Source organism: Geotrypetes seraphini, chromosome 10, assembly GCF_902459505.1.
Source record: "Geotrypetes seraphini chromosome 10, aGeoSer1.1, whole genome shotgun sequence".
Classification (NCBI taxonomy): domain Eukaryota; kingdom Metazoa; phylum Chordata; class Amphibia; order Gymnophiona; family Dermophiidae; genus Geotrypetes; species Geotrypetes seraphini.
The window spans coordinates 143,879,339-144,004,471 of record NC_047093.1 but is presented as its reverse complement, the minus strand read 5'-3'; the positions used below and the strand labels follow the sequence as shown (position 1 = coordinate 144,004,471).

Sequence of the window (125,133 nt, the reverse complement as noted above, 5' to 3'; positions counted from 1 at the left end):
CTTTGTTAGAGTGAAAAACATACTAACAGCTGATTACACTTAATTTGATTACATTTGCAAAGAAAAGATAGCAAGTTGATCATATACAAAAGTGTAATACCATATACATTTAAAAAAAATGGTAACTTAGAACTCTAGGTCAGGCTTTGTCTAATACTACATCCAGGCTAAAATTCACATTAAGGTGGTGATAGAAAAACTGCTTTCTGGATCCTTACTCCACCTGCAAGTCCAGGGTCCAACTCTTACAAGGCAGCAAATAGGGTTTTGGCCCTTATAACTTTGAAAGAAAAAAGCTCCAGGCTCCGTTAACCCATCACAGCTAAAACTGGGAGCCAGAACTCTATTCTCAGTTTTGAAGGAAAGCCAGCTTATGGCATTCTAAAAGATATGGGAATAGGCTGCTAGTGTTATCCAGAAAACCCAAGTTGCTCATAAAAAAAGCTATTAACTCTCCACATTTAGAATTTCTACATTTGAATACAATAGCCTGCTGGTAGACTACCTATTCCACCTTAGAAGAGGACAGAGATTAATATTCCACCAAGGAAATGCATCAGTTTTCTCAACAAAAAAATGTAAATAATGGAGTTGCCAGAGGATGTGGTAAAAACAGTTAATGTAGCTAGTTTTAAAAAAGGTTTGGACAAGTTCCTGGAGGAAAAGTCCATAAACTGCTATGGAGACAGACATGGGAGAAGTTACTGCTTGCCCTGGATAGATGGCATGGAATGCTGGTACTATTTGGGTTTTTGCCAGGTATTTGTGATTCGGATTGGCCTCCATGAAGATGGGATACTGGGTTAGATGGACCATTAGTCTGATCCAGTAAGGCTCTTCTTATGCTTCCCAGTGTTTTATAGCTGAGCCCCCTTAGAAAGCAGAGTAGCCAGATTCCCCAGCTCCTCAAGTCAGTCCAGCCAGGCTTTCTTGGCCACTTGAAGTACCTTGAGCTGGCACAGAGAAACTCTTCCCATGGAATTCCTGGCCTTCCAAGTCCTGAACATGGCTCAGAGAAACTCTGGAGGTAAGCTACATTCTCATCCAGGAGCCAGCAGCATTTCCTTATCTAACTGCGGAAGCACATCAGAAGTACAGCCCATACCAGAAATGGTAGCCGTTCCCATCAAAACTGTCATGAGAAGAAAAGAATGTTGACACCGCCAAAAACGCTAAGCCCTCCTCAGGACAGGATTAATTTGTCGAGGGCCCCTAAGCACACAAGTACACTGGGCCCCCTGCCCCGCCCCACCCCATCATGCACCCAGGCGGAAACAGGAAATTGCGTCAGAGGGAATCTTTGGGCAAACAGCACCGCTTGCACAATTACAGTTCCTGTTGCCTTTCTTACCCGCATTGCTTGCTTGTCTTACTTTCTGTTGATGGGGGGCCCATGTTGCCGATCGATGCTGGAGGGGCCCATTGCCGTTTGGAAAAAACAATGTTGACACCTTCCTTCATCGGGCCCCCCTGACCATTTTGGGCCCTAGGCACGTGCCTACTTGGCCTATTGGTTAATCCTGTCCTAGCCCTCCTCACCTGCATGTTTCCCCTCCTGAACCACCAACACTGCTAACTTTGCATTGCTACAGAATTTACAGGCCACACTGGGTTCCTCAACCCCTTTTCAGCCACATTCCCAACGCATGGAAGTCTAATACTCCCCATCTGAGGCACTCGAGCCATGGAGGACTGGCGGGTTCTCTTAAAATAAAAAAATGGCAGCTGTCAGGTAAAGGTTCTCAAGGGTCTGGCGTTCAGTACTGGAGTCAAGGCACATGGTCCTTCCCATAGGGAGACAGTCCTGGCCATCAGGGTAATGCAGCCTGGGGGTAGAAAGAAGGCCCCCACAGACCAATACCTCATAACAAGCAGGCAGTAGACAGAGGAGGAGGAGCCAGGAAGGTAAAATCTCCCTCTCACACTATTAATAAAAAATTAAATTTGTTAACAGGGATAAGCTATGTAAAGAATAGACTAAACAGAGGAAACTGCCCTAAGGGCCTACCAGACTAAGTCATAGACTGTGCAGCTAGACATCCACCACCTGCTGGAGACCGGCAGCTTAGGTATGATCTTATACTAATCAAAACTTAAGTGTTCTCAGTTGCCACTTGCTGGTAGGCTACTCTATAATCCCTATAGTCGGTATCTGGCCAGTCTGGATAGGCCAAGAAGGAATGCAACAAAATTTTCAATTTTGAAAATTTTTGCAACAATAAAAAATAGCACTTGTAGTTATTCTGTAGAATGGAAACCCTTTTCCATTCAACAACTGGGTGTAAGATTTATGCAGGATTTGCTTCATTTTAAGTCTCATGAGAATCTACAAACTTTTGCTTTCTTGCTGCTAACCATGAGATCCATTATCCCAGGACAAGCAGACAGCCTATTCTCATATGTGGGTGACTTCATCCACGGAACCCGGATGCGGACAGCCTCACAAGCAGACTTGCTTGTAGAAAACTCAGAAGTTTTGAGTCTGTCGCACCGCGTATGTGTGAGTGCCTTCCCGCCCAGCACAGGGCGCGTCTCATCAGTTCTCAGTTTTCCACGGAGCCGAGAAGTCCGTGTTTGACGCTCTGCGCTGAACTTAGTTCGCTTCGTGCCTTCTCTCACTGCGGCTCGTGTTTTATTTTACTTCTTACCATGTCGCTGTGCTTTTCTTTTGGTCTTTGTTTTATAAAAAATAAAAAAGTTAATTTTTTTGTTGAGTGACTGGCGTGGCCTGTCTCACATCCTCAGCCTGCGGGCTTCGACTTTGCAGCGGCTATCTTTCCTTCTATGTCCCGGCCGGTCACGGGCTTCAAGAAGTGTAGCCAGTGCCAGCGTGCGATCTCCCTCACTGACCCACACCGCTGGTGTCTTCAGTGTCTGGGGCCTGACCATTGCCCGGAATCATGCGTTCGCTGTGCTACTCTTCAACCTTGAGCCCTCAAACGTCGTTGAGTTCAAGTGGGTAAGATTTTCAGTATGGAAACCTCGGCTGCACCTTCGACCTCAACCGATTCGGTCCGGCCTGCTACATGACCTTGACTCTCATCAGACCTTCCTCGTTTGGAACGTCCTCAACCTTGAGTAAATCTGCCAAGTCTTCTCCTGAGCTTCCCTCAGGTCAGATACCTCAGCAGACAGTTCCAACGGTGGTCCTCAAGCTACCCAAACATCATTCTTCCAAGTCAAAGCATTCTTCATCTTCGACCTCGGAGCCTTTAGCCTCAGCAAGTGGTCCAGTTTCAGACTCTGATCCAAAATTGAAGGCTACTATCCAGACCATTTTAGAGCGGGAATTTGTTCAGTTACTGACCAAATATAGTCCTGCCTCGACTCTGCTTCCTGCAGTCCAGCCTGGGCACTCAGCAGGCTCACAAAAGGTCGAGTCCTTGCCTGTGCCTCAAGCTGAATCTACACACTCTATGCAAGGAGTCGAGTCTTTGCGAGTGTCTCGTCTGGAATCCTCACACTCCATACAAGGAGTCGAGTCTTTGGGAGTGCTTCAAGATTCCTCGATTCAAACCACAGAGTCTATGGGACTTTGGTCTACAGCTTCTAGCCCTATATCCTCATTTAAGGCTTTGCCCGTTTCGAGGCATAGGGCAAAGTCTCCTTGACCTCGTACGAGACCTGCTTCCAGGCAGCACTCTCGCCACCAGTTGAGACCCTCATCGAGGCATTCATCGAGGCGAAGGTCCTCCTCTAGAGAGAAGTCTTCCTCGTCCAGGCCTTCCAGTTCTTCGAGGCCCCCAACTCCTTGAGACAGAACACCAGTAGCAGAACCTGAGGGCTTAGCTTATTCCAATGCCTCGCCCCAGTCTGTTTATTCGCTGGGATATTAGTACTCCAGAGAGGCCTCACCTTCATTTTCCACTCGAGGCACCTTGAGGTCATTGAGTCCCTCTCGAGGCCATACTCTGGCAGATCAATTGTCCTTTTCATCCTTCCTTTGTCAAATGGCTGAGGACCTGGATCTTAAATTGGATGCTGGTTCTAAGTACTCTAAGGAGTATTTAGAGGAAATGAGTCTGCCTTGGCCTCCTGTGGAGTCTCTCAAACTACCTCTGAATAGACTTTTTCCTCACACTTTCAAACGAAACCTGGAGACTCCTTATGCCATTCCTGCTGTTCCAGGCAAGCTGGAATCAAGGTATAGAACTCTACATTGCAAGGACTTTGAGAACTCCCAACTATCTCATCAGTCCCTTCTTGTGGAATCTTCCTTAAAGAGGAGTCATCCTTCCAGGGTCTACGCTACCATACCTACTGGCAGAGAGGGCAGGACCATGGACAATTTTGGCCGTCGTCTTTATCAAAATTTGATGATGGCCTCCAGGGTTTTAAATTATAATTTTATCTTTACTACTTATTTCAAGTATTTTATTGATATACCCCTGGTTTTTCTAAAGACCTTGGTCAACACAGGCTTTTAGAGTTCCCAACAAGTCATTGCTACCTTGGCACAACTCAGGTTGCACCTTCTTCAGTCCTCTTATGATGCCTTTACATAGAAACAGAGTATGATGGCAGAAAAGGGCCAACAGCCCAACAAGTCTGCCCACTCAAGAACCCTCCCTCCTTCGAGAATCCATCTTTTAAGCATTCCTCTGGAGCGACCCCACCTGTCTGTCCCATCGTCCCTTGAAGTCTAGCATGGTACTGGCCTCGACTACCTGACGTGGAAGACCATTCCATCGATCAATCACCCTTTCGGTGAAGAAATACTTTCTGGTGTCCCCATGAAATCTTCCCCTCTTGAGTTTTAGCGGATGCCCTCTTGTCGCCGTGGGACCCGTAAGACAAAAGATTTCTTCATCCACATCAATGCGGCCCGTGATATATTTGAATGTTTCTATCATGTCCCCCCTTTCTCTGCGCTCTTCGAGAGAATATAAGCGTAGCCTGCTCAAAAGTTCTTCATATGAGAGATTTTTTAGTCCTGAGACCAACTTAGTGGCCATTCGCTGAATCAACTCCATTCTCTTCACATCCTTTTGATAATGTGGCCTCCAAAACTGAACACAGTACTCCAGGTGAGGTCTCACCATTGATCTGTACAACGGCAGTATGACTTCAGGCTTTCGACTGATAAAGCTCCTTCTGATGCAGCCCAGCATTTGTCTAGTTTTTGCTGTAGCTTTCTCCACCTAATTCGCAGCTTTCATATCTTCCCGGATGATTACTCCTAGGTCTCGTTCTGCTACAGTTCTGGTTAGGTTTTCACCATTCAGGGTGTATGTTCTGCATGGATTTCTGCTACCAAGGTGCATTACCTTACATTTTTTGGCATTAAAATTTAGTTGTCAAGTACTGGACCATTGTTCTAGTAAACGCAGGTCCTGCTCCATAGTGCTGGGCATGGTTGCACTATCAGGTTCTGCTGCGCTGTCCACAATGTTGCATAGTTTAGCGTCATCGGCGAATAATGTAATTTTACCTCGAAGTCCCTTACAAAGATATTGAATAGTATCGGGCCCAAGACTGAGCCCTGCGGTACTCCACTGGTCACTTCCAACGTTTGTGAGGGAATACCGTTTACCATTACCCTTTGAAGTCTACCGTTAAGCCAGTCCTCTACCCATGCAGTCAGTGTTTCTCCTAGGCCCATCACGTTCATCTTGTTCAATAACCTACGGTGTGGGACACTATCAAAAGCTTTACTGAAGTCTAAATGCACGATGTCCAGGGACTCTCCCTTATCCAGCTTCTTTGTTACCCAGTCAAAGAAGTTTATCAGATTGGATTGACAAGACCTTCCCTTTGTAAAGCCATGCTGGTGGGGATCCCTTAGTCCTTCGTCATCCAGAAACGTGTCCAATCTGTTTTTGATCAACGATTTCAATAAGTTTACATACTATTGACGTGAGACTCACTGGCCTGTAATTTTTGGCCTCTGACCTGCATCCCTTTTTGTGGAGCGGAATAACGGCAGTTTTCCAGTCCAAGGGAACTTTTCCATTGGTTAGGGAAAGATTAAAAAGCTCAGCCAACGGTTCTGCCAGAACATCTCTCAATTTCCGAAGTACTCTGGGGTGTAGATTATCCAGGCCCATGGCTTTGTTCACCTTTAGCTTTGATAGTTCGTGGTAGACATTGCCCGCTGTAAATGCAAAGTCCCGGAATGGGTCCTCCAAGCACCATTTTGTCTGTGGCTGAGGTCCAGATCCTGGCGCTTCGCAGGTAAAGATTGAGCAGAAGTAGTTATTTGTCCGCATCTGAGTCAATGAAGTTGCCGTCAGGTTTCTTTAGGCGCACAATACTGCTTGAGTTCTTCTTCCTGTCACTAACGTACTTAAAAAAGGATTTATCTCCCTTTTTGACTTGTCTTGCTAAATTTTCTTCCATCTGGAGTTTGGCCTCCCTGACTGCTGTTTTAACATTTCTAGATTTCGCCAGAAAGGTTTCTTTAGCTTCTGGCCGTTGCGATTGTTTGTAGGTTACGAATGCTTTTTTCTTTTGCTTTACTAGTTCTGAGATCTCCGCTGAGAACCATTTCGGTCTATTTTTTCTGTACCGTTTGCTCACTTTTTTTATGTATATGTTGGTTGCTTCTTGCAGGGTTGATTTCAAAGCCGACCATAGTACCTCCACACTGTCCGTCATGCTCTGGTTTTGTAGTGCTTTGTAGACATAGTCCCCCATGCACTGAAAGTCAGTCCCTTTAAAATTTAGGACCTTAGTTGATGTATTGATGTGGAAGAGTGTGTGGTGCGGTGGTTGAAGCTACAGCCTCAGCACCCTGGGGTTGTGGGTTCAAATCACACACTGCTCCTTGTGACCCTGGGCAAGTCACTTAATCCTCCATAGCCCCAGGTACGTTAGATAGATTGTGAGCCCACAGGGACAGACAGGGAAAATGCTTGAGTACCTGATTGTAAAACCGCTTAGATAACCTTGATAGGCGGTATAGAAAATCCTAATAAAACTTGTAAACTTATTTGACCTAGTGATTCCTTTCTTCAGGTGGAACCACACCATGTTGTGGTCGCTGGAGGCCAAAGCTTCTCCTACTGCGACCACAACATGGTGTGGTTCCACCTGAAGAAAGGAATCACTAGGTTAAATACATCAACTAAGGTCCTAAATTTTAAAGGGACTGACTTTCAGTGCATGGGGGACTATGTCTACAAAGCACTGCAAAGCCAGAGCACTACGGACAGTGTGGAGGTACTATGGTCGGCTCTGAAATCAACCCTGCCTCTGAAATCAACCCTGCAAGAACTATCCTCGAGGGTCACTGCTTTCTCAATAGCAATACGCCACCTTGCCTGGCTTCACACCATTGATATGGATCCCAACATTCAGAATCGTCTGGCCAATATTCCTTGTGAAGGCAATGACCTCTTTGATGAATCTTTGATGAATAGAGGCTGCCACCAAGAAGTTGTCTGAGCATAAGAAATCCTTTGCTTCCATCGTCAGACCAAAACCTAAGCCAGCTCATCCTAAACCTTCTCGGCCTCTTCCATCCTATCAGAGGCGTTATCCTCTGAGGGCAGCTCCTAACACTCAAGCACCCCCCAAGAAACAACAGCAGAAGTAACAGAAACCTCAGCTTTCTGCTACACCAAAGGCTTTTCAGCCTTTTTGACTGTCTCAAACAGAGCATAACCTCCATCGTTCTGCCTCTGCCTCCCCTCTTCCCATAGGAGGTCGTCTCCATCATTTTTACCATTGATGGGAGACCATTATATCCGACCTCTGGGTTCTGTCAATAGTCAGGGAAGGATACTCTCTTCATTTCACTCAGATTCCAACGGAGCATCCTCCAAGAAAGTATCCTTCCAATCCATCCCAGACCGCCCTTCTTCTTCAGGAAGTTCAAGCTCTGCTTCGTCTCCATGCCATCGAGGAAGTTCACTTGGAACAGCAGAACAGGGGTTTTTACTCCCGTTACTTCCTAGTTCCGCAGAAGACGGGCGATCTACGGCCTATATTGGATCTCAGGACCCTCAACAAATTTTTGGTCAAACAAAAGTTTTGCATGTTGTCCCTGGCATCCTTATATCCCCTTCTAGATCAGAACGATTGGTTATGTACTCTAGATCTCAAGGAGGCTTACACTCACATTCCCATTCATCCAGCCTCCTGTCAGTACCTCAGATTTTGGGTGGGGAATCTGCATTTTCAGTACAGAGTGCTACCCTTCGTCCTGGCATCATCTCCGAGAGTGTTCACTAAGTGCCTAATGGTGCAGCAGCTCTGTGGAACCATGGTCTCCAAGTGTTCCCCTACCTGGACGACTGGTTCATCAAAGATTCAACATCTCAGGGGGTTATTGTAGCAACCCAATGGTTCCTACAAAGCTTGGGATTTGAAAAAACTTTCCCAAATCTCACCTTCAGCCCTCTCAGAATCTGCAGTTCATCGGAGCTGTTCTGGACACTATCCAACTCAGAGCATTCCTTCCTCAGCAACGTCTGGATGCTCTTCTTCAGCTTTGCCACAAAGTGTCTTCCCTTTCTTCACTCTCAACGAGACACATGATGGTATTACTAAGTCACATGGCCTCGACCATTCACGTGACTCCTTTTGCCAGACTTCACTTCAGAATTCCTCAGTGGACCCTGGCATGCAACCCACTCTCTCAACACATTATAGTCACTCCTTCGTTGAGACAGTCTCTCCACTGGTGGATGCTCTCTTCCAATTTCTCCAGAGGTTTACTATTTCAGACACCTCATCAGAAGGTCCTCACAATAGATTCCTCGACCTATGCTTGGGGGGCTCATCTCGATAGTCTCCATACTCAAGGCCACTGGTCCAGCACGGATCGTCAGTGTCATATCAATCTGTTGGAACTCGGAGCCATCTTCAATGCTCTCAAAGCATTTCAGCATCTTCTTCATGACCAGGTCGTCCTTATTCGGACAGACAATCAGGTCGCCATGTACTACGTCAAGCAGGGAGGAACAGGATCTCTCTCTCTTTGTCAGGAAGTTCAAAAGGTGTGGGACTGGGCAATCCATCACAACACCTTCTTGAAAGCAGTCTACATTTAAGGAAAGAAAAACTGTCTGGCAGACAAATTGAGTCGTCTTCTGCAAACTCATGAATGGACACTCAATTCCTCGCCTCTTCATCACATTTTTTCTCAGTGGGGAACTCCTCAAATAGATCTCTTTGCGTATCCCCACAACCACAAACTGCCTCAGTTTTGCTCCAGGATATACTCTCATTGCCTCGAGGCAGATGCTTTCCTTCTGGAATGGACGAATCTCTTCCTGTATGCGTTCCCTCCATTCCCTCTCATTCTCAAGACTCTTGTCAAGCTCAAAAATGATCATGCCACCATGATTCTAATAACATCTCGGCGACCCAGGCAACCCTGGTTCTCCCTTCGACTTCAGCTCAGCAGCAGGGAGCCATATCTTCTACCAGTTTTTCCATCTCTGCTTACACAGAGTCAAGGATCTCTTCTTCATCCCAACCTTCAGTCTCTACACCTGACAGCTTGGTACCTCTCAACATAACTCCTCTTCAGTTTTCTCAACCTGTACGGGATGTTTTAGAGGGTTCCAGAAAGCCTGCCACTAGACAATGCTACCACCAGAAGTGGACTAGATTTTCTACGTGGTGCATCTCTCATAACAAGGAGCCTCGAGATACCTCCTTGTCTTCCGTTTTGGATTATCTTCTGCATTTATCTACCTCTGGCTTCAAGTCTACATCCATTTGAGTCCATCTTAGTGCAATTGCTGTGTTTCATCAGCCTATCGAAGGGAAGCCCCTTTCTGCTCATCCTGTGGTTTCCAGATTTATGTAAGGACTTTTCAATATCAAACTACCTCTCAAGCCTCCTCCAGTGATTTGGGATCTCAATCTTGTTCTTACCCAATTGATGAAGCTTCCATTCGAACCAATAGATTCAGCTCATTTGAAATATCTCACTTGTAAAGTGATTTTTCTCATTGCGCTCACCTCTGCTAGATGTGTCAGTGAGCTACAAGCTTTAGTGGCAGATCCACCTTTTACAGTATTCCATCATGACAAGGTGGTCCTCTGTACTCATCCAAAATTCTTACCTAAAGTGGTTTCAGACTTTCATCTCAATCAATCAATTGTTCTTCCAGTGTTTTTTTCCAAAACCACATTCTCATCATGGAGAAAAAGCGCTTCATACTCTGGACTGTAAATGTGCTTTAGCTTTCTACTTGCAACGCACTCAACCTCACAGAACAGCCCCAGAACTTTTAATCTCCTTCAATCCAAATGTTGGGAGCATCCTGTTTCCAAGCGAACCATCTCCAACTGGATGGCTGCTTGCATCTCTTTCTGCTATGCTCAGGCTGGTCTCCCTCTGCAGGGTCAAGTCACGGGCTATAAAGTTAGGGCAATGGCGGCGTCTGTAGCTTTCCTATTGAGGAGATTTGCAAAGCTGCCACCTGTCCTCAGTTCATACTTTCACTCTCATTATTGTCTGGATGTTTTCTCCAGATGGGATGGCCATTTTGGTCAGAGTGTATTACAAAATTTATTCTCCTAAGTTGCCAACACTCCCACCATCCCATTCTGGTTAGCTTGGAGGTCACCCACATGTGAGAATAGGCTGCCTGCTTGTCATGGGATAAAGCACAATTACTTACCGTAACAGTTGTTATCCAGGGACAGCAGGCAGCTATTCTCATAACCAACCCACCTCACTTGGTTGGCTTCTCTGCTAGATATCTGAACTGAGGAGACGTGCCCTGTGCTGGGTGGGAAGACACTCACGCATGTGCAGTGCGGCAGACTTGAAACTTCTAAGTTTTCTACAAGCAAACTCCATTTCCCATGATCTTATTTCTCGTTTGAAACTCACTTTGGCCACATCGCTGGACCCAGGAGCAGGCAGGGAGGCTTGCTGGCGTGGGAGTGCACTCCGCCCCTCCCCCCACCCGAGACTACACTGAGCCAGTTGGAAGGCTCAGGAAGTCTCTCAGCACCCGTGTTTCTGTTTACTTCTTGTTTCTCGTTTGAAACTCACTTTGGCCACATCGCTGGACCCAGGAGCAGGCAGTGAGGCTTGCCAGCGTGGGAGCGCACTCCGCCCCTCCCCCCTCCTGACGGGACTGCACAGGGCTGACATCGCTGGACCCAGGAGCAGGCAGGGAGGCTTGCTGGTGTGGGAGCGCACTCCGCCCCTCCCTCCTCCCGACGGGACAGCACAGGGCCGACATCGCTGGACCCAGGAGCAGGCAGGGAGGCTTGCCGGCGTGGGAGTGCACTCCGCCCCTCCCCCCACCCGACGAGACTACACTGAGCCAGTTGGAAGGCTCAGGGAGTCTCCCAGCACCCGTTTTTAGTTTGTCTCCTTTTCTTTTTGCTTTATTTGAATCTCACTTTGGCCGACATCACTAGCCCCAGGAGCAGGCAGGGAGGCTTGCCGGCATGGGAGCGCACTCCGCCCCTCCTCCCCACCCAACAGGACTACGCTGAACCAATAAAAGATTCAGCGCCTAACAGCATGCTGTCTGAGACACTCATAGCACCTTTGTGAAGCGACCAAGAAGCAATCCACCCCCACAACACTACCAAACGTAAAACCAACCGAAAAACAGCAGCCAAACCACCAAAGACCCTTCTACCAACTTTCACCAATCACCAAACAAAAATAAATAAATAAATAAAAAACCAACCTAAAATGAAGCTATCCTCACGAGCCCAGCACTTCGTACCAATCCAACCTGATCAGCTTCTTTGACTGGGTGACGGGGAAGCTGGATATTGGGGAGTCCCTGGACATCGTGTACCTGGACTTTAGCAAAGCATTCGATAGCGTACCGCACCGCAGGTTACTGAGCAAGATGAGTTCTATAGGATTAGGTAACACATTGACGAAATGGGTTGGGAGCTGGCTTGGAGGTAGGCTCCAAAGGGTGGTGGTGAATGGCACCCCCTCCGAAATGACGGAGGTGATTAGTGGAGTACCACAGGGCTCAGTCTTGGGCCCAATCCTATTCAACATCTTTATAAGAGACTTGGCAGAAGGGCTACGAGGTAAAATAACATTATTCGCCGATGACGCCAAACTGAGTAATGTAGTGGGCAAATGCACAACAGACGAAGATTCAGTGCCCGACAACATGATGCACGACCTACTCCTACTGGAGCGATGGTCTAGGACATGGCAACTCAACTTCAATGCCAAAAAATGCAAAGTTATGCACCTGGGCAGCCAGAATCCATGCAAGTCTTATACCCTTAATGGCGAGATCCTAGCAAAAACGGTAGCAGAACGAGACTTGGGGGTAATCGTCAGTGAGGACATGAAGTCTGCCAATCAAGTGGAGCAGGCTTCGTCCAAGGCAAGACAAATCATGGGCTGCATACGAAGGGGTTTCGTCAGTCGTAAGGCGGACGTCATTATGCCATTGTATAGATCCATGGTGAGGCCCCACCTGGAATACTGTGTGCAATTCTGGAGGCCGCATTATCGCAAAGATGTGCTGAGACTGGAGTCGGTGCAAAGAATGGCCACCCGGATGGTCTCGGGACTCAAGGATCTACCATACGAAAAACGGCTTGACAAATTACAGCTATACTCGCTCGAGGAGCGCAGAGAGAGGGGGGACATGATCGAGACGTTCAAGTATCTTACGGGCCGCATTGAGGCGGAGGAAGATATCTTCTTTTTCAAGGGTCCCACGACAACAAGAGGGCATCCGTTGAAAATCAGGGGCGGGAAACTACGAGGTGATACCAGGAAATTCTTTTTCACTGAAAGAGTGGTTGATCGCTGGAATAGTCTGCCACTACAGGTGATTGAGGCCAGCAGCGTGCCTGATTTTAAGGCAAAATGGGATCGGCACATGGGATCTATTCACAGGGCAAAGGTAGGGGAGGGACATTAAGGTGGGCAGACTGGATGGGCCGTGGGCCCTTATCTGCCGTCTATTTCTATGTTTCTATGTTTACTGTTAATCCTTCTTTTAACCAGTGGAAAGACAGCAGCAAATAACCTCCTCCCTACACCCGCTACAGATATAAATAAATCTCTCTTCCAAAATAGGAGAACATCAAGTGACAGAAACTCAAACCTACAATCTAACACTCTACACTCCATTACCACAGCATGGGGAAGAAGACCAACACACACTAAGACTAAACCACACCGGCACACCAAATCACTTATATATCCAAACACAACCCACAACTATCACACAGAGATATCCACACTCAAATGCGCCTACTTAAATATCAGAGCGCTAGGTCCAAAAACAGAGCTTATAAAAACCTGGATAACACAAGAAAACCTGGACTGTCTTTTCCTCACAGAAACCTGGCTAACCTCCGACTCAGACCCCAGAATAACTGAAATCTGCCCACAAGGATACAAAATTACAGTGGTCTGCAGAGAAAAAAAAAGAGGCGGAGGCCTAGCAATCTTAATCAAACAAGATCTAACCCTTAATATAATTGAGAAAACATCTAACCCGTACATGGACCTTTTAGCTTGCCAACTCTCAAACACCACACTAAAAGACACACTAAACTGCATGCTCTGCTACATAGTGCCGGGAAACTGGTCTTTAACAAGAACCGAAGTGGAAGACTTCATATACCAAAACTCACTAATAGCAACCTACAATCTACTCCTTGGAGACCTAAATCTACACCTAGATGATCAATCATCCAAACAAGTAGACAACTTTCTTTCATTTCTCAAAGCCTTATCCTTCCAAATGCTAAATCCACAAACAACTCATGAAAAAGGCCACCAACTTGATATTGCAGCTTTCATGACCCATCAACCATCCTTAATAGAAATTCATACATCTAACGGAACATGGTCCAGATCCATTTGGTCAGACCACTACACCTACACTTTCAACATCAACTGGACCAAAAACAACAAAAAAACTATAACAAAACTCAATAAAGTAGCATACACCTCACACAAACACATAGAACCCTCCATATTCTGGTCTAAAATAGATGAAACTATTCTAGAAAACAACCCCGAGGACTTCATCTTACATTGGGAAAGACTTTGCTCCAACACCCTTGATGATTTAGCCCCACTGCAAACCAAATCCAGACCCAGCAGGATATCAGATAAATGGTTCGACTCCAAACTGCTACAACTCAAAAGACAATTTAGACGACTAGAGAGAAAATGGAGAAAATCGAACTCGGATCATACAAAATCTGCCTGGAAAAAAATCAACAAACAATACAAATCACAATTAAAGGACAAGAGAAAAGCACACTACACCAACCTAATAGACACTGAAACCCAAGACACCAAAAAACTATTCCAAATTCTAAAAACCCTAACCGACACCAAACCCTACCTGACCACTAACAATACTACCCCCCCTCAGCCACTCTATTAGCAGAACACTTCCAAAATAAAATTACCAATGCAAGAGCTACCCTCAATGACACCTCTACCCATCCTAACGAATTCACAGTTCTCCCCATAGATAGAGATTCTACTGCAGCAGATAGACTATGGTCTCAATTCCACAACATACAATGGCCTGAATTCAACAAATACTATAAAAAATACAGCCATGCATCATGTGACCTCAACAACTGTCCACCATATCTCCTAAAAACATCCAGCACAAAATTCCGCGCTCTTCTTCTAAACTGGATACAAATCTCGCTAATAAACGGCCACTACCCTACCAACCTCAGCAAAATCATCATCACCCCGATCCTCAAAGACCCCAAAGGACTGACAGACCAAACAGCCAACTACAGACCCATTGCCTCTATTCCACTCTACGTCAAAATAATAGAAGGACTAGTTGCCAAATTCCTCTCCAATTACCTAGAAAACCATAACATACTCCATCCCACACAATCCGGCTTCAGAAACAACTTCAGCACGGAAACACTACTAGGATCTCTCTTGGACACAGCCAGACAACATCTCAGCACAGGAAAAAAATGATGCTCATACAACTAGACCTTACCGCTGCATTCGACTTGGTGGACCATAACATTCTACTTCAAATCCTGGATACAATAGGTATCACAGATAAAGTATACACATGGTTTGAAGGATTCCTTAAATCAAGAACCTATAGAGTAAAATCAGACAAACAAAAATCTGAACCTTGGTTATACCCCTGTGGAGTTCCCTAAGGATCCCCTCTATCCCCGACTCTCTTCAATCTCTATACAGCCTCCCTCAACTCTCAACTGGACAAACAAGGCATAACCTCCTACAGCTATGCCGATGACATTACCATTCTCATACCCTTCGATCAACCTGAACTCTCCATGACGAACACAATATACCAAACACTAAAATCAATAGCAATAAATCACAAACTGAAATTGAACCTAGATAAAACGAAATTCATCCTCCTAGAAAACAACAAAATACCAACCATAACCAACATTGAAATCAATGCAATCAACTACCTCATACAAATCACCCTAATACTGCTAGGAATAACTATCGACAGATGCTGCACCATGCAACCGCAAATCAATAAAACAATACAAAAGTCATTCTTAGTCTTGAGAAACTTAAGACAAGTTCAGAAATTCTTCGAGAAAACTCAATTCCAGCTCATATTTCAGTCCTTAATACTAGGCCTACTTGACTACTGTAATATCCTCTACCTCCCATGCCCTACAACCATAACAAAACAACTACAAACTATCCAAAACACAGCACTAAGACTCATCTACTCATTAAAGAAACATGATCACATTACAGAAGCATATCTCCAATCGCACTGGCTTCCGATCCCAGCAAGAATACAATTTAAATTCTACTGCCTACTATTTAAGACTTTATACGGAGACAGTCCAAACTACCTGAATAACCGCTTCATCCACAACACCGCAACCAGACATAGGAAAACTCACACCCCATTTTCATACCCCCCAATTAAGGAGGTCAAACGGAAAAAACTATATGATGGCCTCCTGGCCACTCAAGCAGCCAAACTAGACAACCAAATCACCAATCTACTGACGGCATCCCTCGACTACAAGACTTTTAGAAAAGAAATAAAGACTCTTCAAGAAAACTCTGAAAAAAGAAATAATACCGCAAGTCTCAAACTCCACCTCTCACTAAAGCCAACTACCCCAAACAAATAACCTTACCCATTTCTTATTCTTTTTGAAAATGACCAATTTTTTTTTTTTTTTGTAAGTTCTTGTTGTAATACATCTTGGATAATTCTTTTGTAATCCGCCTTGAACTGCAAGGTAATGGCGGAATAGAAATCCCTAATGTAATTTAGGTGTTTCTTCTGAGGAAATCTACTTGAATGTTCTCTCCCCTTGCTTCATGGGTTGCAAATTAGGTTGAAAGATGTCTCTCCACCTAGGAGGCCATCACTAAGGATACCTTCTCCAATGTGTGTCAATTCAGACTTTCCAGCACAGTACAAAGGTGCAAGTACAATAAAGCACTTCTGTTAGATGAAAAGAATTCCCTGCTACGAAACTAGAGAAGAGGGTGAATATTCTGCAAAAAGATTTTTCATTGTTGTAGTGGCTAAGTTGCAAGCTGCTCATATTGTTTATAAGCTCCCTAGCTTATCCTGAATCTTAAATGGAAGGATTAGGTGTAACCTGTATCTATCCCCTCCACCCCAATTCTGCCTCTGTGAGCGGGCAGATACTCTAACCCTCACCCAGATCTGAGCATACAGGGATTAATGCAAAGCAGGCAACTGCTAATTTTTTTGTGACATGTCCAAACACTGAATCCAGAGTGCCTGTTGCATTCCATGCAGCTTAAGAGGTACAGTGAGGGAGGCCAGTCTTACCTGGACAAGAAAAAAGGCAGTGTTCTAAGCTGCACTCTGGGTTGCGTTTTCCATTGAAAATCCTGGTACACAGTGGCCCAGCTATTGCTAAAACTTAAGATTAAATGTCCAGGGTTAATTTTAAGATTTTAATAAATTTTTAGGAGGGCAAACAGTGGAGTGCCACAGGGATCTGTACTGGGACTGGTGCTATTTAACTTATTTATAAATGAATTGCAAATTGGAATGAGTGAAGTGATTAGTGTCATCTGCAAATTTAAATTATTCAAAGTTGTTAGAACGCACGCAAACTGTGAAAAATTGCAGGCAGACCTTATGAAATTGGAAGACTAGGTGTCCAAATAGAGGATGAAATTTAATGTGACCAAATGTAGGGGATAATCTTAGGGATATTTTTCCACCCTTACGACAAACTACCATAATACCTATTGCAGTTCCTTGTACCTGAAGCATTACTGCAGTCAAGATGAGGAAGAGTCACGATTTGGTCAGTGATATTTTTCTGAGCATGCTTAGTCCAGAACACCTCCATTCCCTGCAATGTGTGATGGATGCATAGTCGTCATGTTGTGGGGAAGAGCCTGGAATTGATACTAGAGCTGCAGCCCATGCTTTCAATGTCCAAGCAAGAAAACTCAGCATCTACATCTTTTGTCAACAAATGACATGGTATCTGAGAGGGAAGCATTAACAGCTCTCAAGATCAGCAAGAACAGAAGACTGAACTTGTAGAAGATAGTAAAACAGACCCTCTTCCTGTCAGTTGTAGACCCTATGCAAGCCCTGGTGAACCAGAGGTGGGAACTCTGTAAGCTTTATGGTTACAATAGAGAGTTTACAGCAGAGTAATACATTTTAAAAATAAATATTTCATTATCTTCAATGGCTAAGCTGCCAGACAGTGAGAAGCTAAACCTTCAAACCTCTAGCTTAGATGGCTTAGAATCTTCTGTGATAGAACTGAAGAACTTTCAGAGCATTATGATTCAAGAAGCTATTGAGGAAAATTGAGAATTTAGAAAAAAAAAATTGAAATGTCATTTAAATTCCTATTCATTTCATACAGGTTAAGTTTGTGCTGCAAAAGGTACTTTTAGGTTCTTGAAAACATAAGAACTGCTGCTGCTGGGTCAGACCAGTGGTCCATCCTGCCCAGCAGTCCATTCACGCAGCGGCCCCTAGGTCAAGACCAGTGCTCCAAATGAGTCCAGTCTCACCAGTTTAGCATGAACTTGTCCAACTTTGTCTTGAAAAGCTCTATCGCCAGGACAGGTCAGGACAGAAAGGAGGTGGAATAGCCCTATACATAAAAGAAAGCATACAATCGACAAGAATGGACACAGTGGAGATGACCAACAAGCTGGAATCGCTATGGGTTAAAATACCGGATAGGAAAGGACATGAAATAAAGATGGGCCTATACTATCGTCCACCCAGGCAAACCGGAGATATCGACAGAGAAATGGAAACCGAGATGAAGCGAGAATGCAAAAGTGGTTACACAGTTATTATGGGAGACTTCAACTACCCAGGGATAGACTGGAAACTTGGAAGCTCCAGATGCGCTAGAGAGACAGAATTTCTGGAGGCTACACAAGATTGCTTCATGGAGCAGCTTGTTAGAGAATCGACGAGAGGAAATGCCACTCTGGATCTAATCCTAAATGGGTTAATGATCAAGTTCAAAGTTGAAGTAGGAATACCGAAAGGAAAGAGAATCATAGCAACAACTTTCAACTTCAGGAAAGGAAACTATGAAGCAATGAGGGAAATGGTAAGGAAGAAACTTAGGAACACTTCCAAGAAATGGCAAACGGTAGAACATGCCTGGCTTTTTTTCAAGGACACGGTGAGCGAGGCGCAAAATTTGTACATACCCAGATTCAGAAAGGGGAGCAAAAAGAGTCGAACAAAAGACCCGGTATGGCTGACTAAAATAGTGAAGGAAGCGATAGGCAATAAGAAAAATTCATTCAGGAAATGGAAAAAGGACAAAACTGAGGGGAACTGGAAGGAGCACAGGAAGTATCAAAAAGAATGTCACCGAGTGGTTCGAAAAGCCAAAAGAGAGTATGAAGAGAGGCTAGCCAGGGAGGCACAAAATTTCAAACCATTCTTCAGATATGTTAAAGGGAAACAGCCAGCTAGGGAGGAGGTGGGACCGCTGGATGATGGAGACAGGAAGGGGGTAGTGAAGGAGGAGAAAGAAGTCGCAGAAAGACTTAACATGTTCTTTTCGTCTGTATTTACGAACGAAGACACAACCAATGTACCGGAACCTGAGCGATTCTTCAATGGAAATCAAGCAGAAAAATTAACATCCATGGAAGTGAGCCTTGAAGATGTGAGCAGGCAGATAGAAAAACTAAAAACTGACAAATCCCCGGGTCCAGACGGAATCCATCCAAGGGTTCTGAAGGAATTAAAGGAGGAGATAGCGGAACTACTGCAGCAAGTTTGCAACCTATCCCTGAAAACAGGTGTGATACCAGAGGATTGGAAGATAGCCAACGTCACGCCCATCTTCAAAAAGGGATCAAGAGGTGACCCGGGAAACTACAGACCGGTGAGTCTGACCTCAGTTCCGGGGAAAATGGCAGAAGCGCTGATAAAAGAAAACATCGATGAACATTTGGAAAGAAACGAACTTCTGATACCAAGCCAACATGGTTTCTGCAGGGGGAGATCGTGCTTAACTAACTTATTGCACTTCTTCGAAGGAATCAACAAACGGACGGACAAAGGAGACCCCATAGACATCGTATACCTAGATTTCCAAAAAGCCTTTGACAAGGTGCCTCACGAGCGTCTACTCCGGAAAAAGAAGAACCATGGGGTGGACGGAGATGTGCATACATGGATCAGAAACTGGTTGGCGGGTAGGAAACAGAGGGTAGGGGTGAAGGGCCACTACTCGGACTAGAAGAGGGTCACAAGTGGTGTTCCGCAGGGCTCGGTGCTCGGGCCACTACTATTTAATATATTCATAAATGATCTAGAAATAGGGACGATGTGTGAGATAATAAAATTTGCAGACGACACCAAACTATTCAGTGGAGCTCGGACTAAAGAGGACTGCGAAGAATTGCAAAGGGACCTGAACAAACTAGGGGAATGGGCGATGAGATGGCAGATGAAGTTCAACGTTGAGAAATGTAAAGTACTGCATGTGGGAAGCAGAAACCTGAGGTACAACTATACGATGGGAGGGATGTTATTGAATGAGAGTACCCAGGAAAGGGACTTAGGGGTAATGGTGGACATGACAATGAAGCCGACGGCACAGTGCGCAGCGGCCGCTAAGAAAGCAAATAGAATGCTAGGTATAATCAAGAAGGGTATCACAACCAGGACGAAAGAAGTTATCCTGCCGTTGTATCGGGCGATGGTGCGCCCGCATCTGGAATACTGCGTCCAATATTGGTCGCCGTACCTTAAGAAGGATATGGCGATACTCGAGAGGGTTCAGAGGAGAGCGGCACGTCTGATAAAAGGGATGGAAAACCTTCCATACGCTGAGAGATTGGAGAAACTGGGTCTCTTTTCCCTGGAGAAGAGGAGACTTAGAGGGGATATGATAGAGACTTATAAGATCATGAAGGGCATAGAGAGAGTAGAGAGGGACAGATTCTTCACACTTTCAAATAATAAAAGAACAAGAGGGCATCTGGAAAAGTTGAAAGGGGACAGATTCAAAACAAATGCTAGGAAGTTCTTCTTTACCCAACGTGTGGTGGACACCTGGAATGCGCTTCCAGAGAATGTAATAGGGCAGAGTACGGTACTGGGTTTAAGAAAGGATTGGACAGTTTCCTGCTGGAAAAGAGGATAGAAGGGTATAAATAGAGGATTTCTGCACAGGTCCTGGACCTGTTGGGCCGCCACGTCAGCAGACTGCTGGTCATGATGGACCTCAGGTCTGACCCAGCAGAGGTATTGCTTATGTTCTTATGTTAACCCTGGAGGGTGTTTTCCCCTATAACAGACTCCGGAAGAGCGTTCCAGTTTTCTACCACTCTCTGGGTGAAGAAGAATTTCCTTACGTTTGTACGGAATCTATCCCCTTTCAATTTTAGACAGTGTCCTCTTGTTCACCCTACCTTGGAGAGGGTGAACAGTCTGTCTTTCTCTACTAAGTCTATTCCCTTCAGTATTTTGAATGTTTCGATCATGTACCCTCGCAGTCTCCTCTTTTCAAGGGAAAAGAGGCCCAGCTTCTCCAATCTCTCACTGTACGGCAACTCCTCCAACCCCTTAACCATTTTAGACACTCTTCTCTGGACCCTTTCAAGTAGTACTGTGTCCTTCTTCATGTACGGTGAACATGATAGCAGATAAGGACCAAATGGTTCATCCACAGGGCAGGATTAACCAATAGGCCAAGTAAGCACGTGCCTAGGGCCCGAAATGGTCAGGGGGGCCCGATGAAGGAGGGCATCAACATTGTTTTTTCCAAACGGCGATGGGCTCCTCCAGTATCGATCGGCAACGCGGGCCCCAACCTAAACGGCAACGCGGGGCCCCCCCCCGCATCGACGTAAAGTAAGACAAGCAAGCAACGCAGGTAAGAAAGGCATGAGGAACTGTAATTGTGCAAGCGGTGCTGTTTAATAATAATAAAAAATAATAATTTTATTCTTATATACCGCCAAAGCCATATAAGTTCGAGGCAGTTTACAGCAAGAGGCGCTGGACAATCAGTGAAGAGGTTACAATCAAAGTCAGCAATACAATCTTACATAATAAAGAATATGAAAGCTAAAAGGTTCATAGGGTTACAGGACTGAATAAGAAGTGCTGAGCAGATTCTTAGTTAACAAATCGATTGAACAGACTTGTTTTTATGTACAAACTGTTTATTGAATTTTCAAAACCAAACAGAAGTATCAGAAACATGTACAGATCAAAGAAAGCAGGGAGAGCCGGAGCAAATGTCAAAAAATTGTCCATCATCGCTTAGCCAAAAACAGATATGCGTCTAACATCAGCAGAAGCAAAGCAAGGAAACACAAGAAAGGCACTGGCGATGCGTCAAATAGATATCAACTCTCCAAACTCTCCCCTTCCCGCCCCCCTCCCACCCCATTCCCCCCTCCACCCAACCCAACACCCCTCCAGAAGAAGAGAAAATAAAAAAATAAAAAATAAATAAAAAAAATAAAAAAAAGAGAAGAGGGGGGGGACGGAGAAGCATGAATATGTGCAGCTGATAGCAGAGAACTGTAAGCGCTAACCTATGGAAAGGCATAGACAATATATACAAAGATACCCTGCAAACAGAGCCCTGAACTCTTATGAGCCCTGAGAAGAAATGCCAAACCTCTCCCCTCCCCGTCCCCGAACTAAAATTATAAGAAAGAGAAATAAAAGAATAGGAGGTCCTTGGCCAAGGAGGGGCACCCCAGAGCAACAACACCCACCGCTCCAGCAGATCAAAGCCTCAAAGTGTTAAGAATCGAACTCCGAATTCTAGGAGACAGAGAATAAATATAGGGTCTCCAGACCCGCAGAAAAATCTTGGATTGACGAAGGGAAGTACGCACCCGACCTCTCTCCAGTAACATCAATGCATGCAGCCGATTACGCCAGGCCCAATACGCAGGAGGGTCAGCCGACACCCACTCGGTCAAGATAATCTTCTTGGCCACCAAGCCCGCCTTCCGCAGGAATAAACAACCCACTCCAGGCGATAAATGAAAAGCCTCAAATCTGTCTAGGAGAAACCCCACTGGAGTGAGAGGAACAGGACAGCCCATCAGAGCCTCCAAAAAGCGAACCACCCTCTTCCAGAAGGACTGAACAATCGGACAACTCCAAAAAGCGTGAAAGAAGGAGTTCGGGGCAGCATTACATTTCTCACATTGATCAGAGTCGGTCAAAGCAGAGTGGAACAGCTGAACCTTCGTGAAATAAGCCCTATGGAGCACCCGAAACTGACATTCCCTAAGTTCAGCAGAAACAGAGACTGTGGGGATGCGCCGAATAAGACCTCCCACATCCAAGTCCGCCGGGAGAAGGTCCAAATCCCTGGCCCACCGTGCACACAAAGAGTCCCAAGAGCGAGGCGGGGTCAACAAACAAAGAGCTTTATGCAACGCGGAAACCGAAAGCCCCCCATCAGCAAAACTAGCGAAAAATGAGCGAAGTCGGCCACCCAAACCCAGCTGCAAATCCTCCACCCTCAAGGAATGAACGTAATGGTCTAATTGTAGATACGCAAAAAAGTCAGTTTCCCTGATCCCCGTCCGTAGTCGTAGTGCCGGCCAAGAGCAGAGAGTCCCAGCCTCGGTGAGGACATGCTCCAAAGTAGTCAATCCAAGTAGGCCCCAACTCCGAAAGGAAGCCGAAGAAGTACCGGGTAAGAACTGAAGATTCCCCTGCAGAGGCAACTGGTCAGAGGCCCCCGGCCTCCCTCCTAAAAGCAACACCAAACTCTTCCAGATATCACGCAAAGATCCCAACAACAAGCTGGAGCGTAAGGAAGAAGGCACGGAAGATCGAGGCGCATGTAATAGGGAGGATAAATGCCAAGGAGAATAGTACGCCCGTTCATAAGCAAAGCAAGTATAGACGTTCTGGTCCAGTATCCAATCCCCCAGATAACGGAGCAGGCAAGCCTGATTATATTTCTGCAAATCAGGGACGCCCATGCCCCCCCTCGACCAAGACCCCAGCAAAAAACGGAACTGCATCCGCGGTTTTTTCCCATTCCAAAGAAACTTAGAAAGAAGTCTATAAAATGCCCGGAGATCCTTCTGCAATAAGCGTATAGGTAGTAACTGTAGGACATACAGCCATTTGGGAAATATAAGCATATTAAAAAGGTGAATACGACCATGCACCGAAAGGGGAAAAAATTTCCATCGGTCCAGCCGTTGACGAGTATAATCCAAAAGCAAGCGTAAGTTGATCTGTTTAAGAGTAGCGACCGAAGAGGTCAACTGGATCCCCAAGTAACGAAAAGCACCGGTCGCCCAACGCAATGGGAACATCCCCGGCCAGGAATCCCGAACCTCCGGGGCCGTCGGAAGGGCTAAAGACTTGTCTAGATTCAACCGAAAACCGGAGAAATCCCCATATTCAGCTATCGCCATCAGTAGAGCAGGCAATGAGGTAGCTGGATTAGTAAGATGTACAAGGAGATCATCCGCAAATGCAGAAACCACGAAAGACTCCCGACCAATACGAACCCCACTAATGTCAGGGTTCTGCAGCACTTCCCGAATCAACGGATCCAACGTAAGAACAAACAACAAGGGGGACAACGGACATCCCTGCCGCGTGCCCTTCCGGATATCAAAAGACTCAGACAGGATACCATTCACCCAAAGTGCCGCCGACGGGGAAGCATAAAGGGCATTAATGGCCTCGAGAAAGAACCCAGAAAAACCATAATGTCGAAGCGTGGCAAACATGAAGGGCCAAGAGACCCTATCAAAGGCCTTCTCTGCATCAAAACTGACCAACAGAGAAGGCACGCGACGAGAAGCGACAAACTCCAAAGAAGTCAAAAGACGGCGGATGTTTCTGGAGCTCTGACGGGTCCGAACAAATCCAACCTGAGAATCATCGACCAGGTCAGGGAGGACACCAGCCAATCGGTTGGCCAAAATTTTCGCAAAAAACTTGGCCTCCAAGTTAAGGAGGGAAATCGGACGATAGGAACCCGCCAATGTGGGATCACGTCCCGGTTTCAAGAGTAGTACTATGTGAGCATCGCGTAAAGACAGTGGCAGAGATCCCTGTGTAACGTAAACAGTAAAGGTGGAGGCCAAAAGAGGAGCTATCTCCATTGAAAGTAATTTATAGAATTCAGCTCGAAAGCCATCCGGTCCCGGCGCCTTCCACAACTGACTAGATTGAATTGCCAGGGCCACTTCATCAGTGGAGATAGGCGCATTCAACCGCTGGAGTTGAAGAGCAGTCACTTTAGGCACAGAAACATTATCTAAATAAAGATCACTAGGTAAGTCCGGCTCGTCAGGCCGGGAATATAGCTGCTGATAAAAGGTGCGAAAAACCGACACTATCTCAGCATCCGAGCCCACCAAGCCGCCCCCCTCCCCCACCACCCGCAGCACTCGACGAGGACCGTCCGCCGTCCGAACCAGATTAGCTAACAGCCTACCCCCCTTATTGCCATGCAAATGGAATTGATGTTTAAAATATAGCATCGAGCGAGCAGAGCGAGCCTGCAGCAACTCATTCAGTGAGGCCTGAGACGCCAATAGATTACTACGTCGCCAATGCGTCGGAGCACAAGCATACCACATCCGAGCAGCCCTCACCTGTTTTTCTAAGCGTAAGATCTCCCGATCCCGTGCCCTCCTCTTGAAACTAGCATACGCGATTATTTCCCCCCGGAGCACAGCCTTGGCTGCGTCCCAGAACAGGACAGGATCATCCATATGACCTGCATTATGAAGTTGATAATCCTTCCACTTCTGAAGCAGATGATCAGGAAACCCTGGGTCTTTGTACAACGCGGGCGGGAAACGCCATCTCCGGGAGCCCACACTGCCCGTCCCCATATCCAAAGTACTCCAAACAAAAGCATGATCAGAGACGCAATATGGGCCAATCCCCGCATCTCTCACCGAAGAAAAAAGGCTAGAAGAGAAGAGCCAATAATCAATCCGGGATTGGGTACCGTGAGCCCGGGACAAATGCGTATAATCACGTTCCCCGGGATGCAGCACGCGCCAAATGTCCACCAGATCTAAAGAAGAACACAGCAGGGGGATTCCCCTAGACGAATCCCTGCGCTCATGGGGACGGGGATCAGACTTATCTAAACAAGGCTCATGAACAATATTAAAATCACCACCCATTACCAAGGGTACCCCAGGAAACCCGGTCAGCGCTTTAAACAGGCGAGTGTAAAATACTTTATCATAGACATTCGGTGCGTAAATATTACAAAGGAGAAGAGACTTTCTAGCCAACGTGACATGAGCCAGCACAAACCTTCCTAGTGGGTCCTCATAAACCCCGTGTACTACAGCGTTCAAAGTCTTGCGCAAAAGGATCAATACCCCAGACTTACGGTGTACAGCGGCTGCTCCCACCACCCTCCCCACCCACCAGCGAGCAAATTTATCATGTTCCGAAGAGGTCAGGTGCGTCTCCTGTAAGAAGGCAACATCTGCCTTGTGTCTGTTTAGGGTCTGCAATATTTTCTGTCTCTTAATAGGTGAAGTAACCCCGTTAACATTCCAAGATATGAATTTAACCATCAGAAGCCATAAAGGCCCAGAACATAGGACAACCCAGCAACGGAGTATAAGGATGGTGAGGCCGCCCCAGCCTACAGACCCACCAAATCCTCAACTCTATCTCAGCGGTGAGCAAACTCCCAAAATGCTTACTGAGGCCTTGAGCCCCGGGAGAGACCCCCCCCCAGCCAGACCTCCAGTCAACTAGAAGAAGAATTTTACTGAAACCAAAAATACCTGAACAAGCAGAAGAAAAAAAAAGAAGGAAAGAGATCCGTCCCCAGCAACCCCCCCACTCCCAACAATCCCCCTGTCCCCCAATCCCCATTGGGATAGCCCCCCTGCCCCCCCCCGTGAAACATCTGCGTCCCTGAGGACAACCAGGGTCGCCTCGAGCCCCCAGAGCCCCCCTCGTTCTGTCCAATCCCAGCAACAAATGCACAAACCCTCCACATCCCAACCCAAGAACCCTACTAAGAAGCCCCTACTGAAGGGGAAGGGGAAAAAGGGGGGCTAATCCGCTGCAAAAGAATCTCCCCCCACAGCAAACCCCCCCCCCTCTCCAAACCCCGAGCAGCCGGAACCAGAGTCAAGGGATATAGTGGCCGCTAGTCCCCACCATAGAGCAGAAAAAAGTATAGCCATCCGTAGCCCAATTCTACACGTCCCATCAAGCATCCAATCCCAGAAAGATAAAGAAACAACCTCAGAACTCCCACTCCCACCCTCACAGTTCCACCAGTACACCCAGCACCCTAATACATCCACTACACATACACACCCCGCCCCCTCAAGCAAACACCCCGCCAGACACCATTGCGTTCAACAAAAGGGTCCCAAATAAAATAAATTAAAATGTAACAAAGGTAAGGCACATCAGCCCAAATTGCATAACAGAGAATCATAAGCTGGTCGCAAGTTCCCCAAGCCAGGAACAGCAGACCCCATCCAAGGGAGCTCCCAAGGAAGAAGGAGGGGAATCCCCTCCCCCACCCGGGGTAACCAGCAAAGTCAACAGGCCGGCTGGCAGGGGTGGCAGATGGTAACAAGTCCAAAAGTCACAAAGTCATAGATCCAGCGCATAGGTCAAACACATTAGCAGCCCTCAGCATGGACCCATCAACTCTATGGGGTAGCAGAGCTGGTAGAGGGGATCGCCATCTGGGCCACAAAGTGTGATGCGGCCTGCAGGGTGTCGAAGAAGTGAGGTTTACCCTCGTAAAAGATCTTAAGCTTTGCAGGATATAGCAATGCGAACTGCACGTGTTTGCGGTGCAGATCCGCGCAGAGGGAAGCATAGGCTCGCCGCTGACTGGAGACCCGAGGAGAGTAATCCTGAAAGCATAGGACGCGGTGATTTTCATAAAGAAGTGGCCCCTTCTGTCGGATGGCGCGGAGGATCTCCATTTTGTGCACATAGTTAAGGAGCTTAAAGATCACCACCCGCGGCTTTTCAGAAGGGGCCCGCCGAGGTCCAAGCCGGTGAGCTCGTTCAATCCACAGGGGCCCCGCAGCAGAACGCAACTCCAAGGTCTCAACCAGCCAGCGCTCCAAAAACTCGCGAAGTTCCGCTTCGGTAACCGATTCCGGCAAGCCCACCAGGCGCAGATTCCCCCGTCGAGAGCGATTCTCCGCGTCATCCAGCTTATCCTCTAGAGATCGGACCCGGGCTTGCAGGTCGGTCTGTGTGGTGGAAACCTGAGCCACGGTGTCCTCTAGCGCAGACACTCTCTGGCAGCAACCCGCAAACTCTCCCCTCAGAGACTCCAACCGGCTGTCCACCACCTCCAACTTGTCCGTGATGGATTGAAGACGCGGATCTAAGGAGGATTTAATGGCGTCCTTCACCTCCGACACGATCGCCTGTAGCCATGCTGGGTTTACCATCCCCCCATCCGGGCCCTCACCGTCCGCCATCTTAGGATCCGCCGGTTTTAATTTTTCTTTCTCCCGACGCAGCGTCTTTGCAGCCATCGGGTCCCCGGGCCGTAGGCAACCGCCGCTGAAATCGTGCGTCGCCGAGATTAGGTCGGAGCAGGGGGAAGGGAAGTTGCCCGGGCCAAATTGCCGATAAGGAGAGCGGGGCTCAGGAGCTCGAGGCACACGCGTCTGCTCTCTAGCTCCGCATCACGTGACCCCCCGAACAGACTTGTTTTTAATAGTTTTCTAAAATTGAAGTAGGATGAACAGCGCGCAAAAACGTTACTAAGCCAGTCGTTCCATTTGCCTGCCTGGAAGGCAAAAGTTCTGTCCAAGAATCTTTTGTAGTGGCAGGCTTTTATTGTCGGATAGGTGAACAGATGAATTCTTTGTGTGGGCCTATTGCCAGATTGAAGTGGGAAACCAGGTAAGTGGGGGCCAGACCAAATATTGATTTATAACATAGACAAGCAAACTTAAACAGGATTCGCGCCTCTAGGGGGAACCAATGGAGTCTTTGATAGTAGGGGCTTATGTGTTCCCATTTTTTCAGTCTAAAGATCAGTCGAACTGCCGAATTTTGAATGACTCTGAGTCTTAGAATGGTTTTTTTGAAGGAATCCAAGTAAATAATGTTGCAATAATTGAGCAAGCTCAGGATGGAAGATTATACCAGTTACCGGAAGGACGGTGCATCAAAGTATTTTCTGATGGTTCTGAGTTTCCATAGAACCGAAAAGCATTTTTTAACTAGTAAGTCTGTGTGTGCATTTAGAGTAAGGTGGCGGTCCAAGGTGACTCCCAGGATTTTAATGGAGTGGTCAATAGGGAAGTCCTGACAATTCAAGGAGATCGAAGAGTCTTTGATTTTGTCGTTAGGGCTTGCCAGGAAAAATTTAGTTTTGTCGGTTTTGAGCTTCAATTTGAATTCGGTCATCCATCGTTCGATTTCATTTAGAATGGATGATAGATGAATCTTTGTCTCGGAGATCAGAGAAGTAAGGGGAATAACAATGGTGTTATCGTCAGCATAGATATAAAATTTAACCTTTAAGCTATGTAGTAGGTTCCCCAATGAGGCAAGGTAGATGTTGAACAATGTGGGGGAAAGAGGAGAGCCCTGCGGCAATCAGAATAGCATGTTTGACCAAAGCTTCCCTCTGACGCATCTTACTGTTTCCGCCTGGGCGCATAGTGAGGTGTGGCGGGGTAGGGGGCCCAGTGTACTTGTGTGCCTAGGGGCTCTCGACTAATTAATCCTGCCCTGCCCATCCGCAGCATCTACTATCACCTCCTCTCCCTAAGAGATCCCATGTACCTGTCACACAATTTATTGAATTCAGACAAAGACAGTCTTTGTCTCCACCACCTCTACCAGAAGACTATTCCACGCCTCTACCACCCTTTCTGTAAAAAGAGTTATTTCTTTAGATTACTCCCAAGCCTAGTTAGTTAGATGCCATCGATTCATGTTCAAGTCTTAGCAACTTGATGAATTACAAATTTAAAAAGAGATCAGTTTTGTGCTAGTCTGGTAAGGTCTCCCAGGGTCATCCCCATGGTTGTTTTCAACATGTCCAGTCATCCGATTTCAGGTTGCCCTCTTTGCCTGGTTCCCAAATATAATGTCCTTCTCAAATGATCTTTCTCTTCTGACAGTGTGACCAAAATAAGACAGTTGTAACTTCATCATTCTAATCCTATCCCCTCTTAACTTCATCCTAAGCCATCTCATAGTAGATGACGGCAGATAAAGACCCAAATGGTCCATCCAATCTGCTCAACCTGATTCAATTTAAATTTTTTAAATTTTTTCTTCTTAACTATTTCTGGGCAAGAATTCAAAGCTCTACCTGGGTTCCTACTGCCAAAATCTCCGTTAAAACCTACTCCAGCCCATCTATACCCTCCCAGCCATTGAAGCCCTCTCCAGCCCATCCTCCACCAAATGGCCATATACAGACACAGACTGTGCAAGTCTGCCCAGTACTGGTCTTAGTTCAATTTTTAATATTATTTTCTGATTCTAGATCCTCTGTGTTCATCCCACGCTTCTTTGAACTCATGCCGAAACTTCCTTTCAAATGAGACTTGTCTCATGCGCATTTATACCACATAGGTATTTAAACATCTCTATCATATCTCCCCTCTCCTGCCTTTCCTCCAAAGTATACATATTGAAATCTTCAAGTCTGTCCCCTTATGCTGAAGATCACTGACCATTTTAGTAGCCTTCCTCTGAAACGACTCCATCCTGTTTATATCTCTTTAAAGGTGGTCTCCAGAATCATACACAATATTCTAAATGAGGTCTCACCAGTCTTAAACTGGGGTATCAATACCTCCTCTTTCCTTCTGGCCATACCTCTACCTATGTCCCCTAGCTTTCGCCATTGCCTTTTCAACCTGTTTGGCTACTTTAAGATCATCACATACTATCAAACCCAAGCCCCATTCCTCTTTCGTGAACAGAAGTTCCTTAGCAACAGCAGCAGATGAATCCAGAGACTAGTGGGATAGCACACATCTACCAGCAGGTGGATATAGAGAAACTGATTAACAGGTAGTCCTGTTGGCTGGCACGCCTCCTGTATCTTCAGTATGCTCTATCTCCCAGCAGGTGATGGTCACTATTCAACTAGCTCCTGGATTCTGGCTGTGATTGGAAAATTATTTTCTCCTGTTGAGGTTTCTCTTCAGTGAGACTGCCATTCTATTTCTCCTGTTGAGGTTTTCTCTTTAGTGAGACGGCCATTCTGTTTCTCCTGTTGAGGTTTACTCTTCAGTGAGACAGGGGTGTCCGGCTGAACGATGCCAGCTTTAGGAGTTATATCTGGGCCCCCCCAGATCCCTGCCTCACCTTCCTTCCAGTGATAGAGGGTCTTAGTCCCTGTTTTTCTTCTTTCCTTTATTTAAAAAAAAAAAAAAAAAGGGGACACCACAGTTTCTAAATTGCACTTTTGCCCTCATAGTGCTGAGCAACCGGCACTTACAAGCCCTAACAACAGTTTATTGTGAATATGCAACTTTTGGTTTGCGGGTGCTTCAGTTGCAGGTGTGTGTTTGTTAGGGACTTTTTCGAGTAGTGTATGGTAATAATTTTATTTAGCCCGCTATGACTTTTAGGGCTACAGAGGTTGTGAAGCCGTGTTTGAGTGATGGTAACCTCCAAACTCTTTTTGGCATGGGAGTTAACGGTTGCTCGGGGACATCCGGGTGTGAGATTGGACAAGAAGTCGGAGCGGCTAGGCTTTTGCTGCGCACCGGAGGCACGCACTTTTTCCATGATGCCGTTGGTGGCAACTCTGAGTTAGTGAAGGCATGGCGTCAGAGGAGCTGGGCCTTTCCTGCTTGCAGAAGGCGCGCGCGAGTATTGTATTGTACGGGCGATAGCTTTGCAGCAGTTGCGGCTTTAACATTGGCTTCGGAGGAGCTGGAGTTTTACCGCTTGCAGAAGTTGCCCACGAATGTTCTCTTCTACTGGTGATACAGCTCTGTGGGCAGTCGCAGCTTTTTTCCCTGGAGATGGGTTTACTTTCTTTATGCTGCAGCTACTGCATGCTTGGAGACAACACCGTTGCCAGGATTGGAGCAGGGTTTGCTGATACCGCTACAGGTGGGTTAGCTGCATTCGTGTCTCCACAGTTTGTTTTGCTGCACAGCACAGTTTGAGTGAGGGGGACCCATTATAATCTGCCTTGGGGCGTTTGTTGAAGGGAGATTTATTCTGTGCTCTGCTGCCCATGCTTTTTTCTGGTCTGGGTGAGCAGAAGGCAAATCACCGCAGAGTGTGATCAGCGGCATGAGAGTACTCTGTTTTCAATGTGGGTATCTCCTCCTTTCTCCCAGGGTCCCTATATAGTGAGGATATATAGCAGACTGGTAAGGATATACAGGTTGGCCTGTTTTATTCTTATTTGTGCAGCGTTGCATGTGGCTGGTAGCACATTAGACATTAGTAGTAGTACTAGTAAGAGATTTGAGTTGGAGGATTTCCTGCCAGCAGAGCAAGGTGACTTGGCAGAACTTCTACTCTTTTCTATTTCTAGGGACGGCAGGACCTCCAGGTTTCAGAACATATCGAGCCTATCGAGCAGAATTCTGAGACCACCATCTTCTCTTGGCACAGGTTAGACAGCCTCCCAATCTGAAAAAATAAAAAGGCTGTACAGATACCTGTGACCCTGAATAAGTCCCTTAATCATCCAAACATACTATTTTGAATGCCAAAGCCAATAAAAGAGGCAGTATACAAGTCTCCATTGCCAAATTGGTCTCTAGCCACATTACTATGCTAGCCCTATTTTCGATTTCGAGCCACGACACAGGCAGGGCTCAAGGTGGCGAAGGCTATGTGCCAGTTGGAATTTTCTCCAAAGTTTTCAGAATTCTAAGATGTATAGTATGGCCTGGCCGTATTCTACTCCTTCTTACGTTCCTTCTTTCACCGCAAACTAGATTTTTTATAGCAGAGTTCCTTTCTTCCATCAAGAACTTACAACTCTCGTCTAGCCTGTACAACGTCCTCCCGCACTTCCTCTGAAGGAGTGTTGACCCCCTCTGCCAGCTCATCGGGCTTGCTCACAATGAAGGGGGGGGCATGATGATGTTCGGTCATTGGGTTTTGACATTATTTAGCATGCTTGCAACTTTGAATCCTCCTTTCCTATTCCAGATTCTTTTTTTGGGTCACCGTGTGTTCGGCAGCAAAAGGTGACATTCATGCTAAGCCCCCTTAAGGTGTTAATGAAACTCAGGACAGTAGTTCCAGTTCCTCTGGAACAAAGGGGGTAAGTGAAGATATTCCATTTCCTTCATAATTCCCAAGAAGATGGGATTGGTCAGACTGGTGCTGGATCTTATATGGATCAATTAGTTTCTCAAAGTCAGTCATTTCTGTACGGACAACGTGAGATCGGTCATTACAGCGGTTCTAAAAAAAAAAAAAAAAGATTGCTTACATATTGTCATATCGCCACCGCATCAATGGTATCTTCGCTTTGCCGTCTTCGGGCAGCACTATTAATTTCGGTAAGATACCATTTGGACTAGCCATAACTCAACGTACATTTTCGAAGGTAATGGTAGTAGTGATGGCGTTTTGTCGCAAAGAGGGGATTCGGGTACTTCCTTTCTTGGACCCCTGGTTGATTTGAGCATTTTCCAGACAATACACTTTCAAAGTCACACCAACGAGTGATTTCTCTTCTTCCATCTTTGGGGTAGATCTTCACTTTTCCAAAGAGCTCTCTTATCCCGTTCCAATTATGAGATCATATTAGGGTGTTCTTCGACACACAACTGGGAAAAGTGTTTCTTCCCAGAGACCGGGGCGACCAGTTACAGTCTCAGGTTCTTCTTAAGTCATCCAGACCAAAAGTATTGAATTCTGTTCAGGTTCTAGGATCCATTGTGGTGACTATTAAAGTAGGGACTTAGGCTCGCTTTCACGTGAAATGACTGCAGCAGTCACTTCTGTTCCAGTGATTCCTGGTATCTCAAGACTCTAATCATAGTCTCTACTAGACTCCTCAAGCATCACTCAGTATATTTTGGTGGTTCAGTGAGATCAATCTGTTCAAAGACATTACTGGACTAGTCACCAAGGATGCCAGTCTCTTGGATTGCAGGGCTCAGTGCCTTCAATCCGCAGAGCAAGGAGTCTAGTTTCAGGAGGAGATTTAGTGTTCTCTCAATCTCCTATAGTTGTGGATGATTAGGCTACCGCTTCAGGCGTTTTAGGCCTTGCTTCAGGGCTGACAAATGAGGTTCTTTTATGATACTGTCACGGGGGTGGCATTTCTCAGCAGCCAGGAAGGTACACAAAGTCCTTGGTTCCCGAGCAAGGATACGCTACGGCAGGGGTGCCCATTCTTTTTGGGCTTGCGAGCTACTTTTAAAAACGACAAAGTCAAAATGATCTACCAACAATAAAATTTTTTAAAAACACAAAGCACACTGTACACAGAGAAAATGTTAATGATCATTTATATTCCGGGGGGTTTTTTCAAAGAGGTCAAGGCAGATGACTCTATGCACTGTCACCTCAGTAACAACCATACAAAAATAGGCAAATATACCCCCTCCCTTTTTACTAAACCACGATAGCAGTTTTTAGCACAGGGAGCTGCGCTGAATGCCCAGCACTACTCTCGACGCTCATAGGCTCCCTGTGCTAAAAACCGCTATTGCGGTTTAGTAAAAAGGGGCCATAGTGCAAAGGGGCCATAGTGCAAAATATAGACAGCAGATATAAATTCTCAAAACAGACACATTTTGATCACTAAATTGAAAATAAAATCATTTATCCCAGGACAAGCAGGCAGCCTATTATCACATAAGGGTGACGTCATCGACAGAGCCCAGATGCGGAAGCCTCGCAAGCAGACTTGCTTGTAGAAACTAGAACTTTCGAGTCGACTGCACTGCGCATGCACGAGTGCCTTCCCACCCAGCGTAGGGTGCATCTCCTCAGCTCTCCGCGGAGCCGAGAAGTCCGTCTGACTCTCTGCGTTTAACTTTGTTACTTTGTGCCTTCTCTACACTAATTTCTCTAATACTGCTGTATATGCAAGTCTGACTTCTTGAGATTTACAGATTTTTGCCTTCCTGTCTCCATTGCTGATCTGTGGTCCTTCGTTTCATATTTATTGAGGGCCTGTGTGTGTTATGCACATGAGATCAAGGTGCAGCATTTCTGCTAGCATAGTAGTTATTATGTAGAGATTTGTAGGAGTCCAATTTGTTATTAAATTGTGTATTGGTGTTTTAGGATCCAGTATAATATTTTAAAGTGCTGTCTTTTCATGGATAAGGCTTTTGTTCTTTAAGTCCTGGGAGTTAATGCTATTATGATATGGTGAGGCTCTTAAGTGTGTTTATACACAAATTTTTGCATAATGTTTTCCGGTGGAGGGGTTTTATGTTGGCTTCCTGAGAAGCCAAGGGTTCTGAGTGAGCTTAGGGAACTTCTGGCAACTCTGCTGGCTGACCTTATGAGTTTTATCTATTCTATCTTTATTATCTAATAATTTTTTTCCTTAAGTACTTTAGCTAGATTGTGAGTCTTCGGGACAGTCAAGGAACTTCCAAGTATTTTCTTCATTTATTTTATTTTATTGCATCTTTTTTGAATCTTTACTGTAAACCACTCTGAACCTCACGGTATAGCGGTATATAAGAAATAAATTATTATTATTATTACACCACGGTTTGTGTTCTTTTCTTCACGAATTGCTGGTTTTCTTTTATTTAAAAAAATTTTTAATTTCTTCCGTTCAGCTGCCGGGGCAGGTCGCTCGGCTGCAGCCCAGGGGCTTCAATTTTGCGGCAGCTATTTTTCAAGAAGTGTAGCCAGTTCCAGTGTGCGATTTCCCTCACGGACCCACACCGTTGGTGCCTCAAGTGCCTTGGGCCGGACCATCAACCGAAGTCGTGCGAGCGCTGTGCTACTCTTCAACCTCGAGCCCTTAAACGTCGTTGCATTTTGGTGGAGAAGCTCTTCGGGATGGATTCTTCCTCTGATCCCTCGAATTCGAAGGTGGCCTCGACCTCACCTTCGACCTAAATTCCTCCTACTTCTACTGCTTCGACCTCGAGCCTCATCAGACCTTCTTCATTTGCAGCGGCTCTCTCCTCGATGACTTCTGCTGTCTCCTCCCCTGTATCCTCAGGTCAGATAGCTCAGCAGAAAATTCCAGCGGTGGTGCTTAAGGTGCCTAAGACTTCCAAGTCGAAGCACATTTACACTGCCTCTGTGGAACCTCCAGCCAAAGCAGGTGGTCCGGTTTCAGATGCGGATCCATCCTTGACGGCTTCTTTCCAGACCATGTTGGAGAAGCAATTCATTCAGTTCCTTACTAATATGGAACTGAAGCTTCTTCCTCTCATCTAGCCTGGGCATTCTGCAGACTCCCGCCAGGTTGAGCCTCTTCCTTTGCCTCGGTGTGAGCTTGCACACTCTTTGCAGGGAGCAGAGTCTCTGCGAGTGTCTGGTCTAGCATCCAAGCACGTGAAGCAAGGAGCAGAATCATTGCAAGTGCCTCGGCAGGAATCCTCACACTCTATACAAGGAGCAGAATCTTTGGGAGTGCATCGAGGTTCCTCCACCAAGCCTCTGGAGCTTCGATCCACAGCCTCCAGTCTTATCCATTCTTTGGTGGCATCGGCTGCTTCTGTCTCCGAGGCGAAGTCTCCTCGATCTTCGAGATCTGCTTCAAAGCACCGTGCTCACCAACAATCGAGGCCTTCATCGAGGCATACTTCCAGCCATATATAAAACTCTCCATCACAAAGGATTTGACAACTCACAGTTATCTCACCAATCCCTGCTTGTGGAGTCATCCTTAAAGAGGTCTCATCCTTTCAAGGTTTATGCCACCGTTCCTCCTGGAATGGAAGGGAAAACTATGGACAAATTTGGACGTCACATCTATCAAAATTCTATGATGTCCTCTAAAGTCCTTAATTATAATTTTCATTTTATTACTTACTCTTTTGCCTAAATTTTTGAGTTATTTGGATACTCAAAAACACTTTGAATTTCAAGAAGTCATCGTTTCTCTCTCATAACTCAGATTAATAATAATAATAATAATTTTATTTTTTAAATACCGCCATACCCGGCGAGTTCTAGGCGGTTTACATCAATTAAAAAAGGATCTACGTTTTCAAGCAGATTTACAAACAAATAAAACAATTCAGTAACAAGTAAAACCAGAAATTGACAGAGGATGGCGGGAGGTTGTCGAAGACAGGAAGAGAGGAGCTGAAAAGGGGGGGTGAGAGCAGGGAGGGGGAGAGGAAAATGTGAGCGGGTGGGGCCGCTAGGGGTCTTGTTTGCTGAAAAGGTAAGTTTTGAGAGATTTTCTGAAGTCGAAGTAGGAGGGGGCCTCGAGTATCATTTGGGCCAGCCATGTGTTGAGCTTGGCTGCTTGGTAGGCGAAGGTTTTGTCTATGAATCTTTTATAGTGGCAGAGTTTTAGCGAGGGGAAGGCGAACAGTTGAGTTCTACGGGATTTCTTGTTTATGTGATAGAGGTTAAAGTGGGGGTTGATGTAGCTTGGCGTAGCACCATTAACCGATTTGTAGCAAAAGCATGCAAACTTGAAAAGGACTCTTGAATCGAATGGCAGCCAGTGTAGTTGGTGGTAGAAGGGGGTGACATGTTCCCATTTCTTTAGGCCGAAGATGAGACGCACGGCGGTGTTTTGGATTAATTTTAATCTCCTGGTGGTTTTCTTCGTGGCGTTTAGGTAAATGATGTTGCAGTAGTCAAGAGTACTGAGGATGGAAGATTGAACCAGTAGGCGGAAAGCGGAGTCGTCTAAGTATTTTTTTATTGTGCATAGTTTCCATAGTACGGAGAAGCTTTTCTTGACCAAGTGTTCAGTGTGGTTTTCTAAGGATAAATTTTTGTCCAGAGTGACTCCCAGAATTTTTAGGGTGGGTTCAAGAGGGAAAGTAATTCCTTTCAATTGAATAGTGGTGTTTTTGATTTTGTCATTGGGGGTGGCTAGGAAGAATTTTGTTTTGTCGGGATTGAGTTTCAGTCTGAACGAGAGCATCCAAAGTTCAATCTGGTTAAGAATATTTGTGATGTGGTTAAGTAGTTCTTGTGAGAAATTGGTTAGAGGGATGGCAATTGTGATATCATCTGCATATATAAAGAATTTGAGCTTGAGGTTGTGTAGGAGGTTACCTAGGGAGGCTAGGTAGATATTAAACAGGGTGGGTGACAGGGGGGAGCCCTGAGGGACCCCACAGGTGTTGTCCCAGCTGTATGAGAAGGCATTGTTTTTGAAAACCTTGTAGGATCTATTTCTTAGGAATCCCTGGAACCAGTTGAGGACCTGATCAGAAATGCCGATGTGTGCCAGGCATTCTAGGAGAATGGTGTGATCGACCAGGTCAAAGGCACTACTGAGGTCCAGTTGTATTATCAGGGCACTTGAGCCTTGGCTGAAGAGCGTGTGGAGGTGGTCAAGAAGGGAGGCTATGATGGTTTCGGAGCTGTGATCTGCGCGAAAACCTGATTGACTGTCACTTAGGATGTTGAATTTTTCTAGATATGCTGCAAGTTCCGCCTTTACCAACCCTTCTGCTATTTTGGTAAATAAGGGAATGCTTGCGATCGGTCTGTAGTTGGATGGGGAATACGGTGGTTCTTTCACATTTTTTATGATTGGGGTACTCATGATATGACCTTGCTCAGACGGGAAGTTTCCTGTGGATAGAAGGGAGGTAACCCATGTCATCATATTAGCTTTGAAGTGGAGCGGGGCAGCTTTCATAATGTTCGGAGGGCATGTGTCCAATTTGCAGAAGGTGTGTATTTGTTGTAATAGGTATTAAAGGTGTGCCAGTTGATTGTTTTAAATTGTTTCCAGCTAAGGTTTGTTCTGGTTCCTGGGTCAGGGTTAGATAAATCCGGGACCGGGAGAATTGGGAACTGCTCGAGGGGATTGGGTATGGTGGGCAGTATGGACCTTAGTTTTTGGATTTTGGTGTTAAAGTAGTCTGCAAGTGAGTTTGAAGTTAGTGTTGATTCTTCGTTTGTGTTTGTGAAGGTCTCGATGTTATAGAGGTCATTGACCAGTTTGAAGAGGTTACTGCTGTTGGATTTAGTGTTGCCGATTTTGTGGGAGTAAAAATTTTTCCTTTTTTCATTAGTGAGGTTTTTGTAATTTTTTAGTTTTTGTCTCCAGGCCAATCTGTGTTCTAGGGTTCCGGATTTTTGCCATATTCTTTCTGCTTTTCTGAGGTCCTTCTTAGCTATCAGCAGTTCTGAATCGAACCAGCCCTCTTTGTTAGTGGATCTAATTCTGCGGGTTTTGAGAGGGGCTATCTCATTTAGTGTATTGGTACTATCTTCGATCCAGGTGCTCATGAGTTGTTCTGTTTCTTCAGTTGGATTAGTGTTGATTTCGAAGTGGGACCAAAATTCCGTAGGGTCAATTTTTCCTCTGGTGGTGTGAGTTTTGGTGATTCTGGTTTTATTATTTTTGGGGGGGTTTGTGTTGGCATCCTATGGTGAAGCTGCATAGCCGGTGGTCAGACCATAGAGAGTCTGACCAGTTGCCTTGTTTCCAGTAGAAGGTGGGGTTGAACTGTTCCTTGGTGGAGAGAGTCACCAGGTCTAGTTGGTGGCCTCTTTGATGAGTTTTGATAGGGGGGTGTTTGTCGAAGCCTAATTGAGTGAGCAGTGACCAGAAATCCGAGATTTCTGATTGGTCCGTTTGCTCGAGATGGATATTAATGTCCCCACATAGTAGGTTGTAAGGACTAGTTAAAGCGTTGGTTAGTAGCGTTTCCGCAAAGTCCTCTTTGGACAAGGTCCATTTTTTTGGAGGGATGTAGAATAGGGTGATGGTTAATGCGGAGGGCAGTGGTTTTGATGTTAGAGAGATGGTTAGAATTTCTGCATTGGGGGAAGATATTGTGTTGAGAGTGGTGCAATTTAGTTGGTCCTGGAAGATTATTGCCAGGCCTCCTCCTCTTCCCCAAGTTCTGGCTAGTGAGAGGATCTTGAATCCTGGGGGAAGACAATCTTTAATGATGATGTCTTTGTTAGATAGCAACCAGGTTTCAGCAAGAAGGACGAAATCGGGGTTTGTTTCGATCAGCCAATCTTTGATCAGAGTCGATTTGTTCCTCATTGATCTGATGTTTAGGTAAAAACCGCGTAAGATCTGCTGGTTGGGGTAGTTGATTGGGGAGAAGTGGGTGTATGTCAGTTTTTTTAGAGTTTGTGGTTTTCTTGAGTGGGGCTTAGTTGGTTTGTGTGGGTGAGGGGGGATAGTGGGTGGATTGGTGTGAGGGTGGTCTTGTGAGTAAGGGAGAGTGTGGGTAGGGAGTTTGGGTAGGGAGTTTGGGTTTTGCTGATCGGTATGTTGTGACATGGATGGGGATGGGGGAAGCATTAGAGTTGTCTGCGATGCAGATCCTAGTGGTAAGCAGGTAGAGTAGGCAAAGTGCTGTGCATCGGTTTGTGCTTGGCCAGGCCATTGTGGAGGGCTCGTCCTGTCGCGATGGCTGTGGTTTGGTCTAGAGCAGTATAGTAGAGATTGGTACAGTCCAGTGCAATACAGTAAAATATAAGACAGTAAAGAACAAATAAACGGTGCAATGTAATATCAACAGAGTGATCCAATACAATTCAGAGTAGTATCAACCATGCAACATTGCGGAATACAAACCAACACCGTATTTGGGCCTATGTATACTGAATATGAGGAAATGTAGGCCGCTGTTAAGTGAATGAATGGGCTGAGTGCTGTGTCGTGTTACAGTTACAGTATGCAACGGGCTAGAAGGGGAATACATCTCCTTCAATCATCTTATGCCTTAGAGTTGTCTGCCAGGGTGGCTGCTTGTTCTGCAACAATGCGTCACCTTGCCTGGCTTCGTACCATTGACATGGATCCTAATCTTCAGGACCGCTTGGCTAATATTCCTTGTGGAGGCAATGACCTCTTCGATGAATCTATCGAGGCAGCCACCAAGAAATTGTCTGAACATGAAAAATCCTTTGCTTCTATTGTCAAAGCCAGCTCCTGCCAAACCTACACGCCCTCCTATTTACCAGAGGCGTTTTGCTCCAAGGACGGCTTCTTACAATCGCCCTCCTCCTAAGAAACAGCAGCCTCAGAAGCAACAAAAATCTCAACCTTCTGCTGCATTTAAGGCTACTCAGTCTTTTTGACTGTTTAAAACAGAGCATAACCTCCACCGTTCTGACTCTGACTTGTTTCCCCCTATAGGAGGTCGTCTCCATCATTTTTACCACCTATGGACGACAATTACATCCGACCTCTGGGTGCTGTCCATCATCAGGGAAGGATACTCTCTTCATTTCACTCAGGTTCCACCAGAGCTTCCTCCAAGAGAGTATCCTTCCAGTCCATCCCAGACTGCACTTCTTCAGGAAGCTCAAGCTCTGCTTCGTCTCCATGCCATCGAACCAGTTCCTTTGGAACAGCAGAACAGGGGGTTTTACTCCCGTTACTTCCTTGTTCCGAGGAAGACGGGCAATTTGCGACCCATTCTGGATCTCAGGGCTCTCAACAAATTTTTAGCCAAAGAAAAATTTTGAATGTTGTCCCTGGCATCCCTTTATCCCCTTCTAGATCAGAACGACTGGTTATGCTCTCTGGATCTCAAGGAGGCCTACACTCATATTCCCATTCATCCGGCCTCCCGTCAATACCTCAGATTTTGGGTGGGGGATCTGCATTATCAATACAGAGTGCTGCCCTTTGGCCTGGCTTCATCTCCCAGAGTGTTGATAGCAGCAGCTCTAAGGAACCATGGTCTTCAGGCATTTTCCTACCTAGACGACTGGCTCCTCAAAGATTCATCATCTCAGGGGGTTATTGTAGCGACCCAACGGACTACATGGTTCCTACAAATTTGGGATTCGAAATCAACTTTCCCAAATCCCAACTTCAACCCTCACAGAATCTACAATTCATCAGAGCTGTTCTGGATACTATCCAACTCAGAGCATTCCTTCCGCAACAACGTCTGGAAGCTCTTCTTCTACTCTATCAAGCAGTGTCTTCCTGCTCTTCCATCTCAGTGAGACATATGATGGTATTATTAGGTCACATAGCCTCCACAGTACACGTGACTCCTTTTGCCTGACTTCACCTCAGAATTCCTTAGTGGACCCTGGCTTCTCAATGGACGCAAGTTTGCGACCCACTTTCTCGACACATAACAGTCACTCCTTCTTTGAAGCAGTCTCTCCATTGGTGGATGCTCTCTTCCAATCTCTCCAGAGGCTTGCTTTTTCAAATGCCCCCTCATCAGAAGGTCATCACGACAGATTCTTCGACCTATGCTTGGGGTGCTCATCTCGATGGTCTCCGTACACAAGGCCACTGGACCAGTACGGATCGTCAATGTCACATCAATCTATTGGAACTCAGAGCGATTTTCAAAGCTCTCAATGCTTATCAACATCTTCACAATCAGGTAGTCCTCATTCGGACGGATCTGCCTCCCTTTGTCAAGAAGCTCTGAAGGGTTGGAACTTGTCAATCTGCCACAACACCTTCCTCAAAGCTGGCGGACAACTTAAGTCGTCTTCTGCAACCTCATGAATGGACACTCTATTCCTCGCCTCTTCATCACATTTTTTCACAGTGGGGAACGCCTCAGATAGACCTCTTTGCAGCTCCCCACAACTATAAACTGCCTCAGTTCTGCTCTAGGATATACTTTCTTCATCGCCTCGAGGCAGATGCTTTTCTTCTGGAATGGATGAATCTCTTCCTCTATGCATTCCCTCCATTCCCTCTCATTCTCAAGACTCTGGTCAAGTTGAAGAACGATCACGCCACCATGATTCTGATTGCTCCTTGGTAGCCGAGACAACCTTGGTACTCCCTTCTACTTCAACTCAGCAGAGGGAGCCATAACTTCTACCAGTTTTTCCTTCTCTGCTTACACAGAGTCAGGGATCTCTGCTTTATCCCAACCTGCAGTCTCTACACCTGACAGCTTGGTACCTCTCAACATGACTCCTCTTCAGTTTTCTCAACCTGTAAGGGACATTTTAGAGGCTTCTATGAAACCTACCACTAGACAATGCTATCATCAAAAATGGACTAGATTTTCTACATGGTGTTTTTCTCATGGTAAGGAGCTTCAACATTCCTCCTTATCCTCTGTTTTGGATTACCTTTTGCACTTATCCACTTCTGGCCTCAAGTCTACATCGATCTGAGTCCATCTCAGTGCAATTGCGGCTTTCCATCAGCCTATTGACGGGAAACCTCTCACTGCTCATCCGGTGGTTTCCAGATTCATGAAAGGACTTTTCAATGTCAACCCTCCTCTCAAACCGCCTCCTATGGTTTCGGACCTCAATGTTGTTCTTGCTCAATTGATGAAGCCTCCATTTGAACCAATGTCTACGGCTCATCTGAAGTATCTCACTTGCCCTCACTTCTGTTCGAAGAGTCAGTGAGCTACAAGCTTTAGTTGCTGATCCACCTTTCACTGTCTTCCATCATGACAAGATGGTCCTCCGTACTCATCCTAAATTCCTCCCTAAAGTGGTTTCAGAATTTCATCTCAACCAATCCATTGTTCTTCCAGTGTTCTTTCCAAAGCCTCATTCTAATCCTGGAGAACCAGCTCTTCATACTCTGGACTGTAAACGAGCTTTGGCCTTCTATTTGGAACGCACCAAACCAAACAGAACTGTTCCTCAACTTTTTGTCTTCTTCGATCTAAACAAGTTGGGACATCCAATCTCTAAGCATACCATCTCCAACTGGATGGCTGCTTGTATCTCATTCTGCTATGCCCAGGCTGGATTACCTCTACACAGTAGAGTCACAGCCCATAAAGTCAGAGCCATGGCAGCTTCAGTAGCTTTCCTCAGATCTAAACCTATTGAGGAAATTTGTAAGGCTGCCACTTGATCCTCAGTTCATACTTTCACTTCTCATTATTGTCTGGATGTTTTCTCCAGATGGGATGGCCAGTTTGGCCAGACAGTATTACAAAATTTATCCTAAATTGCCAACATTCCCACCATCTCATTCTGGTTAGCCTGGAGGTCACCCATATGTGAGAATAGGCTGCCTGCTTGTCCTGGGATAAAGCACAATTACTTACCATAACAGGTGTTATCCAGGGACACCAGGCAGCTATTCTCACAACTCACCCACCTCTCCTGGTTGGCTTCTCTGCTAGCTATCTGAACTGAGGAGACGCGCCATACGCTGGGCGGGAAGGCACTCGCACATGCGTGGTGCGGTCAACTCGAAACTTCTAGTTTCTACAAGCAAGTCTGCTTGCGAGGCTTCCACATCCGGGCTCCGTCGATGACGTCACCCTTATGTGAGAATAGCTGCCTGCTGTCCCTGGATAACACCTGTTACGGTAAGTAAATGTGCTTTTTCCTACCTTTGTTGTCTGGTGATTTCATGAGTCTCTGGTTGCACTTTCTTCTTCTGACTGTGCGTCCAATCGTTCTTCCCTTCTTTCAGCCTGTATGCTTCCTCTCCTCCAGACCTCATTCCCTCCCCCAACTTTTTCTTCCTCTTTCCCTGCCCTTTCTTTCTTCCTGCCTTTTTTTCTGTCTTTATGCCCCCTTTTTTTTGTTTCTATTTTTTCCTTCTGTCTCCCTGCCTGCCCCCTTTCTTTCTTTCTCCCTGCCCTCCCCCAAGCCACTGCTGCTGCCATCGGGGAACAGGTCCCCACACCGCCATTGGGGAACAGCCCCCAAGCCGTCGCCACCCCAAGCTCTCCCTGCGTCGGGCCGACCAGCATTCCTCTCCCCAACGTCAATTCTGCCGTCGGAGAGGAAGTTCCAGGCCAGCCAGGCAGTGATTGGCTGGCCTGGAACCTCCTCTCCAATGACAGAATTGATGTCGGGGAGAGGAAGGCTGATTGGCCCGGTAGATTGTGAAGGCAACACGAGTCTATCACGGAGCCCAGGATGGGCTCCACGATTGACTCACTTTGCCTTGACGATCTACCGTTCGATCACGATCAACCTATTGGGCACCCCTGCGCTCCAGCTTCGGTGGATGGTAGCCCACCTTCCTCTTCTATAGATGGTTTACATTGCGAGACAGGTAAAATATTTAGGCAGACTTCCTCAGCAAAAATATTCTACTTCCTGAAAAATGAAAAAACTGTCCGCTCTGGCGTTTCAGCTCATTGTGTAAAGGTAGGATCTCTTGGAATCAGACCTCATGGCCTCATTGAGAAATGCAAAGCTTCCTCACTTCTTAAGCAGACGCAGGGAGTGGGAGTCAGAGGGACTAGACATGTTGGCTCTTTACTGGCCTCTGGGTCGTCTGCTTTAGCCATTTCCTCTTAGAAGACAAGTGGATTTGAGTTTCATCTCATGGCTCACTTTTACGGCACGGTGATCCTTGTAGCTCTGGATTTGCTCACCTAGGAATCGATTAACATGAAATTTCGTCCCATTTTGGGATTCCGCCCTATCTCTTGAAAAGTCACAGCTGAGGCGTACGGGTTATTTGGAGCAGATTATTCCTACTCTTCTCCAGGCAAACAGATGTCTACATCGGCGGCTTACAATAGCATCTGGATGGTTTTCCATTCTTGGTGTAGTTCTATAGGTATTTCGTCATTCCAGACTTCTCTGTCTTGTATTCTTTCTTTTTTTGCATGAGGGTGTAGCCAAGGGCTTGGCGTATAATTCACTTCAGCGTCAAGGGGCATCCATTGCTTGCTGGGCCAGGTGTCTCACTCTTCCCTTGCTTCTTAGCCCGATGTACTTCGGTTCCTGACGGGTGTACAGCATATTCGCTATCCTGTTAACAAGCCCTCTACGGTGTAGAGTCTTAGGGTGGTTCTTGAAACTTTACAGAAGGCCCCATTTGAGTCTTTATCTAATGGAACTCTAAAGGATATGGCATTGAAAACGGTCATGGGTTCAGCCCGGCGTATTTCGGAATTGCAGGCTTTGTCATGCAGGGATAATTTTTATTTATTCATTTTTTTTGTCAATTACAGATTCTGGAGTGTCAGTCAGTTTCATCATTTCTTCTTAAGGTGGTGTCATTCTTTCATGTCAACCAGTCTTCTCTTCCTTCTTGCTTTCTGGGAGGAGGACGGGGGGGGGGGGGGGTCACGCTTCTCTTTGCTCCATTTTCTAGATATGCAAAGCATGCTTCTACACTATCTGAGGATTGCCACGTTAAGTTCACCTCTTTGTGTGATTTGCGGGACACAACAAAGATATAGCAATGTCCACAGCTTCCATCGTTCCATGGGTCGAGACCATTGCTTCCACTTACTTGATGTCAGGGAAGAGGTTGCCAGAAGAGCTTCATGCCCTTTCACCCAGAGTGATAGCTAATTACTGGGATAAGTCCAGAGGTTTCTCCTTGGAAGAGATTTGTTGTGCGGCTACTTGGTCTTCTAAGAATACATTTTCTAAGCATTACAATTAGATGTAGCAGCACAGACAGAGGCTGCTTTTGGTGCTTCAGTCATTCAGGAGGCAATGTTTGTTTCCCACCCAGATTGAGGATTGCTTTGCTACATCCCTCTAGTCTCTGGATTCATCTGCTGCTGTTGGTAAGGAAGGAAAAATTACGTTCTTACCTGTTAATTTTCTTTCCTTACGACGCAGCAGATGTATTCAGAGCCCCGTCCTTTCAGTTTACTTCTATTGGTCTATGTTTTGAGATTTTGGGAAGTTTTGTTATAGTTAATAGTTGTATTCTGTGTTATTACCTTTTGAAATTTGTTATGGGAAAGAAGTTTTTTACATGATAAGCATATTACTGGTTCAGGATGCTTGGGCAAGGAGCAATACTGAAGATACAGGAGGCGTGCCAGCCACTAGTCTCTGGATTCATCTGCTGCGTTGAAAGAAAAGTAACAGGTAAGAATATAACTTTTCCTCTAAACTACCATTCCTTTGGGTTTATGAAGCCTAAATGCATGACCTTGCATTTCTTAGCATTAAAACTTAACTGCCAAATTTCAGACCATTCTTCAAGCTTTGCTAGGTCCTTCCTCATGTTATTCACACCATCCAGGGTGTCTACTCTATTGCTGGTTTTGGTATCATCCACCAAGAGGCAAATCTTACCTGATAGTCCTTCAGCAATATCACTTACAAAAATGTTAAAAAGAACAGGCTCAAGAACAGAACCTTGAGGCACATCACTGGTAACATCCCTTTCCTCAGAGCAATCTCCATTGACCACTACCCTCTTGTCACCTTCCACTCAACCAGTTCCTGACCCAGTCCATCACTTTGGGGCCCATCCTGAGAGCAATCAGTTTATTTAGTAGATGCCTTAAATATACATCTAGCGCACTTCCTCTATTCAATTATCTGGTCACCCAGTCAAAGAAATTGATCACATTTCTCTGACAAAGCCTGCCTCTAGTAATGATTAATATGTGTGTACTTTTGTGAACCACTTTGATAAAGGTGGGTTATAAATGAATAAAGTCTAACCAGTGCAACTTTCAAAGGACGGGTACTGTGCTCATTTCTTGCAACACCCATAACCAACTGCAACACACTCCTCCTCCTCCTTTTAGTTATTCCAAGGTACAGTGCATTACAGTATTCCAGTCTGGAGATAATCGTTCCCTGATTCAAAGTGAATCCATGTTGCCTCAGGTCTTGTAATCCACTGGATTCCAGTAACATCACTATTCTCTGTTTTGGATTGACCACTGTTGGAAATAGGATAGTGGGCTCGATGGACTTTCTGTTATAGTGTGGTAATGCTTATGGTAGTTTTTATGTTCTTTCAGCATTAATGGAATCTTCAAGAGGAAGAAATTTTAGGCAGAAGGACTCTGTTGATGCCATTTTGGATCGCAAAGTTGAAGAGAGTCAATATTGAGACTTTACTGTCACACCAAAGATACCAACATTTTCCCTAATAGTTCTCAGGGTACACAGGTAAAGAAGAAAAAAAATTATTTTGTTCAGACAGGCTCTTGTTTCTCTAAGGGCAACTTTCTAATTAAGATTTTCTTGTAATGTATTGCCTTAACAGAATCATCATTATGTATTTTATGAGTTGTCACAGTACAGATTTTTTTTCTAGAAGGAAAAGTGTCTCCCTTTAAGCCTTCTATGCTCCTTTATTATTTTTAGTCATTAAGAATGGAGTAAGGATTCTTTCTACCAATTTCCTATTTCTCCAAATTGTAACTCTTGCCACCGTCCCCTTCGTTATTGTGGACTTGTTTATATCAGCGCTGCTCATGTTTTTGCGGGGTATATTTTGTTTATTTCTTGTTTTTAAAGCCAGGCCTGGGGGTGCTGTGGAGGATTTTCCTAGGGGGATCCTCAAGATGGTGACTGCTGTCAACTCTCCATCAGGTCGCAGGTGTGGCATGGTCATCATGCCTGCAGGGGTTTGGGTGGGATTCCCAAGGGTAGCTTGGGGTTGTACCAGCAGGTGTTGCCGATGTGGGCTGGGCCAGTCCGTGGGTTGGAGATCTCCTGGGCTTTCCTCCTCTTCAAGAAGTCCTTAAAGGCCTGCTTTCTGAGCTTGCATGCACACAGAGACATACAGTGCAAGCAAGGCTGGTCCTCATGCACCGTCTAAATAGCAAACACATACTGTAAGTCATGAGGATCCAGCGTGCTCATCTTCTTGCAGCCAGGGCACTTCTTCAATGATTCTGGCATCTTCACTAGGTGAGTGGATAGTAGATGGAGAGCTGTTGAAAAAATGAATTTTGGGAATGGGCAGAAACTGTACAGTGAGGAAGGAAGGGGACCTGCCTGGGCACACCCAAGGGGTCCCAGCAACTCACAAGCTTGGTGGAAAAAACCAAACCTACCTCTGAGCTATTGGAGAGCTTATTTAACCAATAGGAGCTGTCAGAGGACATCGCCCATTTGTGGCTGACATCCTGCTGTCCATGGAGAAGCTACATCATTACACGTAATTAACTGCACCTTTTGGACTATGTCACTCTGGCTTTTGGATAGAGTGGTATAGCTAATTTTGTAAATAATCAAAAACATTAACTAACTCAATGGAAGAGATTTGTTCTCATGTTTTACAGTGAATCTTTTTTGGCTTTGTAAACATATAACTTTTGGTTATATGTGTTATTGTGGAGTTAACCAGATTTTAATTTGTGGGAGACTTTTGCTACATAGTTGTTAAACTACTGCCATTATGTTTTGATACACCTCATTGTGTACCATGTAGAAAGTACTTCAAAGAGGCAGCCTTAGGCCAACATCAACTCAACTCCCCTGCCTACCCTCCACATTCTGGGCATGTAATGGGAGGGGGAATCTAATTTTAAGTTTAACCACTTAACAACATCTACACTGCAAGTTCACTACCATCCCTGAACACTAAGCCCAGTTCCTGCCCTTTAATAGTTGCCGCCTTCACCATCCCATATGAAGAACGCCTGATCAGACTGTGCTTATATTCTCTCGAGGAGCACAGAGAAAGGGGGGGACATGATAGAAACATTCAAATACATCACGGGTCTCATCAAAGTGGAGGAGGAAATCTTTTCTCTAAAGGGTCCCACGGCGACAAGAGGGCATCCACTAAAACTTAAGGGAGGAAGATTTCATGGTGACACCAGGAAATACTTCTTCACCGAACGGGTGATTGATCAATGGAATGATCTTCCACACCAGGTGGTCGAGGCCAGTAGCGTGCTCAACTTCAAGAGTCAATGGGACAAACAGGTGGAAGTACTACAGTTATGCTCAAACGATAGATACTCCAGGGAAGAAGGGTTCTTGAGTAGGCAGACTAGGTGGGAGGGAGGGTTCTTGAGTGGGCAGACTTGTTGGGCCGTCGGCCCTATTCTGCCGTCATACTCTATGTTTACCATGCCAACAGGAAAGAATATTGAGTTTTAGAAGGATAAGGTTATAGGATTAGTGAGAGGAGGGGTGTGTAATTAGATAGGATTAGTGACACCTGAATCTGCTACCAATTCCTGTACTGCAATGCTCATATAACCAGCATCTGCTGAAAGCCCTTCTTACCCTTTCCCCTGCTAGTGCTCCTTAGGGAGCCTTCGTCCAGACAACTCCTGTTCAGCCCAAACAGGAACAGCAGCAGTAGCTGTGACCAGTGCTGCTCTCTGACTGACCACTAAACTAGCAGGATGGCCCTCCCCACATTGTGATACTTTAGAAGAATCAGGCCAGCAAGAGCCCAAAGGAAAAGAGCCGACACAGACAGGCTTCTGCCTTGCTTTCACTCCTCATCCCTTCCTTCCACCTATCTGAGTGATGCTAATCCTACTCCTTCATTTCCAGTCTCTGCTGTTTTCATCCCTTTCATTTTGCATCTTCCTGGAGCGTCTTAGGAAAACTTAAGCAGAGTATGCAGAAAGCTCAAAGATAACTATTACTGAAACAGTGGAAGGAGCTGGACTGTGCACGGCAATGCAGCACAAAGGCATTTATCCCCACTACCTCACTGGGTCTGCCCTTCTCTTTTGCAAGGCCCACCCCTTCCTAGGGCTGTTTCTAAACCCTTTGCTGCTGCTGCCACTGCCACCCCCCCACCCGCCAACATTCAGCACATACTTTCACTAAGACCTGCATTCCATGGTGCGAGCTTGACTCTCCCTCTCTGCCATTGCACCTGAAGGGCTGTCAAACTACTCCGTCACACTACATGCTTCAACCGGGGCGCACACAGGCCCTGGCTGCTTGTGTTTATTTTTTGTTTATTTTAAGGAAGGGGGAATGTTGGTTTGAACAAAATTTCTCTCTTTTCAAGTCAACTCATCCCTGTGTCATAAACCTTTAGTGGCTGGTGGTGGAGGGGGTAAGATAATCCCTTCCATTGGTCAACCTTAATTCAATGTGGCATTGTCGAGATAGAGTATGCCTACATCCCAAATATGGCCATAAGGTGTCACTGTTTTGCAAATGCCTAGGCCTAAAAAAATTGTTCTTTCATGCTGAATAGGTTAAGAAAAAAAGCTAGTTCTTTCAAAAAGAGATTTTTTAAAAATTACAAATCACAGCACATCTGCCTGCAATTAATCCTCCATCATCAAAGAAAACTGAAGCCAGGTCTCTGCTGTCCATTGCATTCCTTTAAATTCCAAAGCAAGGCCCTGATAAACAGAAATTGCACCTTGAGCTACATTATGCAGTCACATTCCTGCAAGGGCACCCTCCATTGCCTCAGGACAGCTTAATTTGCAGGTCCATTTGAATAGAGAAATATGTCATAACTGACAGTAACTCACCCTCAGCTCAGATTTGGAAATGGAAACAAGCTGAAGTCCCATTCCAAACCTACTCTGCCTGTGCCACCTCCACCTCTCTGCTCCCTGTTTAACACTGCAGCTAGGAAATTTGGGGACATGCAGATTTGGCCCCTCAGCAGAGATGGCCAGTTTGATATATATGACATACATCTACATGCACAGCATGAAAGGGTATTGAGGAACATGTGTACAGACTGCATGCATGTTCTGTGTTGCTCATGCAAACATACAGCACACACATTCAGTACAGAAACATACAGCGAAAACACAGCTATTGTATCTGCTTTCACGTAAGGAAGGATTTCTATTTGTACAGACAATAGCGGAAGTGGGCAAGAAATGTCATTAAGTTTTTTGTAACGGTAATTTTATGCCATGTATGTTTTATATAGAAATCGCCTAGATATAGACAGTATATACATTTTAAAAATAAATAAATACATTTAAGGATTATGCACATGAGAGTAGGCAGGTTCTCAGGACAAGACGACTGTTGGAAAGCTGAGAGACACCTGGGTTATGGAGCCCCTCCATGCTTTCTTGTTGCTTTGCCATTCAGGCTGGAAGGATGAACACTCTGGAGAAGAAAAAGATGAAATACGTAGGCAGTGTTCTGTCCAAGGTTATGCCTTCTGCTCCAGCACTGTTATAGAAGAGATCTCCATGGGCTGGGGAAATTTCTCTCATCCTTACAGAGGTCCTTTGAGAAGATCAGAATTTCCACCCGCCAATGGGGTTAAAAAGGTACCACAAACAAAATACCCTCCTTCTCTTTAACACCTGGCTGGTGCTGGGGTCTCTGCATGGTGCTTTTCTGCAGTATGGCAATCCTGCTCTGGGAAGCCATCAATGCTCTGCAGGGATTAGAAGAGAGAATAGGGACGAGTGTGAAAGATGAAGATGCTACCTTGAAAAACTTTTTCCTATTCTTCTGACAGAGGCACTTTGACCCCTTGTTTTAGTGGCACTGATTAGGATGGGCATTATAGGCTTCTGCTGATGATATCCTACCCAACTGTGTTTGCCATTAAGCAAAAATGAAAATTGAAGACAGGGAGAGAAACACGTGAACATTTAGCTCAAAAGAATCTTGCTTGATGCTTTCTAAGAAAATCTTTATAACCTGTGCTATAGGCACCAAATAGGAACAACAGCTCAGACCCCCTTGGCACACCCTTCTCTCCCTATCTGTCTACTTTCTTCTATTCATTGCATTTCTATACAACCTCTACCATCGCAATAAGGTCCCAAAGTGCTTCCCACATCTACCTCCTTGTTAAGAATAGGTAAAACCTGGAGGGTGGGAGGATGGTGGGGGAGGGGGGAGTCTGTATTTTGGAGGGTGTGACTAGCCCTGCTGAATGCCCTGAGGTCAGCAGAGTCCAGACCCTGGGGGAACCATCTGTGTTTTAGGGGGGTTGGTTTTTTTTTTCCTGGGACTGGCATGTCTGGTCCATTTTTGGAGGCCTTTCGTGCTACGGGGGTCTTTGACCTCCCATGCGCCCGGGAGATACCTTAGCATCCCTCTCCATGTTTGCAGGGGAAGGGGAGGGTGGTTTGGAATAGATTTTTGGGATTTCTGGGGTTCGTGGGTGGCTATAAATGACATATGACTTAGTAATGTTCTGCTTTGTTCTAGCGGATATCCCGCCTTTGTTTGATGTCTTTTGTATACAACTGTTTTTCTATGGTTCCACCTGTTTTCAGTCAATAAAGCAATGTTACTTACCGTAACAGTTGTTATCCAGGGACAGCAGGCAGCTATTCTCACTAGTGGGTGATGTCATCCGACAGAGCCCCGATACGGACATCTTGCAAGCATGTCTTGCTTGAAGAAACTCAGAAGTTTTGAGATGCCCGCACCGCGCATGCACCAGTGCCTTCCCGGCCGATGCTCCGGGCGTGTCTCCTCAGTTCAGGTAGCTAGCAGAGAAGCCAACCCAGGGGAGGTGGGTGGGACGTGAGAATAGCTGCCTGCTGTCCCTGGATAACAACTGTTACGGTAAGTAACATTGCTTTATCCCAGGACAAGCAGGCAGGTATTCTCACTAGTGGGTGACCTCCAAGCTAACCTCAATGGGATGGAGGGAGAGTTGGCAACTTAGGAGAACAAATTTTGTAACACAGTTTGGCCAAACTGCCCATCCCGTCTGGAGAAAGTATCCCGACAATAATGAGAGGTGAACGTATGAACCGAGGACCAAGTGGCAGCCCTACAAATCTCCTCAATCGGTGTCGATCTGAGGAAGGCTACAGAGGCTGCCATTGCTCTGACCTTATGGGCTGTGACCTTACAGGGAAGGGGTAATCCAGCCTGGGCATAGCAGAAAGAGATACAAGCCGCCATCCAGTTGGAGATGGTGCGCTTCGATACAGGTCGTCCCAACTTGTTTGGATCAAAGGAGACGAAAAGTTGAGGAGCAGTTCTGGGTGGTTTGGTTCGATCCAAGTAGAAAGCCAAAGCACGTTTACAGTCCAGAGTGTGAAGAGCTGATTCTCCAGGATGAGAATGAGGCTTTGGAAAGAACACTGGAAGCACAATGGATTGGTTGAGGTGAAATTCAGAGACCACTTTAGGCAGGAATTTCGGGTGAGTGCGGAGAACCACCTTGTCATGATGGAATACTGTGAAAGGTGGGTCCGCTACCAAGGCCTGAAGCTCACTGACCCTGCGAGCAGATGTGAGGGCCACCAGAAAAACCACTTTCCAAGTGAGAAACTTTAGTGGAGCCTTGCTCAGAGGCTCAAAAGGAGGTTCCATAAGCTGAGAAAGGACAACATTTAGATCCCAAACCACTGGAGGCGGTTTGAGAGGAGGATTGACATGAAAAAGTCCTTTCATAAATCTGGAAACCACAGGATGAGAAGAGAGAGGTTTCCCTTGTAGAGGCTGATGGAAAGCCGCAATAGCACTCAGGTGGACTCGTATAGATGTCGACTTGAGACCAGACTGGGACAGATGTAAAAGATAGTCCAAAACAGAGGATAGGGAGGCTCGCTGAGGCTCCTTAGAATTGGAAATACACCATGAAGAAAATCTAGTCCATTTTTGGGAGTAGCATTGACGAGTAGCAGACTTCCTGGAAGCCTCCAAGACATCCCTCACCGCCTGGGAAAACTGGTGCGGAGTTACGTTGAGAGGAACCAAGCTGTCAGGTGGAGAGACTGCAGGTTGGGATGAAGCAGAGACCCCTGATGCTGAGTAAGCAGTGAAGGAAACACTGGAAGTAGGTACGGTTCCCTGCTGCTGAGTTGAAGTAGAAGGGAGAACCAAGGTTGCCTGGGCCACCGAGGAGCTATCAGAATCATGGTGGCATGTTCGGACTTCAGTTTGACTAGAGTCTTTTGAATGAGAGGGAATGGCGGAAACGCATACAGAAAGCGATTCCCCCAATCCAGCAGAAAAGCATCTGCCTCGAGGCGATGAGGAGCATAGATCCTGGAGCAAAACTGAGGCAGCTTGAAATTGTGGGGAGCCGCAAAGAGGTCTATCTGAGGCGTTCCCCACTGAGCAAAGATCTGATGAAGGGGCTTGGAGTGGAGTGTCCATTCGTGAGGCTGGAGAAGACGACTCAGTTTGTCCGCCAAGACATTGTCCCTCCCCTGAATGTAGACAGCTTTGAGGAAGGTGTTGTGGCGAACCGCCCAATCCCAGACTCTGAGAGCTTCCTGGCAGAGGGAGGCCGAGCCCGTGCCCCCTTGCTTGTTGACATAATACATGGCGACCTGATTGTCGGTGCGAATGAGGACCACCATGTCGTGAAGCAGATGTTGAAAAGCTTGAAGAGCATTGAAGATGGCTCTGAGCTCCAGAAGATTGATTTGATGGAGTCGGTCCGCACAGGTCCAGAATCCCTGAGTGCGAAGCCCATCCAGATGAGCCCCCCAGGCATAGGTCGAGGAATCGGTTGTGAGAACCTTCTGATGAGGAGGAGTGTGAAACAGCAAACCTCTGGATAGATTCGAAGAGGTCATCCACCAAAGTAGAGACCGCCGAAGAGCAGGAGTGACTATGATGTGTCGAGTCAACGGGTCTGACACTTGAGTCCATTGAGAAGCTAGGGTCCACTGAGGAATTCTGAGATGGAGCCTGGCAAAGGGTGTCACATGAACTGTAGAGGCCATGTGGCCCAGGAGGACCATCATGTGTCTCGCTGAGATGGACTGGCGAGAAGATACAGACTGGCAGAGACGAAGAAGAGCATCCATGCGCTGAGGAGGAAGGAATGCTCGAAGCTGAATGGTGTCCAGTACCGCCCCGATGAAGGGAAGGGACTGGGTAGGCTGCAGATGAGATTTGGGAAAATTGATCTCGAAGCCTAGGCTCTGCAGGAAGCAGATCGTGGTCAAGGTCGCCGAAATGACCTTTGGAGCTGACGGGGCTTTGATGAGCCAGTCGTCGAGGTATGGAAATACCTGAAGACCCCTGTTCCGGAGTGCAGCGGCCACCACCACCAGACACTTCGTGAAGACTCTGGGAGACGAGGACAGGCCGAATGGAAGCACTCGAAACTGCAGATGTAGATGTCCCACCCGAAATCTGAGGAACTTGCGGGAGGCCGGATGAATGGGAATGTGAGTGTAGGCCTCCTTGAGATCCAGAGAGCATAACCAGTCGTTCTGCTCGAGGAGAGGGTAGAGAGAAGCAAGAGTCAGCATGCGAAACCTCTCCTTGACTAGGAATTTGTTGAGGGCCCTGAGGTCCAAAATGGGTCGCAGGTCGCCCGTCTTCTTCAGAACAAGGAAGTACCGGGAGTAAAACCCCTGGTTCAGTTGGTCTGACGGGACCGGCTCCACGGCACGAAGCCGGAGCAAAGCCTGAGCTTCCTGGAGAAGAAGGGCGGTCTGAGTCAAGTTGGAAGGATACTCTCTTGGAGGGTGGTCTGGAGGGACCCGATGGAAATGAAGAGAGTATCCTTCCTTGATGATAGTAAGGACCCAGAGGTCGGTTGTTATGGCCTCCCAGCGATGATAAAAGTGATGGAGGCGCCCTCCGATGGGAAAAACAGGGGGAGGCAGAACGAGGTTGATTATGCCCTCGACGAGACAGTCAAAAAGGCTGAGTGGTCTTAGGGACAGCAGGCGACTGAGACTTAGGCTGACCCTTCTGGGGAGGCTGGCGCTTCGCCGGTTGCCTCGCAGGTGGAGTTTGCCTCGGCTGATAACGCCGCTGATAAATCAACGGCGGACGAGAAGGTCGAGACTGCTGAGGCTTAGGCTTCGGCCTAAGGATAGATTGGAAGGACTTTTCGTGGTCATCTTCGTAACAGTCTCGATGGATTTGTCAAAAAGATCCGCCCCAGCACACGGGACGTTCGCCAGGCGGTCCTGAAGATTCGGGTCCATATCAATGGTCCGCAACCAGGCCAACCGGCGCATCGCCACCGAGCAGGCCGCCGCTCGGGCTGAGAGCTCGAACGCATCATAGGCAGATTGCATTAACTGAAGCCGAAGTTGGGACAGCGAAGCAACCACTTCCTCAAACTCAAACCTAGCCTGGGACTCGATGTACGGTGTGAACTTCCGCAGCACAGGTAGAAAAAATTCCAAGTAGGCTGCAAAGTGGAAATTGTAATTCAGGACTCGAGACGCCATCATCGAATTCTGATAGATGCGTCGACCAAACTTATCCATGGTTCTGCCCTCGCGGCCCGGAGGCACTGAAGCATAGACCTGGCCCGGATGAGACCGCTTGAGCGAGGATTCGACCAGGAGGGACTGGTGAGAAAGCTGAGGACCCTCGAAGCCCTTATGATGCACCGTGCGGTACCGCGCATCCAATTTGCCAGGGACCGCAGGGATAGAGTAAGGAGACTCGAAGCATCGCATGAAGGTCTGGTCGAGGAGCTTGTGCAGGGGAAGCCGCAAGGACTCCGCCGGAGGACGAGGCAAGTGCATGGTATCGAGGTATTCCTTGGAGTATCGAGACCCAGCATCGAGAGTAATGTCCATGTCATCTGCCATCTGCCTGAGGAACGATGAAAAGGACAGTTGGTCCGCCGTCGCCGGTCTGCGAGACGGACTAGAAGAAGAAGAGGCTTCAGGCTCCAGAGAGGCCTGCGAGCAACAGGACGAATAGAAAACCTCAGGGTCCTCGAACTCCGGGCCCGGAGGAGGAGACCCAGTCGAAGCAGCATACCCCAACCGAGGCAATTTCTTCTGAGGCGAGACGGTCGAGTGCCGAGAGGAATGCTTCGAAGAATGTCTGGATCGATGCCTGCAAGGGGATCGAGCCCGCCTGTGAGAAACTGGTTCAGACGCCTCCAGGGAGCAGATTGGACTCGATGCCGTCGATCGCAGAGGCGGAAGAGTCGGCGCCTCCCCCGACGACGCCCAGGTTTGATAGGGGGTTCGGAAGAACTCGTCCTGCTTCCTGCTATGCCCAGGACTGGGTGGCCCCGAAGGTGGACGCCACACTGAGTCATGGGGCGGAGTAATCGGTTCCAAGGGAGGCAGGTCACTAAACGAGGCTTTCCTCGAGGGGATGGGCTCCAAGGGAGGCATATCACTAAGGGAGGCCCTCCTCGAGGGAATCGGTTCCAAAGGAGGTACAGCGCTAACGGAGGACCTCCTCGAGGACCCGGACACCGCTCTCCGAGCAACGAGGTCGTGCGGCGAGGAGAAGGAGGAGGGGGCGGTCCGCCCCTCGAAGCCGAAGCTGGAAGGTCACCCTGGATGGTGGTAATCAGCCGAGGCCCCATGGTCTGCATGAGCTCCACGAACTGAGCCTCCAGAAGGGACTGCAAAGAAGCCGATATAGAGGGATCCGCACCAAAAGGGGGCCCTTCCGCACAGTCTCCGCGCTCCTTCGGTGCTGCGTGCTTCTGCTTCCCAGTCTTCGGCACCTTGAGCACCACCGGTGGAACTGTCGGGGTCAATACCTGCTCCGAGGAGACGGAGGAAGGCACCGGCGCCAAAGCCGGGGCCGAAACCGGTGTGAACGATGCCGATTTCAGGAGGCCCAAAGCAGTCGGGGAGGCAGAGGGCTTCGCGGAAGGAGTCGAAGCACCCGTCGATGTCGATGTCGAAGCTGCAGGATCCGATGAAGCTTCCATCTTGAACATGGACTCCCACAGCAGACAGCGGCGCTTAAACGCTCTCGCCGTCAAAGTGGAGCAAGGCCGGCACAATTTCGGGAAGTGATCCGGTCCCAGACACTGTAAGCAGCGTCGATGAGGGTCCGTGAGCGAAATCGCACTTGCTACACTTTTTAAAACTGGTAATCGGCTGGGACATAGGCCGGAAAAGCTCCGCCGCAAGGTCGAAGGCGCGGGGCCCCAGCCACGCGGCTGACCCAGTATCGGAAGGAAAAATTTTTTTTTTTTTTTGAAAAAAGAAATCAAAGAAAGAAATAAATGCACAGGAGAGCCAAAAGAACTCAACCCGTGGCAAAATAGAAGGCAAAAAAAAGATTCAATGGGCGCAAATTGAAGATAGACTTCTCAGCTCCGCGGAAGAAAAAGAACTGAGGAGACACACCCGGAGCATCGGGCGGGAAGGCACTGGCGCATGCGCGGTGCGGGCATCTCGAAACTTCTGAGTTTCTTCAAGCAAGACATGCTTGCAAGATGTCCATATCGGGGCTCTGTCGGATGACATCACCCACTAGTGAGAAAACCTGCCTGCTTGTCCTGGGATAAAAATTGTTTACAATCTAAGAATAGGTAAAACGTGGCTGCCACATCTTACTTAACAGAGCACTGTCGTTTCTTGGTAGAGCATCTGGTGATAGAGGAGTGCAGCCGAGGAGTGCTTGAAAGAAGCCGAGTTGGAGGACCCTTTGCAGCAAACACCGCAATCTTAGACCTGTGGATAGGAGAAGCAGAAATAGGACAAGACACATAGAAATGCTGTTTCCAAGTCCTGCCACAGCACAGAACAAAATATCAGTGTGCAACATACTTGTTACAAGTACAGATAGGTGTACACCTAATACCTACCCAGAAGAAAAAGTACTGCCTGCATCTTTCTGGTTGGAACACACATTTTCCCAGCACAGGATTGGAGAAGCATTAAAGGCCACTGGGTTGTTTTCCTCTAAGACATCAAAGGTAGTGTTCATGTCCTGGACAGCCAGAGGAGCAGCAGGCACCGTTTGCACACTAGCAGAGTTCTGGAGAGCAGATGTGGCCAAGGGCTTCCGTCTCTTTGTCACTGTGGAGGAGCAGAATGTAGGGGTCTCTTGAACACCAAGCTTTGGAGTGCAGGGAGAGGCGCTTCGCAGAGGCCCAGTGACTCTTTTGAAAGAGGAGCCGCCCTCACTATCAGCGCTCTTATCAGACATCCAAAATGGGACACATTTACTAGATAGGGCAGAGTTTGGCTGCTTTGCCTGCAGCTTTAGAGCTGCTGTGCATCTTGCTCCAAATGGGGCGCTGGAGTCTGAACACCACCGTTTCTTCAAAGGAGCCAGAGGTGTGTTTGGCGAGAGGCTGAGGTCCCTCCGGTGTCGCTTTTGTGGTTTATGCCGCAGTACCATCACTGAAGGGAAATTAAAAAAAAAAACACAAAAAAAACCAACTACTACAGAAAAACGAGTTGCTTTCCTAGGCAAACACATATAGGAATATAAAATGTAATTACTGCACCATACAACACAGGTCTTTGTGCCCATACTGCCTCTACAGCTCAGAACCTTCCATAAGGGAGGGGTCAGCCTAGTGGTTTGAGCTGCTGCCTCAGCATCCTGAGGTTTTAAGTTTGATCCCAGCCTGTTCCCTGTGACTCTGGGCAAGTCACTTAACCCTCCACTACCCCATGTACCACAGTTAGATTGTGAGCCTGCAGGCACAGATAAGAAAAATGCTTGAAGTACCTGTATGTAAACCACTTTGAGTGTGGTTGTATAATTACAAAAAGGTGGTATACAAGTCCCAGTCCCTTTCCCCTTACACCACAGGGATTCCCATCATCACTAACAGCATGGAGGAGAGAATGCCTACCTTTTTCAGGCTGCAGCTGCGTGTTCTGCTTTGGGGCAATTTTGCTGGGCTTTATTGGTTCGGTCCTTGTGTCCTGTGCCTCCAGCCATTCCTTCCACTTTACACATCCGTCATTCTTGAGAAGACTTTCCACCTCTTCTATCTCCATAGTCATCTCAGGAGTACACAATCCAGTTCCTTCTAGGGCACAGTGTTGCTTGCGGACTATCTTCAACAGGACACCAAGCAGCCTGGGGATGAATTGGGAACACTGTTACTGTTGCAGAGCCAGCTTCCTTTACCTGAATCCCTCCTGCACTTCAGGGGTTATTTGGCACAGATTAAGACACACAGATTAAGACTCACATCTCCATCTGAATGTAATCCAGTCTCCCTCGTGCAGCTTTAACGCTCTTGTGTTCATGCTTTCCAAGGAGCAGCGAGTTCCTACCCTTTAAGGAACAGCAGCATGAGGAAAGAGGTGATTCCTGAAAAATGAATCATGGGTGAGAGAAGACAGGGAAAGGCAGGGAGAATAAGTAAATTCAGGAAGTGCTGAAGGTGCGCACCTGCTTCTCTTCACCCTGCAGCCAAAGCCCTACTTGGTCCATCTCAGTCAGCTGTTCTGTCCCTTCACTCTCACACCCAGGAAGTCTCTTTTGCAGGGGCTTTTTCAGCCTACAAAAGGAGGGAGAGGATAAAGAAGCAAGCCAAAATCTTTGTATCACCTCCTCCCCATGGTATATATATTTTCTCTCTTAAAGAAAATGTAATTTATGGCATTGAAATCTAGTTTTAATTTTAGAATTGTAATTTTGTCTTGTGTTTGCAATAATATATGTTAATTTTTATGGAAACTACTTTGTTTAAAGGCGGTATATAAAAAAAATAATGATCAGATATCGTAGCATATGGATAGAATATTTAGAGGGGTTTGGGAGGGTAAATTAATATAATGGTTTTTGAGTTAGAATACTGATTAAAGGGGTTTCTTTACTTTACATTATAAGAGTAATTGATTGTAACTCAAGTGTTTTGTAATAATTGTATGTATTACATATTTTCACTTGATGTAAGAAATAAAAAAGAATAAAATTAAAAAAAAAAATAAAATAAAGGCGGTATATAAATTTTTTAAAAAAATAAACAAACACACACAAAACTCTCCAATCTGTACCCTGCTGAGGTCTTCTTCCACCATCATGTGTACAATGAACCATATCCCTACTGCACATGTACATTTGCAGTTCCACCCAATTAGACAGCTACATACCACCTACCTCCTTCCCACCCCCATTATTCCCTTCCTGTCCTGAGGGAGACAGCCCAAAAAGAAATAGGTGACCAATAATTGATAAAGAACACTGGCTGCCTCCACAATTGATTATACTTAAATTTTCTAAGTAAAACAAAATGAGCCTAAGCTCTCCCATCTTTTTGCCTCAATATCCTCAAGAGACTAGCTTATAATAATATGCCTTACTGGGTCAGACCAAAGGTCCATCAAGCCTAGTAGCCAAAACCCAAGGAGTAGCAACATTCCATGCTACCGATCCAGGGCAAGCAGTGGCTTACTCCATGTCTTTAGTTTCAGCTACCTGGGTCTCTCTCTGTGGAATGACTTGCCTCCTCACATCCGTTCAAAATCCTCTTATCCCAAGTTGAAACCACTCCTCAAAATTATGTGGACCAACTGCTGTACAACTCTTTCTATTCCCCTCATCCCCCTTTCCTCTCTCTCATCCTGTTTTTAATCCAAACCACATAGTTGCCATTGCAGGTCACTTGTGGTCTATCGAGCCCTCTGGACATAAAGTAAGCTACTAGCTCCATTTCAGCAGCAGCTCATTTGTAAATGTGCTCAAAATGCAGCATGTGTTCCATTATTCAATCGTCAATTGTGGGAATCTGTTCTGTTTTAAGATGACTTACAAAAAGGAAATTATAATAATTTTAAAAAGATCTGGGGGCCATTGACAACTTATTGTAATGATTAGACGCCATTTTCCATTGAAAGTACATTTATATGCTATATGTGTGTTTATTCTTACTGAAAAGATGATAAAGGGTGGGTGGTTGGGGGGGTTATTATATCACTAAAATATTATGTGGTAGAGATTAATGTGCTATTGTGAAATATTGTATAGAATATTCTTTTGTGCACTTGTTGTTTAATTTGAAAATGAATAAAGAATGTTAAAAAAAAAGTACATTTATAATATGGGGGAGGGAGGGTGGTATAAAGTTCTATTTAAGGTTTAATCATTAGATAAGAATGTAATATTTATATGAAATTTATGATTAAAACTAGTCTTTAAGCCCGTTACATTAACGGGTGCTAGAATAGATGTGTGTGTCTGTCTTTCTTTCTTTCTCTCTCTCCACTTGGCCGCTGTCTGTCTGTCTATGTTTATTTGTTTCTCTCTCCTTGGACACTGGCTGTCTCTCCTTGGACGCTGGCTGTCTGTCTTCCTTTCTGTCTGTCTCTTTGGCCCCCTGTGTTTCATTCTTTGTGTCTGTGTCCTTGTGTCATTCCCCCGCCCCCCCAGAGCAAAGCTGTCTGCCCCCAGGATACCCCTTCCCCCAAAGCAGCCCCCTTTCCCTCTCCCTGACTGTCTCTCCATGGCCCCCTTCTGTCTTCTCCCCCCCCCAAGCAAAGCTGTCTGCCCCCCAGCACACCTCTCCCAACAAAAGCAGCCCCCTGTACCTGCAGCACCGGCACGACACCCTTCAGCCAATCGTGAGTGCTCAGAGAACAAGAGGGAGCAGGGTCTGGGTGTATTGGGCGCGGCGGGGGAGGCCCCGACTGCTCCAGCTGCAGCTTCTTCGGTGTCGGTGAGGAAGGAGAGGTTGGCCCGACTCTCCGCAGGGGCTTTGGGGACAGTCTTCTTCTGTTCAAAGCCCTCCTCCCAGCAGCCACTGCCAGCAGCGCTCCGCACTACCTTTCCTCCCGCCGCCCAGAGTAGATGTTTGTATGTCTGGTTTTTTATTTGGCTCTCTCTCTCCTTGGACGCTGTCTGTCATTCTTTGTGTCTGTGGCTCTCCCTGGCCCCCCTGCTTGCCAAAGCAGCCCCCTTTCCCTCTCCCCCTGCCTACCTGCTCCGTGGCCCCCTTCTGTTCCTCCACCACCTTATTGCTGTCTGCCCCCAGCACAACCCTCTCACCAAAACAGCCCCCTTTCCTGCCTGCTCCATGGCCCTTCTTTTTCCTCTTCCCCTCCCGTTCTTCCCCTCTCTCCATCCATGGTTCCTGCTGCTGCTGCCGCTCCTGCTCAAAGCAGCCTGTTGAGGTTCGCGGCCGGCTGTAGCGAACCTCGCAGGCCGCTGTCCACCTCAGTAGCATGTTATAACTGCTACCATGTGGAGAGTGGCCTGCAAGGTTCGCTGCAGCCGGCCACGAACCTCAGCAGGCCGCTTTGAACAGGAGCAGCAGCGGTTGGTGCGGGAGGGGGGGAGTCAGTGACGTGCAGGCCGCTTTTAACAGGAGTGGCAGCGGCGGCAGGACCATGAGCCCTCCTCCCACCAGCTACCGCCAGCGCCACTCCATGTTGCCCGATGCGCCAAACTGGCGCATGCGCCTCAAGCCGCCAAATACGGCCACGGACGGACATGTCAAGTCCCCACATCCTCCTAAGTGCGCATGTGTGCTTAGAGGATTATTATTATAGATATTTGTGGGAAGGATCGGTGAGGAGGGAATAAATTTATGTATTTAAGATAATAATAGAAAGAAATTCAAGTGATGTGTATAAGTTTAAATGATGTAATATTGTGTACTTTACGTAAGATGAAAAATGAATAAAGACTTTGAAAAAAAAAGACTTATTGTGAGCTAAGTATTTATTACTTAAAGACTTTTTTAAAAAATTCTTTTTTGGTTTGAATATGAAGCACATAATACATTTTGATTGAGCACATTTACAAACGAGCTGATGATGAAATGGAGCCTACTAGTATTTGTTTACTATAGAAAAGAAAAAAGTAAGCTTAAGTAAATTTGAAGCCCATTTGTTTACATACAAAGAATTGTAGAGGCAGAATTAGTTATTTATCAATAGAAATTGATAAATAACTCTAATTCTGCCTCTACAATTCTTTGGGGGTGGGAATATGAATGACAATAATTGATAATTGTTAATTATTAATATATGGGTGGGAGGGATGGGATTCTTTTATATTTATATATTTGGAGGATTACAAATAAGATTGTCAAGTGATTAATTAATATATTTTTGAATGTTTATTGTACACTTATAATTTCTGAAAATGAAGATTTTTTTTTTAAATAAATCTTTATTCATTTTTGATTCTTACAAGTAAATTATACATAATAAAAACAATTTTCACATATCACTTGTACTTACATTCAAATATTCTTGTGAGATAAAATAAATACCCCCCCTTTTTTATCCATATTCCTATTTCCATATGATATGCATTCCCCACCCCAACCCCACATATAAACTACCCATGTGCTAAGATATCTGATCATTAGAGTAACTAGTCAATGGTCCCCATATTTTTTTAAAATTATGAAGATTCCCTTGTTGTAACGCTATCATCTTTTCCATCTTATATATGTGGCACACTGAATTCCACCAAAATGTATAATTTAATTTAGTATAATCTTTCCAATTTTGAGTAATTTGTTGCATGGCAACCCCTGTCAATATTAATAATAACTTGTTATTATTTGCAGAAATCGGACTCTGAGTTCTCATTGGAGTTATTTATAAAAAGAAAGCAGGGTCTTATTAGTTTAAAGGTCATATTATAGGAAATATATTTTACTTCTGTATTTTGGAATAAAGATTTTTTTAAAAAAAAGAGTTATTTATCAATTACTGGTCACTTAATTGTTAATATTGAATAGTTTTGTTTTGTTTTAAATTCTTTATTCATTTTTTCATCTTACAACAAGTGCATTAGAAAATAACAGTTAAACTTATACAATATCACTTGAGTATTTATATGGCTTAACTCCAAGATTCAAATAGGCGGATTCAAGGTCATCTGGAAGTATTGAGTAATGGCAGGTATTAGAACTCTGGACAATGTTATATCTAATGGTAAACTGCTTGATTTTTCATAGCTTCAACACAAATTTGGTCTTAATAAATCACAAAGTTATAGATGGTTGCAGATGAAGCAGGCCATTCAGGCAGGGTTCCCTGAATGGAAAAATCTTAATAACCAATATAGTCTAGAGTTCTTGTGCTTTCAGGTGGACTTCCTGGGACACCAGGCCGCACAGTGGTATAAATTGAAATCTGGATTTATGAATAAAAAACCAAAAACTGGTCTTAGGGACATTTGGAGCATTGAGCTTAAGCATCAAATTACTGTGTCTCAATAGCCACGAATTTGGTCTTGGAGGATGAGTTGTACAATGTCAGCATGTATGAGACAAACTTGGTTTTTTTTGTTGCATCGAGCTTTCTGGATCCCCGGTTCGTTTACAAAAGTTAGATAGCTCTAAGTCAAATAAATGTTGGCACTGTCATCTCAAAGCAGGGACTTTAGATCATTTATTATTCCACTGTCCATTCATTTTGGCTTTTTGGAGATCGATTTGGGGCCAAATAAATTGTTTATTAGAAAATCCTGTGGCTTTAACCTATGATACTATTTTATTTGGAATGTCAATGTAGGAAGAAAAGTCAAATTTCTGCAAATAATAATAAGTTACTACTTATTATGGCAGAAATTGCCATTCAGCAGATTACATTTAATTGGAAAAACTGGAATAGATTAAATTATAGTTTTGGGTGGAATTCACTGTCATGTATAAGATGGAAAGAACGTTAGCGTTGTAGAAAGGAAATTTTAATAATTTTCAGGAGGTTTGGAGACCATTAATAGAATATTGTAATGAATAAAATATCATTTTTCCCCAGTAGGTATAATTGTACAGGGATGGGGGGGTGGAGGAAGTTTAATTATATTTTGATGGGTTGGATTAATAGAGAATAAGATTTATATGTAATCACATGTGTAATAATAGGGTTGGAAGGAGGGATTTATTTATACGTATTTTTTAACTGTAAAATTAATAATGTTAGTATTGAATAGTAATAACAGAGGTGTACCTTAAATGTTAAAAGGAGTGCTGTGATATTTAATTTTTCATCTGAGAGACCCCACAGCATTACAAGCCATCAGAAAAAAAAATTACCTGAAAGTGGCCTGTGCCCGAGGACCATTCTTCTGGACTGCAGGCCCCTGGCTGTTTTCATATGCTTTCAGTTTCTCTCGCAGCTCAGTTATCTGAGGGACAGAGAAGGGAGGCAACAAGTTCAAGTTTAATAAAATTTGATAAAATTGCTTATCTGGAATTACTAAGTGAACAACATTCCAATAATTATACAAATTAAAACATGAATTTAAACATTTAACATTAACAGGGGTACATATCAAACCGGTACATAGGGAAAAAAAGGGGAAGAAATACAATCTCTGTAAGAAAAGAAACAAATAAGGCAAGCACATCAGGGAAAGAGGAAAAGGGAAAAAGGAAACAACAAAAAAGATAAAAAGGAAGAGCACTATATCTGAAAAGTGTAGCAGAGTTGCTAAAAATGGTTAGAGTACAGAAGTCCTAGGAAGGAATGCTGCCATAGGAGATTTAACAATTACTGTATAGGCATCTTTAAAAAGGAAGCTCTTAAGATTACTCTTGAAGTGGAAAAATTATGACAGATTAAGTTATAACTTTTGGTGGAATTCGGGATGCCATATATATAAAATGGAGCGCACAATAGCAACACAGAAAGGTTACTTTGGTAAATTTCAGAAGATTTGGAGACCATTAGCAGATTTTTGTAATGATTAATAACATTTTCCCATAAGAAGATATTTGTTAAGTGGGGATGGGGGTGGGTATTATTTTATTTATCTCATAATATATATGAATTAATTAATACATTTTGATGTATTAGGTTAGATTTTCTGAAATAGGTAAGGAGGGATTGGGGTTTTTTCTATTTATTTACATTTGTCATATTTATTAAATGTATTACATAATATTTAAATCATTATAAAATATGAATATAAGTATGATATATTGTATTTAAAGTGTTCATGAAGAAAATAAAGTGTGTATAAGATTATATGAATTTTTCTGATACACTTGTTGTAATATGCAAAACTGAATAAAGAAATTTTTTTTAAAAAATAAGAAGTGGTCTATATTCCTTTTTTTTAAATTCTTTATTCATTTTTTAAAAATTACAATAAGTGTAACAGCATATATAACATTTTAAACTCAGATACAAAACTTAATATTCTGTTAAAATCCATATCAGAATTTATCCCCCTCCCCCCTAATCAATAACATTCTTTAAATTCAAGAAAACCTACCATAATCCCCCTTCCTATATACCTTACTTTAATAATCAAACCAAAATACCCTTCCCCCCCTCCCCCCACCTTGGACATGCATATTTAAGGGGAAAAATAATATTCAATCATTACAATATTTTGTTAATGGCTCCCAAATATCCTGAAATTTTCTAAAATTCCCTTGCTGTGCAGCTATTGTCCTTTCCATTTTATAAATGTGACATAAAAAAGTTCCACCAGAAACTGTAATTCAGTCTTTCCCAGTTTTTCCAGTTGCTCGTTCGTAATCTGTTGTATGGCAACCCCTGTCATAATAAGTAGAAGCCTGTTATTATTAGATGATATTTGGCTCTTAGCCCTCACTGACATGCCAAACAGTACAGTATCATACGATAATGCCACCGGATTTTCCAACAAACAATTTATTTGACCTCATATTGATTTCCAAAAAGCTAGAATCAATGGACAATAGAATAACAAATGATCTAATGTCCCAGCTTCAAGATGACAGTGCCAGCATCTATTTGACTTAGAGCTATTTAACTTCTGTAAATGAACTGGGGTACAAAATGCTCTATGCAACAGAAAAAAACAAGTTTGTGTCAGATGCAGACATTGTACATCTCATCTTCCAAGTCCAAATTTGTAGTCTATATTCCTATCTTCTCTTAGGTACAGTGGGAGGGCATTCCATGACTGCGGTGCAATAACCAAAAATATGCTTTGCCTGTGTGTGCCGATACTCTTTAAAGATGGTACTGTCAGAAGATGTTGATCCATGGAACGAAATTGGGGTGTACGGGATTAGTAAGTTATATATGTATTGAGGTTCCTTAAAGAACTGCGTTTTGAATGTCAGTAGTATGGTTTTATAGGAGATTCTATGCGTAATTGGGAGCCAGTGAGCTTTTTGCAAAAGGGGAGTAACGTGGTCGTACTTCTTAGCCTTTGATATAAGTTTCATGGCTGTATTTTGAATGATCTTTTTTTTCCTTTATGGGTTATGCCAATGAATAAAGAGTTACAATAATCTAGTTTTGATATGATTAACGAATGGATTAGAATGTTTAAAGATTTAGGCTCCAAAAATTTAGTGACGGGTAAATCATGTGCAGGCAATAAAAACAAGATTTTACCATCCTAGGGTTCCCTGAATGGAAGACTTTGAACAATCAGTATAATATGGAGTTCCTATGCTTCCAAGCAGACTTCCTAGGACATCAAGCCGCACTGTAGTATAAATTATTATCTGGATACTTGAATAAAAAACCAAAGAATGGTCTGAGAGACATTTGGAGCATTGAGATCAAGCACCAAATTTCTGCATCTCAATGGCCACAAATTTGGTCTTGGAGAATGAGATGTACAGTGTCAGCATCTATGAGACAAACTTGGTTATTTTTGTTACATAGAGTGTTTTGGACCCCTGTTCGCTTACAAAAATTAGATAGTTCTAAGTCCAATAGATGCTGGCACTGTAATCTGAAACCTGGGACATTAGATCATCTACTTTATTTTTGTCCCTATATTAAGATATTTTGGAATTCAATATGGTCTCAAGTAAATACATTATTGGAAAATCATGTGGCACTCTCTTACGATACAGTGTTATTTGGCATGATGATGAGGAAAAAGAGTCAAATATCATCAGAGAACAACAAGCTTTTATTAGTTATGACAGGGGTTGCCATCCAACACATAACCAACAATTGAAAAAATCACAGAAACCTTAGTTAAACATTTTGGTGGAATATGTTATGCCATATATTTAAAATGGAACGAGCAATAGCAGTACAAAGAGGGACATATACGAAATTTATAAAAATATGGGGGCCATTGGCAAAATATTGTAGTGAATAGTCATCACTTCTTCTCTTCTCCTTTTCGTTTTCTTTTTAGAACACTAAAGGGGGGAGGGAGTTGGAAATAATGTTACATATTATGTTATACTAAGATATATAATATGTGTATATTTTTATTGAAAATATGATGAAGGGTGGGTGGTAAGGGGGGTTATTGATTTTACTAGATGTTTATATGGCAGATATCAAAGTGCTATTCTGGAATAATTTGTTGTAATATATTCTTTTGTGCACTTGTTGTTTAATTTGAAAATGAATAGAAACATAGAATATGACGGCAGAAAAGGGCTTTAGCCCATCAAGTCTGCCCACTCTAATGACCCACTCCCCTGACTTTACTCCCTTAGAGATCCCATGTGAATGTCCCATTTTCTCTTAAAATCTGACACGCTGCTGGCCTCAATCACCTGCAGAGGTAGACTGTTCCAATGATCGACCACCCTCTCTGTGAAGAAGTATTTCCTGGAATCACCACGAAATTTCCCTCCCCTGATTTTCAGCGGATGCCCTCTGGTGGTCGAAGGACCTATAGGACAGAAGATATCATCTTCCACCTCGATACGGCCCGTAACATATTTGAACGTCTCAATCATGTCCCCCCTCTCTCTTCGTTCCTCTAGTGAGTACAGCTGCAATTTATTTAGCCTTTCTTCATACGTGAGATCCCTGAGCCCCAAGACCATCCTGGTGGCCATTCGCTGAACCGACTCAATTCGCCGCACATCTTTCCGGTAGTATGGTCTCCAGAATTGAACACAATACTCCAAATGAGGTCTCACCATGGATCTGTACAGTGGCATTATCACTTCAGGTCTCCTGCTGACAAAACCCCTACGGATACAACCCATCATTTGCCTTGCCTTGAAGATTTTACTACTCCACTGATGTGTTCGTGGAATGACAGTTGCTGATCTAAAATAACACCAAGTACTTTCATCAATGACACTTCTTGTAAGAGAAGGGAGTGAAGTTTAATTGGTATAGGCAAAGTAATTCCTTGTTTCCATGGAAACAGCATCATTTTGGTTTTAGTGACATTACGTGCTAACATATTGTTGACTAGCCATGTTCTAATCTTTTCTAGTTTATCATTGATTTCTACTATTTCGTTAGTACTACCGTGGTTGAGCGGATGTAAAAGTTGGATATCATCTGCATAGGCGAAGACTGAAAATCCAATGGATTTTCAAGAAGAGGAGCCATGAAAATATTAAAGAGGACAGGGGGCAAAATGGATCCCTATGGAATGCCATGCTTACACTCATACGTTTCAGACCATGTGTTATTGAATATTACTTTTGTGGAGCGATCGGAAAAGAAGGATTGAAATCAGGCGACTACTAGAGGAGGAAACACAGCACATATTTTATGGATAAAAGAACAAAAGTGGATTTACACACTCAAAACGTTGCATCCACACGGACTTAACAATGAAATTGAGTGGTTGGCGTTCCTTTGATCTGTCAATCCAATTTTTTCATTTTCATCTTCATACACTGCTTTTTATAATTTTGTTTTCATTGACAAACATATTTTGGCTACGTTTTTACAACTACGTTATCACATTAGGACGTGGAGGTGGAGTCTCCTCCCACATCCAATTCAAAAACCACAATAGTTGTCAGCGTTCTTTTGTCAGTTGGAATCATTAGAGCTTGCATTGATATTGTGCGTTTGCCTCCCCATGTGTGGTCCTAAATACAACTATAACATAGTATTGATAGTGTGAACATGAGGGCTTAGTTCACACTTAATGATACATTTTTCTATTTTAGATTTGACTGCATATCACAAAGTAAATAGAGTTTTTACAATTTACTGCACCAAGCACTTTCAGCATCTACAATCGGGTCTCCTTTCTTTTTTTTTCCCTTCTTTATTCATTTTTAATCTCTCAACAAGTGTACAAATTAAACCATACCTACACATGAACGTCACTTGTATATCTGTTAAGAATAACAACAAAATAACCCTATACCCCACCCCCATCTCCATTATTATATTACATACAATAAATACCCCCATCCCCCTCTTTATTATTTACAATTGGGTCTCCTGAGGCAGAATTCGAAACGGGGCCACGTTAAAAGGGACCCCCTTAAATCATATTTGAGCTAAGTGAATAGTGTATTCTATGCAACTAATTCAGTGATTTTTACACCTTATATTTTGATATATGAAGAGGATTTTTTCCCAGCATTTTTGAATGACTATAAGTTATAAGAACCACATAATTTAATATCAAGTCTCAGAGAGTGATCAACGACTGTCTAAATTTTGCATTCTGGTGGGCTGGTTTATGTCAAATATATAAATATGAAAAAATGAGAGCTGATCAGTTAGGAAACTTTAATCTAATATGGGGTCCTTTAACGTCTTTTGTAGATTTAATATAAAGCACAGTTACTTACCGTAACAGGTGTTATCCAGGGACAGCAGGCATATATTCTCACATGTGGGTGACATCATCTACGGAGCCCCGATGCAGACAGCTTTTCAAGCAAACTTGATTGAAGATTTAAGTTTGCTCTGCTGTACCACGCATGCGTGCCTTCCTGCTCCACTAGAGGGCGCATCCCCTCCTCGTGGTCTCCAGTTCACATATCCAGCAAAGAAGCCAACCTCGGGGAGGCGGGCGGGTTGTGAGAATATATGCCTGCTGTCCCTGGATAACACCTGTTACGGTAAGTAACTGTGCTTTATCCCAGGACAAGCAGGCATGATATTCTCACATGTGGGTGACCTCCAAGCTAATGAAAAAAGGGGATGGAGGGAAGTTGGAAATTTAAGCAAACAGATTACGCAAAACCGATTGGCCAAACCGGCCATCGCTTCTGGACAGTTTGTCCAGACAGTAGTGGGAGGTGAAAGTATGAACCGAAGACCACGTGGCAGCCTTGCAGATTTCCTCAATGGGCGTGGACCTGAGGAAAGCTACCGAAGCTGCCATCACTCGGACTTTATGCCCCGTAGCTCGACTGTGCAGTGCGAGACCAGCCTGAGCGTAGCAAAAGGAAATACAAGCAGCCAACTAGTTGGACAAGGTGCGCTTGGAAACTGGGTGTCCCAACCGATTGGGGTCGAATGACAAAAACAATTGTGGAACTTTCCGATGAGACTGAGTGCGTTGGAGGTAGAAGGCCAACGCCCTCTTGCAGTCAAGAGTGTGGAGCGCCACCTCTCCCGGATGAGAGTGGGGCTTGGGAAAAAATACAGGCAAGACAATGGTTTGATTGAGATGAAAATCAGAAACCATCTTAGGCAAAAACTTAGGATGGGTGCGGAGAACCACCTTGTCATGATGAAATACAGTGAAAGGTGGGTCCGACACCAAAGCCTGCAGTTCACTCACTCTCCGGGCCGATGTGAGGGCAAGCAGGAAGATCACCTTCCAAGTGAGAAATTTAAGAAGACATTTATCCAGGGACTCAAACGGAGGTTTCATGAGTTGAGCCAGAACCACATTAAGATCCCAAACCACTGGGGGAGGTTTGAGAGGAGGGTGAACGTTCAAAAGACCCTTCATGAAGCGGGAAACCAAGGGATGAAGGGAGAGAGATTTGCCATCGAGGGGCTGATGGAAGGCAGCGATCGCACTAAGATGTACACGAATGGAATTGGTCTTCAGGCCAGACTGAGACAAATGAAGTAAATAGTCCAGAACCGAAGACACAGGAACTGACACAGGGTCCTGCCGGTGAGAGGAGCACCAGGACGAGAATCTAGTCCACTTCTGAGAAAAGCAGAGTCTAGTCGAGGCCTTCCGTGAGGCCTCCAATATCTCCTTGACTGACAGAGACACTGGGAGAGAAGTCAGGGGGAAAGAAACCAAGCAGTCAGATGAAGAGACTGAAGATTGGGATGTAACAGCGAACCCTGACTCTGAGTTAGCAGAGAGGGAAACAGAGGCAGAAGCAGAGGATCCCTGACACTGAGTTGAAGTAGAAGGGAAAACCAAGGCTGGCGCGGCCACCGAGGAGCAATCAAGATCAGAGTGGCTCGCACCGATTTGAGATGGACCAGCGTCCGTAGAATCAGAGGAAAAGGCAGAAACGCGTACAGAAACCGTCCCTCCCAATCCAGGAGGAAGGCGTCGGCCTCGAGACAGTCCGGGGAGTATATCCGGGAACAGAAGTGAGGCAGTTTGTGATTGAGGGGGGAAGCGAACAGATCTATCTGAGGAGTTCCCCACCTGTTGAACACCTGTCGCAGGGTCTGAGAATGCAGAGACCACTCGTGCGGCTGGAGGAGGCGGCTGAGTCTGTCTGCCAGACAATTCCGCTCTCCTTGTATGTACACTGCACGGAGGAAGATGTTGTTGGAAGCCGCCCACTTCCAGAGGCGCAGAGCTTCCTGGCAGAGGGACCAGGACCCCGTCCCGCCTTGTTTGTTTACATAGTACATTGCTACCTGGTTGTCGGTACGGACGAGAACCACCCGGTCGTGGAGCAGATGTTGAAAGGCCACAGCGGCGAGATAGATGGCCCGAAGTTCCAGCACGTTGATGTGGCAGCGACGGTCCTCTGCTGACCACATTCCCTGAGTGCGTAGACCATCCAGATGAGCCCCCCAAGCGTACTCCGACGAGTCCGCGATGAGTACCTTGCTGTGTGGAGGGGCAAGAAAGAGCAAACTTTTGGAAAGATTTGAAGAGTTGGCCCACCAGCGGAGCGATCGTTGCAAGGAAGGAGTCACTGTCATGGGAAGATTGATCGGTCTCGGTCCTGACGCCATTGAGAGGCCAGGGTCCATTGAGGGATCCGCAGATGGAGACGGGCGAAGGGTATGACGTGGATGGGCCATGTGGCCCAGAAGCGTCATCATCTGCCGTGCTGATACCGAGGTCAGCAGCAAAATCCGTCGACTCAGACTTACTAACGCCTCCAGGCGCGGATGGGGAAGGAAGGAACGGAGGTGAACCGTGTCCATCACGGCCCCGATGAACTGTAAGGACTGAGAGGGGCTCAGTTGTGATTTTGGAAAGTTTATCTCGAACCCCAGACCCTGAAGGTAAATAATAGTCTGTCGGGTTGCTGAGATAACCCCCCTCCCTGGACGGAGCTTTGATCAACCAGTCATCCAGGTAGGGGAAAACCTGAAGACCCTGGGAGCGTAAGGCAGCTGCGACCACCACGAGGCACTTCGTGAAGACCCGAGGTGACGAGGCCAGGCCAAAGGGGAGGACTCAGTATTGTAAATGAAGGTCTCCCACCTGAAAACGCAGGAACCTCCGGTAAGCGGGATGCACTGGAACATGTGTGTAGGCCTCCTTCAGATCGAGGGAGCAGAGCCAGTCGCCCTCGTCGATTAGAGGGTAAAGAATCGGGAGGGAAAGCATCCGAAACTTTTCCCGTACCAGAAATTTGTTCAGGCGTCTCAAGTCCAGAATTGGGCGCAGGTCTCCCGTCTTCTTCGGTACCAGGAAGTAACGGGAGTAGAACCCCTGCCCCCGTTGGTCGGGGGGAACCACCTCTACTGCCCGCAGGCGAAGCAGGTCTCGAGCTTCCGAGAGAAGGAGGGACAACTGAGCCCGATTTGGAGGACACACACTTGGAGGGCTGTCTGGAGGAATCTCCCGAAAGTTGAGAGAGTATCCTGATGAGATCACGCCAAGGACCCATGCGTCCGACGTGATTTGTTCCCAACGAGGGTAAAAGGCTCTGAGGCGACCCCCGATGGGAAGGAGGCTTGTGACTGTGGCGAAGGGGGCCAGCCCCCATCCGCCTATCCCGTCAAAAGGATGGGGACGGCTTAGCAGCCGCAGGCAGCTGTGACTTGGGCAGAGCCCGAGGGTGAGCTTGCTGGCGTCAGGGCGGAGGCTGTGAGAAACTAGTACATTTTTGTGGGTAGCGGCGCGGAAGGGCCCGGAATGGTCTGGAGGCGGGTGGTTTAGGCTTAGGCCGGACAAGGGACACGAACGAGCACTCGTGCTCAGAGAGGTGTTTCGTAGCCGCTTCGATGGTATCATCAGAAAGTTCCTTGCCCACACAAGGGAGGTTGGCCAACCGGTCCTGTAAGTTGGGGTCCATGTCGACCAGGCGCAACCAGGCCAGGCGACGCATGGCCACAGCAAAGGCTGCCACCCTGGAGGAAAGCTCGAAGCCATCATAGGCCGCATGGAATAAATGGAGGCATAGGTTGGAGAAATCCTCAAGGAGCAGGCCGAACGCTCCTCGACGTGAGTCGGGCAAGTCCGTCTCAAAGGCTCCCAAAAGTCCAATCAGGTGTTTCAGGTAGGATATAAATATGAAGGTGTAATTTTGCACCCTCGAGGCCATCATCGAATTCTAGTATAGTCTCCTGCCGAATTTGTCAAGGGTCCGACCCTCCCTACCTGGGGGTTCCGCAGCTGAGACTCGGGAGGGGTGAGCCTTTTTCAAGGAGGATTCCACCAACAGCGATTGGTGGGAGAGCTGTGGGTGCTCAAACCCCGGGCAGGGCACTGTCCGGTATTTGGACTCCATTTTGGAGGGGACAGCCGTCACCATATAGGGAGTCTCTAGGTTCCTGATAAATGCCTGCCGGAGTATCGGGTTCAGTGGCAGGCGAAGGGACTCTCTAGGTGGAGAGAGCATATCCAGTTCCGCCAGGTACTCCTTAGAATACCTCGAGTCGGACTGGAGGTCTAAGTCCAGAGCGTGGCCCATGTCCTGGACGAATTGAGTGAAGGAGGGGCGGGATGCTCCCGGAGCCCCGTGAGGGGACGACGAGCGAGACCTCCGCCGGGCTGAAAAGGACGGGGAAGCTTCCCTCGAGTAGCGAGGTTCACGCTCCGACCCGCGCTCCGAGACCGGGGATACACTGCGAAAGTGCTCCGGGGTCGAGGACCTGCATCGCCTCGAGGAGCCCCTCGGGGACGCCGCCGGGGTACGAGGCACCGACCGATGTCGAGTCGGAGACCTGGACCCGGACTCCCTCGGCGAAAGCCTGGAACCTCGGACCGGAGCCCCGGACCGAGGGGGAGTCAGAAGAATCCGAGGGTTGGAGAGTGATAACTCCGCTACCCTCAGCGATCCCGCACGGGCCGTCGAGGAGCGGCCTCGGGGAATAGGTGAGCTTTGGGCCTTCTTCGAGGTCCGGCGGCTCGAGGGTTTGATCAGTTTAGACCTACGCTTCGCCCCGCGGCGGTCCATGGGGGGAGAGCGCCCCGGTCACCTCGGCGAGGAATCCGAAGAGGATGAGATGCGGCGAGATTGGCGCACCTTGCCCCGAGGGGGCTCGACGCGAGGCTCAGGCTGGTCCGGCGCACGCGAGATCGAGGCCGATGGGCCGGTGGGCCAGCGCAGTGGACAGCTCCGACGAGATCATCGCCCGGAGCATGTCCTGGAAAACGGGCACGGACAGCATCGAGGGCATGTCCGATGCCGCTGTGCACTCCACCAAGGGCGACCTCTATTTTGAGTATTCCCGGGTGGTGGAGGCATGTCCAGAGGACTTGGAGGACTTCGGCAGGGCCGTGGGTATGGAACTTCCACCATGTGCCGCCGGCGTCCCCGAGGCTGGCTTCTTCGCCGGAGCGGAACCTGATGAAGGAAGAGGGGACTTACCCGGAGCCGAGGACTTCAGCGTGCCCGAGGACTTCGGGGTCGATTCTCGAGGTGGTGCCGGGGTACCCGAGGCCGAGGTCAAGGCCGGGGCCGAGGCCGACCTCGAGGTCGAGGGCTGGTCGGCGACGAGAAGATCCGCCATGCGGGCTTTTCTTCGACGGAGGGCCCAGTTCTGGAAGGTGGCGCACTGGGGGCAGGAATCTGTTGGATGATTGGCCCCTAGGCAGAGAATGCACCGGCGATGCGGGTCTGTGATAGAGAGAAGCCGCTCGTACCGGGTGCACTTTTTGAAACCGGTCAAAGGCCGGGACATAAAAAATGAAACCGGCTGCGGCCCGCGTGGCCACGCGGCCGCGACAACCCGGAAGCCTCCGGATTTTCTCAAAACGAAGATGAGCAGGAAAAAAGAGGTGCACAGCGACTGTAAACTCGAAAAAGAAGAAAAATAAGAAAAATCGCGGTGCTAGAAGGCACTTGGGGCAGAGCCTAAAAATACACGACTTCTAGGCTCCGCGGAAAAAAACGAACTGGAGACCACAAGGAGGGGATGCGCCCTCTAGTGGAGCAGGAAGGCATGCATGCGTGGTACAGCAGAGCAAATTTAAATCTTCAATCAAGTTTGCTTGAAAAGCTGTCTGCATCGGGGCTCCGTAGATGACGTCACCCACATGTGAGAATATCATGCCTGCTTGTCCTGGGATAAATATACATTCTTGTTGTTAGAAGAACTGCACATTCAGAGAGGGAGGGGGGAGGGTGGAAGGAATATAAAGGTTATAATCAATTATTAATATGGGTGGGGGAAGGGTGGTTATATAAAGTTTAAAATATGTCTAAGTGGGTAAATGTGTAATTTTATGTTTAAAATATGTAGTGAATTATAGAATTATGTTAAATTTATAGTTACATGAATGATAAAGAATAATTTGAATGGGGTGGGGGTTATTGATCTGTAAGAATCTTGTAATATTTTAAGTGATGTCTATAGTGTAAATGTTTTATCTACTGTTCTTCACTTATTGAAATTATTTTAAAATGAATAAAGATTATTAAAAAAAAAGTCTCAGAGAGTGATCAACGACATAGGAGGTTGCAATGACTGGAAGGTGAATTCCTAATGCAGGGTGGTTTTTTAACCTTCCCTTTGGAGTTTCATATCTCTGAGCACCTAATATACACAATTGATCACTCTCTTTAGACAGGTCTTCAATAGGAGTTAGTTTATTTTTTTTGTAGTAAATTTTTTGTAAAGATTTATGTTTGGCAAAGCACTGTAACTTCATTGCAGCTGTCTGTCATCCCTCATTCCACAGCCCCCTACTTAAAGCACCATGGCAGCTACTGAAAGAGTGGAATATAAGCTGAGCATGCAGGAGAGTGAGAGCCCTAGGGAGGGTCTTGCCTAATGACTCACCTCTGCTTTCAGTTGCTCACATACGGCTGCGTAGTTACTCATGTGGCAGTCCACACTGACCACATTACTCTTTGGCTGACAAAACAAGAGTCAAACTAGAAATCAGCAAGATTTTTGCATTATAGACTAAAGCCATCTCAGGTTGCTAGCTTAAAAGAAACCCCCGATTCCTTTCACGGCCATTCATCAGTTCAGTACAGGTGCTCAGACCGCCATGCAGCAGAAAGAGCTCATGTTCTCCCTCAGTCTCTGAGAGCACAAATGCTCAGTCCTTACAAATCACAAGCTCACAGAGCAGACAACAGCATCTCCATCCAGCCTTTCACCTGTTTCTCAACCATTTCACGCCACGTACACCCAGATCACTATTAGTGTGGTGGGGGTGTGCCCATCCCCCAACCCCTCCAATGTTCCATAGAGATAATGCCCTCTCTTTCTTGGCAGCCCCTTCAGTGGTCATAAGCACTTACAGATAGTTTGATCTGTTTGGCACGGTTGGCATAGCGCAGTGTGTTGTAGGTGTCATCATAGCTGCGGGAGGAAGGGCTGATGGCTGCAATCATAACTGTGCGGCAGTTTCCTCCAATGGAATCCTTTAGCAGTCGTGTCAGCTTGCTATCCCGGTATGGCACGTGAGACTTCCGGCTCTGAGAGAGAGATCAGGCCAGAAACACAAAGTGAACACGATCAGGATCCCTGCAATTCTTTAAGCACACACATAATCACACTAGGAAAGTTTCTTTTAACAAAATGATAACAATGCCCCCAAAAAAGCAAGGGGAGCAGGAGAATCCCCATCCTCCTCACCAGAATGACACAGTATTACCTTAGCATCTGCCAGTGCATTTATTACATTAATGAGGGCCAGCAGAGAGCGGTTAATGCTGGAGCCCTCCCTTAGTCTCTCGCCCCGGGCATTTGTGGAGGAAGCTCGCTCTGACCCTGCCAGGTCAATCAGGCTCATCTTAGCAACACGAAAGTCCTGACTGAGGCCTGGCACACGGCCCTGTTGCTTCACGTACACCTGTCATGAGGGAGGAAGGGAAGGGAAGAGCAAGGGACCAAGGAGCAGCATAAGTAAAATGATGCTCTGAAATCCTCAGTGAGAAACAAGAGGTTCAGCTTAACTAGCATTCTGACCTAAAAGGACTTTACAAAGGGTGCTTTACAAAGGGAGAAATGCGAGGCTCAGCTTAACTACCATGCTTTACTAAAAACCAGAACCCAACCTAAAGGACAGCACATTAGAAAAAGCAAGATATATTTTGTTGTTCTCATGTACCACATGGACAGAGTCCCAGCTAGATACTGCCTCCACCCCCCCACCCCCCACACACACACACTAAAGTCTCAGCTTTACTACAACTGTACCTGAAAAACTGCATGGGATCGTGACGATGAGGCATTGGCATCGGTGGGGTGCTGAGTGCGGTTCCTGTTCCCCCTCGCCAGCATCTGCAGCAGGTGTTCAGCTGAGTCTGGCTGCAGGCGATACAAGAAGCACAAGGGAAAGCTTCAGACAGGCTACACAGCCAGCTCCTTCACAAAGGCAACATTACCCAGATCTGCCAACAGCCACCCATCAGCACTGCTAACTTGTTCAGGTCAATTACTCTTGGGGTTTTTTTACCCAGCCTCATCACAGTGCACTCGGGAATCAGCATTCATCTGTACCAGTTGCCTGTACCTGGTGAAAGGAGAGACCCTGGACAACAACTCCTTTCTGAGGGTCCTCTCGAATGGCCAAGGGCCCCTGGGGCTCCAGCAGGTCCTGGATTTGCTCATTGTACACCTGAAAGAGGGAAACAGGAGTCAGAAGCTGGGATGCTTGCAATGATGGTAGTACCCAGGGCAGAATCAAGAAGGAACAGAGAGCTGGGGAGAGGAGTACCAATACTCAAACATTACCTCCAGATAAGAGATGAGCACTTCATACCGCTTGTCCTCCTGCTCCTCCATCCTGCGGTACAACTCTATCATAGTCAGGTACATAATACCTGGGTCCCTCTCGTCTCCCAGCATCGTGTGGGTCTTCCCAGCACCCGTTGCTCCATAAGCAAACACTGAAGAGAAGTGTCACCAAATTAGTTGAGAGTCACATGTGCTGGATTTGTACCTTCTATTGGTGCCTAACTACTACTACCACTACTTATTTATCCTCCACCATATGACTGTGAAAGAACACAAGAGCTTGCATTTCCAAGCTCCCCAACACCCCAAGCCACTCCAGTGGAAAGTGTATAGCACCAGTAAAACCTTGATGAACTCTAGAACATCTATACGAACTGGCACAGACCCCACAGTTAAGAAAACTGCTTGGGGGAAAGGTGCATGATTTTATGCAAGCTTACTCTAGAGAACACTCTAATCCCATCCCAGACCTCAGAATGCATCTGCAAGGGGTTTGCGAGACATGAGAGACTCTGGGGGAAGGGTGACACACTGTAGTAATTAAGATGCCATATTTTATGGGTTTATTTACTATAAATGAAATGTTTGCTTTGAATGCTATTTAAGTTAATGGGTTTCATATTTTCCTCTCTTAATCATTTCAACATAGACATCAAAACCAAACTTGAATTATAGAGGAAGAGAGCTTCACCATGTGCTTCTGATGCTATCATTGAAGCTTTTCTAGGGTAAACGAGGAAAAGCCTCACATGCAAAATTTTCAGGGGATATCCCAGTGAAAGAAAGCTTTGTAATGAGTGCAGAAGACTACCTTAAGGTCCTGTGGAAATCAAGTATAGAGCCAATTATATGAAAGAGAGACATTTAGGGGTACAAACTGAAATGTGACCTCCAAGAGCTCACCAGAGCAGTTGCATCCATTTAGAACTCCATCCAAGATGTCCTTGGTTATGTGTTGGAAAACCTCCTGTTGTCCAGCTGCCTCTCCAAACACATGGTCAAACACAAATTTTTGCTCTCTTGTCTTGCGCTTGGGAGGTTCTTGGACCCTGACCCCTGCAAAATTCCTGGTGGGCTCAGGCTCCTCAGGATTCAAGACCAGCACACTGGGATCCACCACCTGCACAACTCGGTGCTGGTTACCTTCCTGCTCCTGCTGACTAAGGGGTCGTACCCGCACCACCACCAACACATTGCCCTCCTCAGGAACTGTTGCAGATGCCATTGGAAGGTCACACAGAGGCCTCCTCCCTGTTGCTGGAGAATTAGAATAGAAACATGGTGAAGATCAACTACAGAAAAGCTCTGAAACTGAGCAACAAAGAAAATCAGTGCCAAGGGGAGGGGAGATGGAGACAGATAGGCAGTTAGGAGAGTCGGGTTAAGCACACAGGCTGGGTATAAGAACTAGAGGATGTTACTTGGGTACAAACGATAGAAAATACATTATCCCAGGACAAGCAGACAGCATATTCTCACTGATGTGTGAAGTCACCGACAGAGCCCCGGTACGGACACTTGAAAAGTGAATCGCAACTTTAAGTTTAGAAAGTTTGTGATTAGCCCGCACCGTGCATGTATGAGTGCCTTCCCGCCCGACGTAGGTGCGCAGTCCCTCAGTTTTTTAGTTTCCACAAAGCTAGAAAGATGCGTTTTTCAACACCTGTTGAATTTTTTTTCTCTCTTATTTGCCTTCCCACTCTCGCGGATTGTGACTTTTTTGTCACAGTTATTTCGTTTTTTGTATTCTATTTTCTGTATAAAAAAAAATAATCTATTTTTTTTTCTTTTGACTTTGCCATCGTGGGCTTTGGCCCAGCAGGGTCTTATGGACTCTTTTCGCCATAGAGTTCAATTTGTCAATGGCTGTCTTCCCGTCCATTTCCTGCCTGCTGACGGGTTTCAAAAAGTGTGGTCACTGTGCTCAGGCCATTTCTGTCACCGACCCTCACCGCTGGTGTTTGCAGTGTCTGGGACCCGAGCACCGTGCCGACTCCCGCTCCTGCTGTTCGTCCCTTCAGAAACGCACTCAAAAATCGGTTGCTTCAACAAAAACAACTGTTTGGTGCCACTATGGACACGGAGCCCAGTTCATCTCCGACACCGTCTGCACTGACCAAGACGACACTGAGGGTGGTGGATCCACCAACTTTGACTCTGATGTCACAACTCATGCTGGGTAAGCCGGCTAAGAAACCTTCCACTACCCCTTCCAGGACGCAGGTTAAAGCTGCAGTGAGTCAAGTCCTGCCTACCTCGCCTAAGTCCCGTAAACGCAAGGCTCCGATATCAGTGAGTGCCTCCTCATCCCTGGATCATGTTGATCAGCCATCCATACTGGCCAAAAAGAAGCAAATGGTACCAGCATTTTCCCTTAAGCAGAAAATTGACAATCTGCTTCGGGAGGAGTTAGGAGAGCATTTTAACCTCTTGGCGCCAGCTCACTTTTTAGCAAGCATGGCACCGACCCTCCAGGAACCGGTCTGGTCTGAGTTGCTCACGGCACCGATCACTTCTCTTAATGCTACTCCACCGGTGTGGACATTCTCAACCCAGGACTCAAGCATTCTACTTCGGCACCAATTCTCCTAGACCACATCTCGAGAGGCTACTCTGGCACGCTGAAGGCAAAGTCTTCAGTAAATCCAAACATTTGGAGACTTTGACATCGAGCCATCGACACCGACCTCATCCTTTCAGAGATTCAGATTTATTAGGAGATACTGAGCCTGAAGTGCCATCTACTACCGATGTGGACTCTTCTGTTTCTGGGTTACCTAGACGTTCACCTACCAGAGCTTCTTCTTCTTCTTCAGAGAAACTTTCTTTCTCCAGATTTTTTGCAACAGATGGCACATGATCTGGATGTTTCGTTGGAGGCTGATTCTAAATACAGCAAGGAGTATTTGGACATACTTGATTATGATCTTCCTCCTAAAGAACTGTTAAAGCTTCCACTCTATGCCACTCTGGAGGAAACTTTCTATAAAAACCTGGAGACTCCTCTCTCTGTGCCAGTGGCTCCTAAACATTTGGAATCTCTGTATAAGATGGTACCCTTACCCAGCTTTAATAAGCCTCAATTGCCCCATGAGTCTCTCGTGGTTGAGGCCACTTTGAAGAAATTCTCTGGGGTGAGTGTATAAGCATAGATTCCTCCTGGTAGAGAGGGTAGGACAATGGAAAAATTTGGTAGATGTTTATATCAAAACTCAATGTTGTCAAACAGAGCATCCAATTATACTTTTTTCTTTTCCTGTTATATGAAGTATCTTCTTAAGCAAATTTCATTGCTTCAACAATATCTGCCTTCACGTAAAGCCACGAAATTTTAATCTCTGGTCTCTACCTCTCTGCAACTTCGAAAGTACATGGTGAGATCTATTTATGATACTTTTGAACTCTCATCTAGAGCAGCAGCTATGTCGGTGGCAATGAGACGTTTGGCACGGTTGCGTGTTTCAGACCTTGATGTTAACCACCAAGACCATCTGGCTAATGCTCCATGCCTTGGTGATGAGCTCTTTGGAGCCTCCACTGACACTGACACCCAAAAGCTCTCTGCTCATGAGACCAGATGGAATGTGTTGGTTAAGCCCCAAAAGAAGCCTCCATCTGCTCGACATTTTAAGCCTGCTTCCTCTTACCAACGCAGATATGCTGCCAAACCTACTCCTCAGGCACCTACCTAGCCTCGTCAACAATGACAACAGCCACATCAACAACCTAAACAACCGGCTGCTCCTCAGAAACCTGCACAGCCTTTTTGACCTGTTCCTTCAGAGCATAGCCAAAGTTCCTCTGCTACTTTCCCTGCCTCAACCCATAGGGGGACATCTTCAGATTTATATCAATCACAGGGAGCTCATTACATCAGATCTTTGGGTCCTCAACATCATTCGTTAAGGGTATATCCTTCATTTTCACACCCTTCCTCCGGACCATCCTCCAAAAGAGTCTGCTTTAAGTCTGACACAGTCCTCTCTACTTCTCCAGGAGGTTCAATCTCTCCTCCTCCTCAATCCCATCAAGGAAGTTCCTCCCTCTCAACACGACCAAGGCTTTTACTCCTGATATTTCTTGGTCCCCAAAAAGACAGGAGATCCGAGACCCATCCTGGATTTCCGAGCTCTCAACAAATATCTTGTCACCTATTGGCTCAGAACGAATGGCTATGCTCTCTGGACCTCAAGGAAGCCTACAAGCATATACCAATTCATCCGGCTTCCAGAAGATACCTTCGCTTTCAAATCAGTCATCGTCACTACCAGTACAAAGTTCTTCCCTTCGGCCTGGCATCTTCTCCCAGAGTCTTCACGAAGTGTTTAATTGTAGTGGCAGCAGCTTTCCGATCCTAGGGTCTTCAAGTGTTTTCTTATCTGGACGACTGGTTGATCAAGGCTTCATCGTCTCAGAAGGTGAACTGGGCGACAACTCACACCATTTCGTTCCTTCAAACCTTGGGCTTCAAAATCAATTCCCCAAAGTCCAACCTCCAACCGACTCACCCTCTTCAGTTCATCGGGGCTATTCTGGATACTACTCTCATGAGGGCGTTTCTTCCTCCAGATCACCTAGCTGCCTTGCTTAATCTCCGTCAACAGATGTTTCAGCTTAGAGAAAGGATTAGAATGGACCCCAGTAAGATCAAGGGCCATGAAAAATGCCAACAGTGTCAATGGTGTCATTTGACACTGGAGGGCCCCCAATGGACTGACCCTCAGTCGGGGTACGTAATCAAGGCTAGGACTAATACCAACTGTAAATCCCTTCGAGTCATCTATGTGATTGTATGTCCTTGCAATTTAGTGTATGTTGGGCGCACCAAGAGAGCGATTAATGTTCGTCTTAACGAACATAAATCGAGGATTACAACTCTAGCTATACAAGCTCCAATAGTCCAGCATTGCATTGATAAAGATCACGGAATCCACCAATTAAAATGGAGAGTCATAGACCATATGGAAGTGAACGAACTAAAAGGGGACTGGGAACAGAAACTTAACGTGCTTGAGCAGCAGTGGATTTACCGCCTAAACTCAGTAGTTCCTTACGGACTTAATAATGAGCTAGAGTGGGCTTCCCTTATTTAAGATATGTCAGGATTTCATATCGGGTTAGGTCTTGAGGTGTCCTCCTGTCTTATAGAGATTCAATGTACCCAATTATAAAAGAATTGACTCCAACCCCTGACGTCACTGCTCACAAAATGGTGGACAGTGACGTACGGTGGGAGGGAGCCTATAAATCATGTGATTTTAAGCCGGCCAGCCATTTCGCTTCGGCGCTTTGGTGGCAGAATGTTTATAAACGGTAAGAATGATTTAAACACGTTTTAGACAATTATACTTGGCAACAGCGCTTTAATAAGCTGGGAAGGTGGATTAGCATAATTTAGACTTGTATTTTATACTTCACAGGGAGTTGGAGCCTTGAGAAAGCCCACTAATATACACGGGCGAAACATGTTGGTGTTGTCGTAAAAACTCCCATGCACAGCGTCTTGCTAAACAAGCCAACAGCTTAAAGCTAAGTATCCTTAGTAGTGAATTACACACCTATAAAATTGCAAATAAGTATAAAACTAAAAAACATATTGGTTCCAATGAGGAGGGTGAGCATAAAGCCACGTACTATGAGAGTAATTGAGTATGTGGTGGCCCGCTGAGGTACCATGAATTATTAATGAATATAAAACTGAATGAAGGTAATTAATGCAGTGAGATAATTTCTCCCTGTTGAAGTATATTTGTACATTAGCTTTACTTTTCATTCAAACTGATTTGAATACAGTGCCGAAGTCTACATTTTATGATAATAATGGCACAGGATGAAACAGACTTTATAGGGTACACTGACGAACAATTCAGGTCTATAGTGTCTAGACCTGCTTTATTAGATGACGTGGAGGATACCCCTGGACAATCCACCTGGCAAGAATGGGAATCTACACAGAAGAGACTAATACGGGCGGAGTTACATGGGAGCACTCTTGTTCAATACCTAAAGAGTGCTATGATACCTCGAGGATTACGGATCCTTAAAGAACCCATGTTGATGGGCATGGACAAGTCTTTCATGGATAAGTGGACTGCTATTTTAAATAGATGCTCCCGAGACTTGATGATCCTGCTGGTGGAGACCACGACAGTGATTGAACATGATTTGAAGGTGAAGTGTGTTGACATGGAACAAGAACTGCAGAGGAAAATGGAGAAGGAGGAATACGACAATAAACGAAAAGAACTTGATGTGATGTTACAAGATCTACGTGATTCAGTTAAACAAACTAAAATAAAAAAATGGAAACGTGATGAAAGGGATTACACCACAGGAAAGGTCTATACCTGGAACAAAAGAAACATTCCAACACAAATCAAAATTAAAAAGAAAATAGCATTTGATGCATCCTCAACCGATTCTGATGCACTGAGTGGTGATTCAGGAGAGACTTCGGTCTCGAAGACGTCGGGGGAAGAATCTCAACAACAATCCACCAGAGCCCCAAACATAAAGACCAAAAACAGAGGAAGGGGCCAAATTCGGGGCAGAACAGCGAGGATGAAATAACATCTTTAGTAATTAATATATCTTCCACGACACTAACATCAAGCCAAAACTCTGTGCTTCAGTTGGGTTTGGGTTATGTGATCCAGGAAAGACCAGATTTCTTCACTCTTAAGATAGCTTTCCATAAATTTATCAGGAAATTAAACATTAGGTTATTTTTCCAAACACAGACGGTTATTTCTGACCATGAAGATTTGTCCATCGTCAAAAAAGAATCCAAGTGGATACCTCCGGGACAATTAGACCCAGCACTACACACATTTAAAGAACTAGTACTGGATGGGCTAACCAAATATGAGAGAATGTTTAAATCCTCTGATATGCAATATAACCTTACTTACCAACAATATCAAGCACTTCACCAACTTCGGGATATGGATAATATCATTATTACCAAAGCGGACAAGGGAGGGGCAATAGTGGTTCAAGATCTCCAGAATTACCAGGAAGAAGCAGATAGGCAATTACAGGATAAGACAGCTTATAAGGTCCTCTTACAAGACCCGACAGGCCCACTAATGAAAGAAATTTTTTCATTTATTACTCAGTATTACGAACAAGGCCATATTACCACCAAAGAGTACCAGTTTCTCTTGGAAAAACATCCTAGAACCCCGACTATCCGCTTTGTGCCGAAAATACATAAAAGCATCATTAGGCCACCTGGGAGACCCATAGTCAATACTAGAACCAGCTTACTAGAACCACTCTCTAAATTTCTCGATGTATTCCTAAGGACAGAAGCAGCAAAGGTACAATCTTACTTGAAAGACTCCTCACACTTCCTGAGGACCCTTCAGGAAACAGCCCCCCACAATGGATCAATTCTTGTTACTCTCGACGTAGTGTCTTTATATACAAAGATCCCCCAGAATGAAGCTCTCTCTATTATTAAAGATACTATAGAGAATAGAACTGAACATCAGAGAATTTCTAACTCCTTTCTCTTAAGATTAGCTGAATGGGTTCTTAAAAACAGCTTCTTTGAATATAAAGGCACTACATATCAGCAGACAGAGGGGGTTGCAATGGGAGTAACAGTGGCCCCATCTATAGCCACCCTATATGTAGGGAAGTTCGAGACTGAATTCATATATCCTTCGATATTTTTCCAGTCTATCCAGGTCTGGAAAAGATTTTTGGACGACATTTTTATACTATGGGACGGGTCAGAACAAGATTTGGAGAGGTTTTGTACATGGATTAACACCTTAAATCCACATCTTCAATTTGTTGCTCACCACAGTAAAACCACAATTGAATTTCTTGACATCCTTATTAATAAGGATGATACAGGGATATATACCACCTTATATAGAAAAGGTGTAGCTAGGAATACACTTCTTCATTTCAACAGCTACCATCCATACCATCTGAGGTATAATTTACCGATCAGTCAATATCTGAGAATACGAAGGGTATGTTCGACCCTAAGTGAATTTAAAAGGGTCGCTAAAGATCTGGAGGGAAGATTCCTAGTAAGGGGGTACCCTAGAAAAGCTGTCAGACAAGCTTACCTCAGGGCTAGGTATGCCCAGAGAGATCTCTTATTGCAAGAAAAACCTAGGGATAAAGAGGAAGATCGTCTCGTTTGTGTTTTGCCATACTCTGTAGCATCAGGAGTATTAATCTCCTATATCAAACAATTTTGGTCCATACTGAGTTTACATGAAATCTTTACAGAACTCCCCCTGTTTTCCCATCGTCGGGGTAGGACCATTGGTCAAGCACTCCTTAAATCTGAAAGGATTAGAATGGACCCCAGTAAGATCAAGGGCCATGAAAAATGCCAACAGTGTCAATGGTGTCATTTGACACTGGAGGGCCCCCAATGGACTGACCCTCAGTCGGGGTACGTAATCAAGGCTAGGACTAATACCAACTGTAAATCCCTTCGAGTCATCTATGTGATTGTATGTCCTTGCAATTTAGTGTATGTTGGGCGCACCAAGAGAGCGATTAATGTTCGTCTTAACGAACATAAATCGAGGATTACAACTCTAGCTATACAAGCTCCAATAGTCCAGCATTGCATTGATAAAGATCACGGAATCCACCAATTAAAATGGAGAGTCATAGACCATATGGAAGTGAACGAACTAAAAGGGGACTGGGAACAGAAACTTAACGTGCTTGAGCAGCGGTGGATTTACCGCCTAAACTCAGTAGTTCCTTACGGACTTAATAATGAGCTAGAGTGGGCTTCCCTTATTTAAGATATGTCAGGATTTCATATCGGGTTAGGTCTTGAGGTGTCCTCCTGTCTTATAGAGATTCAATGTACCCAATTATAAAAGAATTGACTCCAACCCCTGACGTCACTGCTCACAAAATGGTGGACAGTGACGTACGGTGGGAGGGAGCCTATAAATCATGTGATTTTAAGCCGGCCAGCCATTTCGCTTCGGCGCTTTGGTGGCAGAATGTTTATAAACGGTAAGAATGATTTAAACACGTTTTAGACAATTATACTTGGCAACAGCGCTTTAATAAGCTGGGAAGGTGGATTAGCATAATTTAGACTTGTATTTTATACTTCACAGGGAGTTGGAGCCTTGAGAAAGCCCACTAATATACACGGGCGAAACATGTTGGTGTTGTCGTAAAAACTCCCATGCACAGCGTCTTGCTAAACAAGCCAACAGCTTAAAGCTAAGTATCCTTAGTAGTGAATTACACACCTATAAAATTGCAAATAAGTATAAAACTAAAAAACATATTGGTTCCAATGAGGAGGGTGAGCATAAAGCCACGTACTATGAGAGTAATTGAGTATGTGGTGGCCCGCTGAGGTACCATGAATTATTAATGAATATAAAACTGAATGAAGGTAATTAATGCAGTGAGATAATTTCTCCCTGTTGAAGTATATTTGTACATTAGCTTTACTTTTCATTCAAACTGATTTGAATACAGTGCCGAAGTCTACATTCAGCTTAGAGAATGACACGGGGAAAAAATCTGTCCCCGTCACCGCCCCACCATCCTCTGCACCGCCCCGTCACCGCCGTTCCCTTCACCGCCCCGTCACCGTCATCCCTTTCACCGCCCCGTCACCGCCACTGCCATCCCATTCACCGCCCCGTCACCGTCCCCGCTGCATCCATATAAGCCTTAGTACTGTAATATTTAGCTTATTCCTTTCTTATAAATCAAAGTTCCTGCTGCTGAACTAGAGAAAGAGATGTTCAGCTGGCAGGGCTTTGTTTATAAATTTTTATCAACACAACTAATATACTATTTTATCCTAAAGCAAAAAATAAATAAATAAATATAATTTTTTTTTTCTACCTTTGTTGTCTGGTTTCTGCTTTCCACATCTTCTCATTGAATTCCTTCCATCCACTGTGTGTCTTCTCTCTGCGTCTTCCATTTGCTGTTACTGTGCCTCTCCCTTAACCCCCCCCCAATTGGTCTAGCACCCATCTTCTTCCCTCTGCTCCCGCATAGTCTGGCATCTGTCTTCTTCCCACTCTGTCTTCCACATTTCCCTTGGGGGTCTGTTCCTCTCCACCCTCCTTCAATGTCTGTTCTATTCCTTTCCACCACCACCCTTCCCTCCCTCCTTTACCATCTGTTCCTTTCTACTACCCTTCAGCTCCTCTCGCGTGGCCTATCTACCTTCCTTCCTCTTATTTTCATGGCACGTTACAATGTAATTTGTGCAAGCCACTGGAGCCTGCAAGCTTGGTCCCTGTCCCATCCCCACAAACCATCTCGCTTCTGTGCTCCTATTTTTTCCATTTCTAATATCTCCCCTATGTATCTGTCATTGCCCCCCCCTGTGTCCATATACCATCCCCATGGCATGTCCCCTTTATGTCTCTGTCCCTATGCCCCATGCACATAATTTCCCCTCTTTCTGTTACCTTCCTGTGTCCAGATTTCCCCTATCTTCCTCTTCCATACCAGTGTGTCTCTTCTTTTCAACCCCATCTAGCTTTTTTCCCTCTTTCTTCCCCCCCCCCCCTGCTTCTAGCATCTGGCTCACCTGCCAGTCCTTCCCTTTCTTTCCTGCTGTGGGTTTTTCTTTCCGACTTCATCCCCTTGGCCCAGAATCCTTTTCCCTTTCACTCCCTCCTTCCAATTTGAGCCGGGAACACTAGCGATCGCACGGTCCCCGCAGCCACTACCTGCCTGCCCAATCGATCCTAGTGTTTAGCCAGCTCTCTCCCTTCTCCTCACCTTAGTTTATAGGTTTTCTTTTTCGGCGACCTGCACGCTTTCCCAAAGAGCCGCGCACGCGCGGCTGCTCAGTGTTCAATCTTCTGCTCTGCTGCAACTTCCTGTTTCTGGTTGCGTCAGAGCAGAAGATCGAAACTGAGCAGTAGCGGGTGCGCGGCTCTCTGATAGCGTGCGGGTCGCCGAAAAAGAAAATCTACAAACTAAGGTGAGGAGAAGGGAGAGAGCTGACTAAACACTAGAATCGATTGGGCAGGCGGGTGTGAGCTGCGGGGACCGCGCGATCCTTCATGCCTCACTGCGGGGACAAGACCATTCACCGCCCCGCGGGCGGTGAAAGCAATGTTACTTACCGTAACAGTTGTTATCCAGGGACAGCAGGCAGCTATTCTCACTAGTGGGTGATGTCATCAGACAGAGCCCCGGTACGGACGTCTCACAAGCACGTGTTGCTTGTAGAAACTTAAAGTTTCTAGATGCCCGCACCGCGCATGCGCCGGTGCCTTCCTACTCGGAGATCCGGGCGTGTCTCCTCAGTTCAGGTAGCTAGCCTGAGAAGCCAACCCAGGGGAGGTGGGTGGGACGTGAGAATAGCTGCCTGCTGTCCCTGGATAACAACTGTTACGGTAAGTAACATTGCTTTATCCCAGGACAAGCAGGCAGGTATTCTCACTAGTGGGTGACCTCCAAGCTAACCTCAGTGGGATGGAGGGGGAGTTGGCGACTTAAGAGAATAAATTTTTCAATACTGTTTGGCCAAACTGTCCATCCCGTCTGGAGAGGGTATCCAGACAATAATGTGAGGTGAATGTGTGAACCGAGGACCAGGTGGCAGCCTTGCAAATTTCCTCGATTGGTGTTGATCTGAGGAATGCTACTGAGGCTGCCATTGCTCTGACCTTATGGGCTGTGACCTTACAAGGAAGTGATAATCCAGCCTGGGCATAGCAGAAAGAGATACAAGCCGCCATCCAATTAGAGATGGTGCGCTTTGATACGGGTCTTCCCAACTTGTTAGGGTCGAAGGAGACAAAAAGTTGAGGAGTGGTTCTGTGTGGCTTGGTGCGATCCAGGTAGAAAGCCAAGGCACGTTTACAGTCTAGAGTGTGAAGGGCCGATTCTCCGTGGTGAGAATGAGGCTTAGGGAAGAATACTGGAAGTACAATGGATTGGTTGAGATGAAATTCGGAGACCACCTTAGGCAGGAATTTCGGGTGAGTGCGGAGGACCACCTTGTCATGGTGGAATACTGTGAATGGTGGATCCGCCATCAATGCCTGGAGTTCGCTGACTCTGCGAGCGGACGTAAGGGCTACAAGGAAAAGCACTTTCCAGGTGAGATACTTCAGAGGGGCCCTGTTGAGTGGTTCAAACGGGGGCTTCATGAGATGGGAAAGGACTACATTGAGGTCCCAAACTACTGGGGGTGGTTTGAGAGGAGGGTTAACATGGAAGAGTCCTTTCATAAATCTGGCGACCACCGGATGGGCCGAGAGGGGTTTCCCTTGTAGGGGCTGGTGGAACGCCGCAATAGCGCTCAGGTGGACTCGTATGGATGTGGACTTGAGCCCAGATTGAGATAGGTGTAGGAGATAGTCCAGCACGGAGGATAAGGAAGCTCGCTGAGGTTCCTTTGACTTAGAAACACACCATGAGGAGAATCTGGTCCATTTCTGGGAGTAGCATTGTCGAGTGGCGGGCTTCCTGGAAGCTTCCAAGACCTCCCTCACTTCTTGTGAGAATTGGTGAGGGGTTACGTTGAGAGGAACCAAGCTGTCAGGTGGAGAGACTGCAGGTTGGGATGAAGTAGTGATCCTTGATGTTGAGTAAGTAGTGAAGGAAACACTGGAAGTGGTACTGGTTCCCTGCTGCTGAGTTGAAGTAGGAGGGAGAACCAAGGTTGTCTGGGCCACCGAGGAGCTATTAGAATCATGGTGGCCCGTTCGAGTTTCAGCTTGACCAGAGTCTTCTGGATCAGCGGGAATGGTGGGAACGCATATAGAAATCGTTTCCCCCAGTTCAGTAGAAAAGCATCTGCCTCGAGGCGGTGAGGAGTGTAGATCCTGGAGCAAAACTGAGGCAGTTTGGCGTTGTGGGGAGCCGCAAAGAGGTCTATCTGAGGCGTCCCCCATTGCGTGAAGATTTGGTGAAGGGGGCTGGAATGGAGAGTCCATTCGTGCGGTTGTAGCAGACGGCTTAGTTTGTCTGCTAAGACGTTGTTCTCCCCCTGGATGTATACTGCTCTGAGTAGGGTGTTGTGGCGCACCGCCCAGTCCCAGACTCGTAGAGCTTCCTGGCAAAGGAGGGCCGAGCCCGTGCCTCCTTGCTTGTTGATATAATACATGGCGGCCTGATTGTCTGTGCGAATGAGGATTACCATGTCGTGGAGTAGGTGTTGGAAAGCTTGGAGCGCATTGAAGATGGCTCTGAGTTCCAGTAGATTGATTTGGTGTAGTCTTTCCGCACTGGTCCAGAATCCTTGGGTGCGGAGACCCTCCAGGTGGGCCCCCCATGCGTAATTCGACGAATCGGTTGTGAGAACTTTCTGATGGGGGGGAGAGTGCATCAGCAAACCTCTGGATAGATTCGAAGAGGTCATCCACCAAAGTAGAGACTGCCGAAGAGCAGGTGTGACTAAGATGCGTTTGGATAGTGGATCGGACGTCTGATTCCACTGTGATGCCAGGGTCCACTGGGGGATCCTGAGGTGGAGTCTGGCAAAGGGTGTCACATGTACTGTGGAGGCCATATGGCCCAGGAGCACCATCAGTTGTCTCGCCGGTAGGGTTTGGCGAGTAGACACCGACTGGCAGAGATGAAGAAGAGACTCCATGCGTTGTCGAGGCAGGAATGCTCGGAGTCGGGTGGTGTCCAGGACCGCTCCGATGAAGGGGAGGGACTGGGTGGGTTGTAGATGAGACTTGGAGAAGTTGATCTCGAAGCCCAAATTCTGGAGGAAGTAGGTTGTAGCCAAGGCCGCCGAAGTGACCTCTGGGGCTGACGGGGCCTTGATGAGCCAGTCGTCGAGGTATGGGAACACCTGTAGACCCCTGTCCCGGAGTGCTGCGGCCACTACCACCAGGCACTTTGTGAAGACTCTGGGGGATGAAGATAGGCCGAATGGTAGCACTCGATACTGTAGGTGCAGATTTCCCACCCGAAATCTGAGGAACTTTCGGGAGGCCGGGTGAATGGGGATGTGAGTGTAGGCCTCCTTGAGATCCAGGGAGCATAACCAGTCGTTCTGCTCGAGGAGGGGGTATAGAGAAGCCAAAGTCAACATGCGAAACTTCTCTTTGACCAGGAACTTGTTGAGGGCCCGAAGGTCTAAAATGGGTCGCAGGTCGCCCGTTTTCTTCGGGACGAGGAAGTACCGGGAGTAAAACCCTCGGTTCAATTGGTCTGGCGGGACCGGCTCGACAGCCCGAAGCTGAAGTAAGGTTTGGACTTCCTGAAGAAGAAGGGCGGTCTGCGTCGAGCTTGAAGGATACTCTCTTGGAGGATGGTCCGGGGGGACCCGGTGGAATTGAAGAGAGTATCCTTCTCTTATGATGGTGAGGACCCATAGGTCCGTGGTTATGGCCTCCCATCGATGGTAAAAAAGATGGAGGCGGCCCCCTATGGGAGAGGCCGAGGTTATGCTCCCGGGGGGGGCGTCAAAAGGGCTGGGGAGCCTTAGGTACAGCCGGTGGCTGAGGTTTTTGCTGAGACTTCTGGGGAGGTTGTCTCTTCGCAGGCTGTCTCGCAGCAGGCGTTTGTCTGGGCATGTAACGCCGCTGGTAAATCAGGGGTGGTGGCCTGGAAGGTCGAGACTGTTGAGGTTTGGGTTTGGGCCGCAGGATGGATTGAAAGGATTTTTCATGATCCGACAGCTTCTTGGTAACAGTTTCGATAGACTCATCGAACAGGTCAGCTCCAGCACATGGTACGTTGGCGAGTCTGTCCTGTAGGTTGGGATCCATATCGATGGTACGGAGCCATGCCAGGCGACGCATAGCTACCGCGCTTGCGGCGGCGCGTGTCGAGAGTTCGAATGCATCGAAGGAGGATTGCATCAGCTGGAGGCGTAATTGGGAGAGGGAGGCTACCACTTCCTCGAACTCGAATCGAGCTTGGTTGTCTATGAACGGAGTGAACTTGTGGAGCACCGGCAAGAAGAACTCCAGATAGGAAGAGAAAAAGAAGTTGTAGTTTAGCACCCGTGACGCCATCATGGAGTTTTGGTAGAATTTTCTACCAAATTTGTCCATTGTTCTCCCCTCTCGGCCCGGCGGTACAGAGGCGTAGACCTGGGAGGGATGAGAGCGTTTAAGGGAGGACTCGACCAGTAGGGATTGGTGGGAGAGTTGAGGGCCCTCGAACCCTTTATGGTGCACGATGCGGTATCGAGCATCGAGTTTGCTGGGGATCGCCGGTATGGAATACGGTGTTTCGAAGCACTGCATGAAGGTCTGGTCCAGTAATTTATGCAAGGGGAGCCGAAGCGACTCCGTTGGAGGGTTAGGTAAATGCATGGTGTCCAGATACTCTTTGGAGTATCGGGAGCCCGTGTCAAGGGTCACATCCAGATCATCCGCCATTTGTCGGAGGAATGATGAGAAGGACAATTGTTCCGCCAGCGTCGGTCTGTGGGACGGGCTGGAGGAGGAGGAGGCCTCCAGGTCCGTGGACATCGGGGAGTGACAAGGAGAATCGGGCACCGGTGTCTCCTCGTACTCCGGGCCCCTCGGGGGGGACACCTCTGATGAGGAGTATCCCCTACGTTGCAGTTTTTTCTGCGGTGACACCTCCGAATGGCGTGAGGAGTGCCAGGATGAGTGTCTCGATCGGTGCCCGTCTCGGTGGCGGGACGGGGATCGGGATCGTCTGTGCATCGCATGGTCTCCCGAGGCCCCCAAGTGGATAGGGCTGGAAGCAGTGGATCGCAACTGGGTTTGCGATGCGGGTTCTTGCGATGCTACCCAAGTCTGGTAAGGAGTACGGAAGAACTCTTCCTGACTATGCCCAGGGCTTCGAGTATCGATCGGAGGTCTGGTCCCATGTTGGCGCGGAGGCGTAATGGGTTCTAATGGCGGCATATCGGTAAGCGAGGCTTGCCGCGCGGGCATCGCCGCCCTCCCCCGTTCGTCCTCGTCGGTTGTCGAGGTCGAACGGTGTGGGGGAGGGGGCGGACCGCTCCTTTGGACCGGTACCGGGAGGTCACCCTGTATGGCAGCGATGAGCCCGGGTCCGATGGTCTGCATGAGCTCAACGAATTGAGCTTCCAGCACGGACCGTAGCGAAGCCGATAAGGAGGGATCCGCACCGAAAGGGGGTCCTCCTGCACGGACATCGCGCTCCTTCGAGGCCGAGTGCTTCTGCTTAGTAGCTTTCGGCACTTTGATGACCATTGGTGGCACTGTGGAAGGAAGAGGTACCTGAACCGAGGAGACCGGGGCAGGCACCGACGTCGAGCTCGTGGATGGTGTCGGGGTGAGCGATGCCGGTTTCACCACACTCGATGCAGGAGGGGTCGATGCCGGTTTCGCCCGAACCGGGGAGGTATCAGATGAAGTGGAGGCTGAGGGATCCTTAGCTGCGTCCATCTTGAACATCGATTCCCACAATAGGCAACGCCGCTTGAATGAGCGTGCCGTAAGGGTAGAGCAAGGCCTGCACGATTTCGGGATGTGGTCAGGGCCCAAACACTGCAAACAGCGCCAGTGAGGGTCCGTGAGTGAAATCGCGCGTTGGCACTTGCTGCACTTTTTAAACCCGGTGATTGGCCGGGACATAGGCCGGAAAATCTCCGCCGCGAGGTCGAAGCCAGTGGGCCTGAGCCACGTGGCCGGCCCGTTCGACCCGCCGGAGGAAATAATCTTCTTTTTTTTTTTTTACTGAAAAAGAAAAGAACTGTTAACTGTAATTAAAAGAAAACGAAAACGCGGACAAGGAAGGCAAATTTAACTGAATTCAGCTAGCGCATGAAGAAGTTGAACTTCTCAGCTCCGCGGAAAAGAAAGAACTGAGGAGACACGCCCGGATCTCCGGGTAGGAAGGCACCGGCGCATGCGCGGTGCGGGCATCTAGAAACTTTAAGTTTCTACAAGCAACACGTGCTTGTGAGACGTCCGTACCGGGGCTCTGTCTGATGACATCACCCACTAGTGAGAATACCTGCCTGCTTGTCCTGGGATAATGGCCTTGTCCCCGTCGCCGCAGCGACTGCTAGTTTTCTTCCCCGTTTTCGGTGGGTGACCCGCGGCTAAAATGCGGTGGCCGCGGGTAAACCGCCACCGTGTCATTCTCTATTTCAGCTACAAACGATCTCTGCGAGACACATGATGGTTCTCCTGGGCCACATGGCCTCCACGATTCATGTTACCCCACTAGCCAGATTGCACCTTCGCACTCCTCAGTGGGCTCTAGCTTCTCAGTGGTGTCAGGTGACAGATCTGCTTTCACAACATATTTCTGTAACCTCATCTCTTCTGCAGTCACTCCACTGACCTCTTCCAATCTATCCAGAGGTCTTCTTTTCCATCTTCGTCTGCATCGCAAGGTACTCATGACGGATGCTTCTAGCTACGCCTGGGGAGTGCACATGAGCGACCTTCAAATGCAGGGTTATTGGACTTCCAAAGAACGCAAATTTCCAACATCTCCTTTTCCGACCAAGTTCTCCTTTGCACGGACAATCAAGTAGCGATGTAGTACATCAACAAGCAAGGAGGCACGGACTCTCTTCCCCTTGTCAAAAGGCTCAAAAGATTTGGCTTTGGGTGACCACTCACAATCTTTTTCTGCGAGCAGCCTACATACAGGGCGAACAGAATTCCTTGGCTGACAACCTCAACAGAATTCTCCAGCCTCATGAATGGACACTCAGCTTGACAATTCTTCAGTCCATCTTTGCACAATGGGGCACTCCTCAGGTGGACTTATTTGCAGCTCCCCACAACCACAAACTGCCCCGCTTCTACTCTGACTGGAAGCAAATGCATTTCTTCTGGATTGGACGCAACTGGTCCTCTATGCATTCCCTCACACTCCTGTCATCCTGAAAACTCTTTTCAAACTCAAGTAGGAGTCAGCCACCATGATACTCATAGCTCCTCGGTGGCCCAGACAACATTGGTTCTCCCTTCTACTTCAACTCAGCAGCAGGGAACCCATACTTCTTCCAATATTTCCTACTGTGCTTACACAGAATCAAGGAGCTCGTCTTCATCCCAACTGCAATCATTACACCTGACAACTTGGTATCTCTCGGGCTGACATCATTGCATCTCTCTTAGCCTGTCCACACTATTATTGATGCTTCCAGGAAACTGGCCACTCAGTGTTATCAACAAAAGTGGACTCAGTTTTCTTCCTGGTGTCTTCGTCATCATCATCATCATGATCCAGCTTCCTTGTCATAGGAATTGGTGCTGGATTATCTCCTTCATCTCTCTGATTCTGGTCTTAGGTTCAAACAGTTTTTATTGATGCAAACAATAATGCTATCAAAACAGTGCAATACAAAAGATTCATAATACAATTATTATGGCATCATATTCAATAGAATATCAAATACATAACGAAGATAAGAACAGCAACAACCCCCCCCTCTCAAGCGACTCAGGGCAGACAAGGCCAGAGTCGGCAGAATGACCCTCCGAGGCCCTGGACTCTGATGAGCCCCGAAACCAAGTGCAAGAACCATACGAACCCCTCCCCCTTCCACCCTCCCCAGAATCCCCTTCCCCCCCCATTGGTACTCCCCAACCCACTCCTTCCCACCAGAAAGCACTAATGCTGATTCTGGTCTTAAATCTACATCTATCAGAGTCATCTCAGCGCTATTACAGCTTTTCACATGCCAGTCAAGGGAAAGCTTCTCACTGCTCATCCATTGGTGTCCAGATTCATGAAAGGGCTTTTCAATATTAAACCACCTCTCAAGCCTCCACCTGTCGTCTGGGACCTTTCCAGGTTGATGAAACCACCATTTGAACCAATGACAACAGCTCATCTCAAATTTCTCACCTAGAAAGTAGTTTTTCTCATCTCCCTCACTTCTGCCAGGAGGGTCAGTGAGCTACAAGAGTTAGTCACAGATCCACCTTTCACAGTTTTTTCATCATGATAAAGTGGTTCTATGCATGCATCCTAAGTTTCTACCGAAAGTAGTTACGGACTTTTTTTTATCTCAACCAGTCCATTGTTCTTCCAGGTTTTTTTTTCCTAAGCCTCATTCTCATCCAGGAAAAACGGTGCTGCACACTTTGGACTGTAAATGTGCTTTGTCCTACTACATTAATTGGACAAAGCCTCATAGAACATCTCCCCAACTCTTCATCTCATTTGATCCTAACAAGTTGGGTCATCCTGTCACCAAATGGACAATATCCAACTGGTTGGCTGCCTGTATCTCATTCTTCTATACTCAGACTGGACTGCCTTTGAAGAGTCGTGTCACTGCTCACAAAGTCTGTGCTATGGCAGCTTCTGTAGCTTTCCTCAGATCTACTCCTATTGAGGAAATCTGTAAAGCTGCCACCTGGTCCTCAGTTCATACATTCACTTCACATTACTGTCTTGAAATTTTTTCCAGATGGGATGGGCACTTTGGCCAGTCAGTTTTGCAAAATTTGTTTTCTTAAAGGCCAACTCTCCCTCCATCCCCTTCTAGTTAGCTTGGAGGTCACCAATCAGTGAGAATAGGCTGCTTGCTTGTCCTGGGATAAAGCACAGTTACTTACCATAACAGGTGTTATCCAGGGACAGCAGGCAGATATTCTCACAACCCACCCACCTACCCTGGTTGGCTTCTTAGCTGGCTTATTTTAACTGAGGGATCGCGTACCTACGTCAGGCGGGAAGGCACTCGTGCATGCGCGGTGCGGGCTAATCGCAAACTTTCTAAACTTAAAGTTGCGATTCACTTTTCAAGTGTCTGTGACAGGGCTCCATTGGTGACGTCACCCATCAGTGAGAATATCTGCCTGCTTTCCCTGAATAACACCTGTCACGGTAAGTAACTGTGCTATTTTGAAAATGTTCCTCAAAAACAGACATAAAGGTTTCTGGGTTTTAAGATCCAGATATTTCCCAGAACACTCAAAAGCGAAGGTGTCAGTTTTTGTTTTTGAAACCAGGAGTTATACTTAAAGGGGGGATTTTTTATTTGAGATATCCATGCAAATGTATAGTGAGATATCAGTCTTTGAAATATGTATTTTTTTAATCTTCTCATTTAACTGCTTTTCTATCCATGAAATGCCTTGAGGGAGCACGAAGTTTGGGATTGATAGTCTCTGGAACCAGGTGTCAGATGCTATAATTTCCTCTTTATTTTTTCTAGTTAACCTTGTTATTTTCACATAATCTAAAAAATTTACCTGCACAGTCCACTAACCAATAACAATGCTAAATCTTTTTATAATAAATTTCTAATTTTAAACTTTGTCTTATTCCTTATCATTTATGTACATTCTAGTCTTCTATTTGTAAACCGAGTCTAGCTCCGACAAGAGATGACCTGGTATATAAACTGAAGATTAGATTAGAGTAGTACCTTTATAACTTCTGCTTTATGCAATCTTGGATCTATTATTGTGGACTTGAGAGTGATTAGTCTATAATTTTATTCATACTGTATTTTTGTTTTTCCTGAAATGTATAAGACTGTATTGGTCTTTTCTGTACAAGAATTATGGAGGGAGGGTAAATTTTCCAAATTTTTATAAGTATCATCAAGCCTATATTATGCGCCAAGGTATGTATTGGCTCCTCCCAAAGCCCACTGAAAATATTCCAGATTGGTTGTGGTTGGAATGGTGTCTTATTTTTCCTCTGAGATTAAACCATGTTCTTAGTATCAAGATGCCTAGGATATATAAAGAAAACAGAATATTAATGGATACATGGAAAACCTTAAGATTGTTGAGTAATTTAAAACCTATTCCAATACATAAATCAACAAATCAAACTATATGGCTTAACTCCAAGATTCAAATTGGTGGATTTAAGGTCATCTGGAAGCATTGGGTGATGGCAGGTATAAAAACTCTAGATGATGTCATATCTAATGATAAACTGCTTGATTTTTCACAGTTGCAACATAGAAACATAGAAAGATGACGGCAGATAAGGGCTATAGCCCATCAAGTCTGCCCACACTATTGACCCTCCCTATTAAGTCTAATGAACCCCTTAAGTATAATTGTAATTATACTGCCACTCTACTGACCCGCTCTTTCAAGTCTGTACCCTAGAGACCCTATCGGTCTTGATAAATCACAAAGCTATAGATGATTGCAACTGAAGCAGGCTATTCAGGCGGGGTTCCCTGAACGGAAAAATCTTAATCAATATAGTTTGGAATTTTTATGCTTTCAGGTGGACTTCCTGGGACACCAGGCTGCACAGTGGTATAAATTGATATCTGGATTTATGAATAAGAAACTGAAAACTGGTCTGAGGGACATTTGGAGCAATGAGATAAAGCATCAAATTACTGCATCTCAATGGCCACGGATTTGGTCTTGGAGAATAAGATGTACAATGTCAGCATCTATGAGACAAACTTGTTTTTTTCTGTTGCATAGAGCATTCTGGACCCCTGTTCGTTTACAAAAATTAGATAGCTCTAAGTCTAATAGATGTTTGCATTGTCACCTTGAGGCAGGGACTTTAGATCATTTATTATTCTATTGTCCATTTATTTTGGCTTTTTGGAAATCGATATGGGGCCAAATAAATTCTTTATTAAAAAATCCGGTGGCATTATCATATGATACTATTTTATTTGGAATGTCAATGAGGAAAAAAAGTCAAATTTCTGCAAAAAATAATAAATTATTACTTATTATGACAGGAGTAGCCATTCAACAAATTACATTTAATTGGAAAAATTGGAGCAGACTTAACTACAGTTTCTGGTGGAACTCTCTGCGTCATATATATAAGATGGAAAGAACGCTAGCTACGCAAAAAGGAATTTTCAATAAATTTCAGGAGGTTTGGGGTCCATTAAGAGAATATTGTGATGAGTAAATACCATTTTTCCCTTATTGGTACAATTGTAAAGTGAGGGATGGGGAGGGAGGGATTTCTGATCTGATATTAAATGTTTAGAGTATTAGAAATATTATACAATATATTATATGATATATGAATTAGTAGGGATGGGAGGGGGTTAAATATTATAATTTAAGTTGTCTATGAAAGCTAATCAAGTATTATTGTATAAGTTCAAATGATATTTTCTGATACACTTGTTGTAAGATGTAAAAATGAATAAAGAATTAAAAAAAAAAAAAGATTTGTGTGACAATGTAATTGAAACTTGATAAATAAAAAGTGCTTTGTTTTTAAAGGATGGTAAACAGAACTAAGAATGTATATTGCCTCTGTATCGCTCGATGGTGCAACCTCACCTTGAGTATTGCATTCATTTCTGGTCTCCTTATCTCAAAAAAGATATAGTGGCACTAGAAAAGGTTCAAAGAGCGACCAAGATAATAAAGGGATGGAACACCTCTTGTATGAGGAAAAACTAAAGAGGTTAGGGCTCTTCAGCTTGGAAAAGTGACGGCTGAGGGAAGATATGATTGAAGTCTACAAAATCCTGAGTGAAGTAAAATGGGTACAAGTTTTTTCACTCCATCAAAAATTATACTTCCCCCTCCGTATTCACAGTGATAGGGGAAAAACAACTTAGCGAATAACTTTTTTCATGTTATTTGCGGTTTTCTGTTAAACCTAGAGAATATGCTAAAACCGTGAATAACCGAAACCGCAATTGGTGAAACCGCGAATACAGAGGGGGAAGTGTACAAGGCCTAGGAGACACTCGATGAAGTTACAAGGAAATACTTTTAAAACATAAAAAAAGGACATTTTTTTTCACTCATAGAATAGCTAAGCTCTGAAACGCATTGCCAGAGGTTGTGATAAGAGCGGTTATGTAGATGGTTTAAAAAAAAAAAGGTTCTTGGAGGAAAAGTCCATAATCTACTGTTGAGACAATCATGGGGGAAGCCACTGCTTGCCCTGGATCGGTGGCATGGAATGCTGCTACTATTTGGGTTTTGGCCAGGTATTTGTGACTTAAGAACATAAGAAGTGCCTCTGCTGGGTCAGACCAGAGGTCCATCGTGCCCAGCAGTCCGCTTGTGCGGCGGCCCAACAGGTCCAGAACCTGTGTAGTAGTCCTCTATCTATACCCCTCTATCCCCTTTTCCTTCAGAAAATTGTCCAATCCCTTCTTGAACCCTATTACCGTACTCTGTCCTATCACGCCCTCTGGAAGCTCATTCCAGGTGTCCACCACCCGCTGGGTGAAGAAAAACTTGGGATTGGCCTCTATGAAGGCAGGATACTGGGCTGGATGGACCACTGGTCTGACCCACTGCTCTTGCCTTCCCCATCCCTTCTTTCTGCCTGCAACTTTCTTACCACAGCAATTGAGAGGACCCCTCCTAAATATCAGGACCCTAGGCACATGCCTAGTTTGCCCATGCATTAATCCTGTCCTGTACCAAGAGGGTAGGAGGAATAGACAGGAGAGAGAAGGGATTGCTAGATGGCCATACCGTTTAATCCCGAGTGTTACTTACCTCTCTACTAACTAGTGCTCTCTAGCGTTCACCCTGGTTGACCCTCCAGGTTATTAGCGCAGACACGTCCGCTTCCGCCGCAGCATTCAAATCACGCGGCAGTGGCGAGCGCTCTCGCGATTGGGCGGCAGGATGCGGCTGCGCGGCGCTTGCCGGGAGCTGTAGTTCTCTGAGGAAGAGCGTGCTTGGACGAATCAGGACAGACGCATAATTGCAGAGCAGAGTCAACGCTTCCTAAATATGGACAGGAAGGTTATTATTTAGCAGTTAGTCATATTATACTAAATCGGGTACTAAGGTGCAAGGAAAACATTGCAATAAGGCCAAGATTTGTAATCGCGGATTGCAACAGATGTATGTAAGGATCGCCATTCTGGAGCGCACCAAAGGTCCGTCAAGCCCAGTCTCCTGTTTCCACAGCTACCTGGCAGGATCTCAAAAGAGTAAAATAGATCACAGTGGGACCAGAACTTAATACATCATTCCAGCTCCAGAGTAGGGTCAGCTGGTTCACCAGATCTAAACAAGCATATATTTAGCTCCTGTGCAAATATAGGTTTGGACAAGTTCCTTAAAGAAAAGTCCATAACATAAAACTATTATTAAGTGAATTTTGAGAAATCCACTGCTTATTCCTAGGATAAGCAGCATAAAATCTAAGTGCGTTGCTTACTCTTGTCCTTCTGTTCTTAATGGTAACATCACATATTATGCAGTCTCAAAAGTAATCACAACACCTTAGTTGTCTTACTAGGGATAGAGACTTGTATACTGTCTTTTTGTAGTTACACAATCACCTTCAAAGTGGTTTACATATGGGTACTCAAGCAGTTTCCCTCTGTCCTGGTGGGCTCAGAATCTATCTAGTGTACCAGGAGTTTTGGTGACTTGCCCAGAATCACAAGGAGCAGTCTGGGGTTTGAACCCACAACTGCAGAGTGCTGAGGCTGTATCTCTAACTACTGTACCACACTCTTCTCTCCTGCATAGCAACTCAATCTCACACATGTTGCATGCAATGCGCCATCATACATTTCTTTTAATCTTTATTTCTAATAGATGCAAAATACCAAGATAACACTTATTAAGAAATCGGGGGGGGGGGGGGGGGGGAGAGGGACCTTCTGCAATTCTATTTAAAAAAAGCAACTAACCAAGAGGTCCCTTTACTAAGTTGTGCATGTTCACCAATGATCATAGTGGCGGTTTGACAGCAGAGATCAAGCATCAGTTGACAGCAGAGATCAAGCATCAGTTAGCACCGGGGCATGCAGTCATGGTGAACATGGACTAAATATAGAAATGCAAGTATGTCTCAGTCACCATCAAACAAAGACTGATCAGAGGAGGGCGACGAAAATGATAGGAGGTTTGCGCCAGAAGACGTATGAGGAAAGACTGGAAGCCCTGAATACCTTAGAGGAAAGGAGGGACAGGGGAGATATGATTTAGACGTTCAAATACTTGAAAAGATATTAACATAGAACAAATTTTTTTCCTGAGAAAGGAAAATGGTAAAACCAGAGGACATAATTTGAGCTTGAAGGGTGGTAGACTCAAAAGCAATGTAAGGAAATTATTCTTTATGGAGAGGGTGGTGGATGCCTGGAATGCGCTCCCAAGAGAGGTGGTGGAAATGAAAACGGTGACAGAGTTCAAAAAAGCGTGGGATGAACACAGAGGATCTAGAAGCAGAAAATAATAGTAACTATTGAAGAACTAAGGCCAGTACTGCGCAGACTTGCACGGTCTGTCTATATATGGTGGCCGTTTGATGGAGGATGGGCTGGGGAGGGCTTCAATGGCTGGGAAGGTGTAGATTAGGGATGTCAAACTCAATCACATTAAGGGACCGAAATCCAAAACACAGGCTAAGTCACGGGCCAGACCCCACCCTATCTCCGGCCCCGCCTCCCATAATAATAGTAATTATGCCACAATTTTTTTCCATTTATTTTTCATATATACACACACAATATAATCTTATAACACATAACGGTAATGGTTACCGTATATACTCGAATATAAGTCGAGACCCCCATTTCCCCCCCCAAAAAGAGGAAAAATGGTTTTCTTGAATATAAGTCGGGGGCTTAATATTCAAGTGCCATGCCCTTCCAGGATCTGCACCCAGTTTCCCCTCCATCACCTCCTCCCCTGCAAGGTTCTGCACTCAGCCCCCTCCCTGCCAGGCTCTGAACACTGTCCCACCTTCCTTCCCTGTACTCTCTTCCCCCTAAAAAGAGCCAACCTCATCAGTGATGTCATGATGGCTTGGCTGTCCCGTACTCCCCTCTGCCCTCTATCCCAGCCAGTAGTACCATGCACTAGCTGTCACGATTTGTGATATTGCAGTTGAATGTACCATCACCTGAAAAAGAGGCAACAACTGCAGTTGTGCTACCAGCAGCCTGGTAGTGCAAGGCACTGTCAGGATAGGTGCTGTGGCAATTCTCCTCCCCCAATCCCCCCAATCACAAATGCTAACTCCCGACAGCAACCAATCCCTACCCCACACCTCCCAATCCAAACAAATTTCCTTCCACCAACAGCCCCTTAACTTAAACCACCTAGTAGTGGTAGACCAGGACAGGAGGGATCCCTCCCGTCTCCTGCCCTGGCCAACCCTAATAATTACCACCCTCCCTTGCGTACCTAGTTCCCTGGTGGCCAAGCGTGTATGCGCTGAAATCCTCTTTTTAAAGGTAGTAGCCAGTGGTGCACCTGGGCTGGCACGCAGGAGTGAGCTTTTCATGCTCCCGGCCGACCCTGCACCGCTCATTGATAGGTTGCTGCAAGTTCTCGCGGTAGCCTATCAATGAGCGGTGCAGGGCCGGCCTGGAGCACGAAAAGCTCGCTCCTGCGTGCCGGCCCGGGTGCACTGCTGGCTACTACTTTTACAAAAGAGGATTTCAGCACATACATGCTAGACCACCAGGGAACTAGGTACGCAAGGGATGTTGGGTGGTAATTATTTGTGTCGGCCTGGGCAGGAGACAAAAGGGATACCTCCTGTCCCGGCCTAAGGCGGGCCTGCAAGAAGTCCGGGAAGGTTTCAGGTGGTCACTGGGGGATGACTCAAATTTAAACCGGGACCCCCATTTTTGGGCCCAAAAATCCCAGTTTATATTTCAGTATTTATATACGGTAACCACAAAATTAAACTACACAAGACACACTGTATGCTTCTCAACATTCATTCCTACCAGAACACAGATAACCCTTATGCAAATACGGGACCAAAAACTAAAAGTACTAATATATTTAAAAAAAAAAAAAAAAAACACCCCCAGAGAAAAAGAAACAAATGTATTTCTTCCTGAGCAGTGCAAAAGATAGCAGATTAAAATGCTCAAAATTGACACAATTCAAACACTAACATGAAAATAAAATCATTCCCCCTACCTTTTTTGTCTCCCTCCCTCCATGCTGTGCCTCACCTTCGGCCGGCTCCAACCTGGCCATTTTATGCAGTCCGCGGTCCGATGTCCCCCGGTGTTATCTTGTGGCCAGCATCTTCCTCCTCACAGCTGTAGTGTGCACAGAGCCGTGTGCAGCGGCTCCTCATGCGTCCTGCACCTGAACCGGAAGCCTTCTCTCTGACATCACAGCGTCAGAGGGAATGCTTCTGCATGAGGTGTGGAACACGCGAGGAGCCGCTGCATGCAGCTCCGTGCACACTACAGCTGTGAGGGGAGGGAGCCGCATAAAACGGACCACGTTCTGCATAACATGACCAGGCAAGCTGGATTTGGTCCGTGGGCCTTGAGTTTGACACCTGTGGACTGGAGTGAGCTTTGACAGAGACTTCAGTAGTTGGAATCTAAGAACAGTACTGGGCAAAGCTTTGGATTCTTGCCCAGAAATAGATAAGAAGAAGAAGAAAATTATTTTTTTTTTTAAGATTGAATCAGGATGGGCAGCCTAGATGGACCATTCGGGTTTTTATCTTCCGTCATCTATGTTACTCTCATTGTATTCCCATTCACGACATATGGCTGTGAGACATGGACCTCACGAATGTGTGAGATGTCTGCTCCTATGGCCTTAGGGCTAGTGGCAGATTAAGAGAGAATGACTGGGACAGAAACTTACAGGAGATCTAGGTAGGGCTCCTTTAAGAGTAATGAGAGCTGAAGGCACTACGGCTGGAGTACCCTGGGATGCAAAGCATCCTTGCTTATGGTGTCTGCAGGTGGGTGATTTTCTCCCCAGTTGCAAAAAAGATCCCTCTCTTTCCCTCCTGCAAAGAGCAAGAATTAAGTTATATGGTTGCCACATTAGCCTTGAGCACTCACAATACTGAACCATCTTCACTGGGTCCAGAGAAGGATAATTTGTATAGTGTTTTCCAAATCATTTAAAAAAGCCTCCTGAAGGTGGTGAAAACTTTGTTACGGACACATCGCATTTAATCTGTTTGTGACAAGTGCTCTCAACAGCTCTGTCTTCATTACATTACATTACAGATTTCTATTCCACTATTACCTTTCAGTTCAAAGCGGATTACAATAAGAGTTGTGGAGGGAAGTGTTACAAAGTTAGATCAGAGATCGTTTCTGAGAGAGGGAGAGGTAGGATCAGGGGTAGGTAGGAGGGAGGTATTCGTGGTATTAGGCTTTACTCAGGGATTTCTTGAAGAGAAATGGTTTTTATTTCCTTTCTGAACCTCTTGTAGTCGGGGTCAATGTACACTCAGCTCAAAGGGTTAAAGCTCTTCCCAGCTCTTCTGCCTGCAAGCAGTGTGGAGAGACTGGAATGGACATGTCAGAGCGGGAAAGCTGAGGATTATGCTTATGAAACAGAAGCAGAAAACAGTCTAGGAAAGGGACTGAAGAGGAAGCACAGCCAGACCCAGAAAATGAAGGGTGGAGAGCAGCCCCACTATTTCAAGAGACCCATATCTCTATCCGCTTAATTTTCATTTGGCCAGACTAGCAGATTTTGTTTTAAATTCTTTATTCATTTTTGCATGTTACAACAAGTGTAGCAGATAAACTCATATGAACTTAAAAATACACACTTGATTAACTCTCATATAATACATTAAGTATAACAATTCATTACAAATTAATATTCTATAATATTTTAAATATTATGTAATAAACCTAATATTTAAATTATTCTTATTAAATAGAAAATCCTCCCCTCCCATCACAATATTACATACAAATACCATTATATTGAAACTATTTATATAATCATATATTATGAAATAACAAAAATAAAACCCACCCATTTCCCTTCTAATCAAATATCTTATCTTGGGAAAAGTTAATCATTCATTACAAAAATCTGTTAATGGTCTCCAGATCTTCTGAAATTTACCATGGGGTAATATTCTCCTGAAGCTGTTATGTAGTGAACAAAAGTTTATATTTCAATGGAACACAGTTAAACCATATGGATTACCGTAAATAGAGAAGTGGAATGGACTAACTTATAAGAGGGCTGGGAATTTAGAAAATAAAGTGAATGTGAGTTGAAATTGTATGCTTTTGACAAGACTGAGTGAACCAATCATAGTCCTGCGGTGGAGAACCAAGTACTGTTCAAGGAAGAGAACATGTGATATATCATTTTGAGCGAGTTGGAAGGAAATGCTGGCATCTTTTGACCGTTCTCAGAGGGGGAGGGGGCTAGATATTCCCTCAAGCGAGCCATTGAAATGAGAGTAACAAATTAGTATTTATATTACTACATAATATTGTTTTGCATTTTTTATGGAGGAAGTACGTTTAAAGAGATAATTTTTTTAGTATACCCCTGAAGAAGCTGTGACTGGTAGAACCGGGATCCTTGTTGGGTAATATATGACAGCACTTTCAACACGAAGGTGGAGTTAAAGAATTCTGACTAAAAAGTTAAAATAAGTATCGAAGGAAATATTGCGTCTATTGGAGAGAATTGGGACTTATCTAAAACGCGTCTATTGGAGAGAAGCAGAACTATCCATTAACAAGATAAGGGTTCTTGCTTTATTTCTTTTAGCTTTAAGCATTGCCTCACCATAAAGTATAATGTAATGTAATGTAATGTAATTTATTTCTTATATACCAGTGCGATGACTGAAAATGGTGCATCCTTACTTCCTTCAAATATGAAATGAGCACAATAGCACTTCAAAGTAGCCATTTTATGAGCACTTTATAAATTTGCCTCTCAGCAACATAATGAAAAGTTATGATTGTGAAATATGGTATATTCTGGGACTGATAGAGTTTATATTATATAACCAGGATTAAAAAATATATTTCCCTCTAGTGGATGAAAGTGCAGACTAGATGTGGCCATACACTTCTTTCAAGATGTTGAGATTTTATGGGGGTACTTGATCGAAGTAGGTTGTGGAGATTGGAGCATAGGAGAAGATTTCTTTTACAAACTATTGAAGGAGCTAAATCCAAGCTAAATTATTCTCCCTGGACACAGCGGTTTGTTCAGTATTGGAGGTGTTGAAGCACCTGCTCTATGTTCTGGGATTTCTGCAGAAAGGAATGTAAACAGGGCACGAAATCAGAATGAGGCAAGTGCTAAAAGAGGTGGACTGAGAAGTTTTCCTGACCTTGCTATGCCCCTCACCTGACGGGTTTGTTATGATCATTAACAACTTAACATTATAAGGGAGTACCTTGGCTTTGAAATGCTGAGAGAAAGGCTCAGCCCTCTCCATGACATGCACATACATATACAAACTTGCCAGAATGCACTCCCCTCCAACATCAGTTTATATCATCTTGCTTGTCTCCATCACACAGGCCTCCCGCTCCAGGGAGGTTTGCTCTTATTTTCTCAGGAGAGGAGTGGCCTCATGGTGAGAGCAGCAAGCTGAGACTGCACAAGGCCAGAGTTCATTTTCTGCTGGTGCTGACCTCAGGCGAGTCACTTCATTACTTCAGGTGCAAACTTAGATTGTACGCCCTCTGGGGCAGGGGAATAGTTGTACCTAAATATAACTCATATTGAACTTGTATTTGGAAAGGGAAGCAATTAAATTTAAATCCTTAGGGTGCTGAAACTCTCAGCACTTTTAATACCCTGTCATCTCCCCTCCCCATAGTGTTCCATCTACAGGAGGCTTACTGGCCCTGCCGTGTAATGAAGATAAGGACTAGGCCTATGGGAGATCCTACTGTATAAAAAAGGCTGGATTACCTTGAAGGACCCTAGGCAAACAAATGTGCTGGCTATACTTCCAGCACAGTGAGGGGAAGGGAGACCAGCAAGGGAGAACAGCAAGGTTCTACTTTTTCTTTGGTGGGAAGCCCCGCCCCCCTTTCTTCCCTGAGCAGCCATTTCCTGCCAGCCCTTGAAAGGTCTTTGATCTTGCCTCTGCCCAGTGCCCACTACAGAATTCCTGCTCCTCTTCAGCCCTATTTGAGGGCCGCTGAAAGGTTTTTCTCCAGAAAACAGCAAGGCAGAGAAAGGAGGAAGGTTCCCTCTATTCTGTCCCTCTTTTCTCTGCCCGACGCCGCTCCATACACGAGGATCGGGCTTCATCCACTGCAGAGTTCCTGCTCCTCTTCAGTCCTATTTGAGGGACACTGAAAGGTCTTCTTTTTTTTTTTTTTTCTTCCAGAAAACAGCAAGGCAGAGGAAGGAGGCAGGTTCCCTCCATCTTGTCCCTCCTTCCCCCGCCCGATGCCACTCCAGATGCAAGATCGGGCTCTGCCCACTACAGAGTTCCTGTTCTTCATCAGCCCTATTAGAGGCCGCCGATAGGTCTTCACAGAGAATAGCAAAGCAGAAGAAGGTTCCCTCCATCCTGCTCCTCCGCCCAACGCCACTCCAGACGCGAGGATCAGGCTTGGCTCTGCCTACTGTAGAGTTCCTGCTCATCTTCAACTCAACTTGAGAGCCGCCAAAAGGGTTTTTTCCAGAGAACAGCAAGGCAGAGGAAGGTTCCCTCCAGCTTGTCCCTTCTCCCTCCACACAACGCTACTCCAGATGCGAGAATTGATCCTGGCTCTGCCCACTACAGAGCTCTTGCACCTCTTCAACCCTGTTTGAGGGCCACCAAAAAAAAAGGACACATCCTGCAGGCGGACCATCTGGGCAGCCCTTTGACACCAAACTATACCAAAAGAACCCCCTACAACAAAATAATCCTCGCCCTATCACAAAAATCATCAGTGAAAATACCAAAAGAAACACAGCTCGTTCCACCCAATCCTCACCTCCCAACTCCACAAAAAATGAAAAAATAAAACAGAAACAAATAGTCATCACCCTACTACTCTTGATCCTAACATTCCGAAAAACAAAAGGAAACTATAACTCACCAATTCCAGTTATAGTAACAAGCAACAGAAACCACCACCCAGCAGAGAGTAACCATATAAATGTGGTTGACTGCTCCACCTGCATGCACCATAGCATCCCCCAGACCTGGGGGGAAGACCCACTAACGCCTCCTGAAACCATCCCAGGATCAAACCCACCCCTCCTCATCTACCCAAGAATATCACACAACACTAAAACTGAATTTACATCAATAAAAAGTGCATACATGAACATCAGATCCCTAGGCCCAAAATCTGAGATCATAAAGGACTGGATAGAAACAGAAAAAACTAGGATGCCTCTTCCTCACAGAAACATGGCTAACCTCAGACACTGACCCCAGAATAACGGAAGTTTGCCCACAAGGCTGCAAAATACAAGTAGTTTGTAGAGACAAAAAACAAGGAGGAGGACTAGCCATCCTGGCCAAAAATATTCTAAATATACTGCTACAGGACAAAACCTCCACCCCACACATGAATCTACCCGCCTGCCAATTATCGGGCCCCACACTCAAAGGAACCCTAACCTGCCTGCTTTGCTACATAACACCAGGAAAATGGAACATAGCAAAATCGGAATTCAAAGAATTTATACTCGGAAACTCCCTTACATCAACATACAACCTAATCCTAAGCGATCTTAACCACCTGGAAGATGAATCTTCCAACAAAACAGAAAACCTCATCTCATTCCTCAAAACCCTATCCTACAGAATCCTTGACCCACAAACCACACACGAAAAGGGCCACCAACTTGACATAGCAGCCTTCATGTCCCAACAACTCACCACACCAGAAATTTACACCACAAATGGAACATGGTCATGCACCCTCTGGTCAGACCACTACATGTACACCTTCAAAATCAACTGGACACAGGGCAAAACCAAACAAAATAACCAAAGCTTAACAAACAAAGCACACAAAAAGATTGATCCACCTAAATTCTGGAACAAAGTAGACAACCTGCTACAAGATGGAAACTCAAAGGACTTCATTAACCACTGGTGCACCCTAAGCACATCTATCCTCGAAGACATCCATCCTCGAAGACATGACAACCACAGAAAAAGACCAGAATCTGCAGACGCTCAGATAAATGGTTTGACAATGAACTACTGCAACTCAAATGACAATGCAGACGTCTTGAAAGAGAATGGAGAAAAAACAACCGAGAACACACAAAAACAACCTAGAGAACACTGAACAAACAAAAGCTAAAAGAAAAAAGAAAGGCATACTACACCAATCAGATAGGCATAGAAATCCAAGACACCAAAACCCTTTTCAAACTACTAAAGGAACTCACAGACACCAAACCCTACCTGGCCACCAAAACCGCCCCTCCCCCCACAGCCAATCAATTGGCTGAATTCTTCAGAAACAAAATATCAACAGCCAGAAACACCTTCACCGGGACCAAAATATCGATACCACCTAAAGAAGCCTATGCAGCAGACAGAAACTGGTCAGATTTTACACACAATGGCACGACCTAGACAAATTCTACAAAAAAATACAGTCATGTAGCCTACGACCTCAACCATTGTCCCCCATACCTGTTAAAAGCCGCCAGCACTAGATTCCGCACCCATCTCATGCGGTGGATTAGTTACTCTAATCTAATCAAATCTTCTATTTCTGTGTCGCACATACCTATTCAGGCTCTAGGTGACATTCAGAGATGGGTTGAAAGGGGATCAGGAGGAGGGACTAAAAGGGGCCTTGAAAGGGGGGAGGGTAAGAGGGGGGCAAGAAATAATAGTTGTCTAGGAGCTCATTTAGCGAAAGAGGTGGAAAGATTCATTTCTGAGAAGTCAAGTAGGTTCAGCTGTCAAAGAGGAAGGTTTTCATTTTTTCCCGGAATGTTGTATGTTTAGTTACATGCTCACAGAGGGTCAATTTCCACAAGAAGTTGCTGAAATCATCATAACTCCTATTCTGAAAGATCCAAAGAGAGCAACAAATCAGCCATCCAATTACAGACCTATAGCCTCAATACCGCTACTTCTCCCTCCGTATTCACTGTGGATGCGGGCGGCCAATAGGCGTGAATATGGAAAAACTGCAAATAACTTTTTTATATGTTGTTCGCGGTTTGGGGAAAGCGCCATCGTTTTTCCTATTGAAACCTCGAATAGTGGCAGGCAAGCAAGCAGTGATTTCAGGGCAGCCAACCAGCGATTTCAGGGCAGCCAACCAGCGATTTCATGCATGCTGGGAAGAAGCCTTTCTCTCTAAGGATGCTGGGAAGCAGCGTTTTTCTCAGTGCACATTGGGAAACATGGAAGCAGCAAATTTGTGGGAGAAAGCATGGAAGCAGCAATTTTCAAAGTTAAAGTACAGTAATGGTAAGTAATAAACATTTTTATCAGTACTGTACAGTAAAAGAAAAAAAACTTTTAGTGATGATGTTTTTTTGGGGGGCAGAGTCAGTGGCCAAAAAATCGCGAATAAGCGAAACTACAGATACGGAAACCACGAATATGGAGGGAGAAGTGTACGTCAAACTAATGGAACTTCTCACCGAATACTTAGAAACCCACAACATTCCTCACCCCTCACAATCAGACTTCAGAGGCAACTACGTACAGAAACACTAGTCTCTCTCCTAGACACAGCCAAACAACACGTAAGCAAAGGCAAAAAAATGCTACTCATACAACTCGATCTCACAGAGGCATTCGACCTAGTAGATCATGACATCCTACTACAAACACTGGAGGCAATAGGAATCACAGGCAAAGTCTACAATTGGTTTGAAGGATTCCTCCGCTCAAGAAGATATAGAGTAAAAGCAAAAAATGAACAATCAGAATCCTGGAACAACCCTTACGGAGTCCCCCAAGGCTCCCCACTATCACCAACACTCTTCAACCTTTACATAGCCATACTTGGCACATGCTTAGACAAACAAGGTATAACGTCAAACAGCTACGCAGACGATATCACCATCCTCCTGCCTTTCGACCAAATCACCCCAAACACAACGAACAAACTACACATTGCACTAGAAACAGTTTCAAAATGGATAAGAGACCACAAATTAAAACTGAACCAAGACAAAACCAAATTCTTACTTCTAGAAAGAAACAAAGCCCCAACCATAACAAACCTAGAAATAAACTCCATCACATATCCCTTACAACCCAACCTAAAACTGCTGGGAATAATGATATACAAAGGCTGCACCATGCAACTTCAAATCAGCAAAACGATTCAGAAGGCATTCACAACCATGCGCAACTTAAGACAAGTTCAAAAATACTTCAACAACAAACAATTCAAACTCATAGTACAAGCACCAATACTAGGACTCTTGGACTACTGTAACATACTTTACCTGTCATGCCCCGCCAACATGCTAAAACAATTACAAACAGTCCAAAATACAGCCCTAAGACTAATATACTCGCTGAAAAAAATACGACCCCATTACCTCAGCTTTCCAAGACTTACACTGGCTCCCAGTACAAGCACGCATGCAACACAAATTCTACTGCACCCTATTCAAAGCCCTAAATGGAAATGGACCAAGCTATCTGAACAACTGCCTAATCAGGAAAAACACATCCAGACCAAGGAGAACTCAAGCACACTTTACCCATCCCCCAATCAAAAGTATGCAAGGCAAAAAAATATATGATGGTCTACTAGCTACCAAAGCAGCAAAAATAGACCACCACCTCTCAAATCTGCTGACCATGATGCCCAACTACAAAACATTCAGGAAAGAACTGAAAACCATACTATTCAAGAAATTTGTCAAATGATCTAACCAAACCGTATCGACCAGTCCCAGATCCTGACGCATACTATAGCTATCAACCTTGTAATCTCCCTGGGAATGCCCAGGCTAATTTATTGTTATAAACCGCCTAGAACTGAAAGGTATTGGCAGGTGTGACAAACCCAGGTCCGTTTCGGGTTTTGGCCAAAACAAACCCGAATCCGTACCGGGTTTTGCCCCAGTGATCAGGAGTATTCACAGTGCACCTAGATGCAGGAGGGCTGATCAGGTGACCTGCCAATTGATTGATGAAGCTGACTTCTGCTCTGATTCTGACATGTAGGTAGAAGAGACAGGGCAGGATAAGATTAAGAGAAAAATCCTACACTCCATGCAGACCTGTCACTGTCAGAAAGCTTATTCAGTTTGAACAGCCTGTTAAAATCAGGGCTAGGGAGAAACCTGCCTGTAATAGCAGGAAGCAAGCTGGTGTGTGGAAAACCCTCCCCCCCCCCCACCTTCTCAGAGGGGGAGTGGTTATCCACAAGATATAACGAGGCACAGGGGACATATGAGGGGGAGAGAGGAGAGACGGGAGAATGGGAAGCTGAGAGGAGGCAGTCTCTCACAGACTGTCCCATGCTGAGGCAGATGAGTTACCTCCTGTCTGGGACACTGGAGTACAGCCAGAAGGAGAAGCCATGGAGGGGCAGGAAAGCTGTGTAGGAGCTGACACTCTGCCAACACCCATGGAGACCCAGTAAGCCTAAGATTGGGATTTAATTTCTTTATGCTGCAAGCTTGTCTCTTACCCGTTTGAAGCCAGTGAAGCTCTCCTGGGAAGCCACATTTTTTAGGTTTTCTGTAAAGCAGGAATGTGTGTGTTTTCTGACAAACCATTTTGAATGTATTTCCTGTATGATGATTCAGCTGGGAAATCTCAATGGTCCTGCACAGCTGTGCCTGATTGCTACAGCAACGTTTAGAGGGAAACGTTTGCTTGATTTTGAACTCTGAATAATGCTGTGATTCTTATGTGTTCTGGACTGTTGGATAAAAGCATTACTTATCTGATTATTACTGCTCTGGTGAAGAGAACTGTATTTCTTGACTGATTAAAGTCCAGAAGCAGGGGACTGTACACAAGGCAGTGCTGACCCAGATTCAACTGCCTAATTATATTATTGTGAACCTTTGTATTTCATGCAATATCAGTCCATCTTGAACTACAAGGCTGTTGCCTATATTTTTTTGATTTATTCAACCAGTGGTTGAAATAAAGTTTATTTTTGCTTTGCCATTTCTGACTAAGATGCCTTTATACTTTGCATGCTGATAAGTTTAGAATGTGCCTGTTCTAAAGACCTGAAGGATCCCTTAGTGGAAAGGGACACGTCGGGTTTCAGCTTTGGTCACATTCCCAGGTGCTCGCTGCGCCTTACAGGAGCCCGGAATGTGACACAGGATAGAAGACATCAATGTAATGTAATGTAATACAGTACTTTTCTCCCCTCTACTAAACTACCAACTTTGTTTTATTGTTGTGGTGTCTTAAAAGAATGTGTATGTTGTTTGTAAGCTACCTGAATAGTGGATGGTGCAGGATAGAAGATTCATTACATAAATAAATACTTATGTTTATTATTCACCAAAGAAGGGATTGGAGAAAAAGAATGACAGCGATCAGCAGGTGTATATATAGGAAAGAGGTTGACATCACTACAGGTACAGAGGAAAGGTTTGAAAAGAGCCAATAAAACTAAAAGAGGGAGAAAACCCTGGGGCCAGAAGGGTTACACTGGCAGATATTATGGGACCTGAGAGAGTTCTAACAGTTCCACTTAAGGATCCGTTCATTATATCCCTGGAGATGAGTGGTCCTACAGGACTGGAAAAAGGCATTATTTGGTTACGCGATGGGCCTGTATCTTATGATCTGAAGGAAGAGAAGTGGTGTGATATGACAGTAGTCAGGGCCAGAACGATGCTAGAATGCTTCAAGGAGAGGATAATGCCTCAGTACAAAACATTGGTCAGATCATTACTGGTTGATTGGTGGCTCATATGGGGGTTCACCGGCATATCCCAAAGGAAGTTCTATCCCCAAACTCCCTGTCCCACAGAGCACACTTCAATTCTTTCATGAACTTGGAAAGTTGGATAGAAGGACAGGGAAGAGATCTCTGCTGGCTTCCTACCAGGCCCCTTAGAAGAACTGATGAAGGGAAGGGGCCAGGGAAGGGTGTATTCGTGCCTGTCCTCTGGGGAATAAGCAGTGGCTACATATTTCAGACCCTTTCCCTTCAGCTAGTCTTTTTTGTCTTGTGAAGTGGAAAAGAATGATTAAGGAAACTAAAAAAGGCCAGGTGTGGTCACCATACACTAAAAAACAAGAAGGAGAGGGGAGACAGAAAGCCAGAATATGAGAAAGGGGAATGACAGAGCCAGGGATTAGAGCTATATTATTGTACTGCTGGTCCCACACTCGTGAGTTGGGTGGGAAGGCACTCATGTGTGCGTAGTGGAAGCACTATTTTAAGCTCTTAAAGGGACAGTATGCTGGGTAGAGTTATAACGTCATCCACTGGTGAGAATATTGGCCTGTTGTCCTTGAAGAATATCTGCTACAGGTGAGTAACACCACTTTTTAACATTACATTTTCTGTTATAGGATTATTAAATGGTTTGTATTTCTGATGCAGTTTCCTATTACTCCTATTATTAGGCTTCAGTTTGATCTTTCTAAGTTTACCTAATTGATTGTACTAATGCTTATGTTTGATCATTTTACTATTGCTATGCTGTTAATTAAATTGCAAGTTTTATGACAAACTATGCTGTACACCAGCTTGAGTGAATCTATTCATAAATGAATACAATATGTAAAAAAACAAACCATGAGTGCCAATCCAATTTTCTTGTTTATGTTTTATTAAAACTTGTTATGCCACTCATTCTTACAACAGGTCCAAGCGGTTTACAATCATATCACAAAATAGAAAGGAACTCCACATATTAAAATAGGACAGACCTAAATAAAACAAACATCAAAACATACTCTTGTGTGCCAGATTTACCGGAAACTGATGCTAGAGCAGACCAGTGTCCACAGAGCTTTGGCGTGATCGCCACTGTTAGCACATGCTTTACACAAACTGCCCAAGTACATTCTATTTGCTTGCTGCTTTGAGGAGAGGGAGGGCAATAAGTTAGGAACCCTAGTGCACGCTTTCTGCATCAGCAGTATAATTTCACTCTGAGGAGCGTATGTATGGTCCTAGCCATTCATCTTCTCTGGTGCTTTACTGCCCCCTAGTGCTCTTGCCCTCTCATATTCACAGGAAATGGAGAAAGGGAGGTCATCGTGTTTGGGAAGATTGAAGGAACCAAGCGAAGAGGGCAACCTGCAATCAGATGGCTGGGCACATTGAAAATAACCATGGGGATGTCGCTGGAGGACCTTTTTGGACTATCAGAAAACCAATTTCTTTTTAGATCCGCAATTCATCAAGTCGCTAGGACTCGAACACGAGTTGATGGCACAACAACATTCTTGGGGAAAGCTACTTATATAAGAACATAAGAAGTTGCCTCCACTGGGTCAGACCAGAGGTCCATCGCGCCCAGCGGTCCGCTCCCGCGGCAGCCCATCAGGTCTATGACCTGTGAAGTGGTTCCTGACCATTTCTATAACCTACCTCTGCTTCTATCTGTACCCCTCAATCCCCTTATCCTTTAGGAACCTATCTAAACCTTCCTGGGAGTAAGCAGTGTTGAAGCACTACATTTTGGGATTCTGCCAGATATTTGTGACCTGGACTGGCCACTGTTGAAACAGGATGTTGAGCTAGATGGACCCTTGGTCTGACTCAATATGGCAACTTTTTTGTTGTTATTTAACCCTACACACCTGTTAACTGGGAACAGGAAGGCAACTTTCAAACCCCAGCAAATGGCTTTGAAAATAGCTTTCAATTAGTGTTTGAAAATCAAATTTTATGTTATATCCCACCGAAACCTCATTAATTAGAGTTCTATGCAGGTTACAGGCAAAATTGTTACATAGAATTTTGTATAGAGTTAAATATGTTACAAAGAATGATACATGCTAGATGTTGTTGGTAAAGGTCATTCTCCGAGTCTGACCTCGGTTCTGGGGAAAATGGCGGAAACACTGATAAAAGACAACATCGATGAACATTTTGAAAGAAACAAACTTCTGATAACCAGCCAACATGGTTTCTGCAAGGGGAGATCGTGCCTAACGAACTTATTGCACTTCTTCGAAGGAATTAACAAACGGATGGACAGAGGAGACCCCATAGACATCATATATCTAGATTTCCAAAAAGCCTATGACAAGGTACCCCATGAATGCCTACTTTGGAAACTGAAGAACCATGGGGTGGAAGGAGACGTACATAGATGGATCAGAAACTGGTTGGCGGGTAGGAAACATAGGGTAGGAGTGAAGGGCCACTACTCGGACTGGAGGAGGGTCACGAGTGGTGTTCTGCAGGGGTCAGTGCTCGGACCGCTGCTATTTAATATATTTATAAATGATCTAGAAACAGGGACAAAGTGCGAGATAATAAAATTTGCGGACGACACCAAACTATTTAGTGGAGCTCGGACTAAAGAGGACTGCAAAGAATTGCAAAGGGACTTGAACAAACTAGGAGAATGGGCGATGAGATGGCAGATGAAGTTCAACGTTGAGAAATGTAAAGTACTACATGTGGGAAGCAGAAACCTGAGGTACAGCTATACGATGGGAGGGATGTTATTGAAGGAGAGTACCCAAGAAAGGGACTTAGGGGTAATGGTGGACATGACAATGAAGCCGACGGCACAGTGTGCAGCTGCCGCTAAGAGAGCGAATAGAATGCTAGGTATAATCAAGAAGGGTATTACTACCAGAACAAAAGAAGTTATCCTGCCGTTGTATCAGGCGATGGTGCGTCCGCATCAATATTGATCACCATACCCTAAGAAGGATAAGGCGTTACTTGAGAGGGTTCAGAGGAGAGCAACACATCTGATAAAAGCTATGGAAAACCTCTCATATGCTGAGAGATTGGAGAAACTGGGACTCCTTTCCCTGGAGAAGAGGAGACTTAGAGGGGATATGATAGAGACTTACAAGATCATGAAGGGCATAGAGAGAGTGGAGAGGGACAGATTCTTCAAACTTTCGAAAAATAAAGGAACAAGAGGGCATTTGGAAAAGTTGAAAGGGGACAGATTCAAAACGAATGCTAGGAAGTTCTTCTTTACCCAACGTGTGGTGGACACCTGGAATGCGCTTCCAGGGGGAGTTATAGGGCAGAGCACAGTACTGGGGTTCAAGAAAGGATTGGACAATTTCCTGCTGGAAAAAAGGATAGAGGAGTATAGATAGAGGATTACTGCACAGGTCCTGGACTTGTTGGGCCGCCGCATGAGTGGACTGCTGGGCACGATGGACCTCAGGTCTGACCCAGCGGAGGCATTGCTTATGTTCTTATGACAAGCAGGCAGTAAATTCTCACATATGGGCAATAGAACCGCAAGGTAATGGCGGAATAGCAATCACTAATGTAATGTAATGTAATTGTCCATGGAGCCCAGCACAGACATGTACCAAAGCGTACTCTCATTTTAAAAGTTTAGCACAGTCCATTGCGTGTGTACCTTGCCAAGCAAAGAAGTTGTATATGGTATATGGTAAAATTTTCTTTACAAGTGCCTTCTCGTATCATTTTTTTCTCATTAATATATAATTTTTCTCTTCATTTTGGTGATTTTTCTTTATTTGGGCCTTTGGGTGACTTTCCACCTCAATTGAGGCTGGGAACATTGACTCCTTTTCAGAAATGGTTCTACTCTACCTCCACCCCCCCTACAATTGAGCCCTTTGATTTAGCATCAGTGGTCTTCCCATTGATGTCTCCAACGCCCAGTAGATTCAAAAAGTGCTCTTGATATAACAGATCCATCTCAGATTCAGATCCTCATAACTATTGTGTGCAGTGTCTAGGTTCTGAGTATCAGGACGTTTCTTATAATCTCTGTGCTCACATGCAAAAGAGTGCTCTAAAGGCTCGCCAAACTCAGTTTGAGAAGCTGTTTGGGTCCACTTCTACCTTATTTACAGACCCATTACCTGCCCATGTGCCTCCTCCATCGATGCTGACATTGATGCTGGCGTCCACTCAGCCTCCGGTATTTTCCAGAGGGGGCTCCAGCTCTTCTTCTACATGTCAGGCCTCAGAGGACCTCCGGAAAAAGTCTAAGAAGCATTGACCCTCACCTTCCAGACAAACTTCCACATCCTCACCATCTTCAACTTCTCAGAGGTATCAATGATCGGAACACTTTCCATCACTCCAGATGCTTTCTCCCACTAAGCATCCTCCTCCTTCTAAGTCCCTGACGCCTCAACTTCAACCTGAGCCAACTGCACCTTTGACTACATTGGTACCGGCACCTTCCCTGCAGGACCAGATTAAAGTCTTATTACAGCAAGAATTGGCATCCTTGCTTCAGTCTCGGGCATGAAGCTGAGCTGGTACAGTCTCTATTCTTCCTCCTTCCCCTCTCCCAGACCTGGGGTTGGGTGTCTGCCTGCCTGCTGGAGGAAGAGAATCCACTCTGCCTTTATATTTAGAAAGGTCTTTTGCAGACTCAGTTTTTTTAGGCTTAAGAGGGACAACTCACCCCTTGGCAACCAGAGAGACATACGACTTCTACACGTGTTATCCCTTCCTGACCCAGGGATGGGAGAATGCCACTATGACCCATTTATTTTGTCCTGAAGGAATTGCATGTGGAGAGATTTGATGCACTGTGCCCTAATGTTTGGAAGATGCAAATACCCAGTGGCTCATCCTGGATAGGGGAGGTGGAAGAGGCAGAAGGGACCCCTCCACTCCCAGGAGGAAACATGTCATACTCTCACTTCTTACCAAAGTACCGGAATCAACTTCTAACAACAAATCCCTTGATGGACTTTTGAGCTTTAGAAAAGCAATAAAAACCTACCTCTTCACCTGACTCCTCAGGACAAGCTAGCATTCAGACTGTTACTCCCAAACCACTGTACTCTTAATAGATGTGCAACTGATTCTCTCCCTTAAGGCTTCATGCATCTCCCTAGTGTCTGCTAATCCAGAACAATTGAACTAGATCAGGGGTCTCAAAGTCCCTCCTTGAGGGCCGCAATCCAGTCGGGTTTTCTGGATTTCCCCAATGAATATGCATGAGATCTATGTGCATGCACTGCTTTCAATGCATGTTCATTGGGGAAATCCTGAAAACCTGACTGGATTGCGGCCCTCAAGGAGGGACTTTGAGACTCCTGAACTAGATGCACCTCACTGTACCCATATTGCCTTAGTCTTCTGTGCCTTGTTTGCTAACTGTTATGTATGTTAGCATGTAACCCATTCTGAACTCCATGGGGAGGATGGGCTATAAATCAAATTAAATAAAGGGATTATGGATTTAGCACACACTTTTCTTAGTACCTGAAGCAACCCGATTAAAGTCTTAAACATGCAGTCACTTAGAGTACCTGAATATAACTCATTCATGTACTGTGGGTTCAGGTTTCCAAATTGTGGATTGTGACCTAGCATGACTCGGCCTGGAAATACATAGCTGCATCATTATAATGTACCTCAGCAAAGCTGGGAAAGGTCGCTGTGGCTGTGAACATTGGACCTTAACTAAAAAAAAAAAAATACTGGTGAGCACTGCTCTAGGTATTTCCCTGTCTTAGAGGGCTTACAAGCTAAGCCTATATGTGAGGAAGAAAAGGAGTAAGTGACCTGCTAAAAATTACAAAGAGCAGCTGTGGGAATTGAATTCAGCTTGCCTGATTGTCAGCTCAAACCACTAGACTACTCCTCCATTCCACAGATTCCTTTAGCTCTCCTTCTAGGCTGAAGTTTCTCCTGCGTTTTCAGAAATTTATTTTATTTTTTGGGGGGAAGGGGCTAGAGGGATCTCCTTGAACTATAGGGAATCCAACTAAGACACTCCAAATTGATACTCACAATTGCAGTAATGTTAACCCCCCCACTGCCTCATGCCTCTCTTGCATACTGGTGAATGCAGTCTGAACTCCGTCCACCACAACATGTGAAGCTTGCTGCTGTACCCTCAGAGACCTGGCCCTGAACAGCACATCAATAAAACAGTCACAGTTCCCAAGGAAGGAACATAGCTATGGGTGAGATCTAGGTGCGTGGAGCAGCCCCCACACTGGAAAGGGAGAGCCTGCAGATGAGGGAGGGACACTTTATAAAGAGGGTAGGGCAGGGGTGTCCAATGTCGGTCCTCGAGGGCCGCAATCCAGTCGGGTTTTCAGGATTTCCCCAATGAATATGCATGAGATCTATTTGCATGCACTGCTTTCAATGCATATTCATTGGGGAAATCCTGAAAACCCGACTGGATTGCGGCCCTCGAGGACCGACATTGGACACCCCTGGGGTAGGGGATCACTGGTGAGCGAGAACTTTATACAGAGTGACAGAACATGATACCTGGAAAGTGGTGACGCAAAGCAGAAGTCAAATGCTATGCTGTTCATCTTGCATGCTTCTTCCCAAACACCTGCTGCTGTCTGTTTGCTAGGGTTTGAGGATATTATATACCAGTATTTCAAAGCAAAGCAGAACAATTTTCACAGAGCTCAGCAGGTGTCTCCAATGGATGTAACTGTAGAAGTGGCAGAAGATACATGGTACAGACAGGGGTATCTCTGTGTGTGCTCAATGTCAAACAAACTTACTGCAATAGAAGGCCTCCCCCCTATTTTCTGATTTAGGAGGTGTGCAGGTGAGTAGTCTGTTTCTTCATCTGGGATGGTGTCTCCCTCATTCACTGCTGTCTGTTGACTCCACTTCCATGGAATCCAGAACATGCTTAGATCTTCAATTTAACTCTGCTTCTCAGCAGACCCATGAGCACAAGAGAGACATTAAAAAAGGGCAAAAGTTACAATCAGCTAATCTCTTCATCCTGAGTCAACCAAACAGGCTGCTGCAATCCTGGCTCTGGCCTCCCTGGCATGCTGGGAGTTGTAGTTCAGGATTTCACCTAAGAAAGTTGGACTCCCAATTTCAAGGAAGCAAAACCAAGACGTGATCAAATGAGGCAGTAAGATGTTTATTGCTGGACCACCAACTTTAAGGCAGAAGAAGCAACAGGCTCCATCTCTCTTAAGTTAGTACCACCTAGGGCACTACAGATCCCAGAAAATTTAGAAATTAACTTCACACAGGTCCTCTGTACAGGTGTACCAACTGTGTGTCATAAGGCAGAAGACATAACATCTCTTCTGATGCCTGCCTCAAGGGTTCATCCTGTCCTCATTGTGAATAGTTGGTATTCATCCCTTGGGCCCATCACAAGAAGGGAGACCCAAGCCTGCTGTAACCATTCAGTTTTGCCAAGGTACTCCCTTATAATGTTGGTTTCTTGTAATATATTGTAGATGTTGGTATATATTGCTTGCTGATAGAAAGTGTACATCTGGTGGAAGGATGGGATGAATTACAATAATTGTGAAATTGAGCATCTCTTCTCCCTCAGTTCAAATAATAAAAATGTCATCAGTATGCCAGTAAAACCTAAAGGAAACCAACTGACAAATGCAGCTACCTCCCCAACTCCAGCTCTCACCCTCCGCATACAGTGCAGAAATGTCCATTACAGTATACACAAAGAAGTCACACAAAACCACCATATATGCTGTGACTCAAGAGACTGAGATAAACACCTCAAACCCTGACCAAATCCTTTAAAGTTTAAACACAAGGCTACAACCCCATAATAATCTCCATGAAGATTGCCTTGTCTCTCGAAACAACCTGGGACAACCATAAAGAGATGCCCCACACCCTTATAGTGACATGCAATCCAGAGCTGGACCCAAAGAGAAGATTCATAAAAGATGTACAGCCACTATGCCAGGACAATAAATGACTGAAATAAATATTCCCGGCACCCCCAGCAACCAGCTGCAAACTGTGCCTACACATATCACAGGACCCTCCCCCCCCACCAGTCATTCACATGGAAAAGCATTCAGCATAAGAGGATTCTCATGTATATCTATATATACTGGGGAGATGGGATAGGTGCTAAAGACGAGAATCAACTTACACAGGCACCACAAAACTCATCAGTGTGATA

The 125,133-nt window shown here is 45.6% G+C and overlaps 1 protein-coding gene across 2 annotated transcripts; it reads right to left on the bottom strand.

The window, feature by feature from the left end:
* Positions 1–50,411: 50,411 nt before the first annotated feature.
* On the bottom strand, positions 50,412–123,830 carry LOC117367761 (kinesin-like protein KIF18B). Of its 2 annotated transcripts, none has more exons than XM_033960668.1 (16): positions 123,728–123,830; positions 102,934–103,167; positions 80,498–80,851; positions 79,592–79,746; positions 79,371–79,475; positions 79,055–79,165; positions 78,510–78,707; positions 78,154–78,330; positions 77,684–77,758; positions 65,695–65,786; positions 60,090–60,198; positions 59,887–60,008; positions 59,542–59,771; positions 58,540–59,080; positions 58,294–58,405; positions 50,412–51,453 (listed from the first exon to the last, which is right to left on the bottom strand). In XM_033960668.1, the coding sequence occupies exons 3-16, from the start codon at positions 80,817–80,819 to the stop codon at positions 51,373–51,375; spliced, it is 2,430 nt and encodes an 809-aa protein (XP_033816559.1). In that variant the 5' UTR covers positions 80,820–80,851; positions 102,934–103,167; positions 123,728–123,830; the 3' UTR covers positions 50,412–51,372. The 2 variants fall into 2 exon arrangements, with proteins under 2 accessions (XP_033816559.1, XP_033816558.1); XM_033960667.1 differs by having other exon boundaries at positions 58,289–58,405; positions 123,728–123,828.
* Between the last annotated feature and the right edge of the window lie 1,303 nt (positions 123,831–125,133).

Excerpts from the sequence above, each read along its gene's own strand:
- LOC117367761 (XM_033960667.1), bottom strand. The coding sequence starts at position 80,819 with ATGGCATCTGCAACAGTTCCTGAGGAGGGCAATGTGTTGGTGGTGGTG. Across the intron at positions 77,759-78,153 it reads CCAAACAGATCAAACTATCT|CCAAAGAGTAATGTGGTCAG; the intron begins GTAAGTGCTTAT and ends TTGTTTTGTCAG. Across the intron at positions 58,406-58,539 it reads GGCAGTACTTTTTCTTCTGG|GTCTAAGATTGCGGTGTTTG; the intron begins GTAGGTATTAGG and ends TCCTATCCACAG.